The 134,302-nt window shown below is 25.5% G+C and overlaps 5 protein-coding genes and 1 pseudogene across 12 annotated transcripts; 3 read left to right on the plus strand and 3 right to left on the minus strand.

The window, feature by feature from the left end:
• The first annotated feature begins 20,809 nt into the window (after positions 1-20,809).
• On the plus strand, positions 20,810-88,608 carry LOC112597962 (RNA-binding protein fusilli). Of its 4 annotated transcripts, none has more exons than XM_025344231.1 (15): positions 20,810-21,261; positions 28,506-28,761; positions 49,494-49,640; positions 62,553-62,781; positions 71,811-71,900; positions 72,525-72,579; positions 78,798-78,908; positions 79,137-79,312; positions 79,371-79,465; positions 79,537-79,752; positions 80,560-80,853; positions 81,061-81,283; positions 85,647-85,912; positions 87,914-87,961; positions 88,109-88,608. In XM_025344231.1, the coding sequence occupies exons 2-15, from the start codon at positions 28,516-28,518 to the stop codon at positions 88,184-88,186; spliced, it is 2,274 nt and encodes a 757-aa protein (XP_025200016.1). In that variant the 5' UTR covers positions 20,810-21,261; positions 28,506-28,515; the 3' UTR covers positions 88,187-88,608. The 4 variants fall into 4 exon arrangements, with proteins under 4 accessions (XP_025200016.1, XP_025200017.1, XP_025200014.1 ...); XM_025344232.1 differs by having other exon boundaries at positions 87,914-87,965; positions 88,109-88,607; XM_025344229.1 differs by lacking the exons at positions 85,647-85,912; positions 87,914-87,961; positions 88,109-88,608 and having other exon boundaries at positions 81,061-82,284.
• A 3,651-nt stretch (positions 88,609-92,259) lies between these two features.
• LOC112598056 (tubulin beta chain-like) lies at positions 92,260-93,766 on the minus strand. Its single transcript, XM_025344383.1, has one exon. It carries the CDS (start codon positions 93,764-93,766, stop codon positions 92,522-92,524), a length of 1,245 nt encoding a protein of 414 aa, XP_025200168.1. The 3' UTR covers positions 92,260-92,521.
• A 3,346-nt stretch (positions 93,767-97,112) lies between these two features.
• Positions 97,113-97,514, plus strand: LOC112598060. The gene has a single exon (XM_025344390.1). The coding sequence runs from the start codon at positions 97,113-97,115 to the stop codon at positions 97,512-97,514; it is 402 nt and encodes a 133-aa protein (XP_025200175.1).
• Positions 97,515-107,298: 9,784 nt separating this feature from the next.
• Positions 107,299-113,538, minus strand: LOC112597976 (F-box/LRR-repeat protein 20). 5 transcript variants are annotated; one of them, XM_025344255.1, is made up of 13 exons: positions 113,239-113,538; positions 112,180-112,475; positions 111,938-112,097; positions 109,809-109,919; positions 109,645-109,712; positions 109,441-109,570; positions 109,221-109,384; positions 108,998-109,155; positions 108,803-108,942; positions 108,554-108,745; positions 108,392-108,493; positions 108,112-108,324; positions 107,299-107,916 (listed from the first exon to the last, which is right to left on the minus strand). In XM_025344255.1, the coding sequence occupies exons 4-13, from the start codon at positions 109,899-109,901 to the stop codon at positions 107,809-107,811; spliced, it is 1,368 nt and encodes a 455-aa protein (XP_025200040.1). In that variant the 5' UTR covers positions 109,902-109,919; positions 111,938-112,097; positions 112,180-112,475; positions 113,239-113,538; the 3' UTR covers positions 107,299-107,808. The 5 variants fall into 5 exon arrangements, with proteins under 5 accessions (XP_025200040.1, XP_025200042.1, XP_025200039.1 ...); XM_025344257.1 differs by lacking the exon at positions 113,239-113,538 and having other exon boundaries at positions 111,938-112,087; positions 112,180-112,736; XM_025344254.1 differs by lacking the exon at positions 113,239-113,538 and having other exon boundaries at positions 109,809-109,922; positions 112,180-112,736.
• A 3,870-nt stretch (positions 113,539-117,408) lies between these two features.
• LOC112597928 (P protein-like) lies at positions 117,409-127,457 on the minus strand. Its single transcript, XM_025344176.1, has 19 exons — positions 127,136-127,457; positions 126,951-127,060; positions 126,640-126,747; positions 125,872-125,965; positions 125,046-125,121; positions 124,777-124,970; positions 124,503-124,600; positions 124,279-124,438; positions 124,033-124,104; positions 123,820-123,951; positions 122,220-122,335; positions 121,944-122,082; positions 121,243-121,378; positions 120,740-120,908; positions 119,706-119,748; positions 119,389-119,622; positions 119,073-119,331; positions 118,918-119,011; positions 117,409-117,548 (listed from the first exon to the last, which is right to left on the minus strand). Exons 2-19 carry the CDS (start codon positions 126,959-126,961, stop codon positions 117,461-117,463), a joined length of 2,223 nt encoding a protein of 740 aa, XP_025199961.1. The 5' UTR covers positions 126,962-127,060; positions 127,136-127,457; the 3' UTR covers positions 117,409-117,460.
• Positions 127,458-129,816: 2,359 nt separating this feature from the next.
• Positions 129,817-131,476, plus strand: LOC112598061 (annotated as a pseudogene).
• Positions 131,477-134,302: the final 2,826 nt, after the last annotated feature.

A 134,302-nucleotide genomic window follows, 5' to 3' on the forward strand; every position in this document is an offset into this window, starting at 1 on the left:
TTTACAAAATTGAAAATATATTTAAAAATTTTATTAGTCATAATTGATATTTTAAGTTTTTGTGCAATTATATATTTATAATTATAATTAGAATGTAACTTATACAATTGTATTTATTATTATGTTTTTTTTTTTTTATTAAAGTCAAGTTATCTATAAATGGTGGATTAAAAAACTATTATATCAACAAGTTTTTGGGATTTATAGTATATTTTGATAAAAATGTCATGTACACTATTTTATTAGATTTCATACATTAACTAGAGTAAGTGTTAACAAGTTAAATATCCACACATTGTGACATTAGCAATATAATGCAACCAGATGAGGTAAAAATAGCATGTTCGTGGTATCTTACCAGTAGTAAATTATAGTTATCATAAACCTTTTTTTTCGATGTATAAATTAAAGTATTTAAATTTGTCTTTTTGACTTGAAAAGTGTTTGAAAACAATTACTAATTCTCTTCTAAATTTTTAAAGTAAAGTTTGTTGAATATTTTACATTTTTTATATTTCTTATTTTTAGCAATTCATTTTTTTTTATAAATTAAAAAAAAAATAGAAAGACGATCAGTAGATAAAAGATAAATTTTAATCTGTCTGTAAAATTAATTTTGCTTTAATACCAATATTAATATTATAAATTGCATAAATATATCAAAGATAACAAACTTTTCTATGCCAACATGTTAAATAAAAAATATTGGTTGGATTTTATTTTCTCCACATGTTAAATAAAACAATCTAATATTTAAAAAAAAATTATTAACAGATAAATTTATTTCTGATAAACAAATATATATTATAATTTTAATATTTTTAATTTTAAACGTTTAAATAATAAAATTGTAATCATTTAAACAAAACTATTTTAAAGACATTTTAAAAACTTGTTGAAAACATTTTAAAAAAAAAACCGTTATAAACATAAAACAATTTAGTTCTAAATGAATAAGACAATAGAATTAGGTTTTAATCGAAAACAATGTATTTTAGTATTTAATAATATTGTGTGTATAAAATATAATTACATAGTTTAAAGTTATATGTCCCTCAAAGTAATGTTATTTAAACTATAAAAAATAATGAATATTTTTATTCATAGTTTAACTATATGTAATTTAGTTCAAATTTGAACTGAAAAAGTTTAAAAAAATAAATTGTACCATTGATTATAAATATTAATATTAATATTTATAATCAATAGTTGTGCTTATGTTTTAAAAAAATGTTATACATCTACAAGAACATTGAACAACTTGTATGGAATATTGTATTACATTTTCAAGCTTTTTGATAAAATGAAAAAAAAAATATCAACATTTATAGAAATAGAACTAAAATAACTGAAATTGTTATCATTAAGGCTAGGAGTTATATGCAATAAAAAATTGTAAAATATACAATTAATATTATATACGCCGAAAAATATTAAATATACCTAAAAAAAAAATCATACGTTTTAAAATTAATTAAATAATATTCTCAACTATTCACGCTATTCAATTAATGCATTAAACAAAACAATTACATGTTGTTTTAAATTTTCAAAACTGGACGATCCTCTGTTAGGTATACCTTCAATAGGTATTTTTGAACAGCGTAAATACATACTGTCGCATGATAAAAACGTCTAGTAACGAAATATAGGTACCATAAAATATGCATTTTGTCCAAAATATGCAAAGTAAAATTACCACTATTAATCTCATCACGAGGTTATTCGTGGACATTACTTACAAAAGCATTAAGCAATGATAAGAAGTTGCAAAAAAAAATATACTTTTGCATATAAATCTTGCCCTAATTATCATGTATAGAAAATGATTATACGTATAAATATTTGTTGAAAATATTTTCGTTATTTATTTTTTAATTACAATGAAAAAGTTTAAAAAGAAATAGATTTTATGGGTGTCGGCCGTCGGGTGAATACGAATTTCGTAAAAATTTGAACTTCACTCTTAAAAAATTAAATAGACACCAGAAGAATTTTTTTTATGAGAGTTAAGCAATTTATAAAAATCTTATATTAAAATTTCAAACCTTAGTTATAAAAAAAAAAAAAATAAAGAATTTTGTAATTACAAAATAATTATGAAAACATTATGAAGAACTTTGTATTAATTTTTCAGGCATTTTTACCCATTGAATAATTTTTTAGCAAAATATGAAAAAGTAAAATAAAAAATTTTAGATGTTTGTTAATAGCTCCAAAGATCCAAAATATTTTTAAAATTATATTATGTATAGAAAAATCAAATGAACATATAAACATAAAATTAATAAACATATCACATTTATAGCTTTAAAAATTATATTTTTTCTTTAAATATTTAATTTTAATAATTTTATATTATCTCTCTATAAGTTTTAAATGAATTTGATATCACTTTATTGTAATCTAATCTACAACTATGATAAAATGAGTCTCTTTCATCTTAATTCTTAATGATTAGAATATAGAAACAGTTAAATATAATAATTTGTGTCCTTAGGTAATTATGAAAAATATTCACTGAAAAACATAATTTTCGAAAAACCTTCAAAATATGTAGGTACTACAAGCTAAAAATAGGCTCTTATAATTAAAAAATATGTCCTTTAAACAAAAAAATGTCATAATATGCAAAAATATGCACTAAAAACTTTGAGATTTTGGTCACAAACGTTGTGAAATGTATTGTGTTCTTACTCTGCATCGAAAAAATCAACCAGAAAAAATATGCGAATGCATTAAAGTCCTTGCTCTAATAATATTATAATAATATTAATATATTTATAAGCTAATAACCTTATTAATTTAAGTTGTATCATGTATAATATAATCTATATAATGAGTTATAAAAAAAAATATTTTTTTCAGCAAAGAAATTTCCTAGAGGAAAGAAATAAAATGAATAAGTATAAGTACTGTGATAGCTTGACATTAATATTACAACACATTTTTAAAAATAAAGGAAGGATTTACCATCTGATCCAGTACTCGATTGGTCATTAAGTGGTGCAAGAAAATTCAAAACTTCATAATCATTAAAAATAATACACAAATTTAAATTAATACCATGTAACTGATTATTATGTAATTCGTGACTTATCATTATTTATATTATTGGTTGCGTATAACTACTGAAGATAAATAGGTTGGTACTTATATTTTTTTATAAGCATTCAAGCATAAATTCCGACGAAATTTGTAAAATTTCGGAAATTTACATTTTATTCTACAATTGAAAGTTCATAATTTTTTTTTTTTTTTTTTATATATAGATTTGAAAATTTAATACAAGATTATGTATAGATTAAATCTTTATCAAAAAAAATTTCTACTGGAAAGTGAAATCAATTACTTATGAGTTATGACCGTTTGTAACTTAAATTTGAATGAAACTACATGTTTACATAATTTATAAAAAATAATATTCCTTATTTTGTTTAGTTCAAAAACATTTTTTGGGGGGGATAAACAACTTTAACGTATGTTATTTTATTTTATACACGCAATGATACAGTGATACACGCATGCAATATATTTGTCAATTATTAAATTAACACATCATTACACTAATAATAAAACTAATAACTTTAGTAATATCAAAAAAAAAAAAATCATGATATCTATTTAGTGATATAGATAATAATAGACCGTCTTCGCTCAGTATTATTTTTCGTATATAATTATGTCATTGAATTCAAATTTAACATTCTTGTCTCCTATAATAATTACCCACTCGTCATCAGCCGTACCCACTTACCTACCTTTTTTAATACCTACATGATTTGAAATAACTTTAAAATATGGTTTTCTATTTTTCTTATAAATTAGAAAATATAATTTAATTGGGAATTATTCTTGTTTACATTTTTATTTGCTGTTTTTGCTATCAAATTAGATTTCTAATAAATAATAAATATTAAGTTAATTATATTATGATTAAATCAAATCTTAGAAACCAGAATATCTAACGCATACTTGTAAAAAATATTATACAGACTACAATTGAAGTGTCTTAGAAGGATATACATGTATTTTGAATTTATAGAAAATTAAAAACACAGTTAATATATTACTTTTCAATTATCATTTGTATAAACAGTTTAAACTAGTTGATATTTTAATAGGAAATATGTTTGAACATTCAATTTTATGAATATGCAAACGTTAACCCTTATTAGTTATTATGAATTTAACTTTTTTTTTTAATCATCTTGGATCAAAATGTCGTATTACGTTGTCCTATTTTTATAATGTAGCCATTAATTAATATGTGCACTGTGTAAGCATTATGCATAAATACATTAGTTAATATGATTATTAGACTGAGTATAATATTTTATTTTTGATTTATTATAATTTATAACCAATGTTTAGTGTTGTGTATAAAATTAACGTATTATAAATTATAACATTAACAACAATAAACAATTTAAAAGCTACAATACTTTACTTAATACATTAATAACATACTATTGTAGTATTGTGTATCAATACGTTTCAATTATATTTATTTTTAAATATGACAGTTATATCTTATAAGTTATAACACTATTACTAATACAGAATACTAATATAATCTTTTGATGATAGAAATTACATTTAAAAAGATTTAAAAAAATAAATCATGAATGTAGTTATTATTGTACTTAAACAGCATTATGTCAACATATTTACTTTAAAGTGTAAAACTATCATAATATGATATTTGAGTTTTCATTTGATTAATATCAAAATTAGTTAGGTAGGTAACTACTAAATAAATGGTCCATTTTTGTTTGTGCCTATTATACCTACACGTTTCTCGTCGTAAGTACTTAACCTAAGAAAACAATTATGCTGAAATCATAGCAATACTATCTGGTATTAGAAAATTCGCAAAATCTAATTCATAAAAATAAAAGTGGATGTCTAATGTCTTTGTTTTTGTTTTTATTTATTTATTTATTTTTTTAAAAACAATCTATTCAAGTACATTTATTAGGTTGTTATACTAGTATTAATATTTCTTATTAAGTACCTATAGTTAGATACCACCAAATAAAATATTAATGTACTATAGTCTATAAGTACTAGCAAGTTTTACATATTTATTTAGTGATATTATAATGCTTAGGTATACTATTATTTATCGACTTTAATTCAATAATAAATGCTATTCTGCAAATTTAAAATATTTTATTTCAACAAATTTATACGTATTGGTTATTACTTAAAGTAATCAAAATTGATATTTCCAGTTATGTGCTTACTATAATATTGCTTAAAGTTTAAAGTGAAAATAAATATATATATATATATACAAAGAATAACATTAAAAACAAATATATATCTATCTACTTAAGTTTTATATACAAAGATGAAAGAATGAGCATTAGCTTATAATAACTTGTACAAAGAAAAACTTTTTATCAGTCATATAATACTAGTAATGATCAACTGCTTTTAATACGAGAGCAACCGAATTGGTTCCCGTATGAAAAAGATATTTTATTAGGTTGAAACGAATTGGTTCTCGTTTGTGTACAGGTAATTTTTAATTTTTAATAATTGGTACAAAATATAAATGTACCTACACTCTATAGTTTATGCTATTGACTCTATAGTATAATATACAATAAGATGACAATATATTTATATATATATATATATATATATTGGAAGTTAAGCAAATTATCGGTGATATCCCGATCAATTAAGATAACGATTGAGATAAATGTACTTTTATTGCTGTATGGTAGGTATATCGTATTGTCTATATCCTATATACCAGCGGTTCCCAACCTGGGGGTAATTACCCCCTAGTGGGTAAAAACACGATTTTTTGGAGGGTAAAAGTTAAACTATTTATTTGTATTTTAAGTACTTATTATTCATTTACTTATGTGTATTATGACTGTAAATGAAATTGTAATAATATAATATTGTTGTTAATAGTGTTAATAGTTTTGAGAACTCTTATTTTCTTTGTTTGCAAAAATTAAATAAATTATAATTATCATCATAGTATATATTTTGTTTTTTTTTACTCAACTTTTTTTTTGGGTCGGGGGTATTTGTGAATATCTAACCTGACTTTTGGGTAATAGTCTCAAAAAGGTTGGGAACCGCTGCTATATACGAATGATAATGTTAGTGAGCAGTGAGCACTATACAGTCTCGAATAACACATCGTATAAATTTGTGATTTGTATTTAGTATTTTAATTTATAATTTTTCGTAATTATGGAGTTTATGTTTAGTGAAAAAAGAATTAAGTTATTGATTATTGAAAATTACAAATTTGGATTCCAAAAGAATCTAGCAGTATTTTTACCTACATTTAGTGATGATTATAGTTGACTTCTAAATCAACGATTTAAAATTGTATATATTATATAATTTTTTTTATGACATACATTAACGCACATTTTTAACCAAGCCTATTTTTAAGTAGACAGTCCTAAGCCTGTAAAATTAAAAAGGAAAATGTGTGTAATTAAACGGGAACCAGTTCGATTTACCTTAATAAAATACCTTTTTCAAAAAGGACCCAATTCGGCATGTGGGGTTGGAGCTCAGGAACCAATTTAGAAATTCGGTACTAGTCCTAAATACACCACACGTCCACACTACCACAGCATGCATCAAAAATTTACAATCTTTAATATCACCAGAACAAATGATCAATGAAGAAAATATATACATTATACATGTTTTTGCAAAATAAATTAAATTTAAAAAATGAATACATATCATTGTAAAATCAATATATTCATCGTTCCACTCAGAATCCAAAATTGTAAATAATGTTATTATTGTTACCATAGATTTATGAGGAAGTTCTAGCTTTCTTCTATTATTTGTTTTAAAAAAATATTTAGAAAACTATAAATAGAATAGAAAATGTTTAAATAAAAATGAGAATAGAATTATTTAATTCAGGATTGTTGTTGAATACATTGGGTAGGTACTTTTGATAAGGGAATAAATTCTTATAAGAAAAACTAGAAATCATTAATCTCGGAAATGCTATTCCAAATTATAGTTAGATATAAGTTTAAATAGAAATGTTTAAAAAATAAGGTTTTATCCATCATATAGGTACATTACGACTAGGGAATTTAAGTACCTACTCTTCTTTTGTCAAAGTATTTTGTATACGACTATGAATAAATATCTACTAAATTATAAAAGAAAAATTATTTTTATAGTTTTTCAACTTAATAACTATTGACTATTGTTCATAATTAAAAAAAAAACACATTCCTGAAAAATATTTTTTTTGTTTTCCAATTTTCTGTAATATATTTAAAAACCTTTTTGCAGGTCAATAGGCACCTGTCTATTTTACCGAAATTATTTTTCAAAAGTAATATCGATTTTATTTTCAATTCTAAGTTAAGCATTGGCGTTTTTTATATTTTATATATTTTAGATTATGTTTGCTCCAATTAATGGTTGAAAAATTGTCAGTGATGTATGTATGTGTCAGGGGTGGATCCAGTATGTGTTAGATTTTGTTTGTGTCTATGATGACATATATTGTCAAGAAAAGACACTTTAAAAAATAGTTTGAAATATGCTTGGAAAAAACAAGGGTAATTAGTAAACCATCACTAAAGTAATACCTATTAACAAGCAACCATTAGGAGGTGAACCATTGGGGTCTCCACAGTAACACTGGAAAGACTATATTAAATTGACATGAAAAAAGTGGAATTTGATTCACAGCAGAGAATAAAAACAATCGTTAGAGAGAAATGGAGAAAGATTTGTTTGGCATTATTGTTTCAATAACCGAAAAAACTAAAAAAGTAAGAAATGAAAAGATAACAATACTGTTATAGCATTTAATATGTCTCGATCTTTCACTTAGTAATTTTTGGTATCAAATTGGGTAGGTATATGTATACTATATTTTAAATTGTAATTACTTTCAACTAGTTATGTAATAGTAATACATTTTAACATAAAATAGATATTATCTAAGGAATACATTTTATTAATTAATTATTTTTAAAATTTGACGCATTCTAAGTTGCTCGGTTTTAATTATATTTTGGTGCATATTTATTATATATTTAAAACATATTATAGAATGTAACCTATACAAATAACCTATATACTTATTATTTACATTGTATTTTAAATAATACTTGCTTGAGTTAATATATTTCAATGATTTTCTTCATACTAAGATTGTTTAGCTAAGATTCTAAGCAATAAACCAGTAAATTATTATAAAAATTACACCGTTACTTCTTTTAATTAAAATTGAATAACTAAAAAAAATATATATATTTTTTAAATTTATTAATTCATACTTAAAAATAGTGATAATTGCTTATTATTATTAATAAAATAATATTCTATTTAGTTAGACATTATAAATTTATCTATACATTTTTAGAAAAATCGTCATTAAATAATAGTTTTATTGAGTTATTAATTTGTTGGTAATATCTTTAATCTACGATTTAATAATAAAACAAGTACTCATATAAATAAATTCTTCATTCTTAAGAGTAGATACTAGATATGATATGTCTGTCATGACTATTTGCTCAATATAATCGAAGGACAAAACGAGAGTGTGCAAAGTAATATTTTCTCATTTTCTTTATTTTTTCACACGTATCTACTACGTACACTTGTACCCGTTCATGTTCATGTTTTACGTAAAAAATTATGTATCCGAAGAAAATTGAAAGAAAATGCATGAAAGACCTTCAACGAAATTAATACGGTTAAAAATAATGTTCCTATTATACCTGTAAAGAAGTTAAATTCCTTACATGTTATTAGGAAATACATTACTATTTATTTGGTAATGCTGTTATACTTTTATTTAAAATTTTATGTTATTTGCTCTGCTAATTTTAAATTATATTGCTACTTTCATCAAATTTACTTATTGGCTATTATATTATAATAGATTATATCAAAATATTTATGATAAAAACAAAATAAATATTTTTACTTTGATATTTAACTAATGCTTAAAAAATACTAATATCTGATTAAGATTTTGTAAAACTAATCAAAAGTTATTTAATTTTAATCCAAGTATATAAAAATATATGCCTATAAATATTAAGTGAATTATATAATGATTTAATTTAATTTTAAAAACTGAAATATTAAACAAATTATGTACACTGTTTTACTGCATAGTGTAAACAAATTATACAGATATACAGCTGAGGAATCTTAGGGCGGTACCGCTTCTTGTCTGCTTTTTATTATTATTATATTAATATTATTAACATAATTTTATATCAATGCCTAATGAGTAATGATATTCAGTATATTTGTCAAAAAGTTAAAAAATTTGATTATGTATTTCTTAGTTAACTTTTTTCTGTCTAATTACATACTAAAATTTGATATATGTTTTAAAAATATACATTTTAAATACCCACCTAGGTACTTAAGATATTTTAATATAATTTGATAGTCATACACTGAAGGTTAATCACATAGAGCTATTGAATGATTCTAGTGTGCAGGCCTAGACTGGGCCACTGTGCTACTGTTCTACTGCATAGTAGGCCACACGCCTCAATTTTGTTATAAAATACTTGAGTTTTTTTAAACAATTAATGAGCAAAAAAAAAAAAAGGACTTTTTATTCTATCTATGAACCGCATTCTTACTGAAAATAATAGGCCGGTGTCGTCTTAGTCTGGGTCTGATTTTGAGTGATTTAATAATTGTTCATATGCATTCGTATTTAGTTTTGAATAAAACAATTTATGAATGAGTTTTACTTTTTTATGTTTTATTATTTGTGAAAAACAATATACATCATAGAAATACATGTATTAGAAAAATACAATATTGTTGTAATAATGTATAATATAATGATACATCGTACAGATATATACAATGTTTATCTTAATTATTATAAAAAAAGTTTTATTTCATTATGTTTTTTATTGAAATTTTACCTAGGTAAGTATCTAATTATAATACTTATTTATACTTCATAAAAGTACAAGGTTTTTTCGTTTAAATTGTCTATTTTTATTGAATTATAAGGAAATTAATTTATTCATAATCAACAATTATAAGCTTTATTGATTATATTACTTATTATTTAGTTACGGTTGAAGAACGACAATTCACATGTTTTTAATCTTTATTAATACCTAGTACCTACAATATAATTTTAGATGAGTAGCTGTAGTACCAATATTATTAATAGGAATTAAACTTTTTCAACTATTTTTAACCTTCTTTTTTTTTTGTTTTCATTATACTTATTACTTTATGTTTAGTACTTATCAATAAGAAATTGTTTTAATTATTATAATTATATTAGTACGTAATAGTTAAATATATTTAAGTATTATGTGGGTCAATCAAAAAGTAAGTTGCATTGGGTTATATAAATTTTTCTAGAAAATATTTTTCGAAAGAATTTGATGGCAAAATTATTTGAATAGTTCTACCAAAAATAGATACTTAAATTTAAACAAGTTGAACATTTTATCAATTATTAACTAACCATCATAGCTACAATTGCAGTTTCGTCACCTAAAATACAAACTTACACAGTGATTAGATTTCTATGGTTAAAATATTGTAAATCAGTACAAATTCACAGGGAGGCGTGTAGCTATATAGTGATGGGACGTGGGTTCATCATTTTCAACTAGAAATTCGATGGATTTGAAACATAACTTTTCCACGAAAAAAATATTCAAAGTAGTTGCACCTGCCGGAAAGTGATGCTGATGCTTTTCTTTGATATTCAAGGCATTGCTTTTTTCAGGATATATGTCAAAAGGAACAACGATCAATTTGGACATCTGTTGTAAAAACTTCAAGGAACTGAGAAGGATTATAAAAAATCGATGATCAGGGAAATGGTCAAAAAAATTGTGCTTCTTTATGATAACCCAACTTAACATTCATCTAATATTACAAAGGAATTTCTTTGAATATTTAAGTGAGAAGTTTAGAAACACTCTCACTACAGTCCTGTTTTGTCATCTTGTGATTTTATTATGTTTAGCTCTATGAAAAACGAACTAGTAAAGAAGTTAAAAATGCTACAAGTGACTAGTATTTTAAACTGGATAGAAGATTTCAAACAAGGCATTTCCTAACTCTTTTAGGGATATGAAAATTTTTAAATTTGTTTAGTGATAATGTTGAAAAATAGTTTAAAAAGAGTACTTTAAAAAGTTTAAAACGAAATAATTTATTTTAAAAATGTTTTTATTTTTTCAGTTATAAATCAATACAATTTACATTTTGATTGATCCTCGTATAATATAAGACTATATAGGTATTTAAATTACCTTAAAATTTTATAGTTAACTTACTTACCTACTTCGCACTCTACATAAGTAGATGAGAATCCCTGTAGTATAATAATTTGGGAATGCGTGATTATGTAATGCCGTTACTATCGATATCTATCAATCTATTTATTCATATATATGTGTGCGCGTGAGTGTGTGCATGTGTAATTTATAAACAAATTTTCACGGTGTTATGAAATGTTCCAAATAAAATGCATTTTCATATCCTAGTCTCTAGAACATTTTAGTTACATTCTTCTTTATAGTACTTTTGTCGTAGACACTACACCATCATCTTGATAAGCGGAATCGATTATCGAAATAATATTATTTTCTTGGCACTCGGCAGTCAGTATAATAATAATTATAATGAAAATCATAGATCTTTTTTGCTATTATATGACAAAGAATAGTAAATAGGTAAAAAAATGTCATTTATAACTCGTTGTAAAGCCATTATTGCACAAACGGTATATAGTTTTAAAACGTAAAAGAAATTTACAATAAACCACAAGGGTATTTAAAGTTTAGCTATCTGACAATAACTAATAAAGTCATTTAATATGTAAACCTTGGTACTATGTATCATAATAATTTATTGTATGATATGGAAAAAAAATTAAAACTTATCTACATAAAATAATTGATAAAAGCGCGAATCATTGCATATTCATTTTAAACACTCTGTACTCATTTAATAATTACATAATACTTATACAATTTTAATTAACATTAGAAATTACACAATTTTTTCAAACAAAATATATAATTGTTGAATATAAATTAATATGTTTAATGAATAATTTAATTTTTTAAGTAACATAAAAGCATATAACGAATATCGTGTGTGCTTAAAAGAGCCATTTGTGTAATATTACCGAAATAAAGAACACTATATGGTATAAATTAGTTTTTATCAATCAACCTGGTTTCGTATTTTTGTATTTTATAGTATTATTGTTTTTAATGGTGCACAAAGAAATTTTGAGAGTATATGCCCAGTGCCCATATTATATGCCCACTTTAGTTGTAAAAAATATTGTCTTGCTGAGTTCGACATTAGGATCACAAAAAATTTATTAAACATATATTTTAGATTAAATACAAAATATTTTAAAATTGCTTTTATAGTTTTATGATGTTTCAATGATAAAATACTAATAAACCAGTAAATAATTTTAATCCACAGAAATTAATTATTACAGTTTTTGTAAAATTTATTTTGTGACACCAGTAATTTACATCCACTTCTTTCAAGAGTACATGCGGTGCAGTAATTGATTATCTGTCTGAATAATGCTTCTGATTGTTTTGATATTGTCTTTTAAATGATAAACAAAAGCAAAGATACATATTTTATAATTATTACAAAACAAGACATAATAATATTCTCGATCATTTTTAAAAGAATTTAATGTGTTTTTTTACGATTTAAAGGGTTTATTGGTTTTTACAATTTAAAAGTCTATAAGTATATATATTAAAATAAATTATCTAAAATATAAAACTATAAACAAATTATATAAGTCTATAAATTAAAATAGGGTTTTTATGAGATCTTTTAAATGAGTAGCCAAAAAACTGCACTACGAGTATGTATTAAAAATTCTTGTCTATTCATTAAAGAGTTCAGACAACTAGCAACTGCACAATAGATTTAAAAAGATTAATATTGATTACAATAGTTAGGAAGTTAGTATATACTAAACATGTATAATTATTAATTATAGTCTATAACTAGACTAACCAACTTGCAACTAGCGAGTAACATGTGGCTCTCGTCATTGTCAGATACGGCTCACGCCTTGTTTATAAAAGCAAAATTAACTTATTATTATTAAGAATTTTCATTTTTTAGGGTATAATTTTATAAAAAATTATCAAATTACATAAAATGTATCTATAAACATTTTGGCTCTTGGTATTATTGTATTTATCCATGTGGCCCGCGAACCTATTCATGTTGGAAAACTTTTGATTTATAGGTATAAATAACAGTTAAAAAATGTAACAAAGTATATTTAATACAGTTATAGTGCTTATAGTATATTATAAATAAAATTAACATATAAAACTATTTTGGAAGTTAATTGTAAGTTAGAATTGTTTTAGTGTGTCAGTTTGTGATTAAATTCTGTTTATAAAGAATTATATCAGCTGAGTATTTTTTAAAAGTCTTCAATTTTAAATAATATTATTTTTATAACATCATCATATTCTAGTAAAATGGTTCTTTTTAAACTTATTTGCTACAGCTGATGGTACTAAAATTATTTTGAATTATAAATGATGTCATAATGTTGCTTTATCTATAAATCCTAAATGAAACGATAAATATATTTAATTAAAAGTTAAAATTATACAATGTGACGTGTCTAATATTACTTTTTGACTTTTAGTCTAGTAAAAATTCTTCAATTTTCAACTTTGATGATGATTTTTAATGAAAATTGGTTGTAATTGGTAAAAGAGAAGGCTATAAGTAAAAATTCTGAGTACTTTTTAAAATAATCGAGAAAAAACTAGTATATTTACGCAATACTTATTTTAATTCAAAAAATAATATTTCTAGATAATTAAAAATATTACCAAAAATTGTATAGTTAATATAAGTTTTTTATCGACACAATTTAATTTCTTAATATAATAGTATTTTGAGATATATAAAGATTTTTTAAATTTTAGGCTATTTATTGTTTTATTGATTTATGCTAATACATTTTTTCCTTGATTCTCAGTTTCTATTTTAATTGTTCTTAAAGAAATCTAAAAATACAATCATTAATATAAACATAAATATATATATATATATATATATTTATATATAGATATATATATTTTTATAAGTATTTTAAGTTCAAATTAGAAAAATGTATTATTCATCGTAGTGATTTGAAACTTTTTACAGTAATATTTGATTACACTATGTACAATGCAATTTTTAAAATATTAAGCGATTTGTAAAATATGGATAAATTAAATTACTACTCACGGTACGTCGGTATTGACTGATAAATTAATAATAATTATAACACGTGATAAAATATTAAATTATATAATATGCGATGTTTTTAATAAAATTAGTTAAACATACTTTATTATTAATAGAAAAATAATTTACCAATAGTATGATAAAAATAAATTATAAAATGTCTTTACAAATATAGTCTAATGTGCGGTTTCTACTCAGAACCTTTTAAGTTATAATGATTTATCATTAAATTCAAATTTAACACTCGTTATAGTAACCTAAATAATGAAGAAGTGTATTCAGAACAACAGTGCAATTTATCCATTTTTTAAAAATAAATATGTTTAAGGGCGATTCATAATTGTAAATGTACCTATATTAAATGTAAGATACAATTTTTATAAGTAAATATTTATATAATAAATAAAGCAGCTTCAGAATATTTTTTTTACAAATTTGAATATATACTAGGTATTATGATATATCCGTTATCTGTATATAATAATATATGGTAATAAATAACTATAAACAAAATATTTTTTTCATAAAATATATTATCTAGGTAAATATATTGTGAAATAGAATAATAAAAATGTATATACTTAACAACTTAACTAATTGATAACTCGTAGTTACGATAATACAATTATTACTCTGTACAATATTCTACATATAATATAATCTTTCTGTTTCAGATCTTTTAAGACGCAAAATTACTGTAGTTTTTGAATTGATGATTTAATCATTTCGGCTGAAGGATTAAAGAAAAGTCCATATTGAAATACATGATTTAAGTTTCTACGACGATACATATGTTCAATAAGACAAATTGAGGCCAAAATACAATCCAATATAAAAAATTGGTATATGTATTATATATATCATTGACATTATTTATAAAAATATGATAGTATATGTACTTGTCATTCGCAAGTTAAATAAAAAAATGAAAACAATGGCGGTTTTTTTTCATTTTTCTTTCTACTCACTCGACAATATATACGTTCATTGAAATGAGCGTACCAAAAAAAAAACACGGTTCATTTCTCTCGTTTCTAGGCGTTTTGACCTAAAAACCATTTTTACGACAGTTTGTATGATACACCGCTTTAATTCGAGTACCACGCTATTATAATTGAAATGTTATGCTTTCTAGACCAACTTAATATTCTAGTAAATTATCCAAGTATAATCCTAGGATAAATGAAATTGAATATTTATTTGGTTCTATTATTATTACTGGTTTATGAAATTAGCTTTTTGATTCTGAACTGAGTAATAAATGTATTAGTTTTACGAATTTATAATAATATTTTTAATTTGTGTCACTTTTAGGTGCAGTTAAATTGTTTTTATCATCAATTTTGTAGGTGGTTTTTAGTCGAAAATTGGATCTAGTTGATTCTTTAATAGGTCGAAAGTAAAAATTCTTATTACTTTTCAAAATAATAGGAAAAAACAATAAAAAGATAATATTTACACAAAACCAAATTTTTACAAAATTAATTTTGTTTTTGTTGTAATTCAAAAAGAAGTTTGAAATATTTTAAATCTCTTGTACTATTTATAAATTATAAATATTTGAATTTTTGAACTTTTCTTAATTTTATTTTGATTTATTCTGTATTAAAGTTGTTCATATATATCCAACAAAAGTCATCAAAAATACGTATAGGTATACAATATATTTTTTATATGCGTTTGAAGTTCAACAAATTCTGTATAATCATATTCAATTATAACAAATAATATATTAAAGTGACTTACTTAATGACAAGATACACTCTTGCAGCCAAGTAACTTCGTTTGTTTTTTAATCGATAATGTATCTATTTACTAATATATAGGTAGTGTAAGTTTGTAATTCGACAAATAAAATATTATAGAGCTAAACAATTTGTAAGTTCAACATTGTTAAGTATTATACTATCTACGAATAAAATCGAATTAATATTTTAGATTTTAGAAGTACTTACTTATTTAGATTTTATATTCATAAATTGTAAATAATTTAAATAATTATAATACAATTCAAATTTATAAATATTTAATGATAGTTTATCTGATATTTTATTTTATTTTAAATAAGTAAAATAAGTAGCCAAAACATTGTCAATTAAGATTTAAAAACTGTAATTTCTAGATCCTGAACTTTAAATATTTTTGTATTTATTAATAATTATTAATGCTATATTGATATTTTTAAGCAATGAATTTTGCTATAAAATTGATGTCACTTCAATCAGAATTTATACAATTATATTTATAAATCTACACAATGATATTTATAAGTAATATTAAAGGTGCTAATTATTGAAAAAATAATGAGCCTAAATGTGTTAAATTAATTAATATTGTATGTATACAAATAGTAGTTGAAAATATGCTTGCATTTTGACTTTGAGGGTAATTTTAGATTGAAAATTAAATCTAGTTTATACTTTAGAAAGGTCAAAATTAAAAATTCGTGTTTTTTCTTGACTTTTGTTTTGTTTTTCCAATTTATTTTGAAAAATATTGGAAATTTTTAATTTTGACCTTTTTAAAGTATGAACTTACTTAAAATTTTTACCGTATATCATTAAATTTTATACACTCAAATACGCAGTTATGAGGTTTCAAGTACCTACAATATTTTTGGGCAAAAATAATTCATCCTATACTGTATTACTATGTAGCAAAATCAATTACTTTAATAGTAATACAAGTATAACTTTTAAATACAGATTTAAATTAATAATATTTATATATCTACTCGTACTTTGTTATTAAGTTATATTTCTTATTATTATTATTATTATTATGAATTTTATATTGACTAAACAATATGAAAAAAATGTTTAACTATAGGTTGATAAATTAAAACTGTCTTTTCTCAGAATCGTTTTTCGTATGCAATGATTTATTATTCAATTAAACTTTAATACATATACTTCAGTAATTTACTCCTCAGTGATGAGACACAATACTTACTGTATATATGTAAATAGTTACTTATATTTTCTTACTTTTTAAATATTTTTTGCTTTTTTCTATACAATTTAATAAAACTGTTTTAATATTATGAGGTTTCTTATAAACTATAAATGTTTTTTATAGAAATTCAAAAATATTCAAAATACATAGGTACAATGATTTTAGTAATTCAAAGCTAAAATGTTAATTGAATTAGATATTTACAAAAATTAACGATTTTAAGTTATTTTAGTTATTTTGTTGAAATTTAATATAATCATTGTAAGGATTCAACAGTTATGGTATTACGTATTTATTATAAATAGTAATTATTTTAAAAACATAATACAATTTTCAAAATATTAAGATTAATATTAAGGTATGCTTGTATACCAGGATATATTAACTTATATAGGTAATAATAATATATATGATTTATATTATATAATTTATAGGATGTTTTAACAAAATTATTTCCATTTATACCATTTAAATAATAGAAAAATAATTTATTAATATAGTAATAAACGTAGGTAAATTTTAAGATATCCGTAGAAATCGTGACTGATGATACCCATATAGGCAGAAATTGGATATTTATTAGTAGGAAGGCTAACGATTTAAAAATTAAAATGCAATAAAAAAATTATTCTCGCTTCACGCAAACTACCGTTATTAAAATTTCATCAAAGTTAATGTTACAAAATTATTATTATGTTTAATAATATACGCAGTTAGTATCTATTAAAAACATCGACGATTATTCACAAATTATTTTATAAACAAAACTTCTTAATATTTTTAATTTTAATAGAAAAAAATATCCGTGTTTTGAAAATGTAATGCAATGCTCCTATTTAGTTATTTTTTATAAGAATTTAAAAGTATTGAATGACATGTGCACAGTTTTATCTGATAAAAGTTTTAATTTTGAAAAGTTCAAATTTTCTTACGACTCAGCTCTTAAGAAATGTTTTTTTGTATTATGCTTATAAGCTATAAGCAAGTTCTCTAGTTTTTATAAATTATTTTAAAATAATAATAGTTAGTTGGATTATGCAAGCACTTCACGGAAAATAAGGATTTTTTTTTAGTTAAAATATTTGCCACTTTATTAACTAAAAAAATATTCTAGGTACATAATAATTTTTTATGGAAATTTTGAGCGATTTATTCTTAAATTCATGTAGGAAAATTTAAAAAAATTATCTTGTTATTTGCTGTTAGGAAATCGAGCTTGAGCTTAAAAGACCTTTGAAAGGACTAATCCCCTCCCAAGTCTATCCGTTTTTCACCAATAGATACTCCGTATCCGCTTAGAACTATATGAAATGATTTGTCATTTTATTCAAATTTAACACATCAATTTCAATCAATGATCTACTGAATGATGAATAATGAATATTAGGGTGACCATATACATCCCATTTAATTGGGATTATGTCTATATCTCGAAATGATAAGAAAATAATCTCATTTAAATCCCGTTACCAATTACTTTACCTATAGTTTATATTATATGAGCATAAAATAAAATATCTATTACTACACAATAAAAATACAAAATTATATTTTTATAATTTTATATTGAAAAAAAGTTAATAGTTATAACTTATAAATAACAGTTTTTACTCAACAAGAATCGAGTGCCGATGAATAGCATTATTGTCAGCGATAAGCAAGAGACTTGTCGTATTTGTCGTATTGGCGTATTGCACTGTGTAATTATGAACCCACACGATCATCACCCTTTCCAACAACATAGTAAATACACCTTATCTAACAAGCAAATACGACCCCTAAAACATCATATAAAATGATTAAACAATACTTGAAAGTTGAAGATATTTTAGAGCTGAGTCAAAATTGTTTGTCCCAGTTTTTTTTTAAAAATAATATGGTCATTTTAAGGACACTTAAAACTTATTTTATAGGTATATGCAGGTAAACAACGACTTTTCTTGTTTTTTCTTATGCTGAATATTCTAAGTTGTTATTTAGATAAATAATACATAATATATATTACTTATAAATAAATATATTTAATGTATTATATTGTTATACTGTCCAATGAAAAATTAACGTAACATTTATTTGTTAAAAAAATATTCATAGAGTATTAAATATTTGATTTAGTAAATATAATATAACTTATTACTTTATAAGTAATATTATTTTGTTGACAAAACTATTTTGGTATGATAAATATTGTAAGTTTTTGTTATAAAATTGTTTCACTAAAATCCTCACTTGTTATACTTTATTTTTGACATTTACCGAATTTATTGGCTACACAATATACATACATTATTTTTCCATTAATTATTATGTTTATTTGGAAGTATAAAAATAATGAAAGGCACAGACATTGTTATAACTAACACCTTAATTATGTATTTCTAAATTTACTTGTTCAATTATACCGAGTATACTATTCAAGTTTAATGAATACACTAGTATTCAATCTACTAATGACACTACCTTATAAAGTTATTAATTACATTATAAACAATTATTTAATTTGATGAAATATTTGTATTTGGACACCTTTATTCCATCACATTCATAAATATAATTCAAAGTTGAAAATCACATTTATTTATCAGTAAAATGATAATATGCTTAACATTTTTACATGATGTTAATTCTTAGAAAAATAAGTGTGTGTAAGCGTATAAATGAAACGAATATAAAATCAAATAAAATACTCAGGCTTAATGTTTATTGGTTACTATTTATTACACATTTGATACAGAACGTGTGATAGTGATTTTTTTTCATAACAGGATTCTATTCATATTATATAACATAAGTTCTTAAAAACAACGATTTATTAACTAATTTTAATTCGCTTTTACATCATAATATGGACTTTTGATTTAATGCTTTTGTACACTCAAAGTTTAATATATGTTCGTACGTTTCTCGAAAAAAAAAAATGTATTTGGTAACATTTCTAAAAGAAGGGTAGAGTGGTGGAAACGTTATAGCTCCTTAAAATAATACGATCAATGCGAGTGAAACCCAATTTTTTTTCTACCGAAATTCACACACCAAGATGATAAAAAAATAATCACTGCATATGGTACATTTTTCGTGCATATACAAAATACATACATGTTTAGATAGATATATCTAGTTAATATTATATTGTATTATAATTTACGAACGTCATAACGATAATACGCACCTGAAGGTCGCCGCTTTCAGTCCCTACTACGCGACGACGACGATGACGATGCGGCGGCGAAGAAGATCCCGACGACGATGGCTCGGGTAGTGGGAAAGACGCGGTAGTCGTTCCGTGGGTAGGGGGAAAGCCGGTTTCGCTAGTGGGGAGTGACGTCGCCACAACCGTAATACACGTAGCAGACACACGTACACAACAACACACACACACACACACACACGCACACCACGCACACACACACAAACACACATGCACACATACGCACCGAAATACCTGGTTCACCTGGCCGTATCACCTGGCTCCCCACCGGAGCACCGCTGCCACGGACCGTCCTCCTAGCTACCTCGTCCCGTTCCCACTATAATCGCGTTTATAATACCTGTAGTATTTTTCCTACTCTCACCGTTGTCGTTTACAACGCAACAGAGAACCGCCGCCGCCACTCGACAGCATTCGGTCTCCGGTGTGCGAGCACGTTCGGTTAAAAATAATACGGATAATCATGTCAACAATTTAACAAATCTAAATTTACAGCATAATATTTCATATTATTGTATAAGTAAAGCTTATTGAATGTGTGTCCGTACGCTTATATAGTTAAATAATAGGAATATAATAGTATAATACATTATTATTCATTACGTGAAAGATCTTCGACGTCCCCCGCGCCCTTCCGCCGTTACCGGAATCGATCATAAATCGGAATTCCGGATACGTATTTCGAAAGTTTGGTTCATTTTTTCGTCGCTTGTGTGCCGGTCGTCACCGATTCGATAGAAATATTATTTACAATAAATCCTAGTGCGCCTTCCGAACGACCGGAATCAAATAACGGATATGAAACGGGCTGAACGGTGAGTTAATATTGTGTGTATGCGTGTGTGTAGATATTATCTCCGTATACGGTACATGTGCTGAACTGATCATCAGCAACAGGTATCTTGCTACAAACTTTTTCCGTTTTTTAACCACAGCAGCTCGATTTTTGTTTTTACTTTTGCATTTCGTCTTATATAAGAATAATGCAGTTGTGGTGAATGAAGGTATTACTATTTTATTAAAATTAATGCATTTTATAGTCTTGTACTCATATAATTTTAAGTAACTTTAGTATCACTTATAAAAGTAGCAATATCGTAGATGCCTTTAAAATTAGATTAAACTATTTATACTTGCTCGAGAATAATATTATTATTGTAGAATGATAATAACATGTTGATTCTATACTATATTTTCTCTTATCCCTCGAACGATAACATATTAAGATATCAGTTATAGGGGTTTTCGTTTGAATCATAAACCTTTCAATTAATGTGTAAATATGTTATAATAAATTTTGAACATTTTCTGATGATAGATTCCGTAATTTTGAATGTGTATAGGATATCTTTGATTTAATTTATTAGATTCCGCAGTTAGAATTCATCATTTATTACTCCTAACTTACCTATCGTATTTGTATTAACACATTGCTTATAAAAAATATTAATAAAACAAGATTTTATTATTTGGGTTTTGTCAAATAACTAAGTAATTTTAAATTTTTATAGTTTTAAAATATTTAATATAAAACATCGATAGGTTTATTAATTTATAATTATTTTCATTCCTTAGAAAATTAAATGTTTTGAAATAATTTATAGTAGGTAGTTCGTTCACCGTTGTTTGAAATATACATATTATAGTTCAATTTTTAAATTTATTCAATATTCAATTGAGATATGTTAAACTACAAACCATCAACTACTTTTATAATATATCATAAACCACAGTATATTTTCGTAAAATGTGATTGTATATTTTTAAATAGGTAGCTAAAATTTGAGATTATTTTGTTTGATACTTAAAACTATAAAAATATGTTTATTTTACACTTAGATAATAATAAAATTTGTTTTAGAACTAGAACTAAAAATAAAAACAAATTTGTTAGTACCTATATTGAATTTGGATTAAATAAAAATAACTATAATGTTTATACTTACACTAATGGGTGTTTATCATAACTATTAGAGTACCTACATACAAAATAAAGTTTTATTAATATTTTAAGTGATAAATATTTTTTTTAAATCTTTAAATCATCATCTATTATTATTATTTTCTTGGCTGAAAAAATTCGTCTGTGCTATATTATTATAATATATGTACATACCTTTCATAAACCATTAATTTGTTTGTATTTAATTTTAGTACAATTTATGAAATGTTTATTTTCCTATGAGAAATATTTTAAGTTATATAATTTATTAATGAGCTATAAAATATTTATTTTAAAATAGTTTAGTCTATCTATATAGTGAAAAATTTAAATATATTGACAACACATGATAATAATATGTTATTTAATTTAATAATTATTTAAAAATATTACATAAAAGACTTAAAATGTATAAAAATAGTGGTAAATTTATTGTTAGAATATTCAAAATAATTCTATGATTAATACAAATCATACTACAGAATTGAATTAAAATATATTCTCAGTAATAAATTAACTATTCAATATACTTTATTATATTTTTGATCCTAAAATCTATTTAGATATTAATATATCTTAACGTAACAACTTAATCTAACCCTATGTTTATTTATATTATCAGTACATAATGTGCAATTTTTATAATGAGAATGACGAGAATATTAAAATAACTTAACCTAATAAATAATCATATTGAAGACTTATTTAGTTTTTGAAGTTTTAACATTGAAGCTCTACTCTATCGTTACACATCCGTGTTACCTTTCTGGACGACGTAACACGCGTATTATTGTTCATACGTGGTTTGTGATGCGTGTCCAGGGAACTACGACTGCTGTAGCGGGCATTCCCATCATCGTACCGTGAAGGAATTTGTCAACTTGTTGTTTTAATATCCCCCTCCCCCGTATTAAAAAGAAAAACTTTTTAGTTGAGGAGCAGTCACTAGAAATTTTAAATTCTATTTTATCTTGGTAACTATAACATTAATTTTCATAAGAAAAATATAAAAAGTACCGCACTTAACCCCTTAAAACTCATATGTTATGTTGATTACGTAACGCGTGTGTTTGGCTTCATCTTTTTTTCGTTGAGAATATAAAATACGCACCTATATAAAACACGGTTATTTAAATTGTATTTTGTTATTATACCTCCCCAACAATCGCATTGTGTGAGACAACAATGTAATATAGTACAATCATCGATCAATAAACAGTCGTCCCTAAATAATATTGTACTCAGATACTTAGGTAATTGTAAATATTTATTATATAGTTTTATTACTTTTCATTAAAAATTTTAACTTTGAATCAGTATGTTCTTTATCATTTTTAAATATTACCACATTGCAGAAGTTGAAAAAAAGAGAAGTTCTTACATGTTTAACTGGTTTACTTATACTGATTTTTATTACAACTGGACTTGATTTTTGATTCGTAACCAATTTAAATAGTTTTAAAAACATGAATATAATTTACATTATATACTATTAAATTAATTTTGGTCTTATAGTAATTATTTATTACGTTAACACTAGTCATAAGGATAGTATACCTCGTCATTTTTATATAAAAAAATTATTTTATTACTTTTTCAATTTTAGTGAATAATTAAATTCTTTTGTGATAACAGATTTAATTCAAGTAAAACTAATGACAATTAAATTTATAATATTATATAGATACTATATAACTATTTTTCTTTAAAAAAAAAAAAAAAACCGAATTCTATTATATTTGCAGAAAAAAATAATAAACATTTTAGTATTTTGTTTAAAAAACATGGTGTTCTGTAGTATTATTTGTACCACGCGTGTAATAATGAAATAACGATTCGTGGTACTAACACATCAAGTTTTTAGATGTACATGGATGATATAATTTGGATTTTATTTGTTGTGGACTATAATCATATATGGGCTAAATCGGATACATTTATTAAATAATTTGTCGATAGTATAATTTTGTAAAAATCCAGATAATCAACTAATCAAGGTCAAAAACTGCTTACCATAGTTCCTAGCAGATGTTTATCAACTAAATGTTATCAGTTGTATCTTTGCTTACTGACATAGCGATATCGTGTACTTTTTTATTGCTAGAGCACAGTTCCACCCACTTATAACAGTGTATGATATGCTAACTGCAAATTATGTGTAATATAATAATAATAATAATAAAAATAATATCTAGTTACCCATTAACCTATTAAACTACACAAGCAACTAAATATATTTCTTTCTCAAAAAAACAGTTCTTATGATGCCACTAAAATTGATCTTCATTATATTTTTATAAAGTATAATATGTAGAAATCAAACATTTTTTAATCAAAACCTATATCAATATAAATTATAAAATATAAATAAAAGGAAAATAAAATCAATTGTATCTATATCAAATCATTTATAGTGATTTACCTATGCTTCTGTAATGTATCTTAGTTTAAGTCATAATTCACTATTCTAAGTATAAAATCAAAACCATCTTTAAAATAAATGATTAAATAGGTGTATTTTTATGTAAAGACCTACATTTTTTAAGCTTGTAAGTTAAAGACATACTAAAAAATTGAATTAAAATATATTCTCAGTAATAAATTAATTATTCAATGTAATTTATTATATTTTTGATTCTAAAAAATATTTGGATATTTATAGAACTTATAATATGGTTCATTAATGTTTATATTGATTACTAGTATACAATGTGCACATTTTATTACAAGAAAGATAAGAGTGTTAAATAATTTTGTATATTAATTGTACTGTAAAATGTTTAATTGGAAATCTTAATTTTGTTAAATTTTAAGTAATTGTTGTATCAACTACATCGTATATTTATATAAATTTAGTATAATTTATAATATATATATTATATATATATCATTTTGTTTCCATTGCTTGTGCGTATTAAATCTTTTCGGTTTTATTCTCGGTTTTATTTTTCTTCTCAATTTGCATCTGTTTAGATAAGAATGGCTTGCTGTACTTTTTTCATCGGTTCATCGGCCACAGAACGGTTTTCCCAGGCGCAGACTGTTGTGGCCACCACTACCATTCGTGGCTAGTGAAAGCCTACCTACGCGGTTTTATTATTACAATGATATTTGACGTTTCCGTTCAGTATTACAAAAGATGTATACAAATTTATTTTTTGCGACGACCCTTTATAAAAAAAAAAACCACATCTCATTAAAAATTAAAAATATTTCATATGCAGGTATACTGTATTATGTATTGAAAAACTTTGGTTTTTATATTTAAACGAACGTAATATTGTAACTTGTTAAATAACTAATTATGGTAAAATAATTAAAATATTGGATACAGTTTATCATTTATAATAATCTGTGTTTCATTTTCAACACCGATATATTTAATAATTGATCTTGCAATATCTCTAAATCTATATTTATTACTATACATTAATTAGTTAGTCTAAATTTTTTGCATTATAAACATGAACTGATTATTAATAATAAAATATATATAGATACTTATTAAATATAAATTATGTAATTTTATTACGTATTATGTGAATTTTTTATAATACCATGATAAATAATTTACTTGCATTTAAGAATCTGTTCATTTAATTTATTTATAGTTGGCTTATTTAAACTAGAAATATGTTAAAATGTTTCTATTTATAATACATTTAACATTATAATATTCAATGCATTTTAATACCTACACTCAGTTTGTTATTCTATTTCATATTCGTCAAGTCTATCAAGGTCATAAATATTATATTCATTAAAAAAAAAAAATATTTAGGAAAATATTATTATAATAGATAATATAATAATGTTCTTAAAAGTATCTGTTATTTGTATAAGATTTAAAATAATTTCGTATTATTTATATTATAATTAATATGATTAATATAATTTTTATTTTTTATACATGTAAGCGTTATAAATATATTTTATTTTTAATCCAACATCTATTAATTAATACTTAATTAGCTTGTATACAAATTTGTCTTAAAAAAATAAATATAGTTTGTCTCTTAAAATTAATAGTTGATACAAAAGACTATCGTTATACTAGTACTATTATTGTGTTTTCAGTATTTATATAAACCCTCCTGAACATGATAAATAATTTATAATAAATTTTGTTTTGAATTTAATTTATAAATCGTTTTTAAAAGTTTTAATAAAATAAGTTGTTTTGATTACAATTGATTTATTCACTATACTTTTTATAGTTTTCTTTAGTAATTTAATTGTTCTATTTCTGAATGTTTTTAGTAATTTAATGCGTTACTCAAAAATATTACAGGACATTTTTTATATCCATTAAAACTGTATGCTTGTCGAGAGAATTACTTTTTGTAGTTTGATATTACTTGGCTTCTTATATAAGTTGAACTGTTTCGATCGTTATTTTATAATTCTGCTTGCGTAAAATTACCTTTTCAACCCTTTCATTCATTTTCATTTATGGTTATTTATATTGAATATGTGAAAAGATATTATAAATGATTTAAATTTGTTATTTCAGTCGTTTATACATCGAGGTTTCAATTGGTTTAGATGAATGGTTTCATTTTTTATTATTAAATGTTAATTATTATATACGATTTGCCAGTTAAAATGTTTATCATAATATTATATACATTACTTAGTATACATTTATGTATGTGACACCTTAAAGAAAAAGTTTTTAACACGACTATAATAAAATCAAATCATTAAAATAAAACAATTTAAAAATATGTTGTATCATAGATTTTTGTGTTTTGAATTATATATATATATATTACTTCTGAATGTATTGTTTTAGATTTATCCATAAAAGTATAACACATCATATTATTCTGAAATATATTTTATTCGTCAAAATTGATTACGTGTTGATATGAATCTTGTGTTAAAAATATAATATAGTACAATTACTCTCCGAATAGAAGACGGCCATGGGTGTAAATTGCGTCACATGTAAATTTTCTTAAATTATAAAAGACTAGTTGTTAACATTGTCAAGGCCATGAAAATGTGTACAAGATACAATGTAATGTTTTACGTTATTTCATGGAATCAATTAAATATTTTTTAAATTATGTAATTTTATTCGTCCTTAAAAAGAATGTGATGAATTTGAAAAATAATATTATAATTATTATAAAAAAAAGATATTTATATAAGTAGATAATAATATCTACTATGAATGATTTTCTTTTAGTATAAATCGAATAATTTAATTATATGTTTTTAAATACCTAATAAATCAGTATAGGATAAAAAAAAAGTAAATGTATAATGTTAACAATTAAAAATAATCTTCCAAAAAATCTAAGCTTTTTAATGTTTTTTGTTAATATTTCAAAGATAAATTATCTAAAAATTATAATTATCTATACCTAAGTTATTATATAATATCAAATATAATTATTTGTATTGTTAAATATAAATGAATACATATTTATGTATTTGTTTTGTCGTGTTGAATTTTCTCTTTCTTTTTTATATTTAGAAAAAAAATTTAAAAACTATATTGATTATAACTAAGGTGCGGATATATATAAATAGGTATACATATTTGTGACGAACAATTCCTCTATAGAAATATACGTTTCAGAAACTGTATCTGAATGCTTTAAGAGCCATGATGGTCGATACTACATTTTTTACATATTTAAGCTTACTTACATATTTTAACATAATTTATTTTTATTACATATTTTTGTTAAAAATTCCCCTATATTGAAAAAATTACCATTGTAAAAACTTAAAAAAGTATATGGTCACTTATTGTTTTGTTGACGACGAGGATCTTGAATAAATACTTAATAGTAATATAAATAATAATATACTAATATATAATTATAATTACAATAATAATTTTTTTCTTATATTTTTAATTACATACTTGGATAAAATTAAATACATATATATGGCATATGTACATATTTTTGAGTTTTAAATACATATAAATCCGCACCTTAGTTATAACATTTTACTTTACATCAGTTTTAATATTTCTAAAGAGTAAAAAAGCATTATGGTTTAAGTATTCTAGTGTTTATCATTATTTTAATAACAATATAAGAAAGTTTTTTTTTAGTTTTGTATTTGTTATTAAATATTGTATGTTTCTATATATAGGTAATGGGGAATGTCCGACATCAAATCGACGGTCTGTGACACTCGACCGCTGGTGGAGGTGGCGGAGAAGGGGGGCCTCCAAATACAACTGCAAGACGTTTGCAAAAGTATTAAGGCCACTAATATGAGAGCGGCCACACCGTACCTATGTGCCCTGTACGTGGCCACGGCTGGCCACCAAGGAAACCTACTCGGATCTGATGAACAGGAAATCGTCCTGCTCATTTACGTAGTCGTTGATATGACAACCAATACTGTGAGTGTAATAATAATAATGAAAATAGTTTAAGTTGGATATAAGTTTTTTGAGTGTAGTAGTCAATTTTTGTTATTATTTTCGTATAGATTTTTAGGACGTCCTTGTCCACCGATTTTCGTTGCGGTACCTACACATATAATTTCAGTGCCATTTACATGCGTTTTTCGTTTTTTCAACTCTCTCTTTAATTTTAATTTTTCTCTATACGGTCTTAGTAATTACCTTTATTACGTTTACAATTCACAATATCATTAAGACGAAGACGATAATACGAGTAGATACATGCCATGTTGTATCTGTGTTTCATTTCATAACCGGTTCCGTTCCAATGGAAATAAATCTGCTAGCACATCGTCATAGCTCACCGAGAGAATATTGTACTTTTGTGCTCGTTTTGGCCATGCAGAGTGCGCACAGGGGTGTTCCATGAGAAAAATTGCGGGTGGTCTATAAAGAAATATGATGATTTGAACGATCCGGGACATCATTGTTGTTGCACATTTTACACTATTATCATTTAAACAAAGTGTAGAATATGCTAATTGTGTATCATATTCTACACTCTATTCGTACTTATACCACTTTCGCCATTATAAAATAGTATCTATTTTATTTCAGTCTTTCTTAATAACTATATGAAAATAATAATCCTTTAATAAGTAATATGTTTATCTATTTTTATGATATATGGGTTGATAGTTTTTATTTAAAAGGATTTGATTTTATGGTATTATAAATATTGTAAACGAATGGTTTTATTACTTTTACCTATAATACAATACCTACTGTTTAACCCCTGTATCTTTTCTTTACAATATATTGAATAACAGTGTATAGTTGTAGTAGCCTCCGAATTCTACCACCCTCGTCCATAAATGACCCATCACTTTCTCACGACTGCAATGATCTCAGAGCCTATTTTTGTGATAGGTATAGATATACTTACATAATTTTTAGTTGAATCATAAAACACTTGTGAGACTTCAATCTTTTATATAAATAAATTTCACTAATTAATTAATTAAAATATGAATATTGTCACAAATTATTTGTTATTAATCACATACTTTATTACTTTATAATTTCGCATTGTATTATACTATTCAGTAGTACTTATATTATGAAAAATGTCGTGTTATCTAAATATACCATGAGACGCGAATCGCAACAATAATAATGTTAAAGTAAAAATATGTTCTTAAATATCTTTTATGATCTGGATCAATTAAAAGTATCAAGCATTATTGTGTTAGCATAATTTAAATTTTAAAATATATTGCAATTTTAAATATTAAAATATACAATATAACATTACCCGATTTATATTTATGTCTATGAGTACTCAGTGTCTTTTAATGGTTCATGGTATACTTAGATCAATTTCTAAATAGGAGGAAAAACTTATTATAATATAGCTACATTATGAATATATTATGTACATATTTATATTGTACGCATATAATATGTATAAATTTGGGTGAAAAATGTATATCAAGTAGAAGGGGAATGCCCCCTTTCCACAATTGCCTCGCAAAGTCCATTGGATCTACAACAGTATTATAATATACAATTGTAATCGCCATCAATTTAGCATGAATAGGAAAAGGTACATAAATCGATTTGCATAGTATAGGCTAGATGTACGTGAAGGATACCTACTTACTATATTTATATTGAGTACCTATTATAAATATCAAATAATAAAAATACCTGGATTCGTATTTTATTTAAATTACGTGATATTGAAATTAAACATAGGTATAATAGATTTTTTGAAAAATATTATTTGTATATTGTAATGTTAAATATTTGAATTATTATTTTTCATGTAGGTACTGCTGTGACTTCATATTAAACAATAAAAAAAATTTCATAAACTTGAATAAATATAAGCTCTTTGTATTTTGTTAATACGTATGAATATATATATATATATATATATAGTGATAAAGCGATAGCTACAATAGACAAAAAAAAAAAAAAATGGAGAGGAATTGTGGTTGCGGCGAAGGATCCAAGTGGTCTAAATAGATTTATTAAATCATAAAAAATTCAATAATATTTTAAGTATACAATTTTTCTAATAAGAAAAACAAACCTTAACGCTTCGAAAAAAGTATAGGTAATATTATAGCAGTGGATATAATATTTTTTAATTGTTCACATAAAATATTAATTTGTTTTTAAGTATTATTATCTATATAATAACAGTACACTATTATACAAAAACGTGATGTGATAATGATTTTATTGTCGAATAATAAAAAGAAATTAATTAAAATTACTACTTTATGATAACGCGTGAGATTGTAACGTTGAACCCAGCTGGCGATTAAGTGCCGCCGGGCGTTTGTGGGCGAGGGACGCGTCAAAATGGCCGAACGCCTCCGCCCGTACCCTGCGCGCGCGTCCTATTTATCCCGCCCAACTTTTCCTGCGTCTACGAAAACGATATACGGGTGGCTCCGTCTAACGCATATTTTTCGCATACTGAACAATCAGCGGCGGCTGTACTTCATTTATTATTTTAAAACTGGATTATAAGCAAATTGCCATGATGTCATTTTTATGTCATAATATTGTCTATAATATAATATAATTCTTGAATTTATGTAATTCGGAACAGGCTTCTAACGTGCATTCGTGTATTATACTTGTAATGTACCGCTCTGAAAATTAGGGCTTATACGCGAACAAGTCGAAATAATGAGATTTAGAGGTAAAAATATATAATATAATATAATTATCGCCATACACGCGGGATTCGGGAACGGTTGGTGGCAATTAGTCACGGCTAGGTATTTATGTGTGTATCTGTGTGGCTTGTTTATGTGCGTGCGCACAAATATAGTGTGCTCATAGCGTTGTAATGATGTAAGGTGCATGGACACTGCGGTGGAATGGCTTTAAAATACATAATAATTTTACTTTTATAACTACATATTTTACGAAATATTATAATCATGTGAATCAAAACATTCTAATTTAAAATAAGCACACGCACATGTACGAATATATACACATTTATACAACTATATAACTTTATATGCAGTGGACGGCTTATTAATAGGTACACGGTACATAAAAAATGACTATTTCTTTGACTGTCAATTGAGTGATAAAACAATTGAGTTGTTTAAATATTAAACGTACGTAGACTGCAGTATAGACTTAATGCTTGCATTTATTGAATATATTACTATTTGTTTAATAAATTAATGTTAAGGTATAGAAATTGTAAAGATAATAGTATTTCAAATAAACCTAACCTAACTCATGAAAATTTAAATTTTGAAAAATTTAACACTTTTGTCTATTAGTCTAACAATTTTATCCCTCAATAAATATTGTAGTGCAATTCGCTTTTAGATTTATGTGCACATATAATATTTCGCTGTTTAAAACGTGTATATAAAACGGTTGCAACAGCTGGTTGCGTTGTAAATGCTGCACTATGAGTGTACAGGTACCTACTCTACTCACCTAACCTACCTTGTAATCGTAGAAGAGTTTGTGTCCTTCGCCTATACATTGCATTAAGAAGAAAATTATTATGGGGCCAACACTATTTTGTAAAAAAAAAAAAATAGTTATAACATCTTAATACAATCAAATCTATAAACCTTGTTATTACAGTATAATTTGACAAAAATATAAATTACAAAATTATTAGCATAACTTCATTAATATTTTTCTTAATATCAGATATATATATATTGTATAAAGCTCTATTTACATATTAGTGTTTTAATTATAATAATATAGCTTATATGAGTTATAATCAATATATTTGTATTTTATACTCAAATGGTGTATATTTACAGACTATATTTTAGAATTAATATTTTCCCTCATATCGGTAATTTGCAATTCTTTAATTTATCTTTATTTGGTATTTTTCTGTCTTTAATCACTATAGTAATTTATTAAATCTATAAACTATAATCTAAAACTTATAAGTATTTGATAAAAGCTTGAATTTTCATTTTTCGTTTTATGACTTTTTTTTTATAAATAGGGACTGTAAACGAAGAGTATATATACTATATAATACATATAGTAACTTGTAATGTTGCACAAAGAGTTCAAGGTTATACTGTAGTAGCAGTTCAAGGCCTTCTCAAACATATATGTTTTATATAGGTACATCACACATATTATGTAGCCAAGTGTATTTTATAATATATGACATATTATTTAGGTAAATATACTGGCATGTGTATTGTGTATTCTTGTATATTGTAAACGAAAATATAACTTATTTTTTTTGTGAATTTTGACAATTGTCGCGTTTTATATATATAATAATTTGTTTGGATAACATGCAAATTAATTTAGTTTATTTTAATTGTTAAAAGTATTATAAAATTAACATTGTTTAAAAATAAAAATTTGACTTTGTATTTTGGTATAAAAACCCAAACACATTATTATGTATATTTTTTTTACGTATTTTTACATTTACGATGTATAATAAGTCTAAATTAGATAATATACTTTTAGCTCTACAACACAATAATATGCAATATATTATCTACACGAATAAAAGTGAGTTATATGCACATATATATTAATACATTTGTGCTGTACTATTTTATTTTTATTCATTTGGATAATACTAATAGTTTATTTTAAAAATAATTTTGGTTTTATATAAAGGTATGGGTATCATAATAGAAAATTCATTTAAATGATGTTTTGTATTGATGTCTATAGAATATGTATTTAATATGTAATATGTGTATGTATATGGGCGTACTAATGGACATTCCCCGCCCCCCTAGACTTCAAATATAATCTTGAAACTTTGAAATTTATTATTGTTTAAATAAAGATTTAATTAATATCTTGACTTAATTATAATTTTTCTTTTTCATTTTAAAGTTTGCAAAGAATAAACTTTTTTTAAATGAAATTTTTAATGTTTAATTTTGTTATTTTCCTCCATGATAAATTTCCGGCGAGCATCCATGTATATGCATGTTATATGTATTATTTTTGATATATTCTCAGGATAAGATTAGTTCAACTCTTTAATAGATTGCATTATTTTCTTGTTTCGTTGTATTTTGCTGCATTTTATCGTGAGCGGTTTTTGTTGTGTTCCAGTCCGGATTTAATTGCGTATTCGTGGTATACCTGGCGGTGCGCATAGCGTAATAATTGGATTCGGAACGGCGAGCACACTGCCTTTTCTTTTTCTCTTTTTTTCTTACTGTACATGTCTCTCTATAATGCCGCTTTGGTGATTAAGTGCGTAAGGAACGCAATTTTTTTTCATCATCATCTTTTCTTGTTGTGCTTCTGTCTTCACTGCGTTGAAACACATAACGGGTTTCAACTATCCACCTCCCTCATCATATACTTACTTCGTTCATAGTTTCGTACTAATATTTCATTGCATTATACATGCACTGTATACAGTATACTTAGCACAATTTCAGCTAAACACTTCTGAAACACGTTGACTGTAACTATGTGAGTTTGATGATGAAAAAAAAATGTTTTTTCTATCAGCTGATCTGTATAATAATTTAGAAACATGAATAGTTCATCTGTTCGAATTAATTAATCACTTTCTTATATAGGTTTAGTTCAATATCATTTTTAATTAACATATTTTTTTAGTTAAAACTATTGTTTATTTTTTTCATACTAATTATACCATGTTTGTTAAATAATAATAATTCATTTATGTATTTATTACATATCAATTACAATAGTTATTTCCAAGTTAAGTAGGTAAATTATAGTTTAATGTTTAAATTAAATCATGAAAATCGTATTTTCAAAAACTATTCTGCAATTCTATGTAGGTATATCAAAAAGTAAATGAAGTTTTAAATTATTTAATTAAAAAGCACTTAGTTTTTTAATTACGTAAAATTCTTCTTTATTTCTATTTTTTTTATTAAAATTTAAAATATTAAATTCACTGTTTTCATGTAACTTTATTCATATAATTTCGAATTTTGCCATTAAAAAAGAAAAAAAATAGTTATTGCTTCTTGATATTTTTTTTTTTTTTTCATATATTTTAGCTTATAAAATATTTTATTGAGATATTTTAGTTTATTGAAATTATTCATTATTTTTACTTAATATACTTACAAGAAATATGTAAAATAGTTTTATATTATTTTATTAAGTTTATGATCATTAAATTCAAAATTAATATTCACTTCAATATTTCCACTTATATGAAACTAATAAAACTGTTATAGTCATTATAATAACGATTATGAAAGCAATATCGTATTGATTTTAATAGTATTTTGACGATTCTATTCAGTAGAAATTGTCACATAATTATAATGTATTTAACATGAAAGGAAGAGATTTTTAATTTCTTCTATCATAATTGATTTCTTGTAATTTATATAATATTACATACCTACAAATATAATAGATCACGTGTGTGTGTGTGTGTATATATATATATATATATATATATATACGATCATAAATATTTTTTATAGACATTTGAAGAACAATACATAGAGTTAAATTAATTACATTATAACAATATCTTATTTAATCATATTTTAATTAAATAAATGTCTTGTTAATTATTATTTTGTAAAAATTAAATAACATAACACATTATTACTTTTTCATGTAATGACTAGCGGGTTACTTGTCGTCCCAAAATGTTAATAGGTATATGGTATATAGTAAAAAATAATAATTTATGTCAACAATTTTATTATAAAAATTCTCTGTGAGTTTCATATTTTTGATGTATGGACATTTGATGCTAAAATTTACTAAACTTGTGGGCATATTGACTGAAGCATACCACTTAAAATTAATTGTTCATGTGAAAAAGACCCTAAAAATGTGAACTAAAGGCTCATGGCTTATAAGTGCTTATTCATCGATATATTTAAGTATATAATTTACACGTAGAATTTTGTTTTTTTGTCAATTTTAACCCTTTAAAATCAAAATTTTGAAAAATCTTTTTTTAGTGTATGGTGAAATTATAATATTAATCTACTTTCTAAATTTCAAACGGATAGCTCTAATTAAATTCGGCTCTGCGTTGATTATAAATCAGTCACTTAGGACAGCCTTGTTTATTATTATTTCAATTTAAACTCACTAAAGTGCACAATTAAATATGCATGTTATTAACTTTAACTCAAAGGAAAAATCCATAATAGTTTTCCTTATAAAATTAGCTACTTCAATCAACTAAAATCAAATACGTAATGAATATTTATAAGAACATACTAACTTAATAAAAACTAATAATCATTTAAATACTTTTCTATCGTACATAGAAATCGTACTATAATGGCTGTTTAAATACCTTTATATATTTATATAAATCTAAATATGCATATGTTTAAAATGTTATACATTACCTATATATTTTTAAAAAAAGCTAATGATATTTAATTTATAAGAGGAAAGAGGAGTAATATATTGTTTGTATAAAATATTTATTAGCCTACCATGACTACCATGACTGAAATACGTATGTTGTGTACTTTTCTTGTCTATCCGGTTTAGTTTTACACATTAAAGATATCCAAAACGAAACCTTGGTCCCCTTTGGACTGGTTTCAGTTCGATAAAAAAAACAACTGCATCATTTAAAGTTGTAAAACATGTTTTATTGCAATTCAATCTATTTTGAAAATACAAATAAAAAATGATTTTAGTTTTATACGTTATATATAGATTATTAATTTATTTTTGTTAACTAATTAAGATAGCAAAAATTTTACATATTTTATTCCTATATTTTCCATACAACCATATCTGAGTATTATATTCAATTAACTAAATTAAATATAAAAAATCCTAGTACCAATCGAAGGTCGGCGATGCGCATTTACGCATTACAAGGGGTTCTCTCACATCGAATGACCACAGACCGTGACTGAACCTCCGATATAATAGTTAGATAGAAGGGGTAAAAGAACACTGTTGCATTCACGGTTTGATATCCCCTTCTCTGTTTCGCTACTACTGTATTATCTATGTCTTTTTTATTTGTAATTTTTTATTTTAATCTATTTTTTATGTACGCAAAGCGAAAATGTTCTTTGCCGACTTCTTTGTGTTGTCAAGGGAACCAAACAACGTCGACTGATGCGGTGGTGGAACAAAAGTGTTTCCGGATATTCCCATAGTATAAGAATATAGAAATAAAGTGTATGCACGACCGACAGAGGTACAGATAAAAGAAGTAACTACTAACTATCAACCTGGTCTCTCCTCCTTCATAGTTCATCATAGTGTTATAAATAGAGCATAATCCTTTTGATGTACCAAATATATATTTTTATTATTATAAAAATATTAGGTACTGACAGTAGTACTTATTTTTCATCATAATATTAGTCTTTGGTGTAGCGAATGTTATTTAGAATCACTTGATATCATTGATCATTGGTACTACTGTTGTTGTGTCTATCTAGTTAAATGTTTCTAAACTAATAATTGTATACTATTGCTGTAATCTGTATTCAAGTGGACGATCTTAAAATACTACATGCCAATTACGTAGTATTTAAAAATAAACATTAATTTACAAAAAAATGTGAATTTATAAAAAAAAAAAAAAATGTACACATGTATATTATAAAACTTCTTATGAATATAATTTAAATGAGTAAAATTACTGTAACATTCAATTGAAAATCTCATATATGGTCCATGTAAGGTCTATTTAGCATCTCATTATTATTATACAAAGAAATTTTATTTAACCTTTAGATGTTCTTTTTTTCCTATCTTATTAATTTGTTATGAAAATTGAATTTCATTATTTATTTAAATTTATCTGTATAAATAAATTTGTATTTTAGTAAACTACGAAAACTGTACCTATATCTAATACATTTATCATGTATGTATATATTGTATTTTTTATTATAATATGTACCATTGTACCAAAATTAATAATACGTGTTATTGATTAAAAGTATTAAAGTTGTAACGTATTTGTTTGAAAAATTAAACCTCAAATAGTTTTTAATCAGTTGATTATTGTGAGGGTTACTTTATAAATCGTGAGGAAGACGGTACCATATTGAATAGTTTTAGAGTTTTAGACTAGTCATTTAGGGAACAAATAAAATTAATAATTGTTGTTTTCGGATTTATAATTTTGATAATAAACTTCTTTAAAACTTCAATATTAATTTTTGTGTACCTTGTACACAATTATTGCACATGCTTCTACAAAATAATTGTTATAATTCTTTGTGTAACAATATTAAATTGATTTTTTATTACGTATATAGAAGATATAGAACATCTATGTCTTTAATATTTCTATATGATTGAGTTCAGCAGTTTCGAAACTTCTATTGACGTTAATAAATTAAATGAGAAATAATAGTTCGCAAACTGTATCCTTACTACATTCTTTTAATGTGTAAATGTATTTTGTATATTGACTGGATCAGACTCGGGTCATAATCTGGTATAAAATGATCCTATAAATGTAGAATTTAGTTTATAGGTCATTCGAAATACATCTTAAAATTATGACTGTACACTTTATGCCCTAAAATTTAAAATATTTTACTTATAAAATCTACTAAAAGACAAAGTAAATATTAGGTGTATAAAATCTTTAAAATTTAACATTTATTAAACATAGGCATTTAAATTATTTTGCATAGGAATTTGGTAATATTATTTTTATTTTATTCATTTGATGATGCCGAATTTAGTATGGTCATAAAAGTATCAGGTATCTAGTATCTACCTAGGTGATTGGATATTTCAATTAACCCATATCAATTTTATTAGTAAGTATTTCTAATGTAAAATTAAATAAATTATAATTTTAATATCATTTGGGTTGATAAAAGTATATTATGTTGTAATTATATGTTATATAATTAAAAACTTGAAACATTATTTTTAAATTTAAATAAGGTATAGAATGTCCTAAAAATTATAAAAATTTTTATTAAAATTCGGTATACATTTATTCATTTACTCGATAAGACATGAAGATGAACTGTACTAAAACGAGTATCGTATATAACAAAATACAATGTAAAGTAAATTTTAATTCTAACTCTATTTATTATAGTCAGTATAATCACTTATCAGTGCTTATACAATTATACAAAATAATACAAAGTACATAAAAACTGTATACAAAGAATCAAAAAATACTTATTAAAAATAATAAAGCATATTTTCTAAGAAATTTGAGGAATAGATGTGTGTTCAAAATTAATGTTCTAAAATAACTTAGGGAGATCCCTATATGCAGTATCTGCTAACTGTTATATTTATACTGCTGGAGGACGATTCAAGGATAACTAGTGCGTTGTGTTTACAGAATAACATTATTGGACAATGATAGAGCTAGGTTTAAAGAGAGAGAGAGAGAGAAAGTTTGTGAAGTTAAATATTTGATGCACAATGTCTATCTTTTTTTGCCCAACCAACAATCATATATCAAATAAGAATTGAATTAGTTTTCTTTTTACTTTTTCATAATTTGTACATAACTGTCTGATGAATGATCAAATTAAATAGATGATTATGACAGTGTATATAATTATGACATTCGCCAAGACGTATATTAGGTGACTGTGCACAATAATTAAATGGAAGGATATAAAACCTATGTTTATTTTATGTATGATAATCATAGATTCACATTTAACCCACTGGCATCATTATTCATTATACTTAGTTATTAGTTATTCTTTATAGTTATCCTTATCCAACATATTAGCCAACAGCCATTGATAATACAGTTCACCACTTATGGTTTTAAAAATAAATATATTATGTATGACAAGAAAAAAAAACTAAGCTACAAATTTAAAATTGAATGAATATGTATTTATGTTCTATAAAATATGTTGCATTGAATACAACCGGAAAATGCATGCAAATTATAGTATAATATCCGGGATCAACTTGCATTTGAATTTATTCGTGACATTAATAATTATGATAAAAATATTAATAGTTATATGTGTTATTATACTTATTAGTTATTATATGATAGTGAATGTAATGAAATGTTTTTAAACAAAAAAGAAGACATTGTTTTAGTTTATTATAATTTATAATAATTAAGTTGTAAACAAGGTGATTCTTTTAAAGGGAAATACTAATTTTCTCGAAAGTTATTTACGTTTTTAGAAATAGCAGTTTTACTATTTTATATCGTTATTATTTTCAAGGTTTTTTTTTTTTAATAACAAGACTCAATTTTATCTCGTATTTCAAAATAGAATATTTCTCTAAAAATAATGATGTATAAAAATACGTTTTTAAAGGAAGTGCTAATTAATTATAATTTGTAAATTATAAGAATATATTTAAAGTTTCAATAAGCGGAATAGTATTGGTGTATTTCAAAAAATGATTGTCTTTTACTTTGTTTATCTAAATTTTTGTTTTTTCATTACATTAAAATTTTCAGAAAAATATTCTGTTCTGTAATATGGGATCAAAAGTGTGTGCTGCTAGCTTTTTATTAAAAATTAATAAAAAACTTTAACTATTTTTTTGTAAGAACCTGGAATTGGCTTTTAACACCGATTATTATAGTGTAACAACGTTATTTTGTAACATAAATAAATTATGAAGAAAAAAAACAATATTTCCAAAATAGGCAATACTTTTTAAAATATATCTTACTGTATAAAACGAAAATTCGGTCACCACTGGGATTTTATTATTATTATAAAATAAGAGTTAAATTTCCCAAGAAAAATATATATTATAAACCTTACCTACTATTTATAATAAATAAGTTAGGTTATGTTAGCTTACATAATATAATTCATTTCTATCTGCACCAACAATATAATTTAAATTTATACATTTTTTTCTTCTAAAACTAATAATAATAATTATAATTATTATTATTATTTTCATTGAGTAATATACCTATTTATAACTTATAATTTATTTTCTTTTACATATATATTGTTTAATATATTTAATTAAATATATCATAATATGCAATTCTAACAGTTGTGTAATACGTTTATGTTTAATATTTAATATTAAGTGTGTATAAATACGCATACGTATAGTTATGATTGGGATTATTTTTATTAACTGTAATATAGAAAAGATACTATTTCCTTTCTCGAGGGAAAGAGAAGTTTGACGGAGAAAGGACTTGCCAGTTAAAATCTCACGACAGGGACGTGTGGAAGAAACCGGTCCACAGTTTCAAGGGGTTCTCAAATTAAAAAGAACCGGCTTGTCAAATAAAATGTTCATAACAGCGAATGAGAATTTATTCAGTAGATTAATTTTAATTCCTTTGGTAGATCGAAAAAATATCTTTTAAAAAATTAATTATGAAAAAAATAAATACATTTTTACTATATTATAAAGGATTAAAACAAAGGTACATTTAATTTAGTGATTTCTGATATAATATGTAAACTTTTAATCAAGTAAATACTATATCTTCTTTACGCTAAGATATTAGATAAAAATTTAATCAATCATAAATATTAGAAAAATATTTGTGGCAGCTTATAACCATAGTTTTTCTTGATAAAATTAAAAACAACTTAGAACTATGTATAAAGCTGATATTGCGTACGTTAGATAACTTGAAATAACAACAGAATATTTTTAAATAATAACCTATTTTACGTTTATACTATTTTATATTTTTGACATTTTTATTTTCTTAGCACATTGCTTATAGTGATAATTAGTTATATATTAATTTATAATTAGTTATGAATCACATAAATCACATAATAACGTAAAGAAATACTCATTTTGGTCATTTAATTGATAATTATAATAATATTAATATTTTTTTAATTTTATCGGTTTTTTTGGGTAGGGGGTAGGGGTGCTTATTAAACATAGGTACTATAATACCATCAATATTCGATATTTTATAACGTATTGATCACGTGTATAGTATTATATACTACTGTATATTATTATAAATTCATTAAAATGATTACATATAATACTATATTTTGAAAACTAATGATTTTAGTCTGTAAGTTTATAAATTATAATACTCGTATTATATGTTTATGTGCAGGCTATGGCTAATAGCTATACTGTTCATAGTTAATGGAAATTTCAGGCATAAATGGTACAATTTTTGTTATAATTCTATAGTTCTAATAAATTAAATGTCTTATTTTAAAATAATTTTACGAAACACATCACATAATTCGGTAGTATATATTTTTTTTATTTTAGTTTTATAGATAATTTACTAACCTATATTATAAATATATAATAAAACTTTCTATTCGAAATTATACATAAACGTCTATATAAGTATTAATAATATTAATAACTTAATTTAACCTTAAGATACTATATTTTTCTATGATCAAAGTATTACATTTTTACAAATGTTGATAAATTACGTATATTTATATTTATTACATGAAATAAATAATTTTAATTATAATTCAGACATCAAAAATGTAAAATATAATATGATAATATCGCTATAATTAACGTGAGAATATTTTTACTTCTATAGACCTTAATTTACATATAGTAAATAATAGATTTATATAATAGATAGATATATTAACTTTAGATTATATAAACATATAATATTATACACTTAGTCTACATATTAGTATACTACTATTGATTAAATTAATTTTTACCAAAAATATCGCATTTATTAAATAGTAATTATTAAAATATAACTAGTTATTATTGATTTATAAATCAATATCAATGCACCGTAAAACTTAGAGATTACTCGTAGATTAGTTATAAAAAGCTTTAATTTATTTATCTAAATATTTTGAAAATGTCATTGTGTATTAAAAATATTAATACACGTATTAAATGTCAAAAATTTTCAATTACAACAAAATAATCTTCTTAATTATTATATTCTTATTTTTCAATTATTTTTTTATTTTTTATTTTTTCTTATTATTATATAAAGTATTTTTTTGGTTTTAAACACTTCTTCATAAGAATTAACTGAATTTAATTGTTACAAAAACCACATTTAAAGTTGATGATTGAAACATTATTACTGAATACTGCTCCAAAAATCGATGTGCATTAATACATGATTTGCGCATTATACAACTACTTAATCAAAAATGCTCTTAAGTAGTATAAAAGAACTTGTTTTCATATTAGTTCATGAAATACATTAAGAATTATGTGGTAGTCTCCAGCAGCCTCCTTCTCCCTTAGCAATTTTAATATATTGAGTAATTTACCAAGCATGCTTCTTAATTTTTTCCCCTTTCATAATGTAATTATTCAAGTTTTGAATTTTGGAACTTTTATATATAATTGAGGGGCGTTAAAGACCATATTTTCAAATGCATACATTTTCTTATACCATCTAAATTAAACTTCCTGTCGTAAGTGTACCATCTTTATTTAGGATATTAAAATATCACTCCTTTTCCTTGCAAATTGTTAATTAAATGACTTCTAAAAAAGTTTTTATATCTATGAATTGAAATGTATACTAATTGTTTTCGAGTTTTTTTTTACTTTGTATATTAATAGATCTACTATGCTATAGTGAGTTTTTTAGGTAAAGAGATGATAATTTGAAAAGTTAAATAATTCATATTAGCCGTCAACTTTTTATAATTTGTAAACATTTTTGAGTAGGTATGATAAATACTATAGATATACATATATGTTTTATATTTCTTTTAACCATTTTCAAGGATCATTATCTTTAGTTAGGTGTTTATAGATTATTAATATACAGGAAAAAAACGTTCTCATTAAAAAAAATTCTAATAAGATCTCGTATCTGCCACGAGACACAGTTCTTTAATGGTATAAAAAATCTAAAAGAGTAATAATATGATCTTTAAAAAGTTATACATGTTTAAAAATTCCAAAAATTAAAGTTTGAATAAATTAAAAATAATTAAACATAAAAATTTGAAGAATCTATATAATAATATAAATGCATGCTACCCCAGAAATTTGAGTTACCAATAGTCGTAACCCACTTATCCCCTTTGGCCAGTGAAGTATTTGGCAAGCGAACCTCGTCGACTAGGTTATCCATCAAATCCGTGGTAGATTTATATGTACTAGGAGAGTTGTAGTTCGTCTCGCTCGACAGATTTGGACGTCGTCTTTAGTGGCGGGGGCGAACGACCTCTATGCCGCAGAGTTTTGGAAGGCCTCGGGGAGCGATGACATTACTGCCACAGCAGCGCCCGGCGTCGTTTCGTAGCAGTCATGATGAGATATGTAGGTGGCGTTGCGGGCATCTGCGGCGGAGGCGGACGTCGTCACGCGCGTTCCTTATGACGTGATTAATATTATATTATTTTTCTTGGCCGTTTTTTTTTTTTTATTATTATTTCGTTTTTTTCGTCTTGTCTTGTTTTGGTCGTTTGCGATACGGTCTCTCGGAGATTCAGAGCGTTCATCGTTCCGCCTGCTCGCTCATTCCAGTCAAAAGCTTTGGCTGACGAATAACAACACACATATTGCCACCATAACTATCCCCGCCACCACTTACAGTTTTATAATACCACGCGAGTTGTCGTTTTCCTAAGTTTATATCTAATGCTTCTTTTCTATTCGGCTTTTTTTTTGTTCCCGAGTCATGACGATTTTATCACCGACCACTGTTGTTATTATGTTGTTCATTGTTTGTTGTATATTTTATCCTCCTCCTACTCATTCTCCCACCTCTTCTGGTCCATCGTTTCAAAACGAATAGTACCTAATGCGTTTAGAAAGGAGATTCGCGCGTTAAATCACCTATGAAGTTGTCGACGCTCGTTTTTTTGGTACTCGTTACCCCCTCCTTCCACACGGCAAACACCCATTGATCATCACTACCCGCGAGATCGTAATTGCCAATCACGTGACGTGTGAGAACGACGATTAAAACGAACAGTGTGTGTGTATTATTTTTAAGCATATTATAGATGTATATGTTATGTTACGCATTAGTGTATTATGCATATTATGTAATAATAATATTACCGTTTGTCATCTCATTTGTAGCATTTTTTTAATTTTTTTTTTATTGATAATAAACGCCTAAGTGGGCTTAGTACAGTTTATACGTTACAATTTAATACTTATAGTTAAAATACAAATCGAATGATTAATTAATGATAATAAAACAATGTAAATTAGGTATATAGAATAGGGTAAACATTTTAGAGTAAATTGGTTAGGTTGTCTTGAAGAAATCAAATGTTTTAATAAATTCCCCGTAATTAGCATTCTATTAATCGGATCAAAAAGACTTTAATTCTACCGGTAGATATTTGTTTGGAATATTTGAGATATATAAATTTTAACACTAGGGACATAGAAAAGTATTTAAATTTAACTCAAAAGTTCTGGACAATTGATTTAGTAGTTAAGTAATTTATAAAGCCAGAGTACATCATTAAATTTACTATTTTTATCAAGTGATTCAATATTAAACTGATCTGTTAGTTTCTAAAGAGAAATAGGTACCTACTTTATTAGTTTTAAATGTTAAATTAATTCTGAATACATTCAGTTTTATTTATTGAGCTAGATTGATGAGGGTTTCAAATTACTGAGCTATATTCTAAAATAGATCAAACTAGAGAGAAATTAAATACTTTTAAGTAATTTGGATTATTAAACTCCGAGCAATTGTGACGTACGAAACCGAATATAAGGAGAGCTTTATTGCACATTGAATTATTATGATTATTATAAGACAGTATTATTAGTATAAGATAACAGAATACCTAAATATTTAATTTGTGATAGGTACTATTTTTGAATTCACATTATTAATTCTATATTGATAATTAGTTAAATTTAATTTATGACGAGAAAAAAAAATTTTTTAACATTTATCTGTGTTAATAATTAGACCTTTCCACGTATACAGATTTAACGTCATAATGATAATTTTTTCAATATAGGGGAATATTTAACAAAAATATGTAGTATCAACCATGGCTTTAAGCATTCAGATTGTTTTGAAACATATTTTTATGGAAGAATCGTTCGATTACTATCACTCATCATAAATATGTATACATTTATATATAAATTCGCACCCTAGTGATAAGTGTCCTTCTTGATGTTAATATTTTTTTTTTTTTTTTAAAGCATACAAAAGAAAGAGGTGAAAATATGTTTTTAGTTATTTTTAAATGTGTTTTTACATCGTGTTTTTTTATAAAATCTTTTCAAATGTTTTTTAAGAGAAGCTTAAGAATTGAGAACAAACCACTTCTCTCATAGATATACCTGTACAATGTATTAAATACATATGTATTATAAGAGGAGTCTAACTAACTTATATATCTTTATAAATTTAAGGGATATAATTTAAAATAAATATGAATTTTAGTATAACATTGAAGTAATTAAAAAAACCTAAAAATTATATTATTTATTGTATGTGCTTTTTTTGTCTATAAATAAAGAAAAAGTTTGGTAAAAGTAGGTAAACAATATAATTCATGAATAATGCACTAATGTATAAGGATCTTTACTTATAATTTATAAATATGTATCTTATTTACATTATGTATTTTACTACCAATATCTATATTTAAAATTATATACCTATAGTAAAATGCATTATATGCGGTTATTAATTTATTATATATAGTGTTATGATTCCAATATTAGTATTTTATATTAGTCATTTGCCAAAAACAGTACAGAGCTTAACCAACCATATCTCGATAATATACGAGTATAGGTACCTTTTATCAATACCAAAATTTAGTCTTTTAAAGTATTCAAAGAAAAAAAAAGTTATTAATCAATTTAATTGTACTAATATTTATTACTAGCATTATAATTTATTGTACTATAATTAGTATAAAACATAAAATTAAAAATGTGTATCATTCAAAAAAATTTAATTTAAATAAAAAACTTTAAAGATAAAAAACATTAAAAAATTGGTTAAAGGGTTGATTTAAAATTCAATAAAAAATTCAAAATTCAAAATGAATTTAAAAAGTTTATTTATTTAGAAATAATGAGTATTTTTTAATGCCGTGGTTCTTCTCAACCGATGTGTCGCGTAAAGTATTAATATTAAATGACACAAACTTTTTTATACAATTAATGAGCAAAAAAAAAAGTATTTTTTAATATTGTATCTATGATCACGGGCCGCCTGGGTTAGTAGGCTTGGTATCCTCCCAGTCTAGGCCTGAGTGTGTCGCCATTTTTTTGGATCTAAATTAGGGTGTCATCAAACAAAAAAGGTTGAAAACCACTGATTTAGTGAATTAATAACTAGTATATTATTAGTAATTTGATATTATATATCGTTTGCAATATAGATAATACATACCTACCAGGTGGCAAACGTGGAGTTGGTTCCCGGGTCAATTAAATGTATACGAATTGGTTCCCGAAAAAAATACTTATCAGTTTATCAGTCTAGTTTATACTGTTACAAGATACGTATATGTACAGTCGATAATCTTATAATATTTTATTAGGTTTTACGATGTCTTGGAAAGTTTATAAATATAATTTTATATCTAATAAATTGATTATGTTTCGTCAGTCTTGTGACAACTAATCTAGTGTGTGCGTTAAATTCTAGACAGTCCTAAGTCTGAATAAATGGGAAGGAAATTGTTGCTGGTTGAATATACCATAATAATTTGAAAAGTTAATTTAACAAGGTTGTATTATCATGAAAGCTTGCGGGAACCAATTCGTATGTTACCTGTAGACAACCTGGGAACCAACTTGTATGTTACCTGTAGACAATCCGGGAACCAATTCGATAATTGGGAACCAATTCGTAGTCGTTCTACCAGGTAATTTGTTTAATGTAAAACACTGATTATGTTAATAGCTATTATCGTTTTTAAATATATTTTTGTCGCATCATATTAAGTCGTTAAAAAATAGCATTTATCAAAAAAAAAAGTTATATTTTTTATCGCTGTAATTTTGAGTTTTTTAAAAAAATTTTAATTAACAAAAATTTTTTTTAAATATTTTGACGTATAAAAATTGAATTTTAGACAAATTATTTATCAAAATATAAGTTTTGATGTGCGAAGTACAGTAGTAAAAGAATTTATCGCAAAATGTTGGACCACTACTCTTATTATATAATCTTTAAATATTCAGAAACACTACTTATTTAAAATTTAATTTTTATAGAATTAAATATCTTGGTTCTTATTCTGTTTCGGAGTATAAAATTAAAAATCTAAGCCTTCGAAAATGTAACTTGAGTTCTCATGAATTTTTATTTATATATACAGAAAGTGAATTATTTTTCTTTTCGATTAATAAATATTTATTATTTTAATTGATACATCATTATTATTTACCAAGAATACTTCAGATATTATAACAATGACTTTATAATTTTTAAGTACGTATTGTTTAAAACTTTAAGTTTTTGTAAATTGTTACAATTTTTTTTTTATACTAGTGTTTAGTTTTTAATGCGTGTTATGCTTAAATCATATGTTTTCCTACCTATACTATATAGTATAAGTCTATAATAAATGGTTGTGATTTATAAGTTATGAAATTACCAGAAAATTTAATACTTTTATAATTTTTCTAAGTCACGTTAAACGTGTATTATACAAGTCATTACCAAAATTATACCTACATCTTGAAAATATCAATGACCATTAGTATGTACACATATCATAATATTAAATTACGAAGTTTCCCTATGTTGTTGACAACCGGTCTTGAGAAATAGCCTAACATATCCATTGAACTACAATGTTAATTTTGAAGACATCGTCAAAGACTCATTATTACTTAATTGTATTTTTAATAATATCATAAATATACAATTGTTTTTATTTACTAAACGAAATAAGCAAAAGCAAATTATATAATAGATTGTCTATTTTATTTAAGTATATTATTTCACATTATTCTTATAACTGTAATTTATAGCTGATCAATCAGTGGTGAATCCAGGGGAGTGGATCCCGGTTTCGGACCTCCCCCCTCTTTGGCTTATGTAATAGTATTTATTTTTATTTTTTAAAGTTACCCTGAAATTTTCATCAAATTTTATGGATTAGATTGATTATTAGATTTGGCATTTTGTTAATAACACGTTGAACTTGATGTATAGATAAAATCAATATTAAGACTAATGTCTAATGACTATACCATAATTTAACTGACATAATAATAATAATTAATTGACATACATTGTAAATATAAATTTTAAAATATAAAAAATATGTATACTAAATAATATAATTTTGTTTATCAAGCAATAAAATGTATGTATTATTTAAGGAAAAGAAAAAAAACAGTAGATAAATAACTTTTTTGGACCCCCTCCCCTTGAATAAATCCTGGTTGCGCCATTATGATCAACTAAAGAATTGTAAAACAATGTAAGTCGCGTATCTTTTTGCATACATACAAGTTTACCTCTTTACGATATAAGTGCCACTCTATAAGCAATATCGTTAATATTTTAGCCAAGTTTATTAGAAATTCTTCAAGTTTTATTTTTTGTTTTCTTCTTTATATGTACTCACTTGTATAACTATAGAACGAATATTTCGGGAGTTTAATGACGTATACGGTTTGTAGTGCGTTAGTGCCTGTTCTACTAGTATGACTGTAGTTTTTATGTATGTTAGAACATACTTTATTTTTTGGAAAGTTATCAAAATACAAACCCTAAATCCTCGTGTAAATTGCAGTTATATTTCTTAAGCTAAAATTGTTTAACAGATAAACTGATATAACTATGTGTATATATTTATCTATTAGTTTCTTAATTATTTTATTTTATATTTCAGGTTGTCGGTATTCAGCAATATTTAGTGAAGCCAACTGAAGTTGACCAAAACGAAAACATTCTGTCTGATCAAGTCACATCAGACATAGGTATCACTGAAAAAATGGTCAAGACTTCTGGTATTCCCCTACAGAATGCTATCGACAAGGTGAATTTCTAATATTTGATAATACAAATAATACATCCCCTAAACTTTAAAATAGTGATAACATAGAATTTTTTCATAATATATTATATTATACATCGGATATAAGTATATTGTATAATATAAATGTTTCGCCTTATAAATTACACCTATTAATTGTCGTAAAACTTTCATTGGGTTATACTTATCAGTGAAGTTTCCTCAACGATCTTAGCATTTATATATTTGAATTAGTTATGTCTGTTTTAATGTAAATATGCAAGTTTTAATTTCTAACGATGTTTATGAGTTAGCAAACAATATATCGTATAATCGTCGATGTATTGACCTTAATAATTTGTTTATTATTCGTATATTGTTAACTTATTTATTCAAAGTATATACCTCGACTGTCGTATTCTATACAGTATACATACTATAGATGGTACAGTATATCATATATCAGAATATTTTATTATTATTATTATTATTATTATTATTATTATTATTAAATGTTAAGTAGATTTTCTCCGGTGTGATTTCAATTTTTCTGTCTAAAACACAACAGTTATATTATTGAATACGGGCTTTTTTTGTTTTATAAATTATGCTTAACAGGTGATAGCACGATCACGTTTATTTATGTATCATATTATACAGGGTGATCAACCCCGCATGTTCCGCAACAGGTATCCGACATTATGTACAGTTCAAGTGTACACGCCATAACCGGAGTACTTGTTAATCAGTTTCCTATGGGTAGACTACACATCACTGTTGTGTGTATTTACCTGCATGCAGGGTCACAGGGCGTGTAAAGCTGCTGATAATATTCTATATAATAGTATTATATAGATACTACTTGTATTAGGTATACCTACATATTATAGACTATTATTATAATATTACCTCACTCTATTGTATGGGTGTTAATAATATGTACAATATATGGGAGGGATGTCTAATACAGTTTTACCCAAGGTAAATCATTTAGTGATGTGTTTGTATAATTTTATTACTGCGACACCCGGATACACGAATGGTGCGGGATACAGAGCAGCGAGTGTAAAAATAACGAGATTCGGAATTTAGTTTACGATAGAGTTAACTCAGACAATTTAATATCGTGCACTTTAATAAAGTTATATTCTCATATCATCTATTAGACATTGTGTTTTTGTAAGATATGATTCTAATTGTATATATACCGGTCAATTGAAATGATTTGAAACACGCTGCGTTGTTTCCAAGTTTCCGTCAGACATTTTAAATGATTTTGTATCAGAACTTACAATTTACAAAATATTACACAAATATAAATATTTGTTACTTTATATTATATTTTGTTAGTTTGTACAGTGTACGATTTTATTTTAATCGAGTTTTTCTGCAATTTTAAGTGTTAAGTCATATTAACAATAATTACTATATGAGATTTTCGTTTACCTTGAACAAAAAAAAAAAGCCACATTTATATATTCAGTTGCTATTATATATGTGTTTACAAATAATAGTGACTAGTGGTTTTTAACATCAAATAACATTTTTATAATTAACAACAGAAATAGTAGTTCTGTAGAAATTATTTTATTTTATTACAATACTAGTTAGCTCAAATAAAATGTATAATTTATAAATATAGTCGCTCGCGTAATATAATATACAGTAGAATTGATTGGAATTAAAAGATCTTGCAAGGTCTCGTTAGCAATTTACATCATTATTTTGATAAGATTATTACATGTATAGTTAGTGGGAGATCTAGATATAAATACATGAAAGGATATAAAGAATATGAACTATTGTCTAGACTTAGTTTTTATACCGTTTCTTAACAATAAAAAGAAATCTTACATATTGGTCAAGCAGTAAATGAGCTACAAAACTGAAAAAATAATAATTAGTTGTTACTTATTATTTTTAAATTGTAATATATTATAACCTGACATAATATAAACATTATCGTAGGAGGTACGATTGTACGAACAACAAATATCGTTTTAATACCCATTTGTTAAATAAGATATTTTGCCTATAAAACTTCTTATGAAAAATTTATTATGTTTTTAAAATAAATTATTTTTTCTTTAATAATCTTTATATTTTAGTTCTTAAATCTATGTAACACAGGTAAATGATTTATTTGCAAAAATAGTATGATATTATTTAATTGTTTTCTAAAATATTTCGATTGTTATAAAATATATCAACAATTTACATTATGCGCTGTATGCCGTATGTATATAAAAATATTATAAAAAATTCGAAACTTGAAATAACCATTAATTTATCGAATATTTCATAACCAACAAACATTATCCCGTATATAATGAACATTCACTGCAATTTTCACTATTATAAATTATCCAATCCTAGAAATTATATTGTAGTTACAATAATATGTAATTGAATAAATTAATATCTCATGTGATTTTATGAAATTGTCAAATTTTTATTTCTCTTTTCTATTCCAGGTTTTCTTTTGGTATGGGGAAACAAACTCATCTAAATCTACCCTTGTACGTTGCATGTTAACTTTCATTTTCAATTCCTACAATGATGATATTATATTCCTATAAAAAGGACGACTGGCTTCTGTGAACTCTTATAATAAAGTTATCAACCGGTTTCGCTTATGATCGAAAGTAGTAGTAGTAATGTACTAATGTGCATAATAATGTATAAAAAACTGTATACGTATGCTAGAATTATATACCCGGTAATACTGGTATATACCGCTCACAATCCAGTGTTATTAACTTACTTGCACCGTTAAACTGGTTTTGGTTATTGATCTACTTGTCGGCAAATAGAATTTCATACACCAATCGAATGCTCTCACACACTCAAGGTTTTATTTGATAAGGCTTTTAAAAATACAGTTTAATAATATTATTATTGACCTATTAAATGCATTTCAATAAAATACGATGGTACTGTATCACATTTACTATTATACTAAAAGTATATATGAGTACTATAAATATAAATTTTATATATTATACTTTAAACTATTAACTACTAAACTATGAGAAAACCCGTTATTCAAACATAGGTGTAATCTTTCTACGAAAGATGTCGCAAACCGTTGAGAGTAAATCAGTTACCCGTCGGACCAACTAGGACACATTGCCCTTGGGTATATACCATATTGACTTCAGAGTTTAAACAAAAGAAGCGTGAGTCTTTATATTTAATATCGGCTATTTTAGTTTTTAACATCTCACAATTAGTCGTTGCGGTGTTATTACAACAGTCAAAAATATTAATATGTATATTATTTCATATAATTATTATACGTACTTGTGTAATTTGTGAAAATAATTTATTGCAGTCCAACGCTTTGTAATATATTTACTAGTCTTAAACTATTCTTACGGTTAACTTTTAGGTTAAATTTTCAATGGACACACTGTCATTAGTAGTTTACTTGGATTATTTATTTATAAAAGATTTGACGCAACTTCAGTACTTTAGTAATCATCAGTCAATACTCTGCAACAGCAACAAAACAACTAATTTCGATATGGCCCGGTCAAACACGTTCTACATTTTTCTGTCCGTGCCTATATTATATTATGTACAGGTTGGACTGGATCACTGCGTTTTCTTAAAAACATCTGTAACGAGGAAACAAAGTATCCTGTCTCTCTCCCTTTATTAATAAATCTAATCTAACCTGCTTTCATCGTCAAAGATACATAGGTACTTATTCTCTTATTTACCTCATAAATTTATCTGTGGTGTAATTATCATTTTGACTCTATTTGTACTTTAAATAATTCATATTGTATTATTATTATGTTATTACTTATCATATTTATTATAGTGAAAAAGTGTATTTAACGATATTTATAATATATTCCTATCAGCCATCTGCACCATTCGCCACAATGGTTTCGGTTGATTTGCCCCAGAATCGAAGCATTTAGGTTTTCAAGAAAAATTATTTAATTTATTAATTTATTTCTTCTCGCTTTTTGGTGGAATAATGACAAGCAAGTCGGTAGAGGCCAGTGCACAAAGTGCCCTAATAAAAGCGGCAAATACAGTTTAACGATTTTGTTCCAGTTGTCGGTTAAGGACTCCAATTCGTTTTACACATAATGTATATAATGTATAGTACTAGCATTGTTTACGGTATAAGTTCCGTTATGACGATACAATAAAAAATCACTATTACCTCGTCATTCTTAAAACATAATTTATAGAAAATCGAGTTGATAATAATGATATTTTTCTTTTTTAATGGGTGTGTTATTGCTTAACTGAATTAAACAAACATATAAATTTGAATTTTTAAGACAACATTGGTCCCCCAAAAAACGATGTATCTGGAAAATTGGTTCCTATTTTAATTTTATTATTTAATATTGAAGAATGTAGACCACGGTAGACCTCAAAACAGTTAATCTAAATAATAATTTATAACCAATCAAATTCGTATCTTATATTATCCTTTAAAAAAATGTGCTTCATCTGTTGATATATTTTTGTTAATGAGACTAAGAGATAATTGAATTTGTATTTTTAAATGTATTATGCTGCAAAATAAAAAAAAATCTCCAATAAAATGTATTGCATAAAAAAAAAATTGGTTGAAGACCATTATAATATTATTATAAATTGTTCCATATAGGAACCTACCTACTCAGTTACTTTTTACGAAGATCAATTGTCCGTTTACCTTCAAATTTGAATTTTTTTTCAAACTTAAATAAGTAATGTTAGATCAATTGATCCCTATAAAAAGACATTTAAACTTTAACCTAATGAATATTTATTTAGAGGTTTTTCCGGCAGATTTTAGTGAGAATATTCAATTAAAAACATATTTTAATAAATAAGTAAAAAATACAAAGATATCTTTATGATGCATCCTAAAGCATAATTTTTTTAATGTTTAAATTGCCTGAATAATATTAATTTATATACTATATCCGAATGCAAACAGGAATGCATAGGTCTTTTTTTAAAGAATTAACTATCATTTACGGTTATTATTGCGGATTGAAATTTAAATTTCAAAAAAACTTATACTAATTAAGTGTGCATTATATAATTACTTATGTTACTTTTTATTTTATTGTTATTATTATTATTATTAAAATTATTTAGTACCCGACCAGGTACTTTTAGGATTGTTATTAAATTAGTAGGTCTGGCGGCCACTGTCTTTTGAGTCTTCTATGAACGTTACCAGGCAGTGAAATAGAGAATAGTTATTTGATTAATGGGTTACTGTGTAAAATTTAAAGTGAATGTGAAATTTTTGGTAATATAATTTTGCTAATTGGTTAAGGGTAGATATTTGAAGGTCTTTGTATAGATTATTATTTGTTTAATACCGAGGCGATGATGTTATTATTCGTAGGCAGAAGGATTGGAACGCCTGAAGTATTTTGGTATTGTATGGCTTTGCAAAACAACCCCACAGCTGGATACCGTATATCCAAACTGGCCGGATTATCGATTTGTATATGGTTAATTTATTAAATAGAAAAAGTTTGGATTTTAAGAGTAGTCTTAGTAGGTGAAGTCTAGTGTTAACAGTTTTACGCTTCAGTTTTATATGTGAGCTTCAGCTAAGGCGTTTATCTAGGGTTATACCTAGGTATTTCACTTCGTTTGCAATTGAAATTGTTTGGTTATTTAACGTAGTAGAAGGTGAATTGAGATTTCTAAGTGAAAAAGTTACTTGGAAAGATTTTGATTTGTTTATTTTGATGTTCCACCTGTTTGCCCACAAGCTTATCATATTTAAAGTTTTTGAATCATATTACCGGCTATGATATGGTTTTTGTGAGAGGCAGTTATTATTGTGCCATCAGTATACGTACCTAGAGACGTATAGATCTTCGGGATATCGTGAGTAAAAATCAGCCATGTCGCTTCCTTGAGGGAACCCTGCTTTGATTGCATGACGAGTAAAGTAGGTAGTGTTAAGGCGGACAGTAAAAGAGCGATTTATCAGATAAGATTTGATTAAAAAAAAATAAGGGGTGGGTAGGAACTTCTTCAGTTTGTCCGTCGTGTCAAATCCGATCAAAGGCTTGGGATATATCTAGGAATACTGCTGTACAAAACTATTTTTTTTCCAAGCAACTGGATATTATATTAACTGTCCTATGTAGTTGATGTATGATCGAGTGTTTTGATCTGAATCCAAATTGGGTGTGTTGTATTATGTTGTTTGAGGAAGCGAAAGGCAGGCCTTTTTAATAGGATTTTCTCGAATATTTTAGAAAAAGTTGGAAAAAGGCTTATAGGTCTATATGAGGCAGGGTATTGGGAAGGTTTATTGGGTTTAAGAATTAAAATTATGACTGAGTGTTTCCAAGTGCTTGAGAAGTATGATAGCCTGAATAGGGCGTTGAATATATGTGAGAAGAGAATAATGATTTTTTTGGGTAGGTTCTTTGCGATAATATTACTGATTAGGTCATGGCCTACCTTTTTCTTAAGTAATTATATCAAATTTTTATGTGATTAATAAAATATTTTTGATGTTAATATTAATTGTTATGCCAATTTTGTTAAATTCTAAAACACGCATTTCAAAAAATATTTATATAACCTATGTCCTATATATTGTATTATAATTGTTATTAAATGATAGTTTCGAATTGTCTGATTAGCTTAAGTGTTATGGATAATGTCTCTAAAAATGTAGAATAAACAGTGGAATTTCCACATTTTTGAAACCAAGAAAGGACATTTAATACATACCGTAACTTGGTTTGATATTGTACCATTTTGCATAATGTTTTTACATAACACGTATTAATGTATTACATGTTGTAAGTTCTTAGGTATATAAAAAATATGTTCAAAAAACAAGTCGCATTATTTACACAAGTAAAATGGTTGTTTCATGATCAAACCTGTGTCTGTGAAATTCTTGTGTTATTTAAAGTAAAATAAAAAAAGATAGATTAACAGTTGAAAATTAGGTTTATATAAATTCGTAAATAAACAGGTATATCAACTAATTAAAAATGTTGATCTTGAAATTAATTATATTCTTAATTTTGCATTTTGATTTAAATTTTAACATTAAATGTGCATTATATAAATCTTACTCAATATTTGAAATTACAATAATTGCTTTTGCGATAGGCTATTATATGCTATTTTTTATATAGGTATTAACACTATAAGGGAGAATAGTGGCCAAGTGGCTACCAATGGGTAGTATCAGAGTCATCGATGTTTTTAAAAAACTATCATATTTTAAAGTATAATTAGGTATAATTTTAATTCACATTTTGTACTTAGTACATAGGTAACCCCTAACTCAAGCATGTGTTCGTCGAAACCAATTTTTAACATTTTGCATTTTAAAGAGGAATATTACGAAACTCATACAGCGGTTTTTTTATAGGATTGCCATCGGTTACATAAAATATACAGTTATTATAATTTGATATAATTTTTGATCTACATTTTATACTTGGTCAATACCAACCAAATGATTTAAAAATATATGTAGTTTAAATTTAACGGATTTTAAGATAGATTAAATCTACGGGAATATAATTCGTCACGGGAAACGTCATTCAGTTTCAGCTAGTATATACAAATTAGGTATAATATACATATATGTACTAAAATTAACAAACTTGCATTATCATTTTAAATATAAAAAAAAAATTATTATTATTATTCATTTAACAAAAATTCTTAACACATTCATTAATTATGTTCTTATGATAATATGTGAATAATATGACATTAGTTCTATGAAAAAAATTAAAATCTGTAAATTAGGCACTGCATTTTTTTAGAACTGTTGAATTTGAACACCTATTTGAACATCTTGCAGCATACAATAACATATTATTAATCCGTTAAAGAGAGAAACCCGATTTTTTAAATCTCTTAAATATTTGCATTTTGAAATTTTTATGTATAGGAACTGTTATGAAACAATGGTTTTACCTTCCCTATTTTTTATGACTTATGGGTGACAAAGGGTTGTATAATACGTATTAATATACAAAATGTGTATGTATATAGCATATACAAGTACCGTTTTAGTATAGTATGTTAAGCTTTAAATATTATGACAGTAAAACATTTAGCGGTTTTTCTTATCATAAGACTTCACGAGTCATGACAGCAACATATATTTAATATTTATACGGTGAAAGTTAGGCCTATAAGTCTTAGATTGCACGAAATAGTAAGGACCAATGTATATAAACACAAATTGTACGTTAAAAATAGTAATAAAAAAAAAAATATATGTATATACTATACGACATTATAAAACATGAGCGATGTATGAAAATATTTTTAATGTCGGTTTTCATTTGGTACATCCGTCAAAATACATTATACATAATAATGTATATTAGTATATTATATTTTGGTAATTTGACCGGAAACGAATTTGCCCTTTACATGTTATTTACTTAAGTATTTACTACTATTACTGTAGTATATAACTGAACTCATTGTTTAATTCACTTAGGATATATTATCAAATTCAAATAATTTATTCTGTATGTGACGATAACATTTAACTTATTGACCCCAGGAAATTTGAACGCAAATCCTTTACTTAGAGTTTTATTGTTTTTTTTATGCATGTAATTTATTATTTACATGCCACATATTCTCTTTGTATGTTGTGTATAATTTTGAATGCTTTTTTTTCAAAATTAATTCCAATTTAATACTGTGTCGTAAATAAACACTTAAAACAGTTTATAATTAACACATGTTAATGCGTACATAAAACATCGATCAATTCTATTAAATTATTTACCAAATAAAAACTTATCTATGGTTATCTAAATATTATAATTCTTTATTTATGTATTTGTGCAATATACTGTGATGAATTAAAAAAAAAAATTCATCCCTAAAAATTTATTAATATTTAAGTACCTATGTACCTAGTTATTATCTTTAAAATAGATATCTAGATTTTTTAACATAAAAAAAAAAATCATTACCTAAGTAAGTGTATAAGAAAAATATTTTAAAACAGTTTCTGCTGACTCCACCGGAAGGTCATTGTACCAGTTTACAGCCTCGCAACTATTGTGGTATGGTGAATTCGTAATTCAATTCGGCCAACGCCGCCTTTGGACTATACATTATAACATCCTTGGTCCCTCAGTCTGGTTCAAATGCTTGCAAGTTCCTAATTTCTCAGTGATAAATACTTTAAATTAACGTTAAGTATATCATTTCAATAACTATCAATTTTAAAAAAGAGATGCATATTTCTGTGTCTCTTAAACGAAAATGAATAAAATAGTGGTAACAAAGTGAAATGTATAAAAAAATTATAATACCTAATTATTTATTGATATATAAACCTAAACCTTACTTTTTTATCCTTGATAAAAATACACATTTGTATCATATACATCATAGACTAAAAATCTTAACGGTAGGTATAGTATTTACACATTTCATAAAAAATTATATTTTAATACCTATAATGAACTAATAGGTAACAAATTTATAAAAAAAACTAGTTAAAGTTAATTATTAAAATATTCTTATTAAATGCAGGTATAGCCTATCAATAAAAAACAAATTGTGTGCAGTAGATTACATTGAGTACTTATTCAAGTGCAATGTGTCCTCGATCTAGAAATATAGTTTTATAATAATATAATAATAATAAAACAGTATATGTATAATGGTCAACATATGCTATCGTGTACTGTCTACAGATCGGTTTACCTTTCGCTTTTTAGTCCTTGGTTTTGGCTATGTACTGTGGAGATGACAAGTCACGTAAGATCTCATTAAGGGGGTATATTATATATATAAAGATGTATTAGGATGTCCATTCAAATGACTTCAACTAATCCATAAATGGACGGGAAAACGTCTCTGTTAAAAATTTTGAAAACCGAAAAGCTATACAACATATTTATCTGTGTTACACTAATATTATTTAATATTCTTTTAAAGTTTATGATAGTTATTAATATTTAGTATTATAGTGTATACAGATAGATAGGTACGTGATTGATAAATATATATTTTGATTATTAAAACTAAATCTTTATTAGATAATATATATATTTATTTTTTTAATAGACATTGATAATAAATCTCAATTTTAATACGGTCAAGGTACATAATATATAATATCAATTTTTGCCTGATTTAATTATAAGAACCGTTCACTTTACAAGTTCCTAGCATTGATAAATAAAATCTCGGAAGTTTTATATTTATTCTTGTATCTGTTGTAATATAATTTACATCATACAATTACAGTAGTTTTCTATTGGACTAAAGAAGACAATAAAAATAAGAAACCAACTAAAATATTAACAATAAATCACATTACTGTCGTCGTAATAATATTACAACTGTCAACAACACATAGTACGTATTACGTACAGTAAATTGGTGGGTGAGATGGTTTTCTCTCTCCACTTGCCAGCCTTTATTTATACAAACGTATATATGATTATACATGTTTAATACTGCTGTGCAGTCTGGTTCAATGGCCGGTCTGTGCCATTGAAAGAAGAATAATTGTTCTAGCAATCATGAGATAGCCTGTGCAAAAATGTTAGAGATCATTGATTCTCGCTCAGCTTGTATAGTAGTTTTTGTTATTATATTACATAAATACTGTATTATTGTGTATCAGTTATCTATATTTTTTATGGTGGCTTCTTTTTCCACGTTTTGCTTTATTATCTGTGTGATTGTAATCGAAATCATTGCATATTCATTTTTCCTATAAAAGACAACCGGAAGCCATTAAATAAAACCCACTTAGGGGTTGACTGTTAGCCAATCAATAAATTAAATTTCGTTTTTAAATTCCCGTGTCACAATTGCTTCTTTTCTTCTTCTATGGGTACAATTAAACCACATAAATTTCTAAATTAAGTGTAGCTTATCTATTAGACAACTTACATTTTTCATTGAGAGAAAATATTCAATATCTCTTCTTATGTAGTTATTTTAATTATTTTTGTTTTGATTACCTATTTAAAATAAGTGATAAATAATAATTCTAACATTTCGAAACTAAAAATTTCCCTTATTGGGTAAATAAATCCTTAGCATAAAAGACAATTCATTCTAAAATTATGTACTTACAGTCTAAAAAAATAATTAATATTATTAACCATTTGTGTTCTTGATTAAAGTTCAGAGAGCATAGAATTTTTAAAACTGCACAATATATTAATAAACAATAATTTATTTTGGTGTAAATTTCGCAGAAAGTGTTTAATGGTGTATAATATTTTATTACTAAGAAACTGTGATATTTTTTCAGTAGTTTTGTGATGATTACTTAAATTGTTTTGGAAAACTCAAATCAAGAAACAATTATTGATTTTTTGTTAGATTTCATGAAGTTTAGTAGAATAAGAAAAATATTATTAGTGTAATGGTACCATACAACAGTGATTTGTTTCTTTTTTTTTTGTTGTTTAGGTTAGTACTTGTATCTTCAAGTGTAATGATTTGATAGATTGTGTAGATAAAATTGCACTTTTGGTATGAATTATATTATTTTCATATAATAATGAGATTAGTTATTAATGCACTTTTTAATGTTATACAATACTTAACCAAAATATTTTGAACAAAAAAAACCAACAAATATTTTATTCGTTTTTGAGGACATGATGTAAAATCATAAAAAAGCTACTAAGTTTAAATATACATACCCATACCTATTTATTTATAAATATACATATATAATCGCTGTAATGTATCTATGAAAGTAATAAATATATATTAGGTACAAAAAAAATGTTTAAAATCGAATTTAGAATTTTGTGTAGGGGACTATAATATAATATTTTATATAATTCAATACTTAAGAGGATAGATACTTTTTACTAAAATAAAATATGATACTTTTTGCCATAAAGTATTAATTAATTTAGTATATATTATAGTTTAAATTTATACTAAATTACATTACAAATTTACGCGGCATATAAGTGTTAGTGATTATTTTATTATATTATTTATACATAGTCACAGATATTAAAATGTAGGTACGAGTGGCACGACACTAACTCCATTTATTAATGACATAATTTATATATTCCGGTGACATTTCAATAAAGTCAAAAACATGTCAACATATTTGGTCTATTCTTACCTATTTGAAATTTCTTTCGGCTAATTAGACTATATAGTATAAATATGTAGGATGTAGATACTATAAATTTATTATAATATATATAGTGTATACATCATTTAGAATATTCTAAGATTTTTTTAAATTAAAAATGCAAAAACATATTTGAAAAAAATCATCCCCCATATTGTTAGTATAAATATAGGTACGTCACTGATATCTAGTATATTCACTTACGAAAAACACTCCTAATTCCCATAAATAGGTATAACCCCTATTTTATTTTTATGATATTCTTATACTTATAAATTTCATTTTTAAAATTATTAATTACTATTAAATTTATTGATTTTTATAATGTAAATTTTTTTAACAGGAATTTTTTTTTTCAAAGACCATATTTCTTTAATTAGTCCTATCTTTTTAAAAATGTATGATATAATAGTAGATTTATAATTTATAATAAAACAATGGAAGTCGTATAAATACGTAGAATTATATTTTAACTACTAGCACATGAATACCATTGTGATTAGTGTTCAGTACTTGGATCAATGTTATTATGTCATCAAACACCCTCTCTTAAAATACGCCCATGGTTGATAACAACAACTACAAAATAAACTTATGATTATTAATTATTGACATAACTTATTAACTTATTAATATTATGTAGGTATATTAATTTTAAATATTTTTTATTCAAACATAGTAAATTATATAGTATATATGCAATTTAGAATTTGAAAACGTATAAATAATATAATTTGAACAAAAATTATACATATCAATTACTAATAATTTGATTCATTTTTTTTTTTTAACTATGTATATTTTTTTTTCAGTTTGATACCTATGTTAAATCACTAAATATCGAACCTCAAGCACCTATGTTTCGAATAGTAACTGATGGACAGCTTCCAATCCGTCAGTGTTTACATCGGGAATCATCCATTAAAGATATTGAACTGCCCGAATACTACAATGTATTTCACGACCTACGGAAAGATTTCTCCAAATTTTACAATGCGCCCCAAGACCAAACTTTCAACTCAATTACAGATCTGGTTAATTGTATCCTTTCATATTATTTTAAAAAAAACTTTTAACATATTCTTCTAATTTATTACCGGTAAGTCGTTAAAGCCAGTACAGTGTATATTAAAAATATTTAGATAGCGTATTTACAAATGAGTATTACTTGTTTCAGTAGGTCTTAAATTGGTTAGTCAAATTTTTTTTTATAAATCGTCAACTTTTTTTTTCTAGAAGCTTGATGATTAATAAAGTCTAGTAGTACTAAGTTTTTTTTTTTTTTTTAATAAACCTATGTATTAATTTAATATTGTCTTATAAAAGATTTAATTACTAAATCAGATATTAGAAATTCATTCAAGTTTAATCTTAATCATGTTAATAAGAAAATAAAATGAATCATACCTTTAAACATTTATTTCCAAGAATATTTTTATTTGCTTAATTTTTCTGCTTTGTAGTGTGACTTAATTACATGATAGTAACATTTTTGTTGATTGTATAAGTACTGAATTAATTTGCTGATTAATTTTTTATTATTAAACGGCGTAAATGCTGCAATACTTATTACACTTTTTATCTTGATATTAATTTATAAATATATTCATTTGCACATGTAGTGTACTTATTACTTAGTACAATATATTACATGATTAATTACTAAATAATTTGCCATTTTTACATTAATGTTTGATTTCCAGTATTAGTCGCAAACATCAGATTTTACCATGTTTTGTGCATTCAACCTTTCGTGTGATATAAATTATGTTTACGGAGTTCCCACATAGATGATATATGTGCATGGCTGTGTATTGCTTAGAAGATCACAGGTTTTTCAAATATTATTCCTTCCTTATATTCTGATGGATCATGTATGATGTATTAAACTATTAAAATAATTGATACTAAACTGTATTTCTAATACATATTTCTAATCACTATTAACAATTATTTTTACTAAATTCGGTAGTAACTATAGTGAACAATTTTATTAAAGTGTATCAAAACGCCTTCCATACAATTTATATCCAGTCCATTTTTGTCTTAATTTTGGTGATAGATGTTTGTTAACTTACTAGTTACTTAATATCAATATAATTAATAAAAGTGAATTATTTTGTAATTATCTATATATAAAAAAAAAAAAAAAAATTTTTATTATTTAAAAACTCTAAATTAATAAAAAATAAGATAAGTTTGTTATTTAAAAATATTGAAATGTATATAAGGCATAAAGTTTCAACTATCAATTCCTACTATTGGTATCAATGATTAGTGAATATTTTAATGAAAAACATCAATTATTTAAATATTATTTCAATCGAAATTTTTTTTTTTCAATTTTAATTAAAAAAAAAAACATTAATTTAAATCCTCATTTTGAAAAATTATAATTGCTTCAGTTTTCATTTATTTGAATTATAATTTTAATAAAACTTTCAGATTATTTTCACACTTAACTGGAAGTATCTATAAAAATGTAATGTTTGATTTTTTTTTTTTTTTTAATAATAATTTTTATCGTATAACAATGAACTCAACATCTTTTTGAATATTTATAATTTCAAAATTTGACAATTTATAATCTTATTCACTAAACCATGCTTTTTTTACTAATAATATTAATTTAACATTGTTATTTAATATTTACATAAAATAAAATTTTATTTAATGTATATTTAATTATATACCGTTTTAAAATATGTCAATAAATAACTATTTAAATTAATCCAATATTTTTTAAATTTTAATTGAACGTCTATATTTACCTAACTATAAAAACTAGAATATATGTAACTGCTCCGTAACTATAGGCAAATTAATTATCATTTCTGTGTAGAATACATACAGTTAATATTATATTTTAGGCATTCTCTAAAACTTAACTTTTTTTTAGAATTCCATTTATTATAATTTATTGTATTATAACATTTTATTTTTTAAATCGACTTTTGATAACATATATAGTAAATGGATTAAACATACTGTAGAATACACTTAATTTTTGTATTACAAAGCTAAACTTCGTACAAACGTTATCACATACTTCGTATTATTAATATTTTATTTGAATTACACAAACTTTTATACATGCAAAGTCAATAAATTTTCTAAATAACGGTTATAAACTTATATGGAACTGTATATCTACTTAAAAAACTTTATTATTATAGGTCTTATATATCCGGTATGTAATCCATGGAAAATAAACAACAAGCGTTAGATTAAATCGTAACCAGGCATAAAAGTATACCTGTAGTGAAAGCAAAAAAAAAATATTAATTTTTAATAATTTATAAAAAATCTTGATCAGCTAAACTTATATTAACAAGCTTATAATCACTTCAGATTCGACGAATTGCGTCGCCCATTTTCCAAGGATTATAAACCGTACTATAGAGTAACACACATCATTATTATTCACAGATAATTCTTATGGGCATAGACAACATTCAATCATTTCTAAGATTGTTATTTATAACTTTTCGTACTTAAGAATATGCATCATTTAAATATTACAATGTTATAATGCTCAATTTTGATAAGTATAATGAATGGATCGCTTATAATTATTACTTGTTAGATACCTATATAATAGCTTAAATTGTTATGCAGTAAATATTAATTTTATTTTTTATATTTAATACATAATGTAGGTATTAATATTTATAAGACTAACATTTATTCATATTTTTAACTTCTATTAAAGGTATACTGAATTGCATCCAAAGGTCATAATTTAGTATTTTATTACATATTTAAATATTTAATTTCTAGAACAACTGTATAATAATATGAAGTAGATATGTATAAAACATATACTCGAATATAAATTGTATTGTTATGTAAATAAGTGAGTTGTGTAAATTAAAATTATCAATGCTTGTCATATTCTAAAAATAAGATATATAGCCAGTTAATTTGGTAGTATTTAAAAATTGGTAATAGACATTTCTGAAGTGCACATAAATACATAATGTAGGTAGGTATATCTCATAATCCATGATACCTTACTTTTCTTTTTTGCATTTTCATTTCATTAATTAAATAAAATTATTGTTATATTTTAATGACCCCTGTTTAAAAATACTTATTGTAAGTAAATAGATACGTAATTCAACAGATTTTTTTATTGTAATAATAAAATAGTTTATTTATCTTGTAATTAATCAATCAAATGTCTTTAATATACACATTTTCTATTTCTATATTTTCTTCATATCTTAAACTGAATAACTAGAAACATTACATAACTAATATTTGTATGTTTCAAAGGGTCAGTGGGATTATCTAGGGATTGAATGGATTTAAATGTTGATAAACTGACCCTTAAACGTGATATGAATTATAACTGAATCGCCTTTTTAAGTATATTATTTAATGTTCGTAATATAATATATTATGATATAGAAAACCATATACTAAAATTTTATTAATGGTTTCAAATAATTTATATTATATTATAGCTTATTATCACATTATACATAATAAATATATTGGCAGATTTTTACTAAATTGTATAATATAAAAACTGATAATAGTTCAGAATAAAATATTTTAACATGCTTTGTCTGATTTAGTTGATATTTGATACATCACTATTTTATTCCCTGTAATATTTTTCATGAAATAATATTATTTCTAGATTCTAGTGATTAAACTGTATGACACAAATAACTTTAAATATTGGTTCCGTTCATAAAAGTTCTCTTTATTGATCATAAAAATTAACATTTTATTAATAAAATAATTATTGACCTATGTTTATAATTATCTAATTATAAATATAATTGAGGTGATGTTATAAATATAATAATTTGCATATTACTTTTTTAAATAATAAACAATGATCAATTTAAAGTGTTCCATAAGTATTAAGTATTTCAAATGCTTAATAATACATTATTTTAGTGTATACATTTGTTAGTCTTTAGTTATACGCCTGTATTGACGTAATATTTAAAAAAATTTTAAATGAATGACATCATTTCCAATTTCATATGAAGACTGAAGAGTTGGACTTTATTTGAATAAAATAAAAAAAGTACCAAAAAATATCTGATAAGAAGTATAAATAATAATGAAATTACAATAAGTCGACAATTTCCGAATAGTTCCGAGTTTAACCGAGTTAAAACTAATGCAAACCCGTTATAGAGTGCGCTACAAGTACACGCCAAGGGACTACTAGAGATAACTAATTTCTTAGACTCTTAATCAGTAATCATTCAACAGTCACGATTATGATGTTACGCGTGTTGTTAGTAATCTATTTTATTATTAAATTATAATTGTTATTATAATAATTTCTTAAATATTTGGTTTACATTACCGTTTTAAGTAAGTTTTATATTTTTTAATTTTATTTATAGAATTTTCAAAAATTATTTATTAAAAAAAAAACAATTATATTTAGAGACAACTTATTTTAGTTTATGGCCAGTAAACCGATTTTATTGAATTGTTATAAATTGATTTTAGACTTATTCTAATATTTAAATTGTTTTATAATAAACTTTTAAATCACTATTTGATTATATTTAGTAGTTATCGTAGTTAATCGTTGTAATATTTTTAATTTACAATTAAATAATAATAATTAAAAGCAATTTCATTGTAATGTCACAAGTTATAATCTAAAAACAATTTTAACATCGAATTACTAATATTAAAAAACTGTGCACAGTTTCTATTAGAAATTTTGTAATAATTTCAAAAAAAATGATTTAAAAATATTCACATTATACATACTTTCAAAATATTGTACAATTTAGTATTACATTATGTACTTTTGTTGACACATTTATAACCTATAACTTATAAGTATGCGTATACATGATGCGATCATAATAAGGCTTTATTATAATATTATGTTTATAATTATTATAAGTAAGATTGTTGTTGGTTAGCCATAATCAAAATAATATTGACTGATAAATTACATTTATACTCGTATACATATAAATATTGACTCATGTAGTCGTGTATATAAACAAATTTCGTATTTTGCCAGTTTAAAAATTAATAACTAGTAATCACTATAGTATACTTTTCAATTATTATTATATTATTATTACGAGATAACCAAAAAGTTAGATGATTGTCATTTAGAACATATTATATTGTGTATCTATTCTAAATCTTGACAATTATTATAATATTGTTCGCATACTTTATATTAATGGCTCGTTTATGGAGCTGTTGATGTAACATAGGTCATAAAACTAAGTTGACCGAGTGAGAAACCCTATTCGATTTTGGAGGGTTTTTTTATAAGATTACTTTATTAGAATTCTTAAATTTACACTAATTATGCTTATTTCATTGAAAATTACTGATTTTAAAAAAATTATCAATTATTAATCATGAATACTAACACTATTGGTAATCATAAGTAAGGTTTTGGCTCTTGTAATGTTTTTGTTTCCTCTACCGAGTATGACGTGTGATAATATGTGTATGTAATGTGTATATATACTGCATAGGCCATAAACGTATTTACTACTAGGCAACAAATAGTATTCTTGTAAGGAAAATAAGTAGTATCAAAATAATATCATTAGTTATAGTGTTGAGAGTAATATTTTGATTCTTTTTGTTTTCTTCATGTATAATTTTCGCAATTATATTATGGGCTATGGACTTTATACAACTGTTTATGGTGTTATCGTTGTTTTTTCGTTTATATTAATATTATTAATAAATTACTTGTTATTCGACAAACATATTATATTTGAGAAATAGTTTCCATAAAAAACGTATATTATTTTATGAATTTTACATTCTAATAATTATACAGAATAAAATAAAATAAATAGATAAAAACTAGATTTATAAGTACCTATCTATATAATCTTTCTCAGTCTCCTTCTTCCCATTAATATAAATCGATTAAATAAAATGGCTCGTTTTATTTTTATATCGGTAAATGGCCGATAACTTATACGATGACAAATAAAAACAAGAAGAAATTGGTATTTACGGGATACATGGATACACTTAAGGAGATGTATATTATCACAGGATCGCTATATTTACAGGATTAATTTTATCTGTTTTTATGTTATTTGTTATTTGAATTGTATTCAATTTATTTCGACCTTTTACCGTTTAACGTGATCACATAAATCTTCGAACTTGATAGATATAAACTATAAAATTATTCTTGTTACTTTCAGATAACGACAAAAATAAACTCTTGTCCGATTATCATAATATGATTTATTATTCCTTATCTAATTCTGCATTTTAGAGCTAGAAGTATCGTTATGTTAAATTTCTCAATATTGTATTGTGTTATATTGTAATGATAATCATCATACTTTGATCATATTTTAAAATCCTACGAAACATACTGATTTTTGGTCACGTGACGTCATTTTTTCAGTAATGTAATAATATCATTAATCTAAATAAAATATATTATAAAAATTTGATACCTATTGTCTTATAAATTTTTTTTAATGTAATTAAAAACTAAAATTTAGTTTAAAAATATGTATACATAAAAAGTTTATATACTATATTAACTATAAAGATATACATTTTATTATTATGCATAAAGTATTTTGTGTAAATATTGAAAATATCTTTTAATTTGTTCACTCGCTCTTGAAACACTTGTAAGCATCTAGAATGTCTAGAGGATACTGATTTTTATCGTCGATAACAAGTATTGGAGATTAATTTACAAATAAAATTAATGAAAACAACAGACACAATGTATCGTCTGTATGGTATTAAAAAATGTGATGTTTAGTTTTTTTATAAACCATCACTCAAAAATAATATTTTTTGTTAAGATCGCTATTTTGAAGAATAACTTTTTTTATACATGATATAAACATAAATACATCATCTAAATTCTTATTGCTAATATAAGAATCTTATTCTTATTTTATAATCTGTTTAAAATTGGCTAATAAACATACATGTGGAATTTTCAAATAAATTGATTGAATAGTTCAATAATTATTGTGTGATATAATATTATTATCTATTAATTTTTATTTTAATATTTTAATCCATGTTTCCTGAAATTTTCTTGAAAACACTGAATGATAAATTAGTGTCTAATGCAATTAGAAACTTTTTCTTGGTTTTAAATACTATCGAATATATTTTGGCTGTCGAATATTTTCTACTCCTATCATATTATTGTTACTCATAAGTCATAAGTAATAATATTATATTACAATTTGAGTATCTATTGTTTTTTTTTTTTTTTTTTATCGTTTTAAATTCTATCGTTTGCTCCTTCACATCTGTTGGCTGCGATTATCAGAATAATCTTAGTCTATATTAAATATAAGTAGTATAGAATATTATTGTAATCTAATATTACGTGTGGTGTGTACCTACTGTGTTTATATGGCATATACCTATAATTGTCAATATTATCTCTTGTTTTTTTTTTTTTTTTTATTTATGTAGAGAAATATTTCTTCAGACATTTTTAATAGAACTTAGAATTGGATATTTTTACTTGATACAACTTTTAGGTTTATATAATCGATCCTCATATCTTTAAAATAATTAATGGAGTTAAATATTATTTTTAACTAGTATTTCATCTTTAATTATGAAACGTACATAATGCCACAATGAAGAACACGGTTAGAACGATTATATAAGTAAAGTTTTCAAGTTTTATTAATAAATTAAAAAGTTTATAAAAATTAGTATCAAATATTTAGATAATCATTAAAGCAATCCGGGGATCGAATTCATTAGTAGTTTTTACTAACTGTTACTTTAAACAACTTGTGTCAATTACCATTTATAAATTAAAGACATTTTTGCAAAATGTAGCATTTTTATGTAAAAATGTCTAGTCATTTTTTTTTATCAATTATATTTAATCTACTAGATTATTTAACTATTACCTATATATTTTTTTTTAATTAATCAGTTCTAAATTTATTTTAAACATTATGTACTTACCGTTAATTTTTTTTTATTGAAAATATATATTTGGAAACTTTTTTGTTTTATTTTACTATATATTAAAACGGAACAAAAATAACTGCCTTAAAAATATACTCAAAGAAATTATCCAATTACATGTATATAATATTTTATTGTGTCAATTTAATGTAAGATGTATCTGTGTGACGTCACAATAGCCTAAAAAGTCTTTTTACATTTTTCACGTACTTAATGTATTTTTTATGCATTTCACTTAATAAAAAATTAAAGTGCTCAAACGTCAATAAAAAAATTCATTACTCGCACTTTGCTCTCGAGAATACTTGATATCTGTATACTAACTAGGTGAGTAATGATCTCGAAAGGTACACCTCTCATAAACCGCTACATACAGCGGCTGTTCGTTATCAGTAACAAGTTGTATGTGCAGCCGTTAATCGCTTTACTTACTATATATTATATTATAATTTATGTGCTCAAACGCGCAAACACAAAAAAAAAAACAGTTCATCGAAATGAACAAATGAATGCCGTAGTTATACTTTATTGTTTGCCCTGCGTTAAATAATAATATATTATATTTCATTTACGGAATAACGAAAATATTATTGGTAACTACTACTTGGGTATAATGTCTAATACTATTAACTAATTATATAATTGTGTGTTAAATTGGTATATTTAATTTTTAATATATATAATAGTAATTATTTTTAACTATATTTCGTCAAACGCATAATAACATGAACATTTTTGATTATATTCACAGCACACTCTTTGCAAATAAAAATATTTTTAAAAACCATAATTATAATACTGTTCAAAAAAAAATACATTCATACTTATGATTAGACATCATAATTAACGCACCTGGCTGGCTCTGACGACCCACTTCGATTTGCATAATATATATTTAATTTCTGTTTAATTCAATTACGAACCATGTATTATATTTTATGTTCCTATTAATATTATGCATGTATCGGATTGTTTTTATCGTACATAATAATATCATTATTTAATATTACTGTCGATTGTGTTTTTAAATGATACCATCATAATTAATTTTATATTACATATTATTATTGACTATTGCTGTTCTCACAAAGTGGTTGTTTCCTTGACCCCCGACTATTTAGATCTAGAAATAACTCATGAAATTGATTCTCAGTTCTACGTAGCCGAGGTCAAGGATATGGTAAACATTGTCCAAAGGCTCATAGCTGATGGTAAGTTCTTGGGTATTAAAAATTCAGTTTTTTTTGTTTTTTACTGCCATCAGATGTGCCCATGCATATTAGGATAGAAAAAAAGAAATTAAACAATAATTATTTTCTGAGTATTCTGTGTCGCAATGCTACCAATCGTCGATCTATTTCTTCGGTGGAGTGTGATGGAAGGAGTTAAATGAGCTGTGCTAGCAGTTTTGTAGCTCTTGCCCCGCTCCGTGTCCAAGCATATTTAACCGAAATTTAATGAAGTCATCAAATTTTAACCGTCTCTTACACAGCGAGTGTAATCCAATATTATTTTGTTGTGTAATTTGTTCAACGTCTTTCAATAACGTATGTCTAATTTTTTTCTTTCCAACCCTCTCCCCCACTTTAACTAATTTATATACTCATCCGAGTAACAGGAAGTGCATCGTTCAGCGAAATTTTAGTAAACAATATTTACTCATCGCGATAATTATTACTATAATATATATATATATATATATTATGTGTGTGTGTGTGTGTTTCGCAATCGTTTTTGTTGTATAGCCAGTGATGTTTTAGTATTGTAGGAAATCATTGGTGGTTATTAGTTTGTAAGTTGAATATTTTAAGAAAACAATTATGTTCATGTTTTAGGCCATACCTTTAATTCACCGGAAATCGTTCAACTAAAACTCGAACCGGGTATTTGGTAAGTTATACATTATTTATTATTATTATTATTCCTATTATTATTACCTATATCTTTGTAATATATTTTGATATCCCTGTGTAGTTTTTAGTTTTAATGATTTCAAATTACAATCATTAATTAAAAAATCCTATTAAATAAAATTGTAATTGGATTGGGTAAAGGATTGTTACTTTTTTAAAAGTTATTGTGACATAAGATATAGCAATAATATTATTATCGAATGTTGTAACATGGTCAATTTATTTTAATATGACTCATGAAAATAGATTTAAATTGTCCATTTTGATAGGTATGTATTATTTATACGTAATAAGAGCCCAGAGGTCATTTTGTTCATTATTTATTTTTAATAATTGCATTTAGTGTCACGACTAATATTTTTGAACTTTAAAGTAATTGATATTTTAATTTTCGAATCAAGAATCAAGACATAGTAAACTCTATATGCTTAAATATATTTGAGTAAAGCCCACAAGTCAGGGTAGCTTCTGCCTCCTTTTTGTCAGGAATTGCATCACTATCAGCGTTTAAAAATTATCTAAAAAGTAGTACTTTATTGTTAAAGACTAAAATAAGCACAATCGAATTTTCATCTATTACGATTAAGAATAAAAATAAAGTTTAACTAATACAGAAGTAAGTGTAGATACTAACTGTTGAAAGCTGTTTTATATTTTTGTTATTAATCTTATTGAGATGATTATTATATCAATAATATTATTATTATTTTATTTATATATTTAGCCATTTGTATGTAAATTATATTATTTATATTGAAATTTTAAATGTGTATATTGACTTAATTTAGTGGCTGGGTTGCTATTTAGTGGATATATTTGCATATTTTTCATGACAAGTTTGTTACCTAACCTTATAGACTTTTAGTTGTATAATCATATTTTTTTTTAAATTTTTATATGTGTAATACATATAAAGGTTATGGCTTATGAACAGTTGAAAAAAAATTATAATAATAAAATATCGATTAACACCATTCGTTGTCAACCAACAATCTATCCTATTTCGGCTCGACCGATTAATTAGATTAGTGTATTCTTATAACCATTATCATCGTAACACATTAATATTGATTAATATTGTAATTTATAGGTACTCATTATTTGATTTTAAACACATGTTTGAACGTCGGGCTGAAATCGACACCCTTTAATTGGTGGGTACAACGAGTGCATTTTTTGTTATCCTAGCTTGTTAGTTTGTTACATCGAAAATGACACAAAGATCATAATATAAAAATCTACCCATAAATATTTTTTATACATTTTATTTCCATGCACATGCTTGTCCACCGATATATTGTACTGTCTGTGTCGTCGATTCGTAATCTTGAGGTTATCGGTGTTCCGTTTTGTTTGCGATAAGCTACAATCGCCTATTATATTATAAATATATATTTTTAAATAACCACTATAAAATTAAAACACAAGAGGGGAAAGGAGTCATGAGAAAATATATACGTGTAACTTTAATACAACGCATGTGAGAAATTCTCTACTTATTTTCGCACCCTTTCCCAATAGTACTTAATGGTAGGTAGTCAAATGAAATATCAACGACATTGTATTGTGAAAAGTATTCATAAATAAATGCGAGCTAAAAGTTATCAATATTGCAAGAAAAAAACTGAGCACCTATTTATTGTTAAGGTATTTGTTATTTTTACTTTTTACTAATTTAGAACTATAGGTATCTACTGCCTTTGTAAATACTAGGTGCTTGTGAACTATGTGACGTTTACATCAGTCACCACTACTATTTTCCGTTATTCATTAATATAATAAGTCTTCTATTCGCTTATAAATAACATAATATTTCCCTGTGCATATATAAGGGCGTAGAACAATTAATTATTAATTTTAAAAGATATATATACCCAAATTGTATATTGTCCTACGTGGCTACATTCTACTTGTATTATTTCTGGGACATTTCCGACAATATTTCATATTTTCATATACTATTATGTTCATGCATTGTACAACAATAAACAGGTCTCATTATGAACATACCTGCTGCGCAAACACAAGCGTGAATAGGTAATATGACTATAAAAAATAAACCGTATTTTTCGATGAGAGAACAGTTATATACCTACGATTAAGTATCGTCTGTTTTTACTACCACATATAGGCATACCTATATATTTCTAAACATTTAATTTATTTTAATTTTATGGTCATGGTGTGATGTTTAAACATAGCATTCTCAAATGTGTTTTATTGGATGTATTCGTTTTAATTCTTCTTCAAAAATAAATAATTTGTTATGTATCATTTATTTTAAATATGCGTTAAATATCATATAAATAACCAATTATCAATTTCCAATATAAATGAGATTTTGTAAGTAAATCATTATATTATTATTATTCACATTATATTGATTTAACGCCGAGGTTATCGGTTATAACTTATAAGTGATAGGCATACATTTTTATACTTAATTTTTTTGGTTGGATAGCGGAATATGATTAATCAACCTATTTTAAAATGGTGTTAAATCTTAAAACATATAAAGAATCTGAATTACAATATTTTGTCCGTAAAAAAATTACCTTACTAGAATAGTTTTTTTGATTAGATTCTAAATTCTAAATTTTTAAGTTTTTTTTTCAAGTGTTACACCACTTCAATATTTTATTAGGTTCTAGTTTATCAATGATCGTAATAATTGTTAAACGTATTTTTCAAAATTAAAATTGTATGACCTTAGAGTCCCAATATTAGATGATTCCTTCACACAAACTTACTGTCTTGATATTTTTATTTTTTTCTTGTTTTGATATATATAAATATTATTAAATACTTTCATTATCACTTAAACTTATTGTAAAAAAAAAAAAATAATTACAGATTGTATAATTCAGAAAAAAAAATATCCTAAGACAAGTAAATGTATATTATTTCAATTCAAAATAACATTTTAAAAATTATAGAGGCCAAAAGATAATATTATAAAATAAAAATTATTACTAACTGTAATTGCATATTTAATTTATTAATTTACTATTTATAATTGCCTTTTTTGATAACAATTACTTTGATATGAAATATGTCCATAATATACTGGTTTTAATGTGTTTTTAATTTGATAACGTCAATTATTTTAAATAAAAAATTATCTTTATATGTTTGGAAGAATGAACATAAATCTTTAAAGATATTTAAGACATTTATCAATAACCTATAAATATTTGAACGATGAAAATCAAGTTTTTCTTAAAACGCTATTTTATTATTACTGATACTATTTAGTATTTCATTATTTCTATACCCACTTATTAAATGAATCCAAAATATTTTGAAAGATATGTATTTTTTTTCGAATACCTTATCGTTTTATTTCCAACAATATGTTTAATTAAAGTGATAATTTAAATTGTTTATAATTATTGTTATTTAGATTACAATAAGATTTTGTGTAAATACTCAGTAATTTGCCTGTTACAATTCCGTGCCTTTCATCAAGTTATCGTTTTTATATTTTGATGATAATGATACTGTGCTGGGTTATATGCTTTATGCTAAGCGCTTATTTATTATTTTTCCGTTAACTGGTCTCAATTAGACAAGTAAAGCTAATATTTGAAAATGTTTTTATAATCTTATTTATTTATCATCTATTATTAATAAATATGAATGTGATGTATTATATCAATTTTAACGCTAATGAAACTAAAAATCTTGCGTACGATCAGATGTGGTGCCTTTCAGTACTTTTTTTAAGTTTTTAAAGTCTTATTAATGTAATAATACATTTATATGTTTCTATAATATGATTCTTGAAAAGGCAAATGTTTCTCTCAAGATAGCTCTTAACCGTTATTAATATTATTAATTATTATTTTCGTAATAGGTAATATATGCGCATATACGGCATTTACGTCGAGTTATGTAGGTACATCTATTTATCATAAAACGTAATATAATAATTCTAATTTATATTATTGTGAAACTCGTCGCCAACAACTAGTGTATGCGTGCTCGCATTCAGCAGCCTGCAGTAGCACGCGCGTTCATAGTAATTTTGACAGTTTATTACACACGCCGTTATACATTTTTTTTTTGGTTTTGGTTTTTTTTCTCATCCGTCTCATTATAATAATATGTACTATATTACTATATAAGTAAAAAATTAATTCTCCAAACGTGCGCGTGTGTCGCACAAACTCTTCGCACACTAACGTAAACAAGTACACGAGGCGAACACAATACCTACACACGCACTAACATACTCTTGACTTATGGCGTTGACACTAGCGCAGACGATAGAAAAAAAAAGAAAAAATACCTTGGGCTCTCTGTCTCCCTCCGCACTTACTGTTTTATTTCATTTTACACTCTTCGAACGCGCCGGCAATGCACGCTCGAGTTATGATCGCCCTGAAAAAAACATATAGGTACAATATAATACAAACACATGTAATATTATAGGTACTACCTATAATACTTTATATTTTAACATACACATCCACTAAGAGAATTTCGACGACATACCTACCTACTTATAATAATAATGTGATTATGTTTTCTTATCTCGTTCGAGTGTTGTTTTCACAATTCACGGTCGGTATTAGATAAATATCCCGGATTGGTCTCAAAAAAAATATCATAATTTTAGTTTGAGGGAGATAGATAATCGCATGTAAAGGTTTTATTATGTATTATTCATCATGACGGCGTCAGCGATATTTACGTAGTTACAAAATGTTAACATTTATCATCAATAATATAATTTAATATTATATTGGAGACTTTTGATGTTGTCCTCGATTTGAATTTCTGATTACGACCATGACAATTACGATTGATGAGCAAAGGTCGGGAGTTGTAAATAGGTAATGAAAAAATGCATATTTTGACGAACTCCAGGTTTCCTGTTGTCCAACTATCTACTTACCTACTTCTTCCCGTTTTTCCATTGCGTCTTCGTTTCATAATTGAGTTATCAATACCAGATTTTTCGTTTGCATATGATGTGTTTTGTTGTATTCTGATTTATTGTTGAAACAAATGAAACAACTATCGTTTTTCAATTAATCCATTTTTTTTTTAATTATCCACAATATGATAGATAAACTTAATGTCTTGTATTTAACTTAATGCTTAGCTGACGGGAAAAACAAAAATGATGCCAACTTCTCTTTTTTTATGCGATAATTTATTAAATAGGTATCTACACAATACAATTATATTTTCCAGACGTGTTGTATAAAATAATTAAAAGTCAATAATTATTAATAACAATCACATAACGACACTCGCATAAACATGGATCTCAGAAAATGAGTGTTTTATATCATATATATGTATATCAATTCTATTTGAGTTCTCGATAATTACCTCAACGATTTTTCTCACTTCTGTAATAATCTACGGCATGCCTATCTACTTGTTGTTTTTATTTTAATTTAAAGTAATATATATATATATTTAGATATTTTTTTATTGAGCCATTACTTTACTGAGAGCAATTTTTCTTTTATTATTGTTTTTTTCATTATTTTAAAACGATAACAACGTAATTTATAATTTAAATAACTATTTAATAGCTGCTTCAACTGCTTTAATATTATCTACCTTATATCTTAGATTATTTTTTTAAACCTTATGTTACATAAAAGTCTTGTGTTTTTATGCATAGTGCATATTATATAAAAATGTCCTTGTGTATATACGTATACCATGGCATAGAAATACAGATATTTAGATATTTAAATTATATTCAAAAATCTATGAATACTTTATTTCTCTTAGTAAGTATTAGATGTATATCATACATTTAACTTATTTTAATTTTAACTAGATAGTAAATATATTGTGATTTATACTGAATGTTATGTTTTTCTACAAACATGATTTAAATATTATTATTGAATTAATTTTTTTGGTAGATAGGTAGGAGTTTAAGAGTTATCATTGTTTCACCAATTTGTTTAACTTATTTTTTCTTTACCATTTATGATTTTTAATTACATTTTAAAAAATTTCAGACTATTTTTTATACCTACTAAATTAATTAATTATAAAATAGTTTTATTAATTTATTCATTTGTAGCTTTATACTCTAATGTTATTTAGTCTCTATTGCCTTCATTGGGAAAAAATTGAAGGAAATGCAAAAGTGTAAAAAGAAATGTTTACCCGGATATCAACAACTCTCAACTATAATCTTAATTTAATTTTTGTTTATAGTTGGAAAAATGAAGAAGTAGATAATAATTGTGTAGTCAGAGCTAGAGGTCTACCGTGGCAATCATCTGATCAAGACATAGCCAAGTTCTTTCGTGGTCTTAATATAGCCAAGTAATTTTTAGTTAGAAATTAAAACTTTTATGCCGGGTTACATAAACAATCACTAAAAAGTGATGCATCAATAGTGAGCTAATGATTCCTTAAACATGATTTAATGACCAATGACATTATTGATACATTAATTTTTAGTAAAACATTAAATTAATACATTTCTTATGTAACTCAGCATTAAAATCTTAAATAATTTAATCATTGCTATATTATATTTTATTTTTGCAGAGGTGGTGTAGCATTGTGTTTAAGTGCGCATGGTCGTCGTAACGGTGAAGCAGTTGTACGTTTTGTGAACCAAGAACATAGAGACATGGCTATGAAAAGACATAAGCACCATATTGGTAGCCGTTATATTGAAGTATATAAAGCTAATGGCGAAGACTTCATAAATGTTGCTGGAGGTATGATGCTAAATTAAAGAAATTTTAATATTATAAAATAAAAATAATATTTTTACAGGTAATAGTAGTGAAGCCCAAGCATTTCTCACTAAGGGAGCCCAAGTAATAGTACGCATGAGGGGCTTACCTTATGATTGTACAGCTAAAGATGTTGTAAGTTTCAAATACATACATATATAACTGTTCTATTACTTGATGAATATATTTTATTTTAAAAATATTAGATTACTTTCTTTGAAAATGGTGAGCAAACTTGTTCCGTAATGGACGGAGAAGATGGTGTTTTATTTGTTAAAAAACCTGATGGACGTGCAACAGGTGATGCATTTGTTCTATTTGCTGATGAAGATGATGCTCCTAAAGCACTTAGCAAGCACAGAGACTTAATAGGTACAAGGTACATTGAACTATTTCGAAGTACAACAGCTGAAGTACAACAGGTAAAAATGTTTGAAATATTTTAAAACAATTATTACAAAAAATTAATTATTTCTTGAAGTAAAATCATTAATTTTTATTAGAATAAATATATATATATATATATTGCATGCAATTATTAATTCAAATTTTTGATTTGATAATATATTGTTGTTTATTTTTTCTATGGAAAAATTAAATAATATACATAGTACATAAATGTAAATATTTATACTTTAAAAATATAGTATTGACATGTAAATGATTATCTACGGAAGCTAGACTTATTGTAAAGATAAGGGTTCTTATAATATCTACTCACACTAAACAATAAAACTTTAAATTTATCACACTTAGTTCAGTGATTATAAAACTTATCATACAATTTTCAAATATTTTGGAATTACAGAATGAAAGTTCAATACAATTGGAGTATAACTATAATATTATTTAAGCTAATAACTTAATTTTTTAATTTATTACAATATCACTGTTTTATAAAATCTAAAAATGATTAACAAACTAGCTATAACATCTATATTCAATTCCATTGCCATTTTAATTTCAGTATTAATAAAGTTTATTTTTCCAAATTCTGTTCTATATGTAGGAATTCAATACATATTACTTTGTTTCACTCTTGTACAATGGTCATGTTTAAATTTAAATCTTTAAATATCAAAAAAAAATCATATTTGACAATATATGTCCACACATATAATTGTGTTAAATTTAATAAATTACAAAGTAGTTAGTGATTAATAATTTACATATTTATTTAAAAATAAATAATTTATATTTTAGCTTTTAATTTTTTAAATTTTTATTAGGTTTTAAATCGTGCTATGGATCCATCTGTGCGATCAACAGCTAGTGATAGCAATGGCAACATTACTACTCCAGTAACAACAACAGCTGGTGTGAATAATTCACCTACTGCACTTCTTGGGCATGTGCCACTTCTTCCATTGCCTCAGCATGTTATTACTAGTGGCACACGAAAAGACTGTATACGCTTACGTGGACTTCCATATGAAGCAAATGTAGAACATATACTTGAGTTCCTCGGAGAACATTCCAAAAATATTGTATTCCAAGGTGTACATATGGTTTATAATTCTGTGGTAAGTAAAATGGATAGAATAGTTTTAGAGGTAAAAATAAAACTAAACTGTATGCTTTGCTTTGAACTAAAAAAAATTGGTTAATTTAAAATTATTTAACTATGTTTTATATGTATATGTTTATTCCTAAGTATGTGTGTATATCATTCAGTTAATTTTCTAATGTATATTATTTAAATTATTTAAATTTGGAATATTATCCCATAGGGTCATGCATCTGGTGAAGCATTTATTCAAATGAACAACGAGGGCAGTGCTGCTCAGGCAGCTATGGCTAAACATCACAACTATATGTCTTTTGGCAAAAAACAACGGTACATCGAAGTGTTCCAATGCTCTGGTGAAGATATGCATCTAGTGTTGACTGGAGGAGGTGCTGCGTCAGGAGCTTTATCCCCAGTAGCTGCCAAAGCGCTATTATCACCACCTGGTATGTTACCTGCACAGCCTCTAATGACCACCAACCAAGTAGCTAATCCTGGTACCCCAGTCCCTACCCTAATGCCCGCTTGGGATCCAATGTCCGTTTACGCGCAGAATTTAGCTCAATCCATAGCCCTTCAACGTGCGGCTGTGGCAGCAGCCCAACAACAACAACAACAGCAGCAACAACAACAGGAAACATGGTTATATCAACTAGCTCAGCATAATCAACTAATAAATCTTGCATTACTTACTAAACAGCAACAAGACATAAATGGTGGTATGGCACAACAACCTAATATTCAATCTATATTATCTCCAAATGCAGCTCAACAGTTGTTAGATAACAGTGCCCAAAATTACATGGCTAAAAGTGCAGCTGCACCATATATGTACTTTAATATGCCACGATTTCCACACAATATAGCAGCTAAGCCTTATGTGCCAGTTTCTGCTGCAGGCGGCCAGTTTGTCATGCCACCAACAGCCAATTCACCACAAAAACGTTCATGGCAACAAGCATTTCCTGGTGGCCCTGAAAGTTCTAATAAACGGCAGTTTGCACCACCTTCTGCTTCTGCTGCTGGACCTATGTTCCCAATGAATCAAGGTCCTAATGCAGCTGCAGCTGCAGCCGCAGCAGCTGCCATGGCCGCATCGTCCCCTTATCTACAACATCCTGCACAATTTTATACCATTTAACTTCTTTCCAAAACCCTATTTTCTCTCCCTCCAATGTTAATTTGCTGTTGTTAGTTTGGTTATTAGAGCTTATAACCGGGTACATGGTTAGTGGTTAATGGTTACACAAAAAATTATTTTAATTTTTTAACATTATCCGTCCTCTGGATTATATATTTTTCTATTATATATATACAGACTGCACAAAGCGTACTTAAAGCAATCGAGCTTAAATCATTTACAGGGTACTGAACGAATTTTGTAAATTAATTTTTAACTTTTTTTTAGTTACTTTTAATAGATTTTAAGACTAATTTTAAATCACTAATATGTATTTAAATATTGTTCCCAATTAATTCTTGGAATTTATTAGATTATGGACCACTATGTTTTTTTATTCAATTCATTGAAATCATAAAATAATTTCACTAAAAATTTCTTTAACTTCAAAAACATCCCAATTTATATTATTTTTAAATTTTTTTGTTGTTAGGATTATTTGTTATTTATTTTCGTTTTCTTCTGTCTTATAGTTTTATAGGCCCTGTTAAACTATTATTATTATTATTATTATTATTATTATTATTATTATTATTATTACTATTATTATTATTATCATTTATATTATTATTATTATTTTAGTTTTTTCCTTGCTTTGCTAGGACTAACCTAATGTGTTTAGCTTAAAACCTGTTTTAATCATATCATTTGATAAGATGTAATATCATTAGATTATTACTTACCTTTTTTGTTTTAATTAGTTATTTAGACACTTATAGACTTTAGACATTTTTAAGTTAAGTAGTTAAATAATTTTATTTTTATTTATAACATTAACACCAATTACGTTTTGTTCAAAAGTCTCAGGCTTTCGCTATTGATAAATTTATTTCTTCTATATTATCTGTTTCATACACATTGTGGGATTGTTTTGCGCTTAGATATTATATTTAAAGCTTTATGTGGTCCAATCACTTGTATGATGATTGGAAGGGAAATTATCTATAAAATAGTATAAAATCTACAACCATTAATAATAATCAATCTGTCATTGTGGTAAAAATGGTTCTGGGGTTAGTACAAGCTTGGTGTTTTTTTTTTTGCATGATCATTATTATACTTATATCACTGTTAGCACATTTTTTGTTGTTCTGTTCAAATATTTTATTAAACCAATACATGTTGTTATCATTACAATGTCAAACTTATTCATTGCATGTTACATTTGACTTTTACTGCAACGAATTGTATACTGTTAATACTGTTGCATTATAAATTATAGTATTTTTTAAACACAACCGACTACAACGTGTTAATGAACAATATACTATTTAGTATTTAATATTTTTATTTTTCTGAAATCCTTTATACCTAAGATATAATATATTTTTGAATTTTTTTGGATAATTTTGTTGTATTAAGACACCTAACAATACATTTGAACAGAACAACTGGACCCTATTCCCAGGATTCAATGACTGTGTGGGCAGAAATAAATTTACTGTAGCGGAACCTTGGGATTTGTGTGCTACTAAATATTTTAATAAATGCTGTATCTAAATAGCGAATATAAAATATGTACAAATCTTTTATTGATCAGTTTTTTTTTTCAATATGTTACGCGTTAATATTAATAATCATAATAATAGACGAATTATTTTTATATAGTAATATAAAATATATCGAAATTTTACCTAACGGAATTTGGTGTTGAAGTCATGTTTTATTCTGCTTATCTTTCATATTTGTTGTATACGTTGTTGACACTGGACTGGACTAATTCCTTTGTACGATTGCAGGGAGATGAGAAAGCTCTACACAGACTTTAGTTTTACTTTGCGATATTTTTTTTAAGTGTGCGTAAAAATTAAAAATAATATTACTATTTATTGTACATAAGTATATAAAATTGTGATTTATGTATCTGGATTTCAAAAACCTCACCGTCTGACGGATCTGGGATAATATATGTCGTGGGTATTGGATTCGAAGGCAGTTATTTTGTGTTTTGGCGACGTGATTTAAATGATTTATTCTAATAGTATAGATTTGTAACTTATGAATAGTAAAATAAAAAATCAACTTTCGAATCTGATACACGCATATATCGTGCTTCCCGAACTTAAGAGTAATGTGTATACACGTTTTTATTTTATACACATATTATAGTCCTATTCTCCCGCAATAATTGCTAACTCATCTTATATTGTACCCGATCCAATTCGTAAAACAAATAACTAACCAATAAACAACGATTGGGTTGGTGATACTAGAGTTCTCCTCGAACATTCAACCTGATACGACATACACGTACATAGTATTATAATATTGTTTAATAGTATATTATTTATAGGTTAGGCATGTATATGCATGTAGATAAAGAAGATGCGGTGGCTCGACGGGTATATAACGTATTGTCATATTAAGAAAAATGAATATCTGATGATGGTGTTTGTGAATCGTTTTATAGCCCTCATAAAATACTCTACCGCAACCTATAGTCTATACATAAATATTACTTGGTGTGAGAGATCTTTACCCTTATTTGCTACCCGTCTGATCACTCTATCGCGAGAAGACGTGAGGTGGAATGATATATTATTATTAATATACCTATAACAACTCTCTGTAGCTTTTTCCAAGCTCCTCTAACAATACCTGGCTGCAGGTGGTCAACATTCGGTGTGCCACGGTGCAGGTGGTTACGCGCAGCAGGTACATGATATGTGGTTGTCGGTGGCGTCTAGGGTTTTTTTTTAAGTTGATACAGCAGAAATAAGAATTCTACACAAAAAATTATCATCCTTTTTTTGTAATATTTTGACATAATATGCTTTATGGTTGATGGTACTATCCTCAAAAATTTATATGGCGCCACTAGATACCTGAACATTGCCTCCGATGGATTGCCAACATAAAGCAGTTGTGTTATAAAACTGTACTTTTTATGAAAAATTAACTTAACAAAATACTCGCTTATTCTAATATATATAGAGGTTTCATCTGGTCATCAAGAATGGATGCAAAAGGTGTAGCGGATCCGTGACTGTAATTGAACAACGAAAAAAAATCGTTCGCTTGAAATACTTTTTTATTTATTTATTTTTTATTTAGACGTATTTTATCATGGCTTATATTATTTTTTTATTTTATTATATTTGTTCTCATTACAAAACGTATTAGATTTAACTACGGTGTTCACACATGTTGTTGGTAAATAAATTTAGAGCACGGGGCGTATAAAAGCAAAATTTATAAATTGGTTGCTGGTGATTGGTGGTGTTAATCTTTCCGGTGAGTTCGTTAAAACTATATAAATAATTTTTTAACATATATTACACATAATATTCAATAATTTAAAATAAGTTTAATATATTTTTTTAAATTGCTTATTTCACATTTCCTTTCGCTTTTAATGTCCGAGGAATGTTGACATATTATTTTATCATTATCCTCTTCCGTCATTCCGTTTCCGTGCTTATGAGACTAATGATTTTGTTTTTTTGATTTTATATGTATGAGTATACTTTCCAAGCGCATATTATATTTTATCCATCCTTACCGCATACTGGTTTAATAACTTTTAACTATATACTATATAATATAATGCATAAATATAATTATATTTATATTTTGCTATGTTATAATAACATTATACTCTAATAATTATGTATTATGTGCACATGCAGGCGGACCGTTAATGACTTCTCCACCGTTCCCGCCACCAACTTCGAACTACTCGCCGTTCTCTGGACCACCGCCGCTGATAGGCCACCAGCCGCCACCGTCGCTGGGCGCACCTTACCCACCGCCTATCCTCTACTGGCCATACCCGTCGCCACCCATATCACCTCCGCACCAACAGCCCGCGCTACTTATCATGCAGGGCACGCCACCACCAATGCCACCCCCGCCGCCCGTGGATATGTGCAATCTCATACACTCTGTGTCCGAGGTAGATTTATATTATATTATTTAATATGTTTATATATAGGTCATTGCTCATACTTATACTATTAGATCATAAAAAAATATGTACCTAATATCTCCATTATGCTACAGTATCGGAGAAGATTGATTTTAAGGGTGTACCAGCGCATCTAACGTGTTTTCTTATTACATTTAATTTTAATTACACTGTATACACTCTTAGTTCTAACGCATAAAATGTGTGTCTGTACATTATAGATTTGTTATTATCTCGTTTCCTTACAAGTAAACTACTGACTACGCCTCTGATCTATTATAATATTATTTAAAATATCATATACTACCCGGAATTTCGGATCAATTATCGTATCATATCATAAAAATTATGCGCAAGAACAACCCATTTATGGACTTTTAAAGCTAAAAATCTGCAAAGAGGGGCCAAGTGGGGGCAACTAGTATACTGCACACCTATTGTTAATTACGATCACCGTCTAGGCCAGATTGACCAAAGTTTTGTGTGTAATGTATTTTATATATTGTATAATACTGCAGGGTAGTTGCATTTGTAACTACTTTACACTAAATTATAAATTATAATAGTTTAAGAAATATTATATAAAATTATTTATTACCTATATGATCTAGAATCCCCTTATAGCTTAAAAAAGTAATGTGAATCGTTATGTTACGTATATGTGTATAATGCAAGTCTCTTCAAATATACCTAGAAGTTGTCTAGTAACTCCTCAAGTTATAAATATTACATGAATTGGTGGGTGATAATTAGATAAAAATGTTGATGCTATATTACAGTGCAAGTTTGGATAAGAAATTATTGGTTTTGGGACTCGGATTATTGGTTTTTTTTGAGACATAATTGATAATAACTGTCAATCATCTTGATAAAATATTTGTTTTCTAAGTAAAAAACCATAAATTAAAGTTCTTCTTAAGTCGTTCTTATAAATATCAAAGATACATAGTCGTGTTTTTAAGCATTTAAAATTAAAGTTTTAACAAGTATTGGTTATTCGAAAAATGTTTACTATAAATAAATGAAACATTCTATTATAACTTAATATATTATTATATCCATGTGCATAATGAAATATTACATTTTTTTTTCAATTAATATTGATAAAGAAAATTTTTTTTTCTCAATAAGTTTAAGATTAGGTTAAAAATATTTAAGTAGTAAAATAAATAAGTATAAAAGGTTAGGTTATACTGGTCTAATAAAGTTTCAAATAATAACTCTTTTTATAGGAATTTATTTTTAAGTATTTTAAGTTATAAATTTGATAAAATTAGGTATGTTAACAAAATTCATTTTTCACCTTAATTTGTATGTTTATTTTTATTTCCTATTCACATTAAACAATGAAAGTTATAAATGTAGGCTAAATTTAAATTATTTATACCATGAACCTATTCACAATGTCTTAGGTAACAAATTATAACAAGTTCATTCTACCGTAGTACTGTATTATTATTATTATTATTATTATTATTTTAGAAAAATAATAATTTACTAATATAGTAATATACGAGTATATAGTAATAATATTATAAATATATTATAAAATATTAGGGGGCACACCTTTGTTCAGAATCTCTATCGGTTGTACGTATTTAATGTTAAAAAATTAATTTTAAAATTAATTAATTCTATTGAAGTTGTGATTCTAAGTAATAAGTTACATTCAAAATTTGAATTCAAATTTGCTTTTGTATAATTTGGCTGTTTTTCAAACTATAAAGGACAGTCGGTTTAAGTATATAATAATAGGTATGTCTTAAGTTCTAATTCGTTTATTATCTAATATATTTTAATTCTTTTTCTGTATTAGACTATTAAGATCTTACCGTCAAAAATAATCCTTGGTACTTTTATCTTTTATCCATCACCAAAATATGCTAATCAGTCTAATCTGGTTCAATACTATTTAATAATCTAACCAAAAAAATTATTTTAGTTTAAGTTTTAACTAATTAAATTTTTTTCTTCAATCCTTATTTTCAGTGGAACATCGACTACATGCAACAGAATCCTCAATTTTGCACAATGAACGTAGGTATGTTTGTATAAAATATTTATATTTTTTGGTTGTATATCCAACCTTTACAATATTATAACTTTAATTTATTACCTAAAACACCACCGATAACGAAGATCAATCGTCACAGAAAGTTAATCATTAAAATTAACATTTTACAGGTCCGATGGGTATGCACTCGGCTGCGGCTTGACGTGACACGAAACAAAGGCCAGCGGCAATCGACACAACGCCGTTGACGCTATTGACTGGATTACGTATTCATTATTTAATTCCAAGTCATAATAAGTAAATTTTGTGCAAAGTACAAACGGCAACGTACTTAACGTGTTTATAATATATAAATAGTAATGTTTGTATTTATTTATACCTATATATTATATTATATAGAGCGAGATATATTTCTATTAGATTTAAGACTATATATATTTATGACAGAAAAAACAGTATACATAACTAAATAGTTAAAAAAACTTTCAATCTTAAAAAGCTCAGCCAACAAATATCATTTAGTTGTCTTCCACCGCGTGTATTAAAAGCAAAAAATAATAATACTTAATCCTCATTTTTATTTTAGATCACGTGTGCATAACAATACAATATTTACATACTATATATTACCATATTGAAATTAGTAAATCGAATATAATTTCTTAGTTTTATGTGAATTATTAACATTTGTTTTCAATGTGATTTTTATTATTTTTACCAATTTAGTATTCTTTTAATGAACTTTACTTGTCTGTATAATATTCAATTCTTAAATGACTCGATATACTTTCTGTTTTATTTTATTTGTGAGTATACATGGTGAATTTCTTAGTACATTTACATGTTGCATCTCAATACATGTAGGAATGTACATATTTCTTAGATTTTTAATTTTTTCAAATGATGAACTATTTAATGACTCATACAATTTTTAATTTCATGTTCTGAAATGTAATATTTTCTAAAAATATCAGAACATGAAATTCAGAATACAGATTTGAAATTTATAATATATCAAAATTCACTTTTAAAAATTGTATTATTTCACAAATACGTGGTATTATGGTACCTACTTTAAATTAAATTAAATAATAATTGACCGTAACAAATCGTGTAATGAGTGTCTTAAGTTTAAAAAAAATCACCTTGTATAATTAGTGTATATGATAAGAATTACGTACTACACATAACAATTTAATAATAACACTGGTGTGTGCACGTTATTTTTATAGATGGCGTCAATGTCATTATATAATTTGATGCACATTCCAATTCAACTCTCACACATTTGTTACAGTTAAATTATTTAATAAATATATTATTATTATATTAATACAATATCGATACGAACGAAGTATCTTTATTTCATACGCTATACTTCATCGCATTTTCTTTATTCATAACAAGCTACAGTTTTTGAAAATATTTATTTTTTTTGACCTTATGCCCTCGCATTGTTATTAGTCAAGTCCTATAAAACGACCAAATTTGTTTGTTAGTATTATTATTTTTTTTTTTTAGAAATAGTGAGATTAATTTATTATTTGTTTCATTAACTGCGGTTTTAAATGCGATAAGTGTACAAAAAAAATACATGTTAACATAATAATGATAACGGGTGCTAAGCCGCCAAAGTTATTATATATTTAGGTACCTTTAATATGTTAGTATATGAATCTTATTTTTTGTTTAAAATTTTAACATTCGATTGTTCGATCTCTAGTATTCTTTATGCTCGACAAATCATAACGAAAACAATATTTATGTAGTACTTATTGTATGATTTTTTTTTTAACATTTTAATGCTTGTGCAATTTTAATTTATTTTGTTTATTTCCAAGTAGATCTCAAAAAAGTAGATGTTTTGCCAATTTTTTAATTAAATTAATCTCGAATGTATATTTTATACTTGGTCCTCTTCCGGATAAACGAATTTTCAATACGATAATACTCTACCTTAGCCAACAAGATTAGGTTAGGATAAATACTATTCTAGTATTTTCGTCGATTTAGGAGCATTTATTAAAATACATTACTATAATACTATTATCGTTCCCCCCTTCACTGTCACAGCCGCACAATATTATAGGTTTATTATATAATACAAAATAATAATGTATATCAACAATGTTCCAATGTATAATATGTATACGGTTTTTATTTTTTAAATTCATTTTTATTATTATTATTATTATAATATTATTAATAAAAATATAATTTTATGAGACATGGCAAAGTCTTTACCTCAATCATTTTTAAACAGTTTAGTTCGACATTAATAGTATCAGCTAGTGTAGTGTATAACCCTTTACATAATATTTTGTACAGTTATATTTCGTGCGTGTATGTAATCATAATGTGCTATGTACCTAATATGCTATATTCTACGTTATGTATATAATAGTATGTTTAGACTTTAGTTAATCAAAATACGAATAATAATATACGATTCTATTTACATAAACGCAATTCACATTAAATTATTCAAAAATGAAAGATGGGTTATACACGTATAAATATATCACATACCCTGCAAATTCATACCTTATCATTTAATTTCGATCATATTATAATTATATCTACCTACGGTTTACGCTTTATTGAATTTTTAAGTGTTTTATTTATAACATTTATAGATGTTTTATGTACGATGTACTGTGCAAAACTCAAAATATTTTATACCGCTTAAATCAATTAAAATATTTATATGTTTACTGTGAATATTAAAATAATAAATGGCGCCACTAACGGGATCGATGAACACCACGTTAATTACAGAAAAATAATTAAAATTCTGATGACTTCATAGTTCTTTATTTGCCATTTGACTTCTATATAAATTTCATTTTTCATCTGAAAAATTACACGATTTTTTCGTTATACAATATTCCATTTAGCTTAATATTTAATTTTAACCGTTGAATAATACGATATTGAGTGTTCACATGATGTCCATTTTTTGAGTTATGTTGCAGCTATCTCTTATAAATATGTTACTATATAAATAATCAATATTATTTTAATAGTTTGTTATTATAATATTATCACTACTCTTAGCTTATACATAGTATATGATCTATAAGTTATTACCTAATATATTGCTCGGCGACTCTCTGACTTTGCACATACAATGTTGCATATCAATATATATAGGGTACTCAGGTAACTACAAATGTTATTATAATTGAATTCTACTTTCATTTTCCAATTCGTTTGGTTAGATATGTGATTAAGAATAAATAGACCAAAACATATGATGCTATTTGTGTTGTTGTAGTGCAATAATAATTTAAAAATCGTTGAATATAATATAATATATACCCGTGTTGTTAATTAATTATACATTATTATTATTTTTATGTTATAATTATAGTATTTAAATATTAAATTATATATTAAAAATTAAATGTGTGTGTGTTTATGTGTGCGTGCATGCGTGTGAAAACAATGTTTTATTATTTTGTAACTTAGAAAATGTGTTTCACTTCACATATCTCAAAGTCTACTTATTATCTGGTATAATGCGTAGTTTTTTATGGTTGACCGTAGCTCAACCGCTTTGTATTTAAGTCGTCTACAATCCCTTTTAGTCAATTATTATATTATTATTGTTTACATAAAAAGTAAGTGTACGTACATGTTTTTTAGTTAATTATTATATTTTAAACTTAATCATTATTATTAATGCCTACCTAATTGTACATTTAATTACCGTCTAGTACCAGTACATGTATGACATTATTAATATTACATTTTTGTTTTAATTTAAATAAAATATATATTATTATAGACCTTTTGAAAAAGACATTTAACATGCGTTTTATTTTTAACGTTGTGCCTTATATTCCATTATTGGTCATATCTCGATAACAATCACTCATGATACCTAAAATACAATTTGATATGTGCCTACTTTACTTTTACCGGAGTATATATTCTTAAACTTTTTACAAAAATTTAGAATTGAAGAGAAAAATCATCTTACAATAGCAACTAGAATATATACGTCAAGCTACTGTAGGTACTACAGGTACCTATAAATAATTACTTTAATATCAATCCCCAAGGGCACCCATAGAAAAATTCTCAAAGGGGACAAAATTTTAATTATGTCCATGAGATAGGAAAGGGTTTACAATTTAATATTATATTATTATATTTTGTATATCAAACTGGAAAATTATAAAATAATAATTATTTAACCAATTAACCATAAAAGTTATTCATTGAATTTTAATTTTATTAATAACATAAATTTATTAAAATATTAATTTACAAATAAAAATTATCAATTTCTTTTTTAACACCAAATATATTTATTACTTATTCTATGTATTCATTCGTTTTATCATCAATTTTTTCTCCTATGTACGCTTATCATGCCTAATCCATCAAGTCTATCTTCACTCATTGTAGATCTTATGTAAACAATTTTTCAAAATTTTCCTGGGGGGGAACATGTCCATCCTTGCCCCCCATATGGGCGCCCTTGATCAATCCCCATAATTGTGTGAGTTGCTTACAATAAACGAAAATATATCTTTCTATGTAAATAATTGATTTAATGTCCTACATTAAAATATTTAAAGCACCGGTGGCTTACATTCATCAACTGTCGATAATGCGACCGTGCAGCTCGTACTTGTAGATGATTGTCTGTCATCGTTATCGTCACCGCTACAGTTGATCTGCTCGATCACCAAGTATTCAGCCAACAGCGATTCGATCTGTTCCAATGCAACTCGAAATTCATCTGAATCCATTCCCTCTTCGGTGTACTTGTGTAACAGCTTTCGTTTTGCCAACATTGACGCGAACCGCTGACAGTCCCGTTCGAGTACGTCCCGAACCGCTGTCGTATTGGCCACTACCGTACCACTATTCTCGATTCCGTAACACGGTACACCGTAACTAGCAGTCTTGAGGTTGTCTGGTAACCAACAACGTTCTGGGTCAGACATACGACTACATCCTGTAATCGGCTGCAGTGGTACACTGCCACTGCGGTCGGTCTCCAAGCCTCTGCCCCGAAACGTCATGACGGCAGCCATAACGACAGCCTCAATGGTATCAGCGCCGGTGCAATGCCGCTGCAGCCGCACTGCTTCGAATAGCTGTGTGGCCAGCTCGGAAATGGAGTGCACGCACGCGTCCGTTTGTCCGCGGAACGTGAGCGGTGCAAATTCCGGCACAAAGAAGTGCAGTCTCGGATACGGCACTAGGTTAGCGATGCACTTTCTCATGTCGGTGTTCAATCTGCCGGAGAACCGGAGTCCGGTCGTCGTGCCAGACATGATCTGCGACACCAGGTGGTTGAGATCAGCGTATGCAGGGACAGCGAATACACCTCCACCACTACTACCACTATCACAGCATGCATCAAATAGCGCTCGGTTATCTACCAGATATGTCGCATGCGCACCGCCAACCAACCGGGCCGCGGACAGTAACACGTTGTACGATTCAGTAGGCTCATCCGACACGGTCGTCCACGGTGCTACACTGTACGTGTGAACCACCTGGTTTGGGTATAATACTCGGATGTTGTCCAGTACGCGTCCACCTAGGCCAGAGCCTGTGCCGCCGCCCATCGAGTGCACCAACTGAAACCCTTGAAGCCGATCGCACCGCTCTACTTCTGACTGGACAGCGTCCGCGACTAAACTCGATATTTCATTGCTACCATAATAGCCTCTGGCGAAGTTACTTCCGGTTCCGCCATGCCCGCCCACAAAGTTTTGCTTTCTATATGCGTTACTACCACACCGTTGCCCACCGATCGTATTGGACAACGCCGAATCCGAGTCAACGAGCACCGCACGAGGCATGTGAACTCCACCTACACAGTTTTACCTATTAATTTTAAAACAAGCCTTACCCAACTATGTGCAGGTATAAAATCTGCAGAGTCCGCATAAATATACACTGATAATTGGTATAACTATAGTAACTATAGAATTGAAAATATAAAGTAGCTAAGAATATGTAACTATTAGAAAACCATTTTTCAGCTAAAATTTACATAGAAGTAACTTGACGTGCTAACTAGACTATTCAAAATAATTTTTTAAAAAAAAGTATAAATAATCGTCTAATTTTTATAATTTTTAAAAAAATAATAAAAAATGTAACTAATATAATTTTGTTCTATCTTTTTATTACTTACTATTGACAAGTCTATTTCTACAGTTAAGGTTACAAATTACTTTAAATAAAAGAAATTTAAGATAAATTTATATTAACCCATTTAAATTTGCAATAACAATTTAACATGAATAAACTTAGTAACGGTCATACAGTTTTTTTTTCTAGTTCTAATATAATATACAATATACCTATTTATACTTTATACATATTTATCAAGCATTGATAATTGGTAAGACGTTCGCACTCCTAAGTGAAATTTTTAAATTGGACTATAATAATTTAGATGCCAAGAACTATATGAAAAAAGCATTTTATTATACGATTTGTAGGTCTGTTTAAATTTTTTAATCTTACAGATCGATGAATTACTGATGAAAATTATAATAATTGGATTAAAATTATGTGTTTTGTGTTACAAAACTTTTTATACTGGAAATAATGCATCACCTTCAATTTTGAGTGTGGTTTCTGCTAGAAAATTTAGATAAGTTAAGTAATTGAAAATCTAACTAATTTTCAAAATAATAAAGAATATTAATTTGAAAAAATGGGACTATGATGTAGTCAATATTAATTGGTTATTTGTTGTAATTCAAAAATGAATAACAGTAAAAATACACTAGAAACTTAATACTTATAATATTTGTTTATATTTACATATGTTTTTAGCTCATTGAACTCTTATTGAAGATGATTGACATTTTCAATTAATAATATTACAGTAATCACTCGATAATTCGAAATTTATTGAGGTTTTCGATTTGCCGAGTGGTCGAATAATCGAGAGGAAAAAATCAATTCGAATTAAAGAGAAGTGAAAAATTATTGTTTGTATGTGCATATTACATTTATTTATTATACATACATAAAAATCTATTACTATATTTTACATATTAAAGAAATCTGTTTTTTTTTTTTTTTTGTGAAAAATGTCTGGCCACAATTTGGTCCACAGCGTTGTCGAACTTACTGATAGCATAAAATTGTATCGCATTTTTTTTTCGTCCATTTCAAATTGCTCAAAAAATTAACATAATTTTGACAAAAGTTTAGATAAGGTTAATAAGATACGATAACGTTTATAAGCTACGATAATATTTAACCACTGTCGTTATTAGTTTCATTTACGAGTACGTCAAATAGATTGTACATAATCTTTACATGTATGTACATTGTACAATTTATATATATATATATATATATGAATTTACATTAAATCACGTTTAAAGAAATTCGAAATAGAGATTTATGGAATAAAAATTCTAATTGTAAAGTGTGTCCCACCAATATATATTTTGAATTAACGAGGAGACCGGAATGTCCGAAATACATGTATTTTCTTTTAATTGTAGAGGTTTTCTTAGGGAACTCAGCGTTTAGTTCGATGTATAAAGTTTTTCGAATTAACGAATGACTACTGTATTTAAGTTCTTTTGCGATTTTTATAGTTAAAAAGCTTGAAAATATTATCATAGGGTTCCTCATTAGTTGTTCTTACAAAAATCTAAAAATACCAAAAATACAATTTAATATTATGCATACATTTTTATAGACATTTAAAGTTATGATATCTTAATGAATAGTGATAATAGTTTTATCAATGAATACTGATATTTTTTACAAAAATATAGCACTTAAAAATATTGCTTATCAACTAAGAAACTAGATTTCGTAAAAATACAACAAAATGAATGTAATTGCTTAGTTGAAGTGTTAAAATTACGAATTAACAAATTAAATGTTAAGTCAAATGAATATAAGAGTTCTAAAACTAGCCCTTTGATATAAGACAGCAGAGTTGTTCATTTCTAATATATGTGTATCTTATAATAATATAAAAATATCACGTAAAAAGTGATTAAATAATTTTTGAAAATTCAAATCATAAATAATTCTTATAATAGGTAGGTATTGGTTTTAATGACCGCGAGATGTTTTACTACATAAGTTCTGTTAAGATTCTGTCCACTCGTCACCCAGTTCTAAAAAATCAAATATTCGCTTAATTTGCTCATGGCCATAGTCTTAGATACAAATATTTGATTATCTACTGTAATAATAATACTGGTACTTTAAACTAATTTCATATTATTGACCATATTATTTTCATTTATCATTATGGACATCTATGGAAATAAATAATAAGTTAGTAGGTAATTTACAAACTTGTATTATTATGCAATGTTTGTTTTATGATCGTGATATAAATAGTAAAAATAATTAATATCTATTATTGTCTTGTGTTTATCATTTATCACTTTGAATAGTTCTTCCACAGGCTACAGCCCATTTGCGCTCCAAAGGATCTGGACAGATTTGCCTGAAAGATAAGGTACTATACTCGCTGATTTATAGCCTATATGCGCCCAATTCGCATATAATGTTGCTGTTGTGATTCATAAAATAGATTATTTATATCTTGATAAATACTTTATTAAGATTAAATAGATTAGTATATTATAGTAATTTAATAATGATTGTCTAAATAATATATTTTAAATTTTATAATTTTGTCAACATTTTGGGTTTAAAAAAATTAGTCAATATGACAATAACTTACATTAAATCCAGGATTTCTTTATTAAATATGCTCAACTACAGGGTGCGGCATAATGGACTCCCACATTTCCGAAGTGAATTAAAAAAAAACCAATGCAAGATAAAGAAAAAAAAATTTTATTTTTAAAAACTATATTATATAAGGTTTTTTTAAAATTATTTTTTAAAAATTATATCATCTAAATGATTGCCTTGACGAGCAACGCACATATGGAGCCGTTCTCGAAAGTTTTCCATCACTTTCGCCAGCATATTGAGTGGAATCGCGGAGATTTCTTGACGGATGGCCTCTTTTAGTTCTTCAATGGTTATTGGTCGATGTTTGAAAACTTCAGCTTTGAGGTATCCTCATAAGAAATAAACACATGGGCTCAAATCAGGGGAACGAGGAGGCCATGTAATGTTTTCTCTTAAGGTGATCAAGCGACCAGGAAACATTTTACTGTAACTTCCAACCGGTACTGCGAAATGCTGGAGAACTTTTTACGCCCGAAAATCGAAGAATACGAAAATAATGATATCTTCTGGTTTCAACAGGATGGGGCCACAGCTCATACAGCTCGTTGTTCTCGTGCTGTATTGCAAAAAATGTTTCCTGGACGCTTGATCTCCTTAAGGGAAAACATTACATGGCCTCCCTGCTCCCCTGATTTGAGCTCATGTGATTATTTCTCATGGGGATACCTCAAAGCTGAAGTTTTCAAACATCGACCAAGAACCATTGAAGAACTAAAAGAGGCCATCCGTCAAGAAACCTCCGCGATTCCACTCAATATGCTGGCGAAAGTGATGGAAAACTTTCGAGAACGGCTCCATATGTGCGTTGCTCGTCAAGGCAATCATTTAGACTTTAGACGATATAATTTTTAAAAAATAATTTAAAAAAACCTTATATAATATAGTTTTTAAAAATAAAATTTTTTTTTCTTTATCTTGCATTGTTTTTTTTTTTAATTCACTTCGGAAATGTGGAAGTCCATTATGCCGCACCCTGTATTATAAAATGTAATACTGTTGATTTTTTTTATACACATATAAATCATATAATAAATAAATCAATCCCTCTAAATTTATAAGTAATTTTTTTTAAATATTATACTCTGGTTAAATTTTTTATTTCGTATTTGGCCCAAGTTGTACATGTAAATCCTATACGTTGCGTCGTTGCTTCTCTTCATTTCGTCTTGGTTTCACTGTGCTTTTATTTACTTCCTTTATTTTTAAATAAGTTTTCTCTTAAATTAATTTTAAATTTTCAATAACATTAGTGATTGGAAGATGGGATGCAATTTAGATAAAATGGGCCTATATTCGATAATATTGATAATGAATGTTACGTAAAAATAAAAAATAGTTAGGTTAGCATTTTTATTGAAAATATTTTGAACGTATATGGTTACACTGCTGCACAGGCCACAGTCATAAGTGATATTATGTACGGAGATTGAACTGGAAAATTATGATAATTGTTAATGAATAATAATGTATAATTATAATAAAAATAACATCTAATAAATGCATTAATATATTTTGGTTCAGCCCGACCCTTCTTTACCTACCAACTAAACCGTCAACAATATTTATCATTTTAATCGTTTTTTATTGCTTAATAGGTACCTATTATAACTAGTATAAGGTATTTCAAATTTCTATGATAATAATTTATACTTGAATTTTTAATTTTTAACGCTGTTTTGCTTCCACTGATGAATTTTGTAGAAGTTAATAAGTTAATATTAATGCTCGTTCAAAAATGTCTTATAAGTTGAAGTGTAAAAGGAAAAGAATTAAATTTAAATGCATGGACTGTGGAAGTATTTTTAATTATAAATTTAAACATGAAAGAGTGAAAGACAAATATCTACATAGTCTATACTTGCAGTAAGTAATTGCATTTATAAGTCCCTCACATTCATAATCTGTACACCTTTGATATTACTCATTAGTCATTTGCCTTTTATTCAATGTAATATGAAAAAAAAATCAATAGCGTTTGTTAATGAAACAATCAATTAAAATATACATAATTTTATTGTCTATAAACCTTAAATCTAATTATATCTTGTATTTATAATATTTGGTTGACTCTTAAATAATTTATTTTAATGTTTTTATTTTTAGATTTAACACAAATTTTACTCAATTGGCATACACCTAATGTTTGTCAATTAACCACTCCCTCACCTCTATACACCCTCCAACATGGAGTGAGCAATTTTTTGAACACACCCTCCTTAGTTTTTATCTTAAAACCGCCCCTGTTATTAACGTGGAGTAAGAAACAATAAATAGTCCATAGTTCATGCAGTTTGCAGAATATTTTCAATATGATCATTGAATATTGATGTTTGATTTTGATTATTCTAAATTTGAATATCTATTATTATCATTATTATTATTTAATATAACTTATTACTAACTTAACCTATAGTTTAAAAATTAACCTCCTCGAATACTCATCTATATTCTACTATTTTATACTACACTATTAATAGTACAAATCTAGTACCTAATCTATACCATTATACCACCCACGACCCACTCACCTATTAATACAATGACTTAAGTTTCAACCCTCAGGACTTAAAAAAAAAATATCTTCGTGCTTTCACTGATTGGCTTTAATAATATTGTTATAAACATTTAACTCTATTAAAGTGAAATGTACAGTATTTTTACCTTGGGATTCATCATAATACACATGTATGTGCTCCAACTGCTCATCCGTAGAATAACCGTCAAATTTCCCTTTCTCGTCAATTCCATGTTCATTTGATATGGTTTTCCAAAACTACAAAAGCTTATAAAGTAATTGCAAGTATTATTAGTGATTATTTATTGTCAATCGGTAACCAGACAATATAAAAACAACGACTCATTGCAGGCTGTTACAATTTACAAAAACTCGAATACAAATCAAAATCAAACCACATATAGTGGCTAATAGATGGAAGTAAATTTTTCAAAAATAAACTTTATATTATAAGGAAAAATATTACGTATCATGCAATTATTATATCATAATATTTATATATTTCATGTTACAACAGTGAACAGGTAAAAACGTATACATAGTATACATATATATCTATGTATAGAATTATTTTAACTATAATATCTATAATCTATACCCAATATATGTATTTTTAGCTCCTCGAATGAAAAATATATTCTAAATAGATTTTTATTAAAAAATTTTAACTATTACTGTTATATATATATTATATATAAGTATATTTAAGTTAAATTATATTGATTTATGCGTAAATATAAGTTTATCTAGTATCTACTTATGGTATCATCATATTATACCTCAGACCCACTATACTACAACAGCTTATAGCTAAGAGTGGAATAATTTTAAGAACAACAAGAAGAATCAACTACCTACATATTTTTTTTAACCTTAATTTAATAAGAATCGTAATATTTTTGTTGCAAAATAAATAATAAATTAATTTGTTTAATCTGTAATGGTATTATAATTAATAACTTATAAGTGATTGATTACAAGGTATGATTGTTTAAGAGGGAAGAAAAATTCAAAGTATATAAATAAAAATTAGTTGATGACATAAAATAAATGTTAAATATTTGGGAATAAAAATAAATTAAAATTATACTTTTTTAATTATACAAAAAATGTATATTAATGTAGTAATACAATTAAAATTATTTAATTGTTTTTAATAAATAATAATAAGAATTAAATATATATTTTGCAATCCATAAAAATTTTTTTACAGATATAAAAATAATAAAATATTAATGCTCAAGTAATACTTTGAGCTTGACATGCTTATTCAGCTATAGATTCAATGGAAATGGTCAAAACCTTAATAAACTTTAAATATTCTTAAAATATATGTATATTATATGCAATAAATATAAAGAATATTATTTCGATAAAAAATACATTTAATGTTTATGCAACACACGTACGTTATCTCCAATCCGATTGCCACAACGACCCACTTGAATTTGCAATATTTCTCCCATATCGTCTGTAATCACCACCACAACGGATACAACTGTTAAACAGCTGCTATTTTGAAATGTTACGAATCTCAATCACGTCACTTTTTTTTCAATTGTTTTAAAATAAACAATTTTATTGATATCTTTCAATCAGTATACACACAATAATAACGTAGCAACTATAGCAGCAACTGTATAGGTACTGAGCAACAAGTCTGAAATCAAAAAGTCCTCAAATCACAAATAAAAAAGCCTATAAAAAATGCCTATATAATGGCGTCATGCTCAAATAATATTCAAATATTAAAAATTAATCAATTTTTCGAAATTAATAGCGTTTGTGTAGAAAGATACTTTTATGAATTATCTAATAAAATATTATTTGCGTTCTTAAATACTTGTGTATAAATATATTTTATATTTATGTGTATGAAAACATACTAATCACGTAGTGATGACAATAAATAATGAACGATATGATAAAACCAAACTATATAAATATAATTAACAGAGTAATGGTCTTTAAATGTGCCGCCTATACATAGTCACATAGAACAGTGAAGTAAAATCTTCTTCTGTATACTAATTATTTGGATTAAGTTAAGTTAGGTTAATCAGGAAAGGGGTAAGGCAGGGATGCTCATTATCTCCATGCTTATTTAATCTTTATATTCAAGAAGCTATTAACCGAGAGAGGGAAGTAATACAAGTAGGAATAAAAATTCAAGGAGAAAATGTAGATATGCTACAATTTGCGAATGACATAGTATTGTTGGCGAAGAATAAAAAAGACTTACAAAACACTCAAACGATTATGAATAACATATTCAGAGACGAATAAAATATAAATTAAAAACAAAAATCCTCTTGTGCAGTTAAAATGAAGCAGTTAAACCAGATATAAAATTAGATAGTGTCACACTAGAAGTAGTTGATGAATATAAGTATTTGAGAAGCACGATAACAAAAGATGGAGGATGTGACAAGGAAATAAGATACAGATTACAAAAAGCGCGATGTGCATTTAAAAAAAAGAAGGGCTTACTCACTTCTAAAAATATAAACTTAAAAGTAAGAAAAACCCTACTAAAGACCTATACGTCTGGAGCGTAGCACTTTATAGCAGCGAGACGTGGACAATAAGAAAATCTGAGGAAAAGAACATACTTACATTTGAAATGTGGTGTTATAGGAGAATCCTTAAAATAAGTTGGATAGATCATATATTAAATAATGAAGTTTTGCGCTGAGTAGGAGAAGAAAGAAACTTCTTAAAAGCTTTGAAGATCAGAAGAGCTAAACTTATAGAGTACACACTGCGACATAATAATTCACTTGGTAGAATAATAGAAGGATCTATAGAAGGGAAGAATAGCCGAGGAAGACCACCACTAGAATACATAAACCAATTAACTAGTCAAAGATCTAGGATGTGAGATATACTATGAACTAAAACGAAAAGTGGAGAAACGTGAAAAATGGAGGAATATCCCTGGGTTGTTAACTAAAAAAAAAAAAGGGTGGTACGTATAAAATATGCGTAAGTCATAATATAAGTATATAAGTGTATACGGTATGTCCGTATACATGTTTATTAGATTGTTAATTTTTTCAAATACAATATTTGTTTAAGTTCTTTTTATCAGTTTTTTATTTTTACGTATTTTTGGTACCTATACATATATTACATATAGGACATAGGTAAAATGATTCCTAATAGGTAGGTACTTATTATTTTAAAAGCTAATAAGTAAAAATGTTATTCAAAATTTACATTTCATACATATTTGATATTTGAATACGTTTTTTATAATTTTTACTTTTTTTGAATGATAACATAAATTTTTAATTAGTTTACAATATAAAACAATAAATATGTTAATAAATAATATGTTAATTAATCATGTATGTAAAATGATGATATAACTATCACCACTGTTAATCTTGCAGTGTTCTCATACAAATCGATGTGCCACACGACTATTTTTTTAGTCGACGATTCGAGCGTGAAAACGCGTGACAAGCTCAAAAACGATATGACATCTCGATTCGTATGAGAATTTTGCAAGAAAATGCAACTTGAGTGTTTATTTTTACATTTCAGACAATATTCTAAGAATAATATGAAAAACCCAGATTTTTAAGATAGAAAAAAATTTTTAAAAAAAATCTTCATTGGGTCATCACAATGAGTACGCACGCGTTACTATTGACCTCATTGATTTCATTCATTTTAGAAACACACTGTATAACAATAAACGTAAATTAAGTTGCATACTTACATATATAGTTATACAGTAGTCTCGTTAATCCGAACGAAATTGGAGAAAGAGAGAGATCATTCGGATTAACGATTTGTTCAGATTAAATATGAATTAAAAAAAGACATCAATTTTCTTGTAATTTAAATTTTGAAATTTACTTTAAATTAAAATAAATTAAATACTGCCAGTATTAATTCATAAAATTCGTTGTTGAAATATACAATGAATACAATCAAAATCATAATAATATTTATTCAGCCAGTTAATATGTAGGTACATAATAATATTGCATATTATTATGAATTATGATAACGTACCTATGTATTAGCATTGATTATAAAGACTAGTATTTATAATCAATGGTATTAGTATAGCGATGCAGCAATTTCCAAGCCCGTTTGAATTACCGCGTATTTCGGATTAGCCAGTGTTCGTGTTAACGAGACCCTATTGAACGTCTCAGTGAATAATGTTTATGAATTACAACAAAATAATAAATTTCTTTGGTTTTAGTGTCTATGACTAACGTTTTAAATTTTCAAACTTTTACTATATAAATATTATGTTTTATTAATTTTAAACTGCGAAATAATTTGTAAATTTTTACGATTTTGGCAACATTTGAATCTTAAATGCTTATAAAAATAAATTGTACTAATGTTTTTAAACTATATACACATTATTAAAACGTAAGACTTTTTTTGTCAAGTCATCCCTGAACTTCTACTGGACCGATTTTTATGTTTTTTTTTTTTTAATGAAAGTGCTTAGTATGCAAGTAAGCAGGTTAGCCATCTTATGAAAAAATTCCGAAATTTATCAATTAAATTGTTTTTGGAGATAAGTTTTCCGTGTATTTACGTAGCGACGCATATTGTTTGAACCTGTATACCAGGCATGTCAAACTCAATCAAGTGGGCCAAATATATTGAATAGTTTACTATTTGAGTCGCACATAAAAATTTAGCAAAAAAATAAACATTTTGTAAAAAATTTTCAATTTTATTCTTTATGTTTACGAATACTACAAATTACAATTACAACTAAATTAAAAAAAGATTAAAAAATTATCATTAACATTTAAATAAAATATAAATCATACTAATTATTTATGAAAATAAGTGTTATATAAATTACAAAAAAAAATTATATTAATAATTTTGTTTTAGACAATATTTGACATGTCTTTTCTCCCACCAACTTTTCAATTTTGAGAGAAATATTATTTGACGAAACCACTTTTAATAGGGCATTTAGATGTGTATCGGTTAATCTGGATCTAACGGCTGATTTATTACTGTTCTGATCATTAATGATAAAAGTTGCACCTCGCATCGATAAGTAGGTATTACTAAACATAGAAATAATTTTACAAGCAAATCTACAAGTTTCTACATATCGTATTGGCAGAAAATTGTAAAAATCAGGAACACCAGCTTCATTGAATTTATTTTTTAAATTTGAATCATTTTGAATCTTGATTAGCTCAATTTGTATGGGTTGGAACATTTACTGCATCTACTAAAAAAGGAGACGTAAACAAGGCAAAATCGTTTTCTAAATATTCGAAATTTTGAAACCTATTTTCGAATTCAGTCGTCAAACAAAATTTTTTCTGCATATTTTTTGTAGGAAATTGATTCATTATTAATTTTTATTTACGTCATGCAAGCTGGAAAATGCGACTAGTCTTCATTTTGTAATCGCGTTTTAAATAAATCTAATTTATATTTGAAAGTCGTTTTACATTTTATAAAAAATAACAGACGTATGTACAGACGTGGGAATTAATTTACTTTGATTTATTTTTATACGTTATTTGTTTACCGTTCGGAAATTAGGTTAAGGTGTAGCTAAAGGTTTGATGAAGTAGATAATGGATTTTTACTAATTAACACGAATTTGTCGCTTTATCGTCTAAATAGTTGGATGCCGTGGCGCTGTGGTTAGATGCGTAGTGGGCTGATCGGCAATAAAGAACAATATTAGAGATAGAATACTTCCTTGTGAAACACCTGCTTTGATTTTCAGAAATGACATAAAAATTAAAATTTGGGTAAAATATTTAGTTGAATTCTACAAAACTTTATTCAAAGGACCAAACGCACAAAAGTTATATCACATATTTATACAATATTTTGTTCCAAGATTGAAATACTCACTTATCGATTCTTAGGAATATGTTATTTTGATTTTCTATTTGTTTTCTTTAGTTACAAAACTAAAAATAAAGTTTACAAAAATGTAGTAAATTAAAAAAGTTGTACAGTCGCATCAATTGTAACATACATATTAATAAGTTACAATTTATAATAGGTATATATATTTTTAATATAAGATTAATTTTATTAATTTATTGTTCAACTAAAATTACATTATGCAATCATTATAACTTATAAGTTATACCTATTATTCGTGTTCTATTGGAATGAGGAAATAAAAATAAGAAATCAAACAAGTAAAAATTGATTCATGTGTTTTCAAATTTAAATTTTCATATAATGTTGTTTCAATAAAAATATATCACATTAGTAAGATTTATTAAAATTAAAAATGTCTTAATAAACATTTAGTTTTAACTTATTAATATAAGCAAAATGTCAAATGGAGTAATAACTAATTAGGTATACATATTATGATAGTCTCTCCAAGTCTCTTTACTTAAAATATCTATAATCTTCAAATGCTATTTTTATCAAACTTAAATTAAGCGTAAGTTTCACATTTCTAAGCTTTTCAACAAGTACTTTAGATTGAAAATATAAAAAGATAGAATTTATTAAAAAAAGTTTTAATTTGTAACTGAGGTATTTTTATTTCAATAGGAATATTAAGTAAATTTATGGAATTGGAATAATAATAATTGTAACAATTACGTCATATTAAAAAACTTCTGAAAACTTCAAATATTAATATTTATTCAACAAGTCTTAATATCAAGCACCAAAAAAAATATGTTATGTGTTTATAAAATATGGAAATCTAGTATAAATATAATAGTTAAATATGAAATATGTCTTAAAAAAAAAAATTGTTTGAACTAACATTGGAAAATAGGTAAAAAATATAAAATAACTATCTAAAACACAATAATAACTAATTTTGTTCATTGAATAGGAAAAAACTTAAGAACTATAATATGTTTAATGGAGATAATTTTTGAACTATCCAGAATAAAGTTATTATGTTTATGATAAAATTAGAAGCATAATACTAAATAGTATCTATAAACATTTTATTTTTTCTATATATTGTATTGTCATAAAGGAACATGATTTATAATATATTATAAAAAAATTACAGTTAATAATGAATCTATATAATATACAGTGGTTCACTAAAAGTGCCCAGTTTTTTCTGTAATATTTTTAGTGCAGTTTTGAAAAATAATTTTGTATAAACAATAAAGCATTAAACAAATTATATTGAACTAAAAATTAAAATAATAAGGTAAAAGAGAATATTTTATCTTTCGATCAATTTGCTGTTACACTTTTAATATAAACAATGTTTTTTATTATAATTAATTTCTTAAACTTTGGATATATGAAAAATGTACTTTTCTACAAAAAAAAAAAAAGCTGTAGAGAAAATGTATCGAATTTAATGGCTAATATTTAATAAATAGGTATTTACTTCACACATATTACATTAACAAAGATTAACTGTTACCTACTCAGTAACTGTGTGAAACATATTTAAAAATTTGGTTTGTTAAAAATGAAACTAGACTGCTTAAAAATAAATTTATGATTTATAATTTTTATAACTTATATATTATGTGTAAGTAAAACACAATTTTTTTAATAAAAACTTAAATTTTTAATTTAGATACAGGTTGACCAATAAAATTACTTAAAATATTTAGCGAGTAAAATTATATTTAAAAATATATTCATTTAAAAAAATATATAAAGTTGTTACAAATGCACAGAAAGTATGAGTTAAGCTATTGTAACTAAGAAAAATTGATAACATAGTAATTTCTTTAGCTTCATGTTTCACAAATCAAGTTTAAAAATATGCATAAGGGATACTGTTAAATGGAGTGACTTAATTAACGCAAGACACTTCTTATTTCAAAAATTATTATTTTTAAAAACATTTTTTTTTTACCATTTTTCATTTTAAATTCCCTATTTTAAAGCAGAATATTTTTGGAGTACTTAAACATATAAAAATTAAATCTCAAACAAGTAGTGATACAAGTGTATTCCAGAAAATGTTGGTCCACTAATCTGTTCATTTTAACTTTAAATATCTATAAGTTATAAGTTATAGCTAATAAACTACTATATAATAATTTTCATAGATCAAAATATTCAGAGTATTTCACTTCAAAATATGAATTTAAAAAAATATATATTAACATTCAAAAGAATAAAAAACTTTAAAATGATAATAATTAAAAGTAGTAAAATTATGATTTTCCAAAATTGTTATTTAGTAACAACTTAAAGTTGTGTTAAAAAATTATTTTCTGAAATAAAGTGTCCTACATTAAAGAAGGGATCATTCCAGTGTTTCCTGTTAATGGACACACGGTATATAATGTATATAAATATACTACAAGTTTCATTTGACTAAAAATATTAAAAGGAAAATACAGGCACATATAATTTAGCGAACCATATTCATGTGTCAATATACACACATATACAAACACAAGGATAATACATAAACCTGTATAATATGTTAGTCCAAATGGACAGATTTTCTTTATAGAGCTTAACACATAATCACTATCTATGTACGTATACTAAATATAATAATAAACAATACAATATCATGATTATAAAAAAGAATGGTAGAAAATAAATATTATATTTTAATACACAGCAGGCAAATGATTGCAAAATGTTTGCCAAATATTTCAGGCAAGTAGCACACAAGCGTATGCATGACCGGCCTTCAAGCCAGGCTCACAATATGGCACAGCAACGACAATAACGTTGTCGACTATTGCCAGTAGACGGCGGCGGCGTCACAGGTGCAAAATAGGCGTGCACGTTTATGTTAGGCGAGTGTGTCTAAATAGAATAACACAAGAAATATTTATAGATTAAAAAAAAAAAATAAGTTAAATTAACAAATTATGCATTAATGGTATTATGATAAATTAAAAGCTATATTTATATTTAAGTTCCATTACTTGATATTTTCACATTAAAATGATAATAAATTAGCTTATACATAAAATATAAGTTAAGAAAATATTCACTAACTCGAAGTCGTTTTATTCCATTTCTAGTAATGAGTTGACAGTCATACAACATTATTCTTTGCAAGTTATGACAATTAATAAGGTGTTCTAGAGATGCATCAGTAATAAGAGGACAGTTGTCCAATTCAAGCACAGCCAAATGTTCAGATGCACATGTTGAAGTACTTAGATGTCTGATGCCTTCATCAGTGATTAATTCACAATGTGATAAACTCTGTTATTTAAAATATGATTTTAAATTTAATTTAATTAAAAGCAAATAAATCATCAAAAATATTTACCAAATTTTCAAGCCGAGGGCATCCCATTGCTAAATGAAATAGAGTTGAGTCTGTAATAAATACACATTCTTCTAAATCCATTTTTTCCATAAGATGACACGTCTATTAAAAATTATTGATAGTATAAAATATTTACAAACTATATTTGGTATTTATTATTACTTTTGATAATGCTAAAAATCCTATATCGGTAAACTGCGAACAACCAGCTACTTCTAAGGTATTTAACTGATAACATTGTTCAGCCAGGGAAACAAGACAGCTATCAGTTAATAAAGAACAATTTGCAAGACATAAGTATTTTAAAGAATTACAGTTGTTGGCTAAATTTATCACAGCTTCATCTTCAATGTTCTAAAGAAAATTGAATTGAATGATAGTTGAGTAAAATGAACAATTCATTATACTTACATTGCAGCCATGCAAATTTATTACTTCTAATTGTGTACAATGTTGTGCTAAACAACTGATTGCCCTGGTTGTCATTCTTGTACAGCCTTTGGATATAAATGATTTCAATTTTGGACAACCATGTGCTAAAGCTTCGACACCTTTATAATCAAGAAATAAATGAAATATGAAGAAAACAAAAGGAAAAATACTTACCATTTTCTGTAATACCATCACACCAAGATATATTAACACTGGTCAAATTTGGGCAACCATCAGAAATTGCTTTTAAAGATAAATCAGTCACCATAGAGCATGAACCAATGTCCAATGATAATAGTTTCTTACAATATTGACTTAAAGATTGACTAGTGCTGTAAAAACAAACATTGAAAGACATCTCCTTATTCATACAACTATCTTAGTTAATTTAATTTACCTATCTGTAATTCTCTTACATCCATTCAGATTTATATATTCAATATAATTACAACACTGAGCAAGAGTTTTTAGAGAGCCATCTCCTACAGATTGACATCCACGCAAACTAATTTGTCGCAAGAAACCACCACAACGTCGTGATATATTTTCTATTACAGGACCCTAAACAATTATATTTTTATAAAAAATATGTTATACAACTAAAAAATTATATTTACTTCAACATCAGTTTGAAATTCAAATAAGTCAATTTTTTGCCAATTGCTTCCATCTAATGCTAATATATTCCAAGCACGAGATACTTGAGCACATCGGCATAATGACACGACGTCTAGGTATGAAAATATTCTAAAATATACATTTATAAAATTAATATTTTATTATATTTTGTATACCTAACAAATAATAAAGTTAAATTATACCGTAATAAAAGCTCTTTCGGTAATTTTTTATTTATTTGAGCGTCTTCGTCTAAACATGTTTTGGATAACTGAAAAAGTATATTTTTAACATGATAATATATACATGAAATTAATATAATAAATAATATTAAAAATGTATTTGAGAACAAAATTGTAATATATACCTGAACATAATTATGTTTCATATTTGAAATAGATGAATTATTATGATGTTGCAAACTTGATGGCACATCTCTTGTAAGTGTTTCCATGGTCATATATTTTTAAGAATTAATCTGCTGACAATATACATATAGAAAGGAATAAATTAATCCACATGAACTTCAAAAATAAAAACATTTGACCTTATAACTTTAAAATTAAATTTATATTTGGTACCTAGGTAGGATAATAATAATATTAAATCAATAATAATATAAGTACTTATCTAATGCACTCAATGTATTATCAAAAATTAAGCATTCAATTAACATAAAAGAATAAATCGTAATAAAATATTTAAAAATAAATGCTATCATATAATAAAATAATTTGATAAATTGACCTTAACTATTCATAAACTTACAGACACTATTAAGATATAACAATAATAATTAAACAGATTAGAAATATGAACAATGCTAGATATTACTTATGTATTATTTTAAGTACTTACACAAATAAAATAATAATGAAAATATTATTATACAGTTGTATTATAAACTGTATATTGCTATTGAATAGAATACTGATTACTAACTGACCTTAATACCTTATATAGAACTATTGATATTATGTTATAAGGTAAATATTAAATACTGAAAATTAGATAACAAATGATTGTTTAAAACAATGAAATAGTGATACAAACATTATCTATATTGCATAGGTATGCACTAATAATACTTTTCTACAGTATACTTTAACTGCTATAACACTAAAATATCTATCAGATTATTGACAAACTAAAATTATTGATAAGTGATAACAATTGAAACAACAATTAACTGTTTATAACTATGATTTTATGTAATTCCAATAGTTTTTTTTTTTTTTTTTAATAAATATTATCAAAAGACAACAAACTGCAAAAATAAATTATCACAAAATATCAACACCACTATGGTATAATTTTATTAGAGTGCATTAGTACTCATATTATAATCTCTATATTTCGCTCTATTATAATTAATAATATTTTAATACTTAGTGAACATTACATTAAATAATTATATTTAATTATACATTGTGTTATTTTCATACTATAAGTCTAAGTTTACCAGTTAAAGTTGTTCTGAGAAATCAATCAATAAAAAGTATTAAATAACTGTTATGATTTTAACTTAACTTGTAACAATATTTAGTATAACTTAAAAACAAATTAAAGGAAATATTTAATAAGCTAATCGTTTTTTTATATTTCTCTTTTATTAATATAATTAATTTTTAAAAGTTAGTGACAAAAATTAAATTTGATAAAGCATGAAGTAATATCAATGTATAAGTAACACTTCATGTTTTATTAAGTATTTTTAACTAGATAAAAATTTTTCATTCATTGAACATGTTCTTTGAGAAGGTAAGGAAATTTTTTTTTCTTACAGATTATCTGATAACTAGCAGTGTTTTTTAATTAAACAAAATATGTATTTATATTATAAAAATCTATATTAAATAGTAAGTACATTAGTATAAATTTTGTCAAAAAATAATTGCATGTGTATATCTAACTAGATCGAAAAAATTAAGAAATATTGAATGAAAAAATAACAACATACAATTAGTTAATCTATGAATTGAGTAAATCATAATACTATACAGGAATTGAAGAAAGTAAACTTTAAAAATACATCAAAAGATTCTGAATACTAAAAAACTAGAGTAGTTTTTGCCTTATTAAATTATACAAACATGAATAGCCTTTAACCTTTGGATAATATTGATGAGACCAGACACATGACACACACATACTTCTAGGCATAGCTAAATACTTAGGTATGTCAGCAACTCTGTGATATGCATGTCATGACGTCAGCCGAAAGGAACTTTTTATCATAGTTGTAACTAGTTTCAAGATTTGGCCGATAAAAATCCTTGCCGGCTGACGTCAATTACCATATAATAAATTAAGATTTGTTTATTATTCCATGAATGCGTTTTTTAGTTTTTTAGAGCGGATTTTAGTATTATTGCTAACATACCTGAGTATTTAGCCATGCTTCTAGGTACATGAGCAGCTGATTATAGACATTTAACAAAGCTTATAAATACTACATAGCCACATTGAAATGTATTAAGTTTTTTTCTCACATACATCATCTAGTCTCGCCTGTACTCGACGCCTTTTTTAACACCATCTCTGATCACTTTTAATTTGGGACATGATTAGGACCACCTCTATCCCAATTTCTTTCTATTTCTATAATTGACTGGACTTGATTTTTATAAATCCCATTTCTTTCATCTAACCAACACTTATAGTATATTTATATTATTAATATAAATTATGATATTAACACAGTTATTAATTAAAATATTATGTTGATTATTAATTACCGGTCTCATTTACTTGATTTGACATTCACCCTATCGTATGTAACATCAAAACAATGGTCGTTAAAAATTTGTTGCACAGCCGTCGCCACTATCGATATCCTCCTTAGTTTTTACATATTCTCCCACGCGGTGGTGGAACACGACAAAAAGTAAAAACCATTGTCTAGGTCGTCGGACCGTTGTCGTTGTTCCGCCACAATCGCCGTCGACAAGCTATCGCGTATTCGCGTCGTACCGCCTCCTTTACCGCCGTCGTAGTCGTAGACTTTCCCACCGTCTTCGATGATTGTTTTCTGCTACCAAACAGGTCATTCCAAAATGTTTACACGTATAGACGTGCACATGATACAAACCGTATTATAATTCATTACGTAACTATAGCTATTTTATTATTATAATATTATATTCGTGTGCATATAAAAAATATAGATATGTGTTAGACTATTATAAAACCCGATACGCACCAAATAAAGAACGACGAAATTATAATTTAAACTTTAAATACCTACGCGTATAATATAACATTATAACATTAAAAATAATAACAATCATATACTAAGTACTAATTAACACACGGTTACAATACTATAATATTAATAATGATAATAATATTAATTCGTAAATTATAATGTAGTAGTATACATTATTAAAGGCATTTTTATCGTTGATACCATTCCATGAATAGATTGAAGTGATAATAGTAATTACCAACAACCAACTATTAATTCATAACATAACAATGAAAATATAATATACTGCCACAGACCAGTGTCGCTCCTCTGCGATACTAGTGCGGAGTGATACGAAAACCGATATGAGCCACGATTTGAAATATTAGAGTACCCGACCGATAAGCCGACGAGACGATCAGACGACTAGACGAGTAGTGACTAGTGAGTAGTAAGTACAGAGTAGCGACTGTGGTGGGTGCCAAGTAGTCTAAGAACTAGGGTTTTTTTTTACTTAAATCTTATATTTATTCAATATAATATGTATGTAACTGTCAAGACGTATGTATGTAACATTGTAACATCATATAAAAATAAAAATAAGTGGTACCACAGAAACACAGAATATTGAAATGACACTCGAACAGCTGATTGGGTTCTTGTTTGCCTGTCAACTGAATATGAACTTCCAAAAAACATGGAAAAGAACTTGTGTACTAACCTAAAGTTATGCATCTAATTATTTGAGATACTTAAATGTTTACTACCACCAGTAACGCCGCGTTCTAAGCCGTAATAAACTAATAACTTAGTCATTCGAAATACACAGTGTCACACTAAAGCACTAGAAAGTCATCACTCTATCGACTATCGACACCTGAGTACCTGACGGCTGATCGTGCACTGTGCAGTGTTCAATGTGGGCAATGGGCAATGGCTATGCGATTCGAAGCAGAGTAAAAGAAAACATCGATCAGCTGTTGTGATTGAATCGACCCACGGGCTACGGTTAATATATATATATACATATATTAACTGTGGAATCGACCGACGTCCAACACTGATAATATCGATAAATGACAGCTGTGGTTATACCATAGTACCATACGGCATATGGCATATTGCAGTATTGCACTAAGCGTCTAAGCCACTAAATACTAATCATAGATCATAGTACTCGGAAGTTCTTTCTAAATTAGCAAATTACTAATTAACTAGTTATGTATAATGATATTATATTAATGTGTATTGTGTACGATTGTACGATGCACTTAAATATAAAAGATTTATATTTTATTTTTTTTTAGATTTTCATCGGAGCGATGAATTAATTGATTATAACTTTATAAATTACAAGTTATAATGATTATACAATGATGTGCATTTTTCCAAGTGTCTATTATAACTGGTATCCCGTCAAAATAGCGAAAACTGTTTGGACGAACCTAAATAAAAGCGAATGACAATAATATCGATATTCGATAGTGATTTCTTCAGACGCAAGTAAATTATTAGTTTGACAGTTTAGAAGCACAATTAAAGATATTATCTTTATTCTTTAATTGTAGTGTAGTAGTATTAGTAGTAATCGAATGAATAATATAAGGAAAAAAAGAAGTACAAAGATTCGGCTGAACTATGTACGACGAAAATGATAATTTAAATTTTTTTAAAGGAATTGTCTATAATTTGACACATTAGTTTATTAATATTTTATTATTATTTTTTTAGTTATCTATAAAATATTAATAAAAATAAGCAATGTATAGAATATAGATACGACAAAAATAATAATTGTCATAATTTCAATTTGTTTTTTTAATTTTCCATTATTTTTTATTTCCTATTTATTCTTTCAATTAAATGATTTTCGCTGTTTTGTATTCAATATTTTGTGTTTGATTTTTTATTTTCGTAATTTTGGAGGTGAATCATTAATCATTATAACTATTGGAATAAGTTAATATTTTAAGGGAGGCAAAAGTAAAAGATTTCTAAGATTTTTTTAACCGGGAAAAACCAAAACAAAAAAATTATTTAAAAAAAAAAACGAAAAATTTTATTTGATTTGACAAAATTGTTTTTGTTTTCTTTAGTGTAATTCGAAACTAATAACCGTAGATACTTAAAATATTCACTAAGTATTTAAAATTATCATTTTCTAGATTAGGTTAAGTTTCTAGGCTAATTTTTTTACTAATAAATGTCAATTAAAAATTATTCTTTTGGTAGAAATGCTTGAAAATGTAGTACAAAGCTCTTCTAAGTCATCGATTTCTTAATTAAAAAATATCGAAAATCTATTGTCATAATAATGTTTAAAGTCAAAATTTCGACAAAATTTATATATTATTTTGTAGTTAAGAATTTTAAGTTAATAAAAATTTGTTTATACTGAAGATATGAAACTTAAATGTTCTTTATTAGTTTTTCAAACTATGTAAAAAAAATGTCTACTAATTAAATGCATTTTTTATGTGAATTTTAAAAACATTGGGTATTTATCCATGAAATAATTATTTATTCTTAATTTTTAAATATTTTGTAATATTTCAAAAAAAAAAAAAATGTGACGTGTAACTTTCTTGTGCCATTAAACTGGGGAAAGCCGAATAAATATCTCTTCTTCGCCAAGGAAAAGGTTAGTTCCGCGAGAACGCAGAGGTCTAATAAAGCTGCCGGTTTGATCATGTCGTTTCTAACATGTACATGTGCACCGAAGGCGACAACTAGACTTCACTTTTCAACGATCTAAACATTCTAAACCAATGTTTTTTATTTAGATTCACGTCTTCAGAGATTTCATTTGTACCGCCTTAATTTTTCTGACAAGCATAACATACACATTGCTGCGTATCAGGCAAGGTGCATGATCATAATAATATATTCTTTATTATTACTTATTATAGTTAAAATATTAAATTTATATTACGATATACTTGATTAAATTTTTAACTATATGACCTTGAGAGCCCTCTGAAGATCAGAAGGAAGGTAAGGTAATAACGTAAATCTAATATTTGTATCTGGAAAGTAATTATATTTTCTAGTACTTATAACATTAAGGAAATATGTCCCAGATCCCCAGACCTTCTTATTCTAGACCTAGCTACCCTTAAGGTCTTGTTTTGGTCTCCGCGCTTTATAATTTGTAATATTTTATTCTTTTTTTTCTTTTATTTAAACGTTATTATAGTCTTATCTAGTGATATTGGAATGTATGAAAAGAGCAATCTATTAAAAAATACTTATATCCTTCAGTTGAATAAAGTACTATTATTTTATTAAAATATTCAGAAATTCAGAATATCTAAATTTATATTTTTGTAATTATCTACTTTTGGTATATATATATTTTTTTATTTGAAAATAGTTGTAGATTTGGAATGGTTAAAATTAACATTGAGTAATAAATATTTAATAATTTATAATTTATCATTATTTGTATATTTTATTTTAACTGATGTGTTCGTTTTTAAATGAAAAATTTATGTTGTCACATATTTGAAGCTTAAAATAAAAATATTTTTTCTTCTTAGAACCTTTTTTTTACTTATTAACATATTTTCATTCTTTAGAATAAAATTGGCGGTAGCTCAATAATTTTATGATGTAAGTATAAGTATACACTATACATGATGTTAAAAAGATTAACATACGAGTATAATTTAATGAAAATACAATCTATAGGAATAGCAAATGTGTATCTTATTTGAAAATAAATCAATTGTAGGGTACTTGTTTCATAACATTACTGTAAATAGAGGAAAATTGTTATCAAAGTTAATATTATAAGAGATATGGAAAGTAGTGGGATATCTGAGAAGATGGTGAAGGATGTTATAATGTATTTGTTTTTAAAAATAAGGAGAGCAAATAACATTGTATTAAATATGCTTATTAATAATTAAATACACTTTGCTTCATGTCTAGGAGCTGGTATGGGCAAATTCAAACAAATGTAAATTATTGTTTATACAATTTATACACATTTATTTATAGTATATAGCTATATTTTAACGCTGCTGCTATAGTATGGCCTTAAGTAATAACTTAACATTAATTCAACACATTAACCGCCAAATGACCGTCGGTGGTCATCTGTAATTCTTAAATTTTATACAATTGTGACCGCCAGCAATCATAAATTAATTTAGTTTTATATTATTAACTTTTCTATGGTGCTACAATAATACACCAAAATAAGGACCGTGGTGTAGCAGGAATCATTAAAATTTTTTTGATGTAGGTATTTATAATACATTTTTTTTTCAATTTTTTTTTAAATATTTAGTATATACAAATTTGGAAAACATTGAAAAATATGTTTAGTGTATAACAAATACCTATTGAAATAACAAATTAATATTTTAGTGTTCAGTCATTAATAGTCAATAGGAAGTGTTATTAACTAGATACATGTTTATTGAATTAAAAAAAAATACCTATATACAAACAAAATAACTATAGTTATTATTTAATATTTATATAAGTACATACAATTTATTAGGTACTTTAGTTAGTAATAAGTAAATGCTAGCATAAAAATATTCAAAATATAATTTATGGTGAAAATATAATTTATTTACTTATTTGAATAAAATTAAAAAGAATAAAATACTATACTCTATATGATCTAGGTATGTATACAATAATATTAAAATTTTTTTTTTTTTTGAAATATACAACAATAAATATACTTAACAATTAAACATGAAAAAAATAATTTAAATTAATTTAAACTTAAATATTAAAAATAAATAATATTATCTTTTTGTCAGTTAGATATTTTCACAGGAACATTTTTTGAAAATCTGATGATGAAACAAACATTATACATTCCATCCAAATGTTACATGAGTAACAAGCAAGTATATTGTAGCAATAATTATGCTACCTAACATCACTGGGTATCCAACTCTAATAATAAAATACAATTTAAATGTAGTTACAAAAAATATTGAGTGGTTATAGATAAGCTTCATTAAATTTATATCAAGGGGATTCAAAATCGACTGCTTTAAATATTTTAATATGGGAAATTTTTTAAAAGTGTTTAAGTGCATATTATGTAATGTTTAAGTAGCAAGTGATAATATGTGAATTTAACAGTAGTTTTAAAAAGATAGTAGGGTTTTGTAAAGTACATGTCATAAATCTATGGTCGACAAGTAAATTTTTCACTAAGAAGCATGTACTTTTTGTCGATTGTAATGACAAATCACAAAACTAGTAATACAATGAGATATTTGAAAACTTATTTAAATTGGTTATAACTTATAAAGTTAACATATATAGTTAATTTCTGATTTTTAAAATCAAATTTAAGGAGACGAATAAGAGTCAACATTTTAAAATGCAGGATGATCAAGCTCTAGTTCTTGAGTAAATTTTACAACGAATTCAAATATATTTTTAGATTTTTTATTCTACAATTTATTTTATCGGTAAAAATTATAATGAACAAAATATGGGAATAGTATTAGTAAAAGAAAATAGTTGGCTACAAAAGGTAAAGTCCTAAAGAGAACATCATGCCGTATATATTTTGTCAGTCTTACAATCATTCAAAATAACATATTTTACTCAGCAGAAAAATGTTGTATTCTTAGATTCATTTTTAAAATAAATTGACCTACTATTAAATTTAGATGTAAGAACATTATCTGAGTCTGTAAAACTGTTCTTCAGGATATTTTAGTTACTCATAGCTTGTTTCAAAAAAATGGCATAATTTTATTTTTTTAAATTTTAATACACATAGGAGTATTTTTTTATGCTAACTTTGTAATTCTTGTCTAAAATTAATCACAATAAATTTGAAGTATCATAAAAGGCTGAAAAAAAATTGACGAAAAAATTAAGTGTCTTAATAAAATTAATATAACTGCCATCACACAATGAAAATAATAATAATAATATATACTGGAAGTGATATTAATAGATTGCTTCCTATCTCATATTTTTACTTATTTATAATTTGATTGTTCGCATATTCATCTAATTTATTTATTATGCCATTATTAGTATACTTTATAAATATTTATTTGAATAAAAAAAAAAAAAAAAAAAAAGATTAAGTGAAATCAAATGAATAAATAATAAACATAGATAATTTTCTCAACTAAACATGTAAGTGAAGTATTTTCTTAGAGGTTATTATCAGACATAATTAAATTAATTTATTCAATATTATTTTAAATTATACCTTGAAATCTTTACTCACTCTCTTATACTAACCAAGAATAATCTAAACCGATTAAAAATATATTAAGAAATAAATAATTACTTGAAGAATTGCATAAAGGACATTCTGTATCCATGTTGTTCAGCTACTCCAGCACATACCATATTACATGAAGCAGCAATCAGTGTTCCATTCCCTTAAACATATTTGATTTAACTCATTGTATTGTATGAAAAAAATATGAACTAAATTCTTACCACCAAGACAACCACCAAACGCTAATGCATATACCAAAGGTGGTAATGGTAATTCTAGTTCAGGATTTTGAGACAATGACGTTATCACCTTTATCATCATAGTAGTTAATGGAATATTGTCAACAAATGAGGAGACAATAGTAGAAACCCAAAGAATTAAAATTATAGCAATTGACAATCGGTATTCTTTGGACACAGACATAATTATCACTTCTGTTTGTTTACCTACCCATTCAATCAAACCTAGCTCAGATAATGCCTAAAAATAATACAAATATTTAAAAAAAATTTTTTTTTTTGTTATAAACTACATTACTCCAATTAAAATAAACAGTGCAGCGAAGAATGATAATGTTGCCCATTCAATTCGGCCCAGTATACATTCAATATCAACATGATCAGCAAGTATAAGCAAAAGTAATGTTCCAAGTAAAGCAATCCACCCAAGACTGAGGTTTAGTTGAGGAATTGAATGCAGGCAGAACAGAGTAATAACAAATCCTAATGTAATAGCACATTTCCATAAAAGACTTTTATCTAAATGATTTTCCTGAAAAAAATAATAATATCATATATTATCACATTAACTTAAGTTAGTTAAATTAAATAATATTACAAATATTATCATATTACCTTATTTAAAAAATCCTTGATGGATTCATCATAATTTTGAAGTCTGAAAATGTATATAATATTCATTTATCTCATAAAATAAAATATTTATGATTATTATATTAAGTTATACTTCTTATTGAAACATTTAAAATCATGTTTTAAAAATTACTTTAATAGTTATAAGTACAAAATCTGGTTAGGCCCATGAACATAACGATGTACTCATTAGCATATACAAGGAGGATGCCAGTTGTATCTAGGCATCTTCTAATATTTTGTAATTAAAGCTTTAAAAGTTAAGTTTTTAAGCTGGGGGTCCACATTTTTCTAGTTGTTACTAAATAAAATATATTTTTTTTAAAATATGTTTGAGGTAAAAAAATTAATAATTAAGTGTTCTTTACTATCGTCTATCATAAATAATTAACCTGGCATGAATACATAATTTAATATTTGAGTGTAAAAACCATCTTTTATAATAAAGATGTACCATGTACCATAATTTTATAATTCAAAACCATTCAAAATAATTTATTCTAGTATATACAGAATAAGAAATGACAATTTAAATTTATTAGCAATCAAATTCAATAATTTAAGTACATAGTAGCTAAACATCTGTCATTATACATTTTTATACTATAAATTATTATTATTTTTGTGATGTAATCCTTTATAAAAATTTAAAAAATTAAATTAATGGGTAGGTACCTGAATATTCATAGTAATTTAATCAATTTTGTATAGTAAAAAGAGAGCTGGAATAAAGAAATGGTTCAAAATTTTTTTAAGCATCAAGCACTACAAAAAATTTAGATCTATGTACTTCAATGAATTTACTAATAAATAATTAATATACAATAAATATTTTTATAAAGAATAAATATATTTAGGGTACTAAAATCTAAGTATAAATATTAATATTACAGGTAATAAATTAATAACATAGAAAATATTTTTTTTTTAATATTCTCAATTATTTGTTTCATCATAAACTCATAACCAAATTATTAATAAGTATTGATATATTATTTTATTATATGCATAGGTACCTTTCCGTTGGCAAAACATCAACTTTGAAACCTTTAAGAGTGTCTTTAAGCTTGGAAAATATGGTTTTACATTTTCTTAGAAGTTTATCTCTTACAACTCCTTCTTCTTTTGAATAAGAAGACAAAGAAAATGCAGCTTTTTGCCAAATTGCTAATTCCTGTCTTAATTCTATATATACATAAAATATAGAAATTTAATTAGTAGTAATTGAAATACTATGTTTATAATTTTATTTATAAATTATGAACATTTGTTTTTTTCTTCTTTTATAATTTTTGTATTTATTATTTAATTTTACTTTAAAATATATGTATGAATATAACTCAATTATAAAAATATATTATTAATTATTATACATAAAAAAAAAATATAAAAATATATAATCATCAATTAAATCAGAAAACAATTGACAAAAATAATAAATATTAATTTTTTTTTAAAGTAAAATTAAATAATATTATTATAGTTAAAAAAATATATTTAATAAAAATAGGTTATATACCAGTTACATTAGGAGGTTCAGTAAATTTTAAATCTTGCATATTACGGAAAATAAACCTTAAATGTAGATTTACTGTTATAAATATGAATACTAAACCAGCACCCATATGTAAAGAAAACGTTGTAAAATCAATTCCCTATAAAAACATGTATTATTAATGATGATAAAAATAACTAGGTAAGATACAAAACGATATCACACATGTAACCATTATTATACCATCCCCCATTAAAATAAAAACATTACATTTTTTCAATAGTATATAAGACATAAGACAATTATCATAAAGCTGTCCTTGATGTGATTAACAAATGTCTATACTTAACTAAGTTAGCAACTCTAAACAAAACTAATACAAAATAATGAAAGCTTGTATATATCCTGTTTTGGGGCTAGAAAAGTGTTTAAGAAAATTAAAAAAATGTGTAGGTACTATTAAGATATAAGATTTAAAATAATAATATATTAAAATATCAATATCATTCACAAAACTACATCAATTTTTCAAACATAAAATAGTGAAATAAGATTCTTTTTTGTAAGTATCTAGTTGCTAACTTTTATAGACCTGAGGTATACCTCTTGAAATCTGTAAAGTGATTATACTTGGTTACTTCTATCATGATGTTATATCGTCTTAAATCAATAGCTATTTAATATTTAATATTTATTGTTATTAATAATGTAAATTCTAAACTTACACTTGCAATAACATCTTTATTTGTTCCAATTATTACATTTGGTGGATCTCCAATTAATGTTAAAGCCCCTCCTAAATTTGCATAAAATATAATACACATAAGCGTGGGTACTGGATTCATTTGCATTACTTCACACAACCTAAGACAATACATTATTAACTGTTGACACACATAGATTGTGACAAAGAGACCAAAAAACATGATGTAAAATGTATAGTTATATTTTTTGGATTTATTTTTAATATGGTACGGGCATACGAGTAATAAAATAATCACCTTATGGTTATAGGCGTCATTAGAAGAACAGTGGTAACATTATCCAATACAGAAGATACGATAGCAGTAAAGAAGCACAATGTATTGATCAATGGCCAAATTTTACCTTTAGTTTCCTAAAATAAAATTAATAATTAACTTGTTAATTTAATACATGGTGATTTATTTAAATTCCTACTAATTATTTTGAAAATATTTATAAATATAATTACATGTCCTTACAAAACAATTTTTTTTACAATTTTTATTTTTATCATTTTTTTTTTTTTTACTTTTGTAATTGCGTAATGATGAAACTATTGATTTTACAAATAAGTCATAAATTATAAAAATGTTATAATTTACATTTGAAGTACAGATTTTTACAAAATTAAATTTGTCAAGATCAAGAAAATTACAATAATGTATAAAATCTTTAGTTTTTATTATTAAGGTTTGAAAATGTTATATTATATTTTTCATAAATATTTCATACTATAAGTAAAAATCTAAAATATACACAAACTACAAACAAAATTATTTTTTAAAGAAACTACAATTAAAATTTGAATAAATTAATGTATTTTAACAATGTTAATTATTTTTTATAATTAAAAAACATTATTAATGGGAACTTTTAACTTCTACATTTATTATATTACTATGAATTTTACTATACGTAAGTACATTTTTGATTTATTTTAAGATACAATCTATATATTTCATAAACTTATTTTTACTGCTTTGCGGTATTTAGAGAAAGACATTAATAATTTTTGAGTTATATTTTCAAAAAAAAATTATGTGAACCTATTGTAACACAAATTTTAAATTTAAATTTGTGTGTATCAAAATATTCTGAATTATATTCTAATCCAGAATATGAAATTAAAAATGAATGCTGTCATTCAAAAACAATTAAACCTTAAAAATGTATAATTAATGGAGGTTGGATTTATATGCTCTACAAACTTCAGAAAATATGCATTTATACTCTTATTTTATAGAAATATACTCTATAAAATAAAAAATATGCAAAAAAATTGATTACAAAAGTCTTTCATTTTCATTAAATATAAATAAATAAAATCAAATGAAAATTAGGTGCACTCAAATCGCGACAAACACGACTAATGTAATATGTAATATGTATGATTCACTAAAACCTATTTAATAAGATTACTACTTGTCCTAGATGGGTCTCAGATAAGATAAGAAAATGACTTTGCCAAATTACATAGACTATAAATATGTTAATTAATATTTTAATTAAAATAAGCAAAATATACATTATGCATTTAAAAACTGTATATATGCAATAAAAAATCGTAAAATACAATAATATGCAGTACATGTCAAAAAATGACAAAATATGCAAAATAAAATTATATTTCAGATCTATTGACTACAAATAAAACTTGAAGCTTATCTAATAATTTTTTGGACTGTTCAGTAAAAACATGCAAATGCATATAAATCTGGGCCCTAATAATTAAAATCGTAAAAAATATATTTTTTTTCTCAAAAATATTATTTAGCAATTAAATTAAATTATATAAGTGTAAATCATTTAAATATATCACCATGAATACACATAATAATTAATTACTTATTTTAATACTTTGTATGCTAAAATTGCTAAGTAGTTGAAGATTCCAGTTTCAGATAGAATACCAACAATAACCATCATACAGAATAGGAGAAGCAACGTTTCAATATCCACCCAAGAAGACAATTCATCTTTGGTTGGCCTCTATAATAACATAATGAATAACTATCAGAATTGGTAACAATATTTTTTAATTAATTATTCATTTTTTTTTTTTTTTTTTACTTCATCTAATAGCGCTAGTATGGAAATTGACATAGTGGCTGCTAATATTGCTGCAATTGATTTATGTACAACCTATAATTAATAAATATTCACAATATTTTTCATAGTAGGAATGTTATAAAACAGATATTTTTGAGGAGAGTGGAAAAGATTTAGGTATATCAAACTCATGACAAACATGATAATAAAATAGGCTTGTTAGAAAAAGAAAAAACTACTTAAAATAGTATTTTATTATATTCTTACTTCAGTTATAATTAGTATATAAAGTCCAATCAATACAAGAGCAGCATAAATTATACCATATTCTGTGTTGATTGGAAACAAATCATATGTCAATGCAATAGGAAAGTTAGTACTCAATGTAGTATTCATACAAAGTCTAGTATCACCATGAAGAGTAACACTAAAAAAATCTATATATTAACAATCAAAACTAAGTTTTACTATTAGTATTTAACTAATCTTACTTGGAAAACAATTTAAAAATTTTATTATGATGCATTTCGGGAACAACTTCAACAAGTGATTCACTCACAATTGGTATGGACCATATTTGAGTTATATTCTATTATTCAATAACAATTAGTTATAAGAACTAATAAGTAATAGGTTATTAGTTATTACATTTTATTTTACAGGTTTTTTTTATTATTTTATTTTGTTACATCAAATATAAACACAATTTTTATTTTACAAATGTTTAAATTTTATTAGATTTATTATTATTATTATAAAACATACCCTGCTTTGATGAATGTCATCCAATTTCAATCCTAATTTTGACGGTATATCATATTCTTCAGTTGGTTCAAACTCTATCCAAATGTTAAAAAAATGTGTTGCCAAAATTCTATAATAATCAGGCATAAATGCTCCAGCCAATATTAATTGTATTTTATTAGTGTTTGGCATATGGTTTTTATATATTATCTGAGCTAAAACACAATTTTTTTTCTCAATTAAATATTAATATATTTTATAATAGTTATAATTGTATATATGTTAATTACTTTTAGTTTCATTTGGAGCTAATGTTATTTGATGGACATCATCTACTTTCCTTTCTTGTTTTGCCATGAGAACTATCTGAAGTCAATTCATAATGAATAAGATAAAACTAAACTAAGTATGAACAAAAAAACTCATTAAGTTGTAAAGCTATAAGCCTAGATTACAAAGGGCAGAAGTCACCAATTAATATTTTTGAAGGGCCACATTAGAAATCTGAAAATTTTTCACTACCCATCAAAATTCCAAGTACATATTTTTAATGTATACAGATAATAGGTATTATTTTAAAATTGGATGTAATGAAAAAAAATATTTTTTTCTTTATTATTATTGTTATTGTTTATAAACATTAAGAAAATAATAAATAGGTAATACAAATATTTGAAAAAATTATTCTTTGTCTGCTGACCATCATTATAGGTGACCCCTGACCTAGGGTATTTACTTTGAATTAAATCATGTTTTAACTTTTTTAACTATTGACTATCTATAAATTAAAATTTATAGATAGAAATTAATGTTATTATTGTATATATACAAATATATTTTAATTTAAAATATGAAATTTTACAATATGTTCAATAAGCAAATGTGGTATGAAAAAAGTAGCCAGGAAGCATAAGTGGAAAGGTAGCCCAATAGTGGTACCTCAGTAAAATATTTATTAAATAAAAATTTATAAAAAAAATTAAAAAATATAGATTTTAGTAGATTCTTTCTATATCTTATCATCTTATTTCAAGTTGCATGCTACAGATTAAGCTAATCCTACACTTAATTTAGATTTGACTTTAGATAAGGAACAAAATAAAACAAATAACTTACAGTACAAAAAAGCCAAATAAATATGAGAATAATGGAAACTGTATATTCACGGCCAGACTTCTTTTTCGCATGCAAATACTTAAGTGCTGATGTTCTATTAGAAACACAAATAATAAGATGATACTTATAAATTATAAAATCAATTATAAAAAAGTACTACAATGAGTAAACTATTTTTTGAGTTATGCCAGTAACTGCCTAAAAATTCATCGTCTGTAATATGACTACAGACCAGTTAGTCCGATTCTTAAACTTGACTCTTTATCCTTTAGATGATAGGCAAAGGAATTTAGGTAATAGATTTATTCAAGAATTGTTCAAGGGTAAATTTGATGCCCCAAAAATACTTGAAGGACTAAGCGTCCAAGTTCCAACCATAACCAGATTTCAGTGATTGTTTAATCCCCTAGCTGTTAATACCAACTTTTCTATGAATGGCTCACAGTTAAAAATGATGCATGATTACAATATACTTTGACATTACTAAACTTCCAACCAAGGCCATTTATTCTATTTATAGGTACTTTGTTTTATTATTTACTATATACATTGAATTTTTTTTTTTTTAATTTAAATATGTATTTGGAAGTTATATGGCATAAACATACATAACTATCAAAACATAATAATAATAATAGTAAAAAAAAAAAAAACATAACTATCCAATATCATTATATTAGTAACTATTTATATCTTGATCTTGCTTGTACCATTGTTATAAGTCAAAGGATGTTAATTTAATTTAAAAAAATAATAAAAATAACATACTTTTCACATGTTGATTTGGGCATAGTCGACTTCAGAGATGGTGGTTGTAATTCGTCCGGGTTCATAGCTACCATAGATGAAGGGCCAGCAGAAGAATCATCAATAAACCTTGAAAAAATTAACTTTATTACCTATTATCTAATAAATAATTATTGAATTATAGTGAGGACTCAAGATCATACAGATCTGAATAACATTTGACATTTACTTGTTTTATTTAAAAACCTTTAACACGTTAATATAATTTTGAAATTAAATTTAAAAACAATAACCTATGTTTAATTAGTATAAAATTGTTAATTCATAGTTACCTCTGATACATTTTGTGTTGATAATTTGAAATTATTTTCAACTTAGAACGGAGAAAAACGTATAAATAACAATTAATTGTAACTTATAATATTGAATTATTTGTTTTTTCCTGAAATGACAAAATATATTATTAATTATTATTTTGATTATGTGTTATAATTCTACATCATAGTACTATACGTACCTATCCAATTTGATAATAGTACCTGTTGTTCTGTTATAATATGGATATTATAAGATAGTTGACAATAATTAATGCGATACGAAATCCAATGATAGATTTAATCACCGAATGACGGTAATAAATTTTTAAAAATTACCCGTACCACAGTCCACAGTTCACAGGAAAATTGCACTCAGTAGTCAGTTAAGTATAAGATAGATATAGGTCGGTATATATAAAAAATAAATCGCATACGATAACTTGTTTTCGTAATTGACGCGCGTTTTTGTGTAAAATTATCAACAGCATAATAATGTTTAATAGGTATATTTATGCAGTACTTATAATAAACATACTATCAAACTATAATACAAAATCATAACCATAATACTTCAATATTAGATATCCTATAATATACAGTATAGGTACCTACATTATTATAATTTCGCGACCCACAATACGCGTATAATACGTGTATCTGAATACAGACACTCAAGTAGTTACCTACTTCACTCTACATATTACATAATATAAATATCCATCATGGCCGAACTTCCAATTTCTACCTACCCTATATATTAATTAATAGTATATTGTCGACGATGTGTGTATAATATAATATTTATTATTTACGATTGAGTAAGCGAGAAACAAATATCGTCAAACGATGATGGTGTTTCCCATTTCTGTATACATATTACATATTACAATTATTACAGATAAATAAACACAGGTACCTACTACCTACTTCTATTGTTAATCATTAATAGTTACTATTTGAACAGGTGGCTAGTCAGTGTAGCCCAAGTTAACCAGTCGTCAGACAGATTTCACATTGAAACAAATGAAAATGTAAAAATTTCATTATTTATTTAAAATTTTATGCTACATAGGTTATTACCTATCCTACCAATTACCATCTACCTAACCTAACCGTGTATGGAATTGTGCAGTAGTCGCGGTGAAATATTTAATCGTAATTTGTTTTTTGATTTTTCTAAGTGTTTTTAGTTGAAAATAGTCTAAATGACCAAATTCCAACATAGGCTTGTGTAAAGGAGTTTGCTCAATTCTTGTAAATCACTTCTAAAAAAGTTCTATCCGGGGTTCTCTATCTGATCTGATCTATATAGTAAGTATAGTAGGTCCCTCCACTCCTTCCTCACTATTCTTAATATTCTTAGTCATTTACTTTCTGGTCAACAAAAGCGCACTTTTATGTTCCCACGGCTCGCGCGTTCTTGGGTTTATGGTGACATGCAATGATTTTATTATCTTTTGGTGTCCAGATAACGTATCTCCCATATCAAAATCCTCAAAATTAACATAATGCACTACTGCGCCTGATCTGGTCAAATCTACTGTGTAGGTAATTTCTTATACCAACGCGTCACATTTATTCCTTTATGAAGTATGTTTTATAATACACGAGAATGTAAGCCTTAATTATATGATTTATGCATATTGATAGATACTAGTACATACTAGGCCTACCCCAATGATGTATCTAGAATTGTTTTTAGGGAGAGGGGACACACACTGTCTAAAATTTTACAAAATATAGGCTACCAATAAGAAAAAAGTCAAGCAGGCCAAAGGCGAAGAAAGCAAAGAAAAAAAGGTCATAAAATAAAAAAGGCTTGCGAGCTTCCAGTTTTCCAAGAGACTAATATTCTCAATAATAAAAAAAGTATAAAATACGGTGAATGGGTGGGGGGGCACGGCCCCCCCTTAAATACGTCCCTAGCCTACCCATAATTATATAAAGGTAATATTATTGTATTTTACTTTTCTTTGTTATATTCTGGAGTGTGTTACCTACTTATAAGTTATGTTGCGGTATCTTGTTATATTGTTTTGGAATATTAAAGCACGTAGCAATATATAAGCTGTCTTTCTACAAGCTCAGATTAAGTCCACAAATAATACTTAGGTCACAGTCTCATAGTCGGCAGTTGGCTATGGCAGATTTGCAGACTGATAGTCGATAGTCGGTACTTGATAATGTTGTACCCTCATGTGTTTACTCTGTTTAATAGGTAACGTATAGGTAATATAGATAGGTACCAAAATTTACGTTCAAATGTTCAATAGTTAACCTATAATCATAATCAATGGTAAGAACATTATTATCCGTGTTCTCTCGTCGGTTTTTACGGTATTTTAATTTCTAAGTGAGCAAGTGATTTTTTATAGTAGGTATGCAAAATATCGATGGGTATTTAAAAATACTTATATTACACTTATAAAAAGGCGTATGTAATTTGTGCCAAAAACAACCCCAAAAATAAAAAAAATAATAATATGGATTTGCACCATATCTAAAAATTTATTTTGGTAATTTGCACCAAATAAAACTAAATAAAAATGCATTATGTAATCTGTATACCATCGTATACCTACTAAAATTGTAATTAACGCCATTAATATTAAAATAATTATAAATAAAACAAACTCCATGTATATTAAATAATTAAATTTTCTTTTTGTAATAAAATATATAAAAATTAATATAAAAGTTATGTTGGAGTTATTGGATACGCGTCGGTACGTATTATTGTATTGTATGCAGTGGCGTATTTACGGGGGGGGGGGGTTCCCGGGTCTCTGGGAACATTTTCAAAACATTCTCAGATGACAAACAAAATAATGACGGTAATTTTAGGGCAATTCTTCGATATAGGGCCCAAGGTGATGGTGATATGAAATCATATCTTGAAAGTTCTGGTACCATTAAGTATACAAGTTCTACTAGTCAAAATGAAATAATCGATTCCTGTAATAAAGTATTATTAAACAAAATAGTTTCAAGAGTAAATGAAGCAAAATGTTTTTCTGTTCTCGCTGACGAAACGGCTGATGTGTCGGGTATAGAACAGGTATCTTTGTGTGTCAGATATGTCGAATTAAACACCCTTGAACTTCATGAAGATTTTTTGCAATTCGTTCCTGCTGATGACATGACAGGAAAGGGATTGGCAAAATTAATAATTGATAATCTGCAACATATTGGCATAGATACGACATATTTACATGGACAGGGGTATGATGGGGCGGCCTCTATGTCAGGTAAATTTAATGGCGTTCAAGCACATATTAAAGACACACACCCATTAGCAATTTATGTACACTACTCAGCACATGTGTTAAACCTGGTAGTATCTAAATCATGTAGCGTGACACAAATAAGAGATTGTTTAGCAACTTTAGGGAAAGTTCGCGATTTTTTTATTTTTCCGAAAAGAAAATCAATTCTTCGATTTCATATTGAAAATTCATCAGAAACGTCCACTAAAAAATCATTGAAAAGAAGCTGCGAAACTAGATGGATAGAACGATTTCACGCAATAAACGATTTTATGGAACTTTATGAATATGTCATTGAAGCATTGGATACAATTTCGGAATGGGACGATAATGATACTTCGAATAAAGCAAGACGTCTTAGAAGTTCTATTTTAGATATAGAGTTTGTGATATCATTATTCGTATTAAACAAAGGTTTTAATATAGGTTTACCACTTTCAAAGTTCCTACAAAAATCAAATATCGATCTTAAATTGGCTGTACAGTTAGCAAATGATACAAAAAAAGAATTACAAGAACTTCGAACACACGCCGATGATGTTTTTAAAAAAATATTTGAAAAAGTAAAAGTAGTAGCCGAAAAATTCGATATTGAAATTAAAATTCCGAGATTAACAAAAAAACAAACTAATAGAAGCAATATACCATTAAATACTCCGGAACAATATTATCGAGCATCAATTTTAATTCCTTATCTTGACAAATTTATAACAGAGTTAGAAGAAAGGTTCACTGTTCATCGATCGATTTTATCAGGTTTCGATTCTCTATTTAGGGAAAATGGTCCCATTGAAGATATTATAACTCTTTCAAATAAATATATTGAAGATTTACAGAATGATGGAACTCAAAATGAAATTATTGAATCAGAGTATAAATTATGGCAGAGAAAACTCATGCAAGCAACGGAGAAACCAAATAATGCTTTAGAGGCTATGACTATGTGTAACCAGTCAATTTATCCGAATATATTTAAACTTCTCCAAATTTTAGTCACGCTTCCTGTTTCTTCTGCAACAAATGAAAGAACATTTTCAAACTTAAAAAGAATAAAAACATGTCTAAGGAATTCTATGTCAGAGGTAAATTATTATTATAAGCTTAAAAAATATTCTTGTAACTTACAATAAATAAATTACTCTGTTTATTTTTTTATTTATAGGGACGATTGAACGGTTTAGCTATGCTATCAATAAATAAAAACTACTCAATAAAGCCTGAAGAAGTTATTGAAGAACTGGCGAAAAAAAAAGACGTTTACCTTTTTTACTATAAAAACTATTAAAACTATTAATTGACATTTATTTTCATAATAATAGTGAAATATAATATAATTTAAATAATATCATTATTAAATCATAACTCGTATGTATTTTATTATAATGTTATAAACCTGTATTTAATATTAAGACCCCCCTCCCCACAAGAAAATTGAAAATACGCCACTGATTGTATGTATATCCTATGCGATATCAGTAAATTTATCTGCTGGTAAATTCCAACTACAATTATATTAGTCGAAAGTGTAGCGCAAAAATACTGTTATATTTTTATATTTTGGCGCAAATTACAAGTAATAACATTGGCGCAGAATATCATTTCTCCTTAAAAATTAAAGCATCGTAAAAAACTCGTCGAGAGAACACAGATAATTTTCTTACCTTTAAGTCTTATAATATGTCATTTCACTTAATACCTATAATTAAATAGCAAATACAATAGGTGTGGGTTTATCTAGTCGTTAATTTTTAGTACCTATCTAATTCTTGAATGATGATTTTTTTTTAGTAGGTACCTAGGTATCGACGCACCTATAACAAATAAATGATTGGTTTCATATAATGAAGTAATGAAGATTGAAATAATTCAGATAGCATGTTTCAACCTTAACTACACAAATATGTAAGTCATTTCTCATCTATACAAAAATATCAAAAATAATACTTCTAAAAATAATCATTTGCCAAGAGAATTTCGTCATAACTACTTCGAATTTAAATTTGTTTCCATCACATCCAGATTTATAAGGAGTTGTAATAGAAAACTTGTATATTTGTCTACACAAATTTCGTTGCGTAAGACTGATAATTGTATGATTTTTATATTCGTTTTTAAGTAATAGAACACTAACTTATATAAATGATAAATGTATAGTGAGGACAGTTAGGTATATGTATATTGTGAAAAGGCTAAGATAGGACGAGATAACTAGGCAAATTGCATAGGAAAAAATCGCTTAAGTACGATTATTGAGGGTGTTAAGGTTAACTACATTAAATACAATGAAAAAAAAAGGGCAAACAAATGGGTATCGCTTTAGATTTTATGATTTCAAAGCTCTTAGGGGGATACTAAATAAATAGTACTACAGTTGTGGCAAATCCGGGGCCTCGAGCTCTGAAATTACCTTAACTGGTTTGCTCAGTTTGGATCTCTAGGTTTGGGAATTAATGTAGGGCTAACAATCCTGCTTTGTAAAAAAATGTTTATTCAAGTACTTACACATTTTTCTAGGAATTTTATATATAGTATATTATTTTTTTAATCAAGGTTTAAAAATGTTTAAAATATTTCTTATCAAATTTTTAACTGTAAAATAGGTAGTTTGTAATTTTTGAAATTTAACAAATTTTGAACTTAAAAAAAAATTATTATAAATTTTCAATAATTGTTATTATGAATTGAAACCTTTATAAGGAACCTTGTATTAAAATTTCAAACATTTTAATCCAATAATCTATAAATAACTCAAAAAGTGATAAGATTTTGAAAACTATCCTATCTATAAAATAATAATATAAACATTCAGTAAAATTTCCAATTTTTGTGGTATTTAATTTATGAGTTTTAACAAAATGAAAAAAAAAAAAATTAAATAAATAGTGAATTTTGACCTTTTTAAAGTACAAACTACACATCTAGTTTGCTATTCAAAATCTCTTTCAAGGTTAAACATTGAAACATTTTATTAAATACTTATCGTATATGACAGAAAAAAAATTTAAGAGTCAATAGATTTACTACTCTCTACATAATCTGAAAATGGATTTATACATTTTAATAAATTATAAAAGTGTAACATTTATTAAGTTTGAAATGAGTCTTAAGTATTTGGTTAATTTTTATTTAGCGATTATAGTTGATAAATACTTCAAAATAACTTAAAAAATAGACTTTTTTGATTAAAAAAAAAAATCAAACTAGATGTTCTTTTTTAAAAATACGTATTTTAGTGTGCTCCTTGTACCAAAAATATAAAAATCAAAATTTTCATATTGTTATATAAATTTATACATTTATACCACAAGCCTGTTAGCATAGTTTGATTTATTCCAATGTATACCGAATACCGATCAAGAAGTTTAATTGTTCCCTATATTGGTGAACCGCGTTATAAATTTTTCATATAAATTACAACATTTTTATTGTTAAACATTTAATTTAAAACATATCACATTTGTGTAGTTTGTATACATATAATATTAGATAGGTAAATGTATTTAACAAAGGTCAAAGGTTGTATAAGAATTCAATAAAAAAAAAAAATATGTATATCACTAATATAATTCAGCATTACATTCTTATTATAAATAATTATGTTGATAAATGTTAACTAGTGCAGAAGTCAGTAGTATTAAAAAGTTAAAATTGTTGAAACTATATATATCATATAAGCAGCAGAAAATTTTAAAAATGTACGAATTATAATAATTAATAAAAAATATTTATAAATTATGTAAAAAAAAAAAAATAAAAAATAAAAAACACAAATTATTATACTAACAATTATTGTTTTATATGGTCTATACTAGTTTTTTCCTGTATAATTATGATCGATTCTAAATTAAAGTACATTCATGTTTCACTGAGGTAATTTTAATCATTAACTATCATTAACACTAAGCATATAAAAAACATATCCCTGAAATTCCTTTTATAAATATAAAAAAATATTTAAAATAATATAAATAACAAATATACCTATCTATTTTGGAACTTGATTATTGTTGCTTTTGATTAGGTTTGTAAAATAGGTATGAATTTGAAATTATAATTATATACAAAATAATGATAAACAAAAAACATATTAACATGATAAAA

The sequence above is a fragment of the Melanaphis sacchari genome, unplaced genomic scaffold (genome assembly GCF_002803265.2).
Source record: "Melanaphis sacchari strain LSU unplaced genomic scaffold, SCAv2.0 Contig44_pilon_pilon, whole genome shotgun sequence".
Lineage (NCBI taxonomy): Eukaryota > Metazoa > Arthropoda > Insecta > Hemiptera > Aphididae > Melanaphis > Melanaphis sacchari.

Excerpts from the sequence above, each read along its gene's own strand:
- LOC112597962 (XM_025344229.1), top strand. The coding sequence starts at position 28,516 with ATGTCCGACATCAAATCGACGGTCTGTGACACTCGACCGCTGGTGGAG. Across the intron at positions 72,580-78,797 it reads AAACTCGAACCGGGTATTTG|TTGGAAAAATGAAGAAGTAG; the intron begins GTAAGTTATACA and ends TTTTGTTTATAG. Across the intron at positions 79,313-79,370 it reads CTTCATAAATGTTGCTGGAG|GTAATAGTAGTGAAGCCCAA; the intron begins GTATGATGCTAA and ends ATATTTTTACAG.
- LOC112598056 (XM_025344383.1), bottom strand. The coding sequence starts at position 93,766 with ATGCCTCGTGCGGTGCTCGTTGACTCGGATTCGGCGTTGTCCAATACG.
- LOC112598060 (XM_025344390.1), top strand. The coding sequence starts at position 97,113 with ATGCTGGAGAACTTTTTACGCCCGAAAATCGAAGAATACGAAAATAAT.
- LOC112597976 (XM_025344255.1), bottom strand. The coding sequence starts at position 109,901 with ATGACCATGGAAACACTTACAAGAGATGTGCCATCAAGTTTGCAACAT. Across the intron at positions 109,385-109,440 it reads AATTTCAAACTGATGTTGAA|GGTCCTGTAATAGAAAATAT; the intron begins GTAAATATAATT and ends ATAATTGTTTAG. Across the intron at positions 108,494-108,553 it reads GATTTTTAGCATTATCAAAA|ACGTGTCATCTTATGGAAAA; the intron begins GTAATAATAAAT and ends AATTTTTAATAG.
- LOC112597928 (XM_025344176.1), bottom strand. Across the intron at positions 125,966-126,639 it reads CCCAAATCAACATGTGAAAA|AACATCAGCACTTAAGTATT; the intron begins GTATGTTATTTT and ends TGTTTCTAATAG. Across the intron at positions 119,012-119,072 it reads GTTTGGTGGTTGTCTTGGTG|GGAATGGAACACTGATTGCT; the intron begins GTAAGAATTTAG and ends AATATGTTTAAG.